The sequence below is a fragment of the Trachemys scripta genome, chromosome 11 (genome assembly GCF_013100865.1).
Source record: "Trachemys scripta elegans isolate TJP31775 chromosome 11, CAS_Tse_1.0, whole genome shotgun sequence".
NCBI classification, from domain to species: Eukaryota; Metazoa; Chordata; order Testudines; family Emydidae; genus Trachemys; species Trachemys scripta.
In genome coordinates, this window is record NC_048308.1 from 46,174,500 (window position 1) to 46,318,678 (window position 144,179).

The following is a 144,179-nucleotide window of genomic DNA, read 5'->3' on the forward strand; positions in this document are numbered from 1 at the left end:
GTCTATTTACTGTACCTTTTCTATTGTCCTGTGGAACTGTATAGTCACACTAATGCACTGTCACCTAGAGCAAGCAAAACTAGCCTCTGGATATTATTTATTGGCTTGTGAATGCAGATTACTTATGCAATTTATTACCTACTAATTTACCATCTGCTGGCTGAAGGATGGTAAAAGTCCACTATTTATTTTATAGGAATTCATTATGCCATTAACCTTTCACTCCTATGGGCCATGAGGAGGAATTTCTTCCGTTAAATCTTGTAATAATGCTCTCCAAATGAAAACAGTGATTTATAGCATCCTCACAGAAAGTCTAATAAAGGTAAATTATTTCCTAATGCCCTATACATTGTAAGTGTTTGCATAAACAAGTTGGTGGAATGCAAACACAATTTCTAAAGGCTGTTTTATTCTTCTCTATAACATGGACATCAAAATAATTTTCACATTGATATTCTTCCAACATTTCTAGTTTTTGCATTTTAAAAACCAGGACATAGTTATATGTTGTGTATTTTATATAGCTCTGTATTGTGTGTGGGGAGCGGGGAGAGTAAGGAAACTTCATTTTACAACTCAAATGAGATTAAATCTCTTTTGATTTTTATGTGAGAAGTGCTGAAAGCAAAGCTGATGTAATTTAAAAAGCAATCAATAGTTGCTGACTTATAAAGTAATTCTAATTTGGGTAATAACTATAGTGGCTGCACTAATATTGCTGATAGTTGGGTGGTATAGAACACAAGCTTGTTGAGCTGTGCTACTTGCTATTTTCCAGAGACTTTGAGACTTAGATGAAAAATAAGCGAAGTCATGAAGATTCTTCTGGCGGTGGGAGTGGTTTTCACAAATATCCAGGCTTAAGCAGAGCCAAGAATATTTGAATTTGTTATTGAAAAGCCTGTGGGGTCAGATCCTCAGATAGTGTAAATCAGCAGGACTCCATGGATTTCAGTTCAAAGTGCAAATTATTTTGCTCTACCAATGTTAGAAGAAACTAAAATGATCTTTAGAAAGTACAGCTGGTGTTTACATTCCATTCACCAAAAGCCATATCAACTTGTAGCTGCTGAGGAACTGGCCCTCTAAGTGGTGTCAGGTTCAAAAAGAATAATTGTAGGAGATTCCATTTTTCCCATGTTTTAGAGACCCTTACTTCTTCATCTTTCAGTTTTGGTCAAAATCTTAAATGAAACCATTTCTGCACTCATTACTCAGACAAATCTCCCAGTTAAATCTGAGAGACAGGAAGACAGAGTGTGAGGCAGTGGTGGGCAACGTGTGGCCCGCAGGATAATCCGGTGGTGGGCCGCGAGACAGTTTGTTTGCATTGACCTTCTGCAGGCACGGCCATCCGCAGCTCCCAGTGGCCACGGTTTGCTGTTCCCGGCCAATGGGAGCAGCAGGAAGCAGCACGAGCCACAGGGACGGGCTGGCCACTGCTTCCCACAGCTCCCATTGGCTGGTGAAGGGGATCTAGATTTGGGTCTTGTAACCCCCCTTTCCTCCCTGGGTTACTCGGGAGCAGGCAACACTCACCTGTGTGCCCGGGTGCCTGATGTTGTTGACATTAAAGAAGATCCTGAGTATCCCAATGGTGATATTGGATAGCTGGGAATCCTTTATTCACCCTTTACTCCTAAAGGAATTTTAAATTGGCAGTACCTCCACCTGGATGGCCCATGTACACCCTCAATGGCATGCCTTGGGAACCTCCAGGAATAAACCTATTCCAATATTATTATTAATTATAATCTGTGGCATGGGTGTAACTCAAAAATATCAATTATAAATAATATACATTCAATATACTTAAATTAGAGATAACACACCTTTACTTAACAACTTAAAAAAATCAAGGTATAACAGACTAAGATTAAATGTAACTACTAATTTAAATCCACAGGGGGCAGTTGAATAATATCAATTAACAAATATAGCATACAGTAATAAATGAAACTCATCTAACTGGCATTACACTGCCACAGTTTACCCCATCCCGGAGCATACACTGCTCTGGTTTTCAGAGTCCTGGACACTTGCACGCTTGAAGATCTGCAGCTGGAGACAGCATTCTGTTGGTTCTGTGTATCAGTCTAGCCAAGGCAACAAGCTGCACAACCCCTCTGAAGATTGGAGCTGGCCCCACGAAATGTCAGCAGCTCTGGGTCCTGGTTTGGTGGGAAGATTGCTCCGCCTCCTTAGACTCAGACTCTCCACTGTGCCCCTTCCCTTGCAAATACTTTCCCAAACAACAGTGGGGGGTTACTCACAGTTCCTTCACTGCAGGCCCACCTCAGTCAGCTCTAGGCACAGCAACAGTCTCTGCCCTGGCTCCACTGAAGTCACCAACAGCCTGTGAGGCTCCCTGTTTGATCAAAGCCCTTGCAGGCTCTCAGCAGCAGCTCCTGGTATGGACAGCGCTCCGCAGCAGCAATCTCACTCCTTTTCCCAAAATGGAGTCCACCCCTGCTCTCTCTGGATGAGGAAGTCTCTCCCTCTATCCTCCAGGCATGATGGGAGTTGTAATCTCTAAGGCTAGAGTGCAGCACACAGGCTTTTCTCCTGGAACACTCCCAATAAAGTTCAGAGGCCCCTCTAGTAAAGCTACAGTATCATCTACCTGGATTTTAGAAAGCAGGTTCCAAAGAGATTGAGACTGAAGAGGAGAGGAGAGGGTCTTGAGCTGAACCTTTCACTATGTTTTAGTCATGGCCTCTAATGAAATGAAGAATCCCCATGACCAATCATACACACAAAAAGAACACTTAAACTATAACAAAGAAGCAAGTTGGTAGAGGTTTTAGCAAACATTTTATGACAGGCTATGAAGGAAAGTTGAAGTGAGCACATTTGAAAGTTCTTCTTGGCATATTTTCCACAGCTTCCTGTTTACCCACAGAATTATTGACATCTATTTAAAGCAGTGCCAATTAAAAGAAAAAAAGAAAATAAATTTAAAAAACTTTTAGGGGCACACATGACATTCACCTTCATACCAGTGGCACACAGAGTGCCTGCTGATTTCTAACTAGTGACTAAACTGTGTGAAATAGTTTTACACATGGTTTGCATGTCCTCAGTTGGATCTTTTTTCACCATCCGTGTTGTGAAAGCCTTCTGCAAGATTGTGTAGGAAGTTTCAAGATCTCCCTGTTGCAGAAACAGGAAGGGGAATTTGATAGACTATTGGATTCTAAAGTATTTCAGAGGTTCTCACACTTCATTGCACTGTGACACCCTTCTGACAATAAAAAATACTACACAACCCCAGAAGGGGGGGGACTGAAGTCTGAGTCCGTCTGATTCCCACTGCCCCCGGGGAGCCAAAGCCAAAGCCCGAGCTCCACTGCCCTAGGCAGGGTAGGGGTGAAAACCAAAGCCCAAGAGCTTCAGCCCCAGCCAGGGGGCCTGTAACCTGCGCCCCACTGCCCAGGGCTGAATCCCTTGGGCTTCGGCTTCAGCCCGGACGGCGGGGCTCGGGCTTCAGCCCCAAGCCCAGCAAGTCTAAGCCAGCCCAGGCCATTTTGGGGTCCCGACCCACAGTTTGAGAACCGCTGGTCTATTTGTTCTTTGAAAACAATCTCTATAAACAAAAGCTCTTTTCAATTATAAGAATTTAATAAAACTTTGCACACTAGGTAGAGGAGTCCCTAGGACAGCAACAAGCGTTTATACTCCTTTCAGGGTGTATCAGTTATTAGCTAATGATTTCATTTGCGATTTCTCTCCTCGGCCTATCATACTTCTTTACTATTGGCTTTTTATCCCGGTGTTTTTCCTATAACATGGTTATTAAGTGGCTTCTCAATCGTAGATTCATAAGGTTAGAAGGGACCGAAGAGTCATCTAGTCTAACCCCTCAATGAAGCAGTTTTGGTGAATATTCCTTCTGTCCCTCAGTTTAGAATGAGTTCACAGACTGAAATTAAATAAACACACAAACCGCTTTCCTTTTGATGCTATTTCCATCTATCTTCAAGGGATGCATCGATTTGCTGCAGCTGTGAACAGCTATTTTAAATCCAAGGCATGAACAACTTAATTTTGGAAGCAAGTCAAAAAAGTGTTAAATGATTAGAGTCCAAGTAGATAATTTATAAACAAGTAGAACAAACCTAATAAATGTGGCATTACATGGGAGAGAACAAAAGTAATGCCAGAGTCCTTTTTTAAAAAATGAGAAGGGCCCAATACCCCCACTGCCTTGCACTTTGTATAGTTCTTTACACTTATACAAAGTAAATGCAAAAGATACCAGATGAGAATGGCAGCATTTTTGGTAGTAGACAGTGGCAAATCAGGCCCAAGGCATTTCCTCTGCTTAAACTGGACTTATACTCTGCAGGATCTCTGACCATCAGACCATTTATTCTGGGGCCTACGTATGGATTATGTGCCTAATTTTAGGAACCAAAATTAGAAAATTCTGGCATATATCCTTACAGTGTTTAATATCAGTCAAAAAAGGTGCAGAATGTGGTAAACAGAATTATCTTAATCCAGTTGTTAGTTCAGGAAACAGGATTTAAATTGTTTTCCAACACATTAGCAATTTTATGCTCTTTTAATCTTTTTTATATTTATTGTTGTTGGACTTTATAAAAATACAGAACTACTAAGACAGAATAAAGAATGCAAGACAGAATGAACATTGTTACAAGCATCAACAATCACAAATTACAACAATCTGTTGTACAATACAAATCGGTCAGTCTATCCCTGCTGCTTTCATAATTTTAATCAGTGGAGTTATAATGGATCATTATGCAGACACTATACTTTAAACCAATCTGTGTGCAACCTGAATGCTGCCCATGTCTGACCAGTGGTATGCATACCACAGTTTGAGAATGGCTGTCTTCACCATTTCCTGGACACTCCTATAAACAGCCCTACTAAGGCAGGAGCTGCTCATAGAGGCTGCCTCTTTCCTTACATTAAGTTCCAGCTGAACTAAGAACCTCCAGATATAAATGTGGATGGTGGCAGGATATTTTTGGTGAGGGCCCCTCAACTCTGGAGTATCATCCTTTAGCTCAGCATATCCCAAAACGTAGGCTGGTACAGAAGGGAGGCATAAAGGACTAGATGGGGGAAAGGAGCACAAAGGATGTCTAAATAGGTGTGTCGACCTTTAACACCATGTAGGGAGTGGAATTGGTTTCATTTTTGTGGAGGCATGTGCCAGGGTGGGGAGGGGTTGGGGAAGAGCACACCTGTTTTTTTAAAGGTTTGGTCAATGCAGCCCTAGCTAGTCCTACAGAGCCTAGACATGTTAATCTTTATTGCACTTTCCAAACCTTAAGTGACTATATAGGTTTTTGCTTTATGGGTTGGTTGGGAGGGGCTCCAGGTTCTGTTCCAGAGGTAACATTCAGGTCACTTTGTGAGTATGTTAATCAATAATATTCTGATTTAATTAATTCATATTTTCCTAGATCTTTTGGTTGGTGCTTATAAATCCACATGACTATCAATGCACATCCCTACAAATGTGGTAAGATTTTGTAGTGGGAAACTTTCCTTAATGAATGTCATCCAGGAATTACTATACTGTATGCTCCCAGAACTCTCAGTGGGGCATAATTCAGTTAGGCTACCCCTCCTTTGAAGGGTCAGTGATCTTTTGAGATTTGCCATTGACTTCAATGGCAGGTGAAATGGACCCTTAGGTACAGATTTGTAAAAGTACTTAGGTGTTGCTGCGCTCAACACTGCAATGCCTCAATCTCATTTTCAAGAGGTATTTTAGGATTTAGACTCCTAAATCCCTTTGCAAAATGAGATTTAGTCTCCTCAATCAGGTAGGCATTGCAACACTCAGGACAGTAATACCTAAATAACTTTTAAAATCTGGGCCTAAGTAATTTAAACATCCAAGTCCCCCTTTCAAAGGGGACTTAAAAGCCCAAGTCCTATGGACTTTCAATAAGACTTAGCCTTGTAAGGGCTAGATTCGCAAGGAGGTCGTGCAATGCTGAGTGGTAGTAGAATTCACAACCCCAAGTTAGGTGCCCAGGATCTCTATACAATTCACGGGGAGAGTTAGATGCCCAAAAAGTGATTCTGAGAAGCCAGTACACTAAGGTGGCAGCCTAAGCTACCCAATAGAAATGTCAAGCCCTACCCATCAGAGGAAGTTAGGCACCTGTCTCCACCTGGGATTCACAGCTATGAATTGTCTCCTGGAGTAAGATGCCTACACAAGGTTAGCCCTTTCTTAAGAAAAATTAAACTTGAGGTGGTGGTGGTAGGCCCAATAGCTTCAACAGGAGAGACAGAATACCCCATAGCCCAGTGGTTAAGGCACACTCTTGACATGTGGGAGACATTGTACAACCTGCTTCAAATCAGGTAGAGTGGGGATTTGAACCTCTCTCTTCCACAGCGCAGGTGAGGGCACCCTCACCATCTTTTGTGAAGGCTAAGAGGGCTTAGAGTATGTGTAAGGGGAATGTTAATAGAGTAAGATAGGCAGGGGAACACTTCATTTGTGAATTCCACTGGGGTTTAGGCATGAACTAGGCACCAAGCAGACTGTCAATGTCAATGGCAGTTTTGCATGTGCCCACCTGCAAAAACTTCAGTATCTAGGGGACTTTACTGTTGGAAACATAGGTGTCTATGGATTAGGTGGCAGCTGACTAGTGACTTTGTGAATGCCAATGATGCCTGACGGGGAAGATAGGTACCTAGGGCTAGATTCACAAGGGTGATTTAGAGGCCTAACTCAGTTTTGAAAGTTGTACTTGATCCTTGCAACACTGAGCAAAGCAGCGTCTGAATACCTTTAAAAACCTGGGTCTTAATGTCTGATGGAGTGATCGACAGATTATTCCATGCAGGCTATATCACATTTGGCAGAACTTTTATACTGTGATCTCACACATGCATTCAGCCATGTCAATGGGAACAGGAATTGACCTGATAGCTCATCTTTCAGGCTGGGCTTATCAAAGGGAGCTAGGCTGTCAGCTCCCATTATCTTTCAATGTTAGGGCCTCTTTTAAAATACCAGCCTTCTGCCATCTTAAGGAGTATAATTTCCTTAAGGGATGGGCAGTTTGTACTAACAGTGGCCCAGTATTTTAAGAAGGAAGCTATATCATGAGCTCTTCAGAACTCTTTATATCTGTTTTTTTTTTGGGGGGGGGAACCTATTCATAATTCATACTTTTTATGTAGTTTAGAATATTTATACAATATTTTCCAATAGCTAGTTCAATTCTCCAAGAATATGATCCAGAAATAATAGCTTCCCACTCTCACTTTTGTTAAAGATGCAGTATGTCCTTAAAATAGTCTGAGGCGACATTTTCTCCCCTACATTTTTATATAAATTTACATCAACATGTGCCCACATTAAGCTATTTACAAAGCTATGGTGAAGCTGTTCATATGAATAACTACAGGTAATGTCACAAGGTTATGCAGAGGTTGGCTAACACCCATAGCCTCACTTGACTACAGCCTCACTTCTGCAGCTATTTAACAAGTGAAAGGAGACTCTTTAAATCATGTTCCAGGTCTAGAGGGACTGCTGTCCTTGTTAGAAACCATCCCACTTCTTACGGCCTGATTGCTGGGGCTTGTTCTGAGCAGGAGGGTGTCTTTGATGCTACTGGTTCAAACTCTGAATTGAACGCTTTTGAGATGAGCAAAGCTGAAACAGCAAAATCAGCTTTTAAGGAAATGGAGAGCCTTCTCCATGGAATAACGGAGTGGGTATGGCCAGGAATTAGAAATGGGAAGTCTACATTCCACATTCAGTACTCTCTGGGAGAGAGCCAGTTGTCTGCAGGACAATGGAGAAATTACTCAAGGATTTTTATTGGAGGAGGAGGAGGAGAAGGAGAGCTAAGTAGCTACATGCAGGAGTAAGAGGACAAGCTGACCTATGTGTTCCCAGGCCCACAGATGGAGAACACAAGGAGCAGCAGTTTAGTAAGCCAAGTCCAGATACTCAGCCATGTTGCACAATATTAGGTTCAATAGGATGGTGGGTTTTTTTTAGTTTCTAAAAAATTTCGAACCAATGTATTTAAATTTTATTTTCCTTTTTGGGGGAGGGACAATTGTACAGTTAAATTGAGTAATATACAAATGAATTTTGCATCAGGGATTCATGTTACCTTTATAGTTCGATAGAAATTCTGCTATATTTTCATAGGAGGAATAGTGCATATTTCTGGCCTTGTCCCCCCACCCCCACCCCCAACACACACACACACACACACACACACACACCCCTCTATCATCCTGTCTCCTGGTCAAAACTGGGCGAATTCCTCCCATCTTACTCAACTATTCTTTTTGTAATTATACCTCCCATGGAGCAGTACTTTTATCTTTAGTTTTATAGTCTACAATTGAATGCTAATGTGAGCATAGGTATCCCAGAGAGGAAGGACAGTCCAACGATTGGGGGAATTGTCTAAGACTTAGGAGACTAAGGTTCAGTTCCCTGCTCCACCACAGACTTCCTGTGGGCAACTCAGTTAGCAGATAAACCAAAGTCCCATAATGGTCTGTATCTATAATCCTTTGTTATCAATCAGGCTAAATCTTAATGTGGTGTTGATTGATAGGTTGTGACCTCTTGCTCTGACCCATAGTACCTTAGAAAATGGGTCTAAATGTCCAGGAAACCAAGAAAGGGAATACTTGTTGTTACAGGTGTCTTCTGTGATTGATGAGATAATGACTTTTTGACAGCTGTGTTTAGTTTATCCGTTATATAAATTGAGATGCTGTGAAAGGAACTGCATGGGTCAATAGGTCATGAGAAAGGAATTTTATTTGTCTCTTTTTCATAAACAAGTATGGTATTTAAAGGGGTGAGTTTCTGAAGGATAGTTGGAATGGAATGGAATGGACTGTCAGACTGCTTTCCTAATGTATTTCCCTTTCTGAATCATGCTGACTAATCTTTGACTAATAATATTTGATTAATAATGTGACTGAGTCTGTGTTATCTGTAGTCATACCAGTAATCTAAATTTAACCCTAACAGGCTAGATTCACAAAGGGACTTAGGCACCAAACTGCCACTTTAGGCACCTAAATCCCAGAAGAAGGCCAACTGCTATCCACAAAACCCCTCCTCAGTTACCACCAAACCCTGTAAGGCACTTGAACTCATTTGGCACCTTTAAACCCCAGAGTGATGCACAAACCAGGGGAAAATAAGTGTTTTTCCACCTAACAAATTTGCAGGGCCTGATCAGAATCAGAGCTAAGCTAGTGGATTGGGTCCCTGTAGGTGAGCTCACACAAAACAGCCAGCAGGGGAGGGGAGAGAGGAGGAACCTTTAGTCCAGTGGTTAGGGTACTCACATCAGATGTTGGAACTCCCTCCCTTCCCCCGTTCAAGTCCCCCCTCTGCCTAAGGTTGCCTTAACCGCTGGGATATTCTTTGGAAAAAATAATGAAAGTCATTAAAGCTGGAGGACTGGATGCTGCTTGTGCTCGCTCCTTGCCTCAATGTCATTACTTATCCACAGTGCAACAGCTTCAACAGGTGAGATCGAGGGAGCCCCATACCAGAATATCCCATAGCCCTGGGGTTGGCCCACTCACCTGAGAGATGTGAGATCCCTATTTAAATCCCCCCTGAGGAGGGTGAGGGACTTCAACCACAGGTCTCCCACATCCCACTGGGCTAAAAGTTATGAGGGAATTCCCCTTTCCCTTCTCCCAGCTTCTTGCAAAAACAGCATCGGCATCTAACTCCAGAAGAGGGTTTGCAGCTGGGAATCCCAAGCAAAAGGTGCTACTTCCCTCCAGCCTGGATTCAGGTGCTGAACTCCTTGAGAGGGGTGGGGCTTCGCACATACCTTTCTTCAACATCTCCCATTGGCTAGCTTAGACAGGGAGCTTTTGTGATTCCAATTCTCAGGTGCCTATCTCCCTCCATTCATTGTGCAGAAAGCCTGTGGTGAGACCCTGATTCAGGCTTTGTGAATCCCAGTCATTTTCAAGGCAGCTAAGTTCCTTTGTGACTGTAACCCTTGGCCTCCCTGGGTATGTATAGAGTGCAATTAAACACACACAGCTGGCCTGTGGCAGCTGACTCAGGCTCATGGGACTTAGCCTATGGGACTGTTTTTTTTGGGGTATAGACATTTGGGCTTGGTCTGGTGCTTGGGCTCTGGGACCTGTGAACCCGAATGTCTACATCCCAGTGAAACAGCTGCATGGCGTGAGCCCAAGTCAACTGACAACAGCCAGCAATCGGTGTTTTATTGCAGTGTAGATACACCCTCTGTGTCTCAGTTCCCCATCTGTAAAATGGGAATAATAGGACTTCCCTACCTGATAGGAATGTTCTGAGGAGAAATATATTGTGATGTGCTCGGATACTATGGCGATGGGTGCCATATAAGTACCTACAGCACAGCATGATTTATAAATCTCATGATAAAAGTTTATTGGATATTTATAAGAATAATGAGAACACACATAGATACCATACATAGGATTAAAATAAACAACCTTTGTAAAGGCTATACGTTTGCATGTTTCAAGACATAAGCTAATCACTAACTGAGATCTTAGGAAGATACTTCCCCTATGCTATACTTGCCTATTTCAGTTCTCTTGCATCACTCTCTGTAGTATCTGTTGCAAGCGCCTCTCCTAGACAGAATATTGAACTTGATGAGCCACTGTGGCAATCCTTGTGTTCCTGTTCCTCATGCATAGCTACCATTACCCCAGACAACATGCACGATAGTAACTGGATTGTTTGTTCTGTAAGCTGCTTCAATAGGGCAGATTTGAGCTAAACCAATAAAATGTGGTGAAATACTTCCACACCATGTACATCTCTCACTAAATTGAGGGAGATATTTTTGGGTTAAGGGATAGACTTGAGCATTAAATGCCAAATATCAGACTTGCACTTCATGGAGTGCCATGCGGGATAAATTGCTTACCAGAAAATGTGGTAACTGGAGTGATTGTGTAGACATAACTGTGCTAAGACACATTGCTGGTATGTTGGTATTAAATTGCCATTACATTCTGATGGGAAAACACCCAATATAACAAAATAGAGTTGATAATGGTGTTTAGATTTCTGGCACTAGAAGATTCTGATGATATGGGAGTATGAACCAGACCCAGACTGCAGAGGAGAAGCAGACAAAGAAAAGAAATTAAGGAAGATTAGTTACTGGAATTCTTATTTTGCAGAAAACTCAGAAAGGCATTAAAACAGACAAGTACATTAACAAATTTAAAATAAGCTTTTTATTACTTAATATTTTCTCACTGAAATTCAAAGCTTGGCAGTCTAAGTCCCATTGAAAGTGGAAATCTCAGCAGCACTGCATTAATTTTTCAAGCTTTAATGTGCCAGTCAGGGAATAAGTTATTACATCTGTTGCCCTCTGGGAGGAAGAATGAAAAGCACAAAAATGATTCTCCACCGTTAGGACGGAATAACTGAATAATAGCTGATTTAAGCAGCGGAATCGCAAAAGAAAAGCTTACAGCAGCTTTTGTGTCATCATTAGGAGTGAACGTTGCTCTGTACAACTAGTGTAGTGAGATTAGGAAACATGGCAGGGCTTATTTGTTCTTCTCAAGGGGCCCTTTACAATTATGGGAGAATTTCAGATGAGTCTCTTATGCGCTGCTGATGATAATCTATGTGAGAGATACTCTTTTTTCATGTTGAAATTACAGCCTGTATGCATTTCTTGTAAGATTCACAAGAGAAAATATAATTGTCCCTGCAGCTCCTGAGAACAATATGGTAGTTCAAATTGTGGGGCTTCAGGGCAGGTTAGCACATTGTGCCTGTCACTGTGTAGGGAAAGTCTGGCTCTTGGATAGCTTCCTGGAGGAAAGGAAATCAGCCCATGATGTTCTTGTCATTCTGAAAGGCAGAAACATCTGCTGAATTCTGGAGTGACTAGTTAGCTGAAACCAGAGCTAGGGGTGCCTTTTGTTAATGATCATCTTCTCCAGTAAATGAAGGTATTGCTATAAGGAGCTTCACAATGTGGCAAGTGAAGAGAAAGCCAATCCTCACTGGAGTAAACAAAGATGGGGGAATCATATGTGTAATGTCATGTTCACATGGAAGGGGAAAGAAGATACACATTCCCTTCACTCAGGAGCTACCATAAGTTCCCTTATTGCCACTTATGCAGCACAGCCACCATATAGCACAAAAAGATGTGGATGACCTGGCTGCTGGGGAGAGGAGTTGGAAAATAGCCATATGATATTCCCTTCTCCAGTTACTATTGCCCCAGATAGTAGTAACTCTCCTTCTGCTGGTTCCACAGACAGAGTCGGGAGGAGTGGTGGAAAGGGAGAAAGCCACCACAGTACAGCAAGGATAACAACCCCGACTCTGGAAGGAGAGAAAGGGAACTGTTTCAATCCAGGCAGGACCAGGAATAAATCAATGGAAACACACCACTTCTGGGTGATGATAGATTGATGCAAGTAAGCCTGCTCTTATCTAAAACTAAAATGTATTAGATTTAAGCACATGCAGACAGAAGCAATAGGTTTAGAAATCCCAAATAATTACCTATAATCTGAGATGGTATTGAGTGATTAGCAGCAGGTCAGCAATGGCCAGTTGCTCCCCTGCTGGGGAGTATGGTGTCAGGAAAGTCTGTTAGGATTGCTTCAGAGAACTGCTCCAAAGTAGACTCTATTTCCTAGTCTTTTTATAATTAACTTTTACAAAACACACAGCTCATAGTGACCCCTACTTGGTCATCAACTTCCTAATTTCAATCAACTACTTATCAACAAAACATTCCTAACAATATTAATCACAATAAGTTTCTATGTCACAGGCACTCAAATTCAAGGTCTCCATCCACGCATTTTCATTTAGTCTCAATTTATTTACTCTTTTCTATCCTCCTCCCATTCTGATTAGTACAAACTGCAAGCCTGTAGCTTGTATTTGACCTTGCCCCCAGAAACCCTGCTTTTTCAAATTAAGTAGGTGGGGTTCTATTTTATCAATTCATGATGGCTGAATGCAAAAAGTATAGTTGCAATTAGCTTAATCACATTCTGAGGTAACACACCCCTCCATTCCAGGGCAACAGCTCCTCCTAGAGATCCCTGGACTCAATGTTTTCAGGAGGTTCTGTCCCCTGCCATGTGTGACATAGTAGTGACATAGGCACCAAATACTATTATTGTCAGGTCGGTGAAGGGAGACATCATGACTTCAGTAAGGAACTCATGTTTGGGACTCTTCAAATTCATGTTTCACTTTTGTTTAAAAGAAAAAAGGGAGAAGGCCTTCCATTGACTCATTTTCATCTGTACATTTCTTTTTCCAAACAGTCTTAGTTCAGAGGTTATGTCTATAACATATTTGAATTTCTTATGGGTTGTTATTGGCCTGGGATCCAAAAGAACTAATTTTATCTTAATGGGATGATTGGACTGCATCAGATTTTTCACATGCACCAATGTTATCTCATTGGAATGACCATGCCATATCAGGGATTCCATTTAGATTCACTCTTGGTGAACACTAATAACATAAGTTCAACAGTACACAGATTTAAAAAAAAACAAAAAAACAATACAGTGGGAGAACACTTTAACCTGTCTGGTCATTCAGTGACAGACCTGCGGGTGGCTATATTACAACAGAAAAACTTCAAAAACAGACTCCAAAGAGAGACTGCAGAGCTAGAATTGATATGCAAACTAGACACAATCAACTCCGGTTTGAATAAGGACTGGGAATGGCTGAGCCATTACAAACGTTGACTCTATCTCCCCTTGTAAGTACTCTCACACTTCTTATCACACTGTCTGTACTCGGCTAGCTTGATTATCACTTCAAAAGCTTTTTTTCTCTTAATTAATTGGCCTCTCAGAGTTGGTAAGACAACTCCCACCTGTTTATGCTCTCTGTATGTGTGTATATATATCTCCTCATTATATGTTCCATTCTATATGCATCCGAAGAAGTGGGCTGTAGTCCACGAAAGCTTATGCTCTAATAAATTTGTTAGTCTCTAAGGTGCCACAAGTACTCCTGTTCTTCTTTTTGCGGATACAGACTAACACGGCTGTTACTCTGAAAAAAAAAACAAGGAAATGTTAAAGCCAATGTTAAAGTGATGTTATGGGGCTAATGTGCTCCAACAGAAGTATGCAAATTAAAACTAAAGCTAATATAACAATTTGATAAATGGTTCCTTACAAACACACTAATCTAAATGTAGCACTCTACCGAGGCTCAGAAGGGCCCATTAAAGACGGGATTTTAGCTTTTAATATCATTGTTGTTTTAAAATATGATTTTCTTAGTAGATTTCTGAGACTTATTTTGATAATTTTCATACCAGCCCATCTGAGACAACAGGGTATGAAGACTTCACTAGATTCCTTTTTTCTCTCTACATCACTCCACCTAATTCAAGTGGATTGGAAAGACTCTATGTCATAGAATCATAGAAGATTAGGATTGGAAGAGACCTCAGGAGGTCATCTAGTCCAACCCCCTGGTCAAAGCAGGACTAATCCCAACTAAATCTATATAATATATGCAACCCAATGCATGCCTTAACACTTAGCTAACTAATTTAACAGTTCAGCACTAAGTCCCCATAGGTCAGATGCTCAGCTGGTGTAAATCAACATAGCTATTTCTAATATCAATGGTGCTGTGTTGATATAAACCAGCTAAGGATGTGGCCCCATTATCTATTTGTGTATAAAAATTCTACACCAACTATTTATGGACCTACCAGTGTATAACAATAATACATAAAGTACATTTGTATTTGTACATAAGCATGGCAAATCAAATATCTGTCTATAGTCTTATGTATAACATTACACCCTATTAAGAACCGAAGCAGAAATCTGGAACACTCTGTTAAAGAATCAATTTATTTTCTGCCATTCAGTGATAAACAAACTATCAGCCCAAACGATTCAATAACACCCTATGCCTGTTTTTATGGATTGTCGGTAAAGAAGGTTAAAGCAGGGTGGCTGGATAAACTGTCACCTCAGGGAAAATGTATGTTTCAGAAGTGCTAGGTTAAGTAATTCTTCTTACAATAATGATAAAGAAGTTTACTCTAAGGGAATTTTTAAGTACCTATATTCTTAAGTATAACCATACCACACGCAAACACTAACTATCTCTTCTTAATTATCTGTATACTTACCTGTAAAAACTCCAATACATTGAAAAATCGCTGAAATATTGATATGTGAACTAATCACCCACTGCTGACATACAGACAGCTCTGGGGTGACCTATGGCTGCTGGTTAACAATGTCCAGAAACACCACAAAATAGTTCAAGAAAGCAAAATCGTTAAGTAGTGCTCATACTAAACCAATTTATGAAGAAGCAGAAGATTTTCTGTACTGAAAGTTTAATCTCTCTTGGAGGTGGATTAGGAGTGACATATCCCCTTAAGAAGAGACGCTCAGGACAGAGCCATTTGGATTTTATGTCTGGAAATCCTGTCAGCACCCACACTTCATGAACAAACATGGTCTCTTGGCTACCTATGGTTACAGCCATCTGTTTGGATGGCAGTATTCCTGCGCATAAAGTGACTGGAGTATTTCGCCAGGGCTTATAGGTGCCAAATAGTTAGAGCTTTAAAAGAGCAGATTGTATAACTTGACAAGTACCATATCTTGTATAGGAACCACCCCGCCCCTCACATTGTGTGTGAAAGCATTGACATACTTGCTTTTGATGACATGTGTTGATACTAAAATGTTAAAATAAAGGAGTAAAGATAAGTAAAACAGACATGTGGGGCACTCACAGCTGCCAAGTTACATTGCAATGGACACCTTAAAATATCAATAGAGTCCAAATGTCTGTAAAATAAGCCTAGAACCCATAAGCATTCTGAATGGAGAAAATCCCATGATAGAACCAGGTTCTATACCACTGGTGGGCAACCTGTGGCCCATCAGGGTAATCCGCCAGTGGGCCGCTTGACAGTTTGTTTACATTGATCGTCCACAGGCACCAGTGGCTGTGGTTCACCGTTCCCGCAGCTCCCATTGGCCACTTCCCGTGGCCGCTTCCTGTAGCTCCCATTGGCTGGGAACAATGAACCGCGGCCACTGGGAGCTGCGGGGGGCTGTGCCTGTGGTCAGGCAACGTAAACAAAATGTCTCACGGCCTGCCAGTGGATTACCCTGATGGGCCAGGTGCTTAAGATTGCCGACCCCTGACCTACGCCAAAAGGAGATTTCCCATCAGTGCAGGAGAATCTTCATAAGCGCTATAGCAGTGGAACTGCACTGGTGCAGCTGCACTGATGCAGCGCTGTAAGTGTAGACAAGCCCTCAGAGGGTCTTAGCAAATACAAGGTGGAACAGATTGTTTAGCATAAGTAGTTACATATTTCAAGGGACCATTTAAGGTGTCCCGTTAACACCTGTCTAGTCACAGGGAGGAAAGAAAGGGTGGGGGAGAGGTTGTTAGTGGGTTATAGATTGTTGTAATAAACTGTAAATCCGGTGTCTCTATTCAGTTCATGATTTTTAGTGTCTAGCAAAGTTGTGAATCCTGTAGACTATCCTGTAGGATGTATCCTGAAGACTATTGGTTGACCTTCAGTTTTGGCATGTCTAACTATTGCAAACTTGTCTTCCATCACAGCCACTCACATTTACATTCTGTACCATAGATTATTGTATACTTAGTGTACTAATGAGTGTCATTAAATTAGACGACAACTAGGCAGTGTGGTAGATTAAAAACAAATCCCCAAACTGCTTTTACAAGTGTAGATCTCTAAAGCACAATACACTGAAAATCTAACAAATGCTAATGGAATGTTCCATATGGTGAATTGGAAAGTTCAGCTATGCATTATTGGATCTCATGGCAATAAGCCACAATGAAAGTGCTCAACTATCAGTGTCCCTTTCAACATCAGTCCAATGCAGCACACTACACATTTCTCATGAAACAGCAGTTTATGGGGATTCTTAATATGCAGACGGATAAGGTGCATCCTCTCAGTGGAGTCAGCAGAATGATGAGTGGCAGCTTCTTTTAAAAGTGAAATAAAGATTGTGCCTTGAACAACCCTGGAGGTCCCTGTTTAATAAAATAGTTACCACTCAAGCTGATACTATGAAGGACAATTTTAATTCATTTTTCATACTCATCTTTCTACTACTGCCCAATATTTGGAGTAAAAGAAAATATGAAGGCATCTGATATCTACAGGTCTTTAAACATTAGGGACTGACGGCATGGATTGCTGAAGACACATACTTAGTGCCTTAGTAGAGTAGATACATGCTCTTAATAGGCAATGAGTTTGGTACAGTGTAGCTCAAACAGACAAACAAATTTCTGATGTTACATACCAGTGTTTGACTTTTAAAAAAGAACCTGTTTTTTAACTAAAGACAAAAGGAGTGCTCTATATTTTATACACTGTTCCTGTCACATAGAAGCTAAAATCAGATCTCCACCCTCATTTAAAAGGGGAATTTCATTAATTGTCCTTTTCTCTGGCAAACCCAGTTATTTTTCACTCCTATACAACTAAGGTCACTTGAATATCCCTTTCTGACATTCCTAATGAAAATGCTTTAATGATAGAGTGGTCTCTTTATTGTCATTTTATTAAACCTTGTAAAGGGCAGAATAAAAGCTGTATGGCATTAATTTGTAAGCACCTAAAGGATAATACTGTGTAAGTAATAGCCAACATGAATTGGTCAAGAACAAATCATGCCAGACTAACCTAATTCCCCTCTTCGACAGGATTACTGGCTTAGGGAATGATGGAAGCAGTAGATGTGATATATCTTGATTGTAGTAAGGCTTTTGACACAGTCCTACATGACATTCTCATAAGCAAACTTGGGAAATGTGGTCTATAAAATTACTATAGGGTGGGTGTAAAACTGGTTGAAAGACCTTACTCAAAGTGTAGTTATCAATGGTTTACTCTCAAACCAGAAGGACCTACCTAGCAAGGCTACCACAGGAGTCTGTCCAGGATCCAGTACTATTCAACATTTTCATTCATAACTTGAATAATGGAATGGAAAGTACGGTTATAAAATCTGCAGATGACACCGAGATGAGAAGGCTTGCAAGCATTTTGGAGGACAGGATTAGAATTCAAAATGACTTTTGACAAATAGGAAAATTAGTCTGAAATTAGGATGGAATTCAATAATGGAAACTACTACACTTAGGAAGGAAAAAAACAAATGCACAACTACAGAATGGGGAATAAGTGGTTAGGCAGTAGTACTGCTGAAAAGTATTTGGGGGTTATAGTGGAACACAAATTGAATACGACTCAGCAGTGTGATGCAGCTGGAAAAAAGGTTAATAGTCTAGCATGTATTAATAGGAGTGTTGCATGTATGACATGGAAGGCTATTGCCCTTCTCTACTCAGCACTAGTGATGCCTGAGGTGGAGTACTGTGTCCAATTCTGGGCACCACACTTGAAGAAATATGTGGACCAAATGGAGAGAGTCCAGAGGAGAGCAACAAAAGTAAAAAAAAAGTTTTAGAAACCCTGACCTTTGAAGAAAGGCTAAAAAACCTGGGCATCTTTAGTCTTGAGAAGAGAAGACCGGTGGGGGTGGGACCTGATAACAGTCTTCAACAGTTAAGGGTTGTTATAAAGAGGACTGTGATCAATTGTTCTCTATGTCCTTCCTTCAGTGGACAAGAAATAAGTGGCTTAATCTGGAACAAGACAGACTTAGATTAGATATTAAGGAAACCTTTTAAGTATAAGGATAGTTAAGAATTTAAATGGGCTTCCAAGAGAGGTTGTGGAAAGCCATTTGAAGTTTTTAAGAACAGGTTAGACAAACATCTGTCAACGTTGATATAGGTTTACTAGGTCCTCAGTGCAGGGCTTGCACTAGTTGAACTTTTGAGATCCCTTTTAGTCCTACATTTCTCTGATTCAGTGATTAATACTTTTTCTCCATTTGTTTACATTTATTTGGAGAAAAAAATCCTCCAGCAGAGGGAACTCCTTCTCTGCTGTGCCACAGATTTCCTGTAATGTTGGGCAAGTCACTTAGCCTATCTATGCCTAAATTCCCCATCTGTAAAATGAGGATAACAGTACTTAATCCTGCCTCAGCACTAGGAATGGACAAGATGACCTTCCAGCCCTACATTTCTATGATACTTCCCTACCTCACAAAGGTAGGAGGATGAATACATTAAAGATTGTGAGGTGCTCTATTGCTACAATAATGGGAGTCATATGAGTACCTAAGACATAGAGCAAACATTCTAATTTTTGGCTAAATTACAATATATAGTAATAGACTGCATTACAGAGCTTTTTGAAGCCAATGTCACAAAGTGCTTTGCAATCCACATACCAACTGCAGCAGTTAAATGCATCTTCATCTGGTGTGGAGAGAAGCTACCTGTACATAGCACATCCTGCAATATTAGTAGAAGAGACATTGTGGCAAAGACCCTATTCTGAAAAAAAGGGGGACTGTGTATTTCATGTCTGTGCACAAACAGTACCATGGTACTGTATTAAGATCTCATTCAAAAGACTCATATATACTGAACTCAATGTATGTATTTATTTATCGGCCAATGACTTGATCTCACAAGAGTCTGAGGCTTTGGTTCTTAGGAATCTAGCTCTAATGCTTAAACTACTAAGCTCAACCGTTGCCTCCATTTCACAGAGAAAATAACTGAGGAGGCATGTATTGTACACGTCTACATTCAGCGTAAGTAAGGTGAAACTACAGGGTGATGTATTGAGTGTCCACAATTCCCATTGTGTCCATTCAGCATCTTGGCTTTGTGAAGGAGTAAAAGTTATGCACATATGTAAGTGTTTTCAGAATGGGGGTCCATCTCTGTGGCTTTCTTTTTCAGCACATTTCAAACTTTTCTGAGGTTATTAATTGAAGAGAATCTTCTCTATTATACAGTTTCTAAGAACCATTTGCCCTTGACCAGACAAATGTGTTGTTGCTAATCTTCCAGATTTTCACAATGTTTGATAAACACTTTGGAGTAATTTTCATCACATTCAGGTTTACTCTTTCTTAAACTAAGGCAACATTTCTCTAAGTGTAACACTTTTCTCAGACAATTCCACTAAAACTAAAAACTGTAACATTTTCTGTCAGCATATTGTGTGTGACTATAAGATTAAACCAGAAGCAAAAACTTGGTTTTGCAAATTGCTAAAATCTCTTGCAAAAGCTTGTCTTCGTCTCCTTTAGTGAAAAAGATGTTCACACTCCACCGACTTGATTTCAGTAAAATAATCTACTGTAACCAATTAGTTCCTCATTAAAGGTCACCATCAATTTGAAGTTTAATTAGTTTTGATAAAAAAGTTAAATATGCTTTCAGGTAATATACCTGCTCCTGAGTCTCCTTGCAAGTTTTTGTCGCTTTATATCCACACTTCCTATTTAATTTTTTTCTCTCTCTTCTGTTTTGGGAAAGTCTCTCTCTCTCTCACACACACACACACACACACACACACACGGTAAAACCGATTACACACAAGTTTATGTCAAATGAACTAAGTAAATGATCTTGAAAACAATGATTCCCCTACCCCTTTTAATCTCTTTCAACAGTATTTCTAGTTAATTTAGGTGTCATGTATAACTTTTCTAACAGAAGTATGATTTTTAAGATAGCATTCCTTTAAGTAGAAACTGCTTGTTTGTGCATATCTATGGGTGTCTCTACACCGCATGCTTCTTTTGGAGATGTGAGCATGCATACACACATAGCCCCGCTAGTGCAGGTATGTGACGAGGTGTGCATACCCTGCACTCCCCAAGACAGGGTTAAATCCACATTATAGACGGCAGAAGTCCTGGTCCCTAGGCCGGACTGGGCATGCTCCAGATGCTACAGCAGTATAAAGGGAGGAAGCCCAGATCATTCGGGGCTGGATGCTGGAGGGGAAGGATCTGTGCTGGGAGCACCTGCTGAGGACTGCCTACAGCACCTGCCTGCAGAGACCAGAGGCCCCAAGGGCCGGCTCGGATCCTGGTGACCAACTGAGCCCCAGGAAGTGACCTGTGCTGCAGAGCCTGGAGACCCCGAAACCTCATGGACTGCCACACCTGAGACCCTGGGGGAGGGGAGGGGATAGGAAGTGACCCTGGGGGGAAGAGGAGGTGCCAGAGTGGTATCTCCCACCGGGGTAAGGTCAGTGTGTTTCGGTGGGATTCCCCATTGAGCCAGTGGTGGACCGCTCTGCCACTGCTAGGGTCCTGGGTCGGGGCCCGGAGGAGTTGGGTGGGTCGGGGCCCTCCCATGTCTGGGCTGCCAGCACACCCACCCCCACCAGCTATTAGGCCATGCTGCCCTGCGCTGAAGGTCTGGTCTATTGGCTCAGGCCGCCAGGCCATGCTGCCCTGCACCAAAGACACTACAGAAGCAATTTTCCCTCTCTCTTAGTATTGACACCTTCTCATCAATTATTGGGAGTGGACCTCATCCACCCTGGCTAAATTGGCCTTCAACATTGGTTCTCCACTTCTAAGGTAACTCCCTTCTCTTCATGTGCCAATATATGTTTATACCTGTATCTGTAATTTTCACTCCATGCATCTGAAGTGGGTTTTTTACCCATGAAAGCTTATGCTCAAATAAATCTGTTAGTCTTTAAGGTGCCACCAGACTCCTTGTTGTTCCTGCACCAAAGGGCCGCTCTATTGGCTCTGGCCACTAGGCCATACTGTCCTGGGCACTAGGGCTATTACCTTTGCTCTGGTCCTTAGACCCTGAGGCGGCGAGGTCAAAGACAGACAAGCAGACTTAACGGCACTGTTCACCTACCCCCTACACCCCCCTCTTGGGATGGGGAGTGCACACATCACCACAAAGGTATAAATAGCAGTGTAGAACATGAGGCATGGCTTACATGAATAGAGTAAAGACATGCCTTAAGTACCTGAGTACATATCATATATGGTCTACGTGCCCAAGGTGTGCGCCCCATCTGCACCACATTTTATTAGCAGCGTAGCATCCCACTGCTGAAGTCTTTCTTTCTGCATCCCCTCTGCTAGAGACTGTCACCGACATGAAAAGCTCCCACTTGTTTTTCACCATAGCATGGAGCTACACATACACTACCCACAGCCATCAGTGGTGTGCAGTGTAGTCCTAGCCTATTAGTAACTGCTGACATATATGATCAAAAAATGACTACAGTGACGCGGCTAAAAAAAAAATCTCTAAAACCAACAGAACCGACAGTGACAAGATATGCTAGAGTCCTCTGGGAATATCAAGACTTCATCCTCAGAGTTGAGTATTCTCAACATCTGTTATTTACTCAGCAACTTACAAGATGGGACTCTGTCATGGGGTACACTCACTACTAGGGCGCCTCCTCCTGGCCACTCTAGTAAGTAGCTCTTTCCAGGTCCATAGGCCCCTTCTTCTGCTTGTTCACATGCCCTGCTGCTTTGCACTCACTCTCTGTCTCTCTCTCTCTCTCTGAAATTGAGGGTGCTCTCTTTTTGTGGCTTGGCCCTCTGGCCAGGTCACTATAGCCCTCCCCTTCCAGGGTACCAAAGTCCCACTAGATGACTGTCCTATGCAGTATGCTTCTCCACTGCCCAGTCTGTGCCACTTCCCTGGTGGATGGCAGGGGAACCCATGCCCAGCCTGTACTCCAGGTTCCAGCTCAGAGAATCTCTAACAGCAGCCAAGATGTGCACCATTTTAAACCTTGTTGCCATTTCCCTGAGCCTTTCCCTACACCGTCTTCCCTACGCTTCTCTCCTCGCCTTGCTAATGTGCAAAGAGTGGCTACCCTCTTCCGATGCCAACTTCCTGGTTTTATATTAGCCCTGTCTGTTCCTTCTCAGCTGAACTCCATCATCATTCCGGAGCTACTTAGACCACCTAATTGCCCTCTCCTGTGGCCTGTTTAGTTAATTGGCCCCTTCTCAGCTTCATTAACCCCTTGTACATTACTGTGGGATGAACACCATATCACAGGCCCTTAGAAAATGAGCACTTACTTCCCTGTTATTGCTGTCTGCTCACTTCAATACTGCACAGAGACACTCAAATGTTCAGTCACTCATTATTTTCAGCCCCAGAATTCAAACTCATGAGCTGGGGGCCTCAAATCATAAGATTGCCTTAAAAATCATGAGATGTCAAAAATAAATGTTTGGTATTTGTCCTTTGTCTTCCAAGTCTTTAGGGTGCACCTAGTTTGCTTTTTCAGGCTTTTCTCCACCATTACAAGGGTGAGGAAATAAATAAAAAAAAAAAACAAAGGCTGAGATTATCACATAAATCACTTGCCTTCCAAATCACCAAATATCATAAAATTGAAGATCAAATTGCAAGAGTTGGTAATGCTGTTTACTTAGGCAAAGGTGGGCTCCAGGCTGGATTCATAGTTCATGAGGGGGTTTGGGTTGAAGCAGCGTGTTAGGGTGTGGGCTTTGGGCTGGGATATAAGAGGGGGCTCCAGGCTTGGTGGTGGGGCCGAGGGATTTGGAGTGCAGGAGGGGCTGCAGATTGAGGCTGGAGGTTAGGGTGCAGGAGGGGGTGAGGGCCCTGGAGTGGGGCCGGGGTTGAGGAGTTCAGGGTGTGGGAGGGGGCTCTGGGCTGGGGGTTGGGGTGTGGGGCAGTGAGAGCTCTGGGCTGGGGCCAGGGATGAGGGGTTTGGGGGGCAGGAGGGGACTCCAAGTTTGGGGTAGGGGGTTGGGGTGCAGGCTTATCTCAGGGGGCTCCTGGTCAGTGGCACAGTGGGGAGCCTAAGGCAGGCTGCCTGCCTGTCCTGGCACCATGCTGTGCACAGCCCGGAAGCACCTAGAAAGTCCAGGTCCTATGCAGGGGGGCCAGGAGTCTGCACATGCCACTCTCACCTGCAGCCACTGCCTCCCCCCAGCTCCCATTGGCTGGGAACCAGCCAGTGGGAGTGCGGAACCAGTGCACGGGGTGGGGGCAGCACATGGAGCCATGTGGCCCCCGCCTAGGAGACAGACCTGCTGGCTACTTCTGGGGTGCACCGCGGTGCTAGCCAGGACAGGTAGTGACTAACCTGCCTTAGCACCGCTGACCGGTCTTTTAACAGCGCTCCTGACTGGATCAGACAGGGTCCCCTTTTGACCAGATGTTCCAGTCTGTGGTGGGATGGCTGCCCCACCCATATGAGAGATTGGGTTAGGGCAGGCCAGACCAGCTGCGCCACGAGGCAGCCAATCAGGGAAGGCCTGTGGGAGAGCCAATGAGGGCTGACAAGTAGTGGCCAATCAGAGCCAGGCTCAGCCCTATATAAAGGCTGCCTAGGAGAGGAGCAGGCAGGTAAGGTCTTTTCTCCTGAACTAGGAGACCAGCACCTGGCACAGCACAGCCCTAGGCAGGCTCTGGGGAGCCGAAGGGAACTCCAGCCCACTACCTGCCAGGCTGCATGCCCTGAGGGAATGGCCAAAAGGGTCAGAGGGGAAGTGACCCAGGGAGAGTGGACAGCAAATGAGTGGAGAGAAGGAGGGCAGGGAGGCTACCACTAGAGGGTCCCTGGGTTGGGACCCAGAGTAGCGGGTGGGCCTGGGTCTCCCCCTTCCCAGTTATATTGCAACTGGCCATGGGAAGTGGCCATATTGGACTGCACCATATCACTGAAGGAAGGGGTTAGACTTGAGAGCGGCTGGCCACTGCCAGGTGAAAGACTACTGTTAGCCGCCCTCCCCCCGGAAGGCAGTGAGAACTGACTGGGGGCACTGCTGGAGGGTAGTGTCCTGAAGGGGATGCCATGAGCAGAAGGGAGCAATGCGGGTTCAGACACCAACGGAAAGCGAGAAATGGATGGGACACCACCAGGAGAGGGTGCTCCCCATGGACTAAGCTAATTCCTGGAGAGACCAGCAGGAGGCGCCACAGGGGTGAGTCCTGCCCTGTCACACGGTCAAAAACCGGATACCTGGTCACCCTACTCATGTGACTAATTTACACAAGTGCTTAAAGGCTGGATTGTTGCAGCCTTCACTCAACAGAGGAATAAGGGAAGTAAAACCTTCCTTACAACCCACCTCTGTGCTGCTCTGATTACTAGTCCAAACATACTAGCAAGTGGGCAGGAAAGAAGCAGAAAAATGCAGAGTATGGGAGGAGCCCTGGCGTCACCCTCCCACTTACTTGCCAAGTGCACATAGAGGATAACTGCTCCACAAAAGGAGCTGAAGGAACTTACTCCACTCCTCAGAGCATGAGGGGAGTGGAGAAGGAATTCAGTCTAACTCAGTTAATACTTTGTTCCCAGGGCAATGCAACTGCAAATTGACCCTTATTCATGGCAAACTATAAGATTACAGTCTATCCCTAAATGCTTTACTGGATTACGGCCTTAGAATCTTAACTCTTAACTGATTGCTCAGATTTTATTTGTAGGAAGGTGAAACATGGACAGACAGAGGTAGGTCAGAGTTAAAATGCCATCTCTTACTTAAAATATTTCATCATGCAGAATAAGACAATGGACTTCACAAAGGCAGGCTTTAGCAAACTCAGTATTAACAGGTAGGATCCTGTGGGAAGTAAGTCTAAGGGAAAAAAGAGTTCAAGAGTTTTTTAAAGAGATGATATTAAGGGCACGAGCAAACTATCCCACTGCATATGAAAGACAGTAAATACAGCATGAGACCACCTTGGCTTAACTTGGAGTTCTTCAGGGATCTGAAACTCAAAAGAGTCAGACGAAAAGTGGAAAATAGGTCAAATTATGAAGGATGAATATATAAAAAACCCCCACAAGTATGTAGGGACAAAATTAGAAAGGCCAAGGCACAGAACAAGATTAAATTAGCTAGGGGCATAAAGGGTAACAAGAAAACATTTTAGAAATACATTAGAAACAACAGGAAGATCAAGGACAAGGTAGGCCCATTACTTATTGTCTTTCCCTCTCATTAACAGAAAACACAGCGATGGCTGAAATGTTAAATGTCTTTTTATTTCAGCTTTCACCAAAGAGTTAAGTAGTGATTGGACAACTAACATAATGAACATCAGTGTAAATGGGATAGGATCTGAGGCTAAAATAGGGAAAGAACAAGTTAAGAATTGCTCAGACAAGTTAGATGTCTTCAAGTCACCAGGGTGAAATACATCCTAGTATACTTGAGGAACTGGCTGAAAAGATTAGTGATTATCTCTGAGAACTTGTGGAGAACAGCAGAGATCCCAGAGGACTGGAAAAGGGCTAATCTAGTACCTATCTATAAAAATGGGAATAAGGACAACACAGGGAATTATAGATGAGTCAGCTTAACTTCAGTACTCAAAAAGATAATGCAGCAAATAATCAAACAATCAATTTTCAAGTACCTAGAAGATAATAAGGAATAAGTAACAGTCGACATGGATTTGTCAAGAACAAATCATGTCAAACCAACTTATTATCCTTCAACGGGGTAACAAGCCTTGTAGATAGAGGGAAACAGATGATGTGATGATGTATCTCAACTTTAGTAAGGCTTTGATACTGTCTCACATTACCATCTCATAAGCAAACTAGAGAATTATAGCCCAGACAAACCTACTATAAAGTGGGTGCACAACTGGTTGAAAAACCATATTCATAGTTGTTATTCAGCTGGAAGGGCACATGGAGTGGGGTCCTGCAGGGATCTGTCCTGGGTTTAATTCTATTCAATATTTTCATAAATGATTTTGATAAAGGCATAGAGAGTACACCAATACACTTTGTGCATGATACCAAACCGTGAGTGAGTACAAGCACTTTAGAGGATGGGATTAGAATGCAAAATGATTTTAACAAACTGGAGAAATAGGAAGAAGTAAATGGGATGAAATACAGTAAGGACCAATAAAAAGCGCTATACTTAGGAAAGAATAATCAATTGCACAAATATAAAATGGAAATGATTGCTTAGGAAGGAATACTGCAGGAAAGGATTTGGGGGTTATAATGGATCACAAACTAAATGAGAGTCAACAGAGGAGCGGGGAAACATCATTCTGGGATGTATTAGCAGGAGTGTAATAAGCAAGACATGAGAAGTAATTCTTCCACTCTAGTCAGCTTCAAGTGGAGTTTTGTGTTCAGTTTGGGGCACCACATTTCAGGAAAGATGTGGACAAATTGGAGAAAGTCTAGAAGAGAACAACAAAAATGATTCAAGGAAACCTGACCTAGGAGGAAAAATTGGAAAAATTGGGTTTGTTTAGTCTGGAGAAGAGAAGACTGAGGGCTTGTTTACACTTAAAATGCTGCAGTGGTGCAGTAGCACCACTGTAACTTCAGTGAAGATGCTACCTACACTGATGGGAAGGCTTCTCCCATCGACCTAGCACTGTTTACAACAAGGGTTAGGTCAGTTAAGTGTATTGCTCAGAGGTGTGGATGTAGCTATATCAACCTAATTTCCTAGGATAGACCAGGCCTGAGAGGGGACATGATAACAGTCTTCAAGTATGCAAAAGGTTGTTATAAAGAGGCTGGTGACAAAATGTTTTCTGTATCCATTTACAGGACAGGAAGTAATGGTCTTAAATTGCAGCAAGGGAGATTAGGATTGCATATTAGGAAAAGCTTCCTAACTGTAAGAGTAGTTAAACACTGGAAGAAATTACCTCGGAATATTGTGGAATCTCTGTCAGTAGAGGTTTTTAAGAACAGTTAGACAAATACCTATCAAGGATGGCCTAGATAATACTTTGTCCTGCTTCAGTGCAAGGGACTGGACTAGTTGACCTATCAAGGTCCTTTCCCTTTATGATTCTATGCCCTTCAATATATTTTCCACTAGTAATTGAGTAATTGTTGTTTTACTTTACTGACTGTAACTATTAACAACTCTCTCTCTCTCTCTCTCTCAAACACACACACACACACACACATATATAATGTACATTTACAAGTCACTAGATGTAGAAGCCTATCTTCTCAAAAGGCCATTCTTCTTCCTCAAAAGTTCTTTGCTATAACTTTACTTCCTGTATCAGTCTACAGGGTTATTACAAATTTCACACCAAGTACTAGTGTACCATGCTACTGTGGTAGCTTCCCTTCTGATATTGCAATCTAAACTTCTTAATTCATGTTTTATCCTGCTGTAGGGAAGCTGAATTGGAAAGAAAGGCCACAAATTGAAGGAGACATAAAACATTAAGGCCTTGTCTACACTACGAGAGTAGTTCGATTTTACTTAAATCGAATATTTGGAATCGATATTGCAAAGTCGAACGTGTGTGTCCACACTAAGGACAGTAATTCGACTTTGTGAGTCCACACTAACGGGGAAAGCGTCGACATTGGAAGCGGTGCACTGAGGGCAGCTATCCCACAGTTCCCGGAGTCCCCGCCGCCCATTGGAATTCTGGGTGGAGCCGCAAATGCCTTCTGGGTAAAAAAAAAAGGGGCCAGGGTGCTTTTGGGTAACTGTCGTCATCCGTCCATCACTCCCGTCCTCCCTCCCTCCCTCCCTGAAAGCGCCGGCGGGAAATCATTTCGCGCACTTTTCCAGTCATTGACAGCGCGGACGCCACAGCACTGTGAGCATGGAGCCCGCTGCAACCATCGCTGCAGTTGTGGCCGCTCTCAACGCCTCGCAGCTTATCATACAGGTTGCCCTGAGGCAGATGCAGAAAAATCAGGCGAGGAGGCTACGTCAACGCGGTGATGGCCTGAAGTCTGAGAGTAGCACAGACCTCTCAGAAAGCAGGGGACCCAGCGCCGAGGACATCACGGTGGCAATGGGTCATGTTGATGCTGTGAAACGGCGATTCTGGGCACGGGAAACAAGCACTGAGTGGTGGGACCGCATAGTGCTGCAGGTCTGGGATGAATCACAGTGGCTGCGAAACTTCCGCATGCGGAAGGGAACTTTCCTTGAACTTTGTGAGTTGCTGTCCCCTGCCCTGAAGCGCAATGACACCCGGATGCGAGCAGCCCTGACTGTCCAGAAGCGAGTGGCCATAGCCCTCTGGAAGCTTGCAACGCCTGACAGCTACCGGTCAGTCGCGAGCCAGTTTGGGGTGGGCAAATCTACCGTGGGGGTGGTTGTGATGCAAGTAGCCAAGGCAATCGTTGATGTACTGCTGCCAAAGGTAGTGACCCTGGGAAACTTGGAGGCGATCATAGATGGCTTCGCAGCGATGGGATTCCCAAACTGCGGTGGGGCCATAGATGGAACTCACATCCCTATCCTGGCACCGGACCACCAGGCCAGCCAGTACATTAACAGAAAGGGCTACTTTTCCATGGTGCTGCAAGCACTGGTGGACCACAGGGGACGTTTTACCAACATCAATGTCGGATGGCCGGGCAAGGTTCATGACGCTCGTGTTTTCAGGAACTCTGGTCTGTTTAGACGGCTGCAGCAAGGTATTTACTTCCCGGACCACAAAATAACTGTTGGGGATGTGGAGATGCCTATAGTGATCCTCGGGGACCCAGCCTACCCGCTAATGCCCTGGCTCATGAAGCCCTATACAGGTGCCCTGGACACTGAAAAAGAACTCTTCAACTACCGGCTGAGCAAGTGCAGAATGGTGGTGGAGTGTGCTTTTGGACGTCTCAAGGGGAGATGGAGAAGCTTGCTGACTCGCTGTGATCTCAGCGAAACCAATATCCCCATTGTTATAGCAGCTTGCTGTGTGCTCCACAATCTCTGTGAGAGCAAGGGGGAGACCTTTATGGCGGGGTGGGAGGTTGAGGAAATTAGCCTGGCTGCTGATTACTCACAGCCAGACAGCCGGGCGATTAGAAGAGACCAGCGGGAAGCGCTGTGCATCCGGGAGGCTTTGAAAGCAAAGTTCCTGAGTGAGCAGGGTAACCTGTGACTTTCTAATTTTGTGTACAGAGAAGCCTTCACCCCACTTCCAACACACGTTTCAAAATAAAAATAGTTCTACTTTGTTAAAGCACACCGTTTTCTTTAATACTGTTTTCGCGGGAATTTTTTAAAACTGGGACGCAGACTGTGGTGCGGAGCGGGTGTAGTGTAGTCGCGCGAATGCAGCTTCTAAACTCAAGGACTGACAGGCTCCGCTGCGGTGGGATGGTTCTTTCAACGGAGCCTGTCACCCCTCCTGATACGGACTGTGTGTATGGGGGGTCTATGTGAGTTTGTGGCAGGGGGGGGACGGTTACAGATCCCCTGCTGTGTGGCTCTGTGATCCTGCCTAAGGACCGCCGCTTAAGATCTCTAACTGCCCTCCCCTGACACAAAGTCACAGAGCAACCCACCCCCCACCACATAACATGAAAAGAACCTCCCAGACTAACCAGGGTAAGTAGTCACTGCATCACTGCACTATGTATGTGCCCTGCTGCTGTGCCTGCCCCCGACTATGTACCCTGCCAAAGGTGACTGTCCTGTCCAATTACCAACCCCCTTTCCCCCCCCCCCTCCAAAAGAACATGATGGAAACAGTAGTTAACAGAAACATATTTTTTATTATCAACTACACATGGGACTGGGAAGTGAAACTTGGACGGGGGCTTGTGTCAGGCGGGAAGGAAAGAACTTGTCAAACTTTGGGGAATGAGAGCCTTCTGCTGCTCGAGCTCTCTGCAGGGGTGGAGTGAGAGTTAGCAGGGACTCTGCCGCCTCTCCTTCTGTGCACTTTGGGTGAAGGGAGTATGGGACTTGGTGGCGGGGGAGGGCGGTTAGAGATGGACTGCAGCGGGGCTCTGTCCTCCTGCCTCCGTTCCTGCAGAACATCCACAAGGCGCCGGAGCGTGTCCGTTTGCTCCCTCAGTAGTCCAAGCAGGGTTTGAGTCGCCTGCTGGTCTTCCTGACGCCACCTCTCCTCCCGATCCATGTTGGCTTGGTGCATTTGGGACAAGTTCTCCCGCCACTGGGTCTGCTGTGCTGCCTGGGCTCGGGAGCAGGCTATAAGCTCTGAGAACATGTCCTCCCGTGTCCTCTTCTTCTTATGCCTAATCCTCCCTAGCCTCTGGGAGTGTGATGACAGGCTAGGTTGTGAGACAGTCGCAGATGGGGCTGTGGGAATGGGAAAAAGGGAGTGAATTCCTCAGAAAGATAAATGTAGTTGTGAACAAAAAACATAGTCTTTCTCTGTGAACAGGACCATGCACAGCACCTATCACATGCGCACTCAGCACAAGGTCGAATTCTCGGCCTTCGCATTCAGTGTCTGGGGTTTTGCAGAGCACTTTTGAGAACCCTGTCAGGACAACGGAATTGCTCTTGCACGCAGACATGGTAAGCCGTAGATTCGTGGCAGCTTAAAACTTTAATATTAGCAATGGCCTCATTTCACATTGAAATCAATGTCGGTCCCTGCTGCCAGCAATCCGGCAAGCAGGAAGTCTGCTCCTGTCCCACACCCTCGCGGCTGTCCCCGGGAACGATCCCTTTCGGCTGACCCTCTCCCGCCTCCACCGCGTGGCTGCAAACCAGCGGTTACAGTTCTGTAAAGGAACGGTAAAGCAGTCCCAACACTAACATTCCCCTACCTCATTCAAAGCAGGTCATCATGAGCGACATCACCCTCATGAGGATCTCTGAGAGCGACAGACAGAGAATGCTCCGGGAAAGCCTTCAAAGACCAGGGCCGTATGCCGCCATGCTGTGCCAAGCAATGATTCCGGAGTACTTGCTAGTCTCGTGGCGCGGCAACGTGTCCTACTACGGAGGACCCAATAAGGCCGCTCTCCCCAAGAACCTAATGCAGCGGATTTCAAATTACCTGCAGGAGAGCTTCCTTGAGATGTCCCAGGAGGATTTCTGCTCCATCCCCGGACATATAGACCGCATCTTACTGTAGCTGCAGTAGCAGGGACTAAACAGTAGAGCGGCTTGGGCAGGACAATCATGCAAAACCGGACATTGCTAGATTTTTTTCAAATAGTTGCACTGCCCATGACTGAACCGTTAAGTTAATCAAACTAATCATGAGAAACCCATTTTTTAAATTGTTAATAATCATGTTCTGTTACAAATAAATGTTTAGATGTTTACAACACTTACTGGATGATCCTTCACCAGATTCTGTGTCCGGGGTAACGGCTGGGGAGGGTTGGTAGGGGATCTCTGTAAGGGTGATGAAGAGATCCTGGCTGTCGGGGAAATCAGCGTTGTGAGCGCTGTCGACTGCCTCGTCCTCCTCATCTCCTTCCTCATCTTCCCCGTCCGCTAACATGTCCGAGGATCCGGCCGTGGACACTATCCCATCCTCAGAGTCCACAGTCAGTGGTGGGGTAGTGGTGGCGGCCGCACCGAGGATGGAATGCAGTGCCTCGTAGAAACGGGATGTCTGGGGATGGGATCCGGAGCGTCCGTTTGCCTCTTTGGTCTTCTGGTAGCCTTGCCTCAGCTCCTTGATTTTCACGCGGCACTGCGTTACATCCCGGCTGTATCCTCTCTCTGCCATGTCTTTAGAGATCTTCTCATAGATCTTTGCATTCCGTCTTTTGGATCGCAGCTCGGAAAGCACGGACTCATCGCCCCACACAGCGATGAGATCCAAGACTTCCCGATCAGTCCATGCTGGGGCCCTCTTTCTATTCTGAGATTGCACTGCCATCAGTGCTGGAGAGCTCTGCATCGTTGCCAGTGCTGCTGAGCTCGCCACGATGTCCAGACAGGAAATGAGATTCAAACTGGCCAGACAGGAAAAGGAATTCAAATTCAAATTTTCCCGGGGCTTTTCCTGTGTGGCAGTTCAGAACATCCGAGCTCTTACTGCTGTCCAGAGCGTCAACAGAGTGGTGCACTGTGGGATAGCTCCTGGAGCTATTAGCGTCGATTTCCATCCACACCTAGCCTAATTCGACATGGCCATGTCGAATTTAGCGCTACTCCCCTCGTCGGGGAGGAGTACAGAAGTCGAATTAAAGAGACCTCTATGTCGAACTAAATACCTTCGCGGTGTGGACGGGTGCAGGGTTAATTCGATGTAACGGCGCTAACTTCGACATAAACGCCTAGTGTAGACCAGGCCTAAGATGTTTATCTTTAGCCAACACATGTATCCTTTTATTATTCTTTCCTTTCTCCCCAGTGCCACACAATTCCTATCAAAAACTAAAGGTGAACTTTAAAGAAGAGCTACTTCAAGGGGAGAGCAATATATTCAGTGCACTCCTCCTAAAGGAGGGTGACAGTCTTTTTTAATGGTGCCAATGATCCCAGCCATTCATCTTGTCCATGACTTCTATGACCCTTTCCCACTTTGAATTTTGTCAGTGAATGTAGTGTTTCTGAGAGGCCAGACTGGCAGCTCTGCAGGCTATGTCCCCTATTTCCCTACAAGATAGTGGGAGTCAATGTTATCTAGTGGTAAGAGCAGTGTACTGGGACTCAGGAACCTTGGGTTCTGTTACAAACTCTGAGACTCACTTGCCCAGTTCTGTCACTCATCTTCTGCATAAGCTTAAGCAAGTTACATGGCTGAAATTTTCAGGACTGGTCTCTGATTTTGGGTGCCTATGTTTTTGAGGTTCTCAACTTTATACAATGCGGGCCTCATATTTAGAACTGCTCAGAGACCACCAGTCCAGTTTATGTCAGTAGGAACTGCTGGTGCTCAGCATCTCTGGGGAAAAAAAACACAAACAAAAACAGGCCAAAATATTTTGAGGTGAAAACATAAAATCTGAGGGACTCAAATCAGTGGCCATTTCTCAAATTTTAGGCCTAGATCTGTTTGTACCTTTGTTTCCCTATCAGCAAAATGGAGACAGCAATATAATATTGTGTGGTGTCAACTGATTAACGTTTTTAAAGTACTCTGAAATCTTCACAGAAGAATAGGTAGTGTATAAGTGAACAGAATTACGTAAGAGACACAGCATAGGGCATAGGCTAAGGTACCCCACAATGCTTTACCATCATCATGCCTCAAAATGATCTGAAGGGACTATGATAAATGAAACTTTACAAATTGTGTTTTTATATTTTTGTTCTATAAAATACTAATTAGCAACTCATTTCATTCTTTGGTCAAGATAAATTGCCATACTTAACTCTTGAGTTTACCAACTGTTCACACATGGCATGGGTTATTATGCTTTAGAAGCAAGGATCAAATACCTACACCCTATACCTATCTCATAGAGCTGGAAGGGACCTTGAAAGGTTATTGAGTCAAGCCCAGTCCCCTGCCTTCATTAGCAGGACCAACTACCAATTTTTGCCCCAGTTCCCTAAATGGCTCTCTCAAGGATTGAACTCACAACCCTGGGTTTAGCAGGGCAATGCTCAAACCACTGAACTATTCTTCCCCAATACAATACTGAGAGATGCAGCACATACGATATATCATGCAGATTTCAGAGATGTTAGCAGTACCTACCACAACAGTGAGTAGACAAAACCTCAGAAGGAGGCCATCACTGGTGAACAGAGCCATTTAAAAACTCATCAAGTCATCATACAAATACATAACATGTTTGATAATGTAATATTTTGCCTTGGGGACTAGAAAGAGTTCACTCGAATAGTTGGATTGCATCTGCTTTATGATACAAAGGGAATTAAAGTAGTTCTTTTTGTAGCTAAACTATGACATATACTTGGCCAAGACACTTATCTATTTTAATCAATCATTTATTTTAGTATTGCATTCACTGTGATATTTAAGTACCAAGTTAAATTACTTCCGTAGCTGGATAGAGCTCTTCTATCCTATACCTTTTCAATTTAAACTACCTGAGAATTTGGCCCATTGTTTAATTTAATATATCCAGACACATTATTAAAGCTGGATGAATATTGGAAAATTTTTGTTGGAAATAATTATTTTCTGAAGAAATACCAGAAACTGAAACTGCTATTACTACCAATCAACTAGTTGAACAGCTCTATTGGACGCTAGGACATTTCCTCACCCCAGCTAAAATCTCCTGTTAAACTCAAGCATTCGGTCTGAAAAAAGCTCCCACATTGCCAGGTTAGAGCCTCTTTATTCAATAAATGAATATCAGCATTATCAAAATGAAGGTTCCCTTAGTTTTCCCATTCCCTTCCCTTCTATTGCGTAGGGTTGCTCATTCATATTTGAATATTGGCCGGTTCTTATCTTCCTCTGGTGTGTCTTTCCATCACCTCTATCTTTAAGCAAAGGCTTATAAGCACACACAAAATAAGTAAACTCTTTTGGCTATTAAGTGTCTCAGGACTTGTCAACACTACCGCTTAAGTTGATGCAACTTATGTTGCTCCAGGGTGTGAAAAAGCCACTCCTCTCAGTGACATAAATTGCATTGACATAAAGCGATGAACGCAGTTTCCACCTCTTGTTTAGGTGGAGTAATTATGCTGATGGGAGAACGCTCTCCCGTTGGCATAGCATATCTTCACCAGACACGCTACAATGGTGCAGCTGCGCCAATGTAGTGCGCAGCATAGACTAGCCCTCAGTTTAGCCTCTGGATCCCTGAGAGTTTCGTCAAATGCCAAACGAGGGATATATTCACGTATAGCAACAAAAGAGAGGCACACATCACTATGTATCTTTTCCCCCCTCCCCTCTGAAATGAAACATTAAAGAAAAGCCCTTATAAAAGCTGCTCTCATTTTCTATTGGACTACTGTACTTTCATCAGGCTGCCGGCTTCCCTTCTCAGTATGCACCAGGCCTTAGGAAATTCATTGGTGGCATTACTTTGTTCTTCTCTTTGGCCTTTAAAAGTGGTTTTCTGTGGCAGACAGAATTTGATGGCTTAGTTCTTTACTTACAAGCTTTCTCCCCCCCTGCTCCTTGAAGCTGTTCTTCGTTCCTGCACTGTGAAAAGCCCTGTTTGTCACTGCACTAAAACATAAAAGACAGGAACGACTGAGGTTCACCTAAACTTTTAGACCCCTGCCATTGTAGGAAATTGATCTGCTGGATATGCCCACCTGATCCTCCTAATATGATATCCTCTGTATCGAGAGGAAAGCATAGCTAGAGTCAAGTAGGGACAGACAATGCCTGCTGTATCTGGCCAGCAGCAGGCCATGATGAGTGAGGAAACAGGCAAGGAATTTCTGTTTGGGAATGGCAGCAGGGCCTGTCAGCAAAGAATAAATCGAATGTAAGCACTAGCAGTAGGGACAACAAACAGACTAGCTCTGGAGCATCAAGCAGTTATTTCATGATGAGGACTTTGAGGTCAGACATAGAGTGATCACTTTGTGCTCACAGATGATGTGGTGGTTTTGTCTTATTTTTCTGTGAGTTAATTCCAGAGCATAGTGATTGTCTCATTTCTCTCTCTCTCTCTCATGCACATGCGCACACACACACACACAACACATCACTTTTAAACAGACATTCTAGGAACTGTGGGTGTCATTTAAAAGTGAATCCATTCTACAACATGTAACCCAAGTTACAGCTTGATTTCACATGTGCCAGAGCCAATATGGCATGATTTTTAGAATAACTGAGCACCTGCAACTCCCACTGAAGTCAACCTATGCCAGCAGTGCATTTATCCCACAGGATGCAACAAAACCAACCACCAAACTAAAATAGAAACAACCTTTGTTTGATTACCTCAATCTGAGCCATGGCTTGTCATCATTATGACACAGCCTTAAAATTCAACATTTTACACATGCCTTCTCACTTTTTTAGTGCTCTCCATTTCCTGCTAGCTCAGACAGTGGTCCCAGCAGTCTTACTGGCCACCTGAGCAGCCATGCCTATATTCTGCACTTACTCTTAATAAAATGTGTTTCTACCATCTGCAGCCAGAGAAGGGTTTCACACGTGCTATTGCATCCCACCAAGCCAGGTGTAAAAGTAGCAGATCACAAAAGGATCCTATGATGCTGTGCACAGCTGAGACAGCAAAGATCTACACACTGACAGCAGAAGTGAGGAACCAAAAACTGTTTATTGGGGTGGGGGGAACCTATATTAAATATGGAAGGGGAGGTGGAATTAGTTGACTGGATCTTAATCAAACCACGAAGCAAAAGAGCAAGGTTTGTTCATCTTTACTCAAAGTGTACATTCTGGGCCCTGTGGCATAGAAATGATTAAAGCAATTCCATCATGCTGCTTAGCTAAGTATTAATATCTGTAAAGGTTTCCAATCTAATCTGTCCGGTTCCATCCATAAGGAAATGTTTTTTTTCTGTGATGATCAGTATTTTCAGATGTTGGTAAAACTTAAAAATGGGCTGTCCTTCTAAATTAACAAGAGTTAAATCAACAACACTGCTTTCAAATCTTATGAAGCATATATTTTAACTGCACCAAATAATAAATCTTTCCCCCCGCCCTCTTTTTAGGGCTCTAAGACCTAAAAACATCTAAGTGGGATATTTTGATCTGACAGACTGTTGAAAGTTTCCTATTCATTGCAAAGGCAGTATTTTCTAGTGGCTAGAGCTAGGCAACCAGAATTTGGGAGACTTAGCTTCTATGCCCATCTTTGTTACTGACTTGTGTAAATCACTTAAACTCATTGGGTGAAACACTGACCTCACCGGGAGTTTTGCATTAACTTTAGTAGGACCAGGATTTCACCTTCTGAATCTTACTTTATTTCCATTTTACAGAAAGGAAACTAACTTTTGTACAGTGTTTAGAAATTCTGGGATGAAACATCATATTAATACAAAGCATTGTGATAATTGTTGTTGTTATTATTATTATATTATAATCAGATTTCACTTCAGTTATGTAATACCTTGGTATATTACACTATTCTTAACCAAAAGCATGAAAGATGGAAGTTTTCTTCATCCTTGTTTCTCACAAATATTTCCCTGTGGGTTATACACCACAAAACTATGCTGTTTTTAATGAGTAAATGAGAAGCATTTATCTCTTGACAAGAAGGATGCTACCATAGTTCTTAGGCAACTAGCATCACATTTTGCTATGTAAGCTTCACTTCTACTATAAATAAGAATAACAGAGGTATATTGCCCTGGAATTGGATCAAGGATCTTGGTATTAAAAATCCTAAAGTTCTGTGGTACTAAAGACTACCAAGTGTCATTAGCTCAGAAAAATTATCTTTATTGTTGTACACAAGTAAGAAATTTCACAGACAGAAAGAAGTTTCATTAACTTTGGTATTCCTCAAAAGTACTGAAACTTTATTTCTCAGGAGCAAAAGATTAAAGAGCAGCTAAAGGAAGATGGATATGTAAATACCAAGATTATTTTAATAAATGTTCATCTTTTAATCTTGCTGAATTTAGCTTTGATAGGTCAAGCCTGTTCCTGAGGGTGATTATCCAATTTCCTTATCTGAACTAATTGTTTTATTTTATTTAATAAAATAAATTACATGGAAATTCATTAGAATGTCAAAATACAATAGATAAGGTCAAAGTAGCAGATGAACCAAAGACAAAATTGAAGATTGGATGAATTTTGATTCATTGAGCAAAAGTGCAGGATAAATAAAATCATGATTTGCAGAATAAAAATAGGAATTCAAAGCTCATGTTGGGTTGGCAATATCAATGGTAGGTTGTTTTAATTTTATTTATTTAATTAATATAGTATTTTATATAGACAAATGAAGAGCAATAATAAAGAGAATAATTAAAAAGGATTTTCAGGGTGTCCATAGTGAGTTGGGAAAGATTTACTTGAACTGTATTGTAGCTTACATAAGTATTTGTGTTATCAATACATGGTTTGACCCTCACTGACACTGGTTAGTCAAATTATGTTTAGTCTGAATTAGTTTTAAACTGGGCTTACCATTCTACACACAAATTTGTCTCCAGGTGACATAAGTGCCCAGTGATACAGTAAAAGCACCTCCCTGAACAACATGGAGCTATGGTCAACCTACGGAGATTGATGCAGTGCTTGTGTAGACAGTGCATTATCTATGTCAATCCTAACAGTCATCCAGGAGCTGTCTCTCAATGCCCAACAATGATCTCTCAGCTCACAATTGTGAACTCCACAGAGCCCCAGGAGACACAGAGACCAGAATTTTCCCCCCTCAGCTCCCTCCTTTAAAATGTCTTTTCCTGAATGCCCAGCTTGGTGAGCACACCTAGTATTTCTCACTCACTGTGTGCAACCACCAGTACTGGCTCCACACATTAGATGTGCTCCTGCCTGGAGTAGACAGGAGGCAATGAATTTCCTGGGCCTGGGGGGAGAAGAGGCTGTGCAGACACATCAACGGACCAATTGTAGAAACATGAACACGTACAAAAAGATTGACAGTGATGATCATGACAATGATCAGCAACAGTGCTGCATTATCTGGTACTGAGCCACAGACCTGCTACTTTTACAATGAGCTGTATGTCATTTGTGGCAGAGACCCCACCGGTACCATGGATACCTCCAAGGAGCCAAAGACAGACCCTTGCAATGAAAAATGAGGAGGAAGAGGAGGAGTGGGGACACACAGCAGGAGGATCCAACTATGCATTAAGCCAGGATCTTTTCAAGATCCCACCCCAGTCTAGCCAGTCTCTGCTTACAGCTTTCTGAACATCTCTGTGTTCTCAAAGATGTGAAAGTCAAGCCCCTTCACTGACCAGCCAATATTGATAATGGCAGGGCATCTCTGGTGATCCATCATGCTTGCATAACCATAATAAAGTAGTTCTTTTCTGTTGATGGACTCTGTGACAAAGTAGGCTGGTGACAAAACAGGTATTATTGTGGCCTATCACCCCACCACAGTTTGGGAATGCCATTGCTGAAAATCTATCCATTATGTCCTGAACATTGCAAAAGTCACAGCCCTGTTTAGCAGGAGATGATTAATGGCTCTGCACACTTGCATGACAATAGCTCCCACTGTGGATTTCCCAACTGCAAGGTGATTTCCCATTGACTAGTTGTAATCTGGTGTTGCAAGATTCTTCAGTGCAATTGTCCCTTGTTTCTCAACTATCAGTGTTGCTCTCATTCTGGTGTCCGAGGGCTGAGGTGAGCTCAGCGCACAGATCCAGGAACGTGGCCTTTTGCATATGAAAGTTCTGAAGCCACTGCTCATAGTCCCTACCTGAGTTACGATGTGATCCCACCAATCAGTGCTTATTTCTCGGGCCCAGAATAAGCACTCCACACTCAGCACTGTTCAAGGAGCAGCCAAGTCCCCCATTGTTGTGGTTCTCCATGAGACTCTACATTTTGATTTTATTGAAATGAAAAAACAAAAACAAACCAAAATAATAATAATAATAAAATAATCAACTCCTGTTTTGTAGGAAATTTTGAAATGTTTGTTTTCATTCTGTTCTGGAATAGGAAAAAAATATTCAACCTCATGGAATTTCCCACAAAAGAGGACATCTGGTTTCTGTCCAGTTCTATTTGTAATACTCTGTTGTACATGCATACAAATGTACACTCCCACGTGGCACACTTCATTGCCTATATCTACAGTAGCATATGGAAACATATGATCTGAAAAATCTCTCTGCCTGGTGAAGTAAAGTAGATGCATCAGCTCAGTTGGTTCATAAATATATTAAAATTTGAACAGAGCTAGTTTCCAAAAGGGGCAATCTTGCTAATAAAATCTTCCATGATAAGTACGGATATTCGTTTAGGCAGACCCTACAGATTTACACTAGGGAAGTAAGGGCAGTAAAAGGCCACAGCCCACTTTCTTGATGGAGAAAGCATTTATGACTGTCAAATCAAGAGGAAATTCTATTTCTGCCTCACTGGGGATAGCTGAGAAACTTCTATGCATTCTCAACCACACACCCATATTTTGATGAAAACAAACACTTTGGAGCATCCGTAGAAGTTGCATAGATGAAGTAGTATATAGCCCTTAGTGACTGAAATAAACCTATTACAAATAAAAGCTATAATATTCTTCACTATTTGTTAAACACTGTCAGAACTACATAACAGAGAGAAAGACATGGTCTCTATCCTGAGGTGCTCTGTCTAAACGTCAAATGTAAATGACCTATTAAAACATTTAGTCTAACTCATTACCCACTGCAACCCAATTTCTACATGATATTCCTAAAATAGTTTGAAATGTCTGTACAGATGAAACTACCACCCAACCTATAGTCTAATTGACCGTACTGTAAAGCACTTTTCCTGTATATTCAGCCTACACTTCCCTTGCTTGGTTTTCTCTCATTAATCCCAGTTATAGTCCAATAGACCACCTTAAACTGTATTTCACTCTCCTTGGTGTTTAAGTCCGCCAAATATTTAGAGATTGGTATATTCTCCCTTCACAGACATTCGGCTAAACTATACATATTTAGCTCTTTCATAAATTAATCCCTCCATCCCTTTATAACATTATATACAGCTGAAAGTGAAGAAAAATGCATTACAAGCACTCCAATTAGTAATCCAAGCAGAACACATTTTACCAAAGTACAGCAAGCTAAATTTAAACAGAAGATTAATTTTCACTAAGAAAGATTATAGTATCCAGTTGAAACACACAAGTATCAAAGCAAAATAAAATTCCCTCAGTGTGCTCATCAGTTTGGCTATATTTCAGTTTTGTCAGAGCCCTGACTACTGACATGAAACTGATTTGCGCAGATGGGTAGCCGTGTGGTGCCCAGGAGCATTTTAATCAAAAGATCCCCTAAATCCGGGGTTCTCAAACTGGGGGTCAGGACCCCTCTGGGGGTCGTGAGGTTACTACATGGGCGGTCGCGAGCTGTCAGCCTCCACCCCAAACCCCACTTTGCCTCCAGCATTTATAATGGTGTTAAATATATAAAAAAGTGTTTTTAATGTACAAGGAGGGTCGCACTCAGAGCTTGCTGTGTGAATGGGGTCACCAGTACAAAAGTCTGAGAACCCCTGCCCTAAATTCATTCAGCTATAGATCAGGAGCCCAAACAATAACTGCATAAAGGTAAATACAAGAGGCAATAGAGATGTGCCATACAATTCAACTGCACTTTGAGCACTAGCTGTAAACCTGGTAGTACCTTACTTCTGCCTGAGGGCAGGCTAGGTATTTGCCTATCTGTATGTATATGCCTTTGTATGCATGAGGGGGTGGGAAATTGCAGTAATAAACAGATTGTTCTGGCATTCCACATTTTTAAGAGTCTGTAGACATATTTAAAGCATTTAGAAAGTATTTAGAACCCTTTATAATATTTTATTTCAATTTTTAGGTGGTTTGATACTCTAATCATTTATTGGGGGTAAAAGTAAATGTAACTTGAGGTATTTGAGCTTTGGAAGGTTTGTATTAGAAAACGTCTAAATATATAGATGTATTTGAAAATAGTTTTTCTATTTAAACTGATTTCCTGAAGGAAAAAGAAAAAAACAAAAACTGTTGCTGAAGCCTATGAATATCAGATTTACATTTTGAGACTGTCCCCTCTTGTAGTATTCGAGCCTAACTGGATTCTCATTTCTATCCGTTTTTCTGTGATGTAAGTTAAAGACAATGAAGCCTACTGCCTCTTCCTGATAGATAAGAACAAAGGCAAGATGTCATGGTTTGGTAATACCATCTCTAGTCCTAACTATGGGCCTGTTTCACAACTCACTGAATTGAATAGCAAGTCTCTCATTGACTGCCCTGGGCTTTGGATTAAACCTTATCACCATATGTTGTAGTAATTAAAATCTTCACAAAAACTGTCACAAAACCACACTCACATTACTTCTGAATAAAACAAAGTCAAGTTTTCTTTAAAACTTGGAAAAAATTGCACAAACATGGTTATTTCCATATGTCCACATCAGCAACTGTTTTCACAAGCAACTGTGGATTTTTTGTGTACACAAGTTTTGTAAGTGTATTAGAAGGTGGTTCCTTTAAAAATGTGGCCTATGGAGTCTCCTGCTTCATTGCTATTATTGGTGAAGAATACTGGAATTGCTGAAAAATTGTTGATGAAAAAATATCACTTAAAAATGTGCATTTGAAAGCTCACTTTAGAATACCTAAATGCTCATATCTGGAGAGGAATACGATGATGTTAAAGGTCTTAGTTATGTACAATGGATCAATGATAAACATTCTGTGATTTTAGAATTCGATGGCTCAAAGGGAGCGTAATAAGTATTTCTATCCAGGCTTGCTTTTTTAGAAAACTTCTTATAAATGAGCATACATTGCAATATCAGAATAGAATGAAACATCTTCTATCTCCTAGTATGTGAATGATAAAAAAAGCATTAATCTTTCTAAGTCAGTGAAAGAGACAGGGGACATATTAACCCAAACTGGCAGAGAGAGGTGAACATTCCACCTCCCTCCATCAATAATGGGATTCATCCTAACTCCAGGCAGCAGGCAATACCTTCTCCTCTCCTCCCAGAAGATTTCTGCTGAATGAGGGCAGTTTGAATTCCCACTGAAGTCCTACCCACAGAACCTGTTGAACACTAATCACATACCCCCAATCAACACAGCCATAATCCTCTCAGGCCAGCACCATTTACTTTTTGGGTGAACTTTTCACTTTGCAGGTCCTTCACCTGGCTTTCCACTGTAAGAAAACAGCAGAAATTCATTCTAAATTTGGCCCAAGATGTGTTAGTATGTGGTTAGAAGAATCTGAAACAGGGGGTGCTTTTGGGAAATGCTTGCCATTCTGTAAGCTATGCTTCATCCCTGACTATGGTCCATAAGGAAAACAAAAATAGCCTGGGAAAGTTTCAGAAAAAAAAGAGAAGAAAGTGTGAGTGGCAAACAGCTGGCTTGATACATTTCCTGAGTAGCGGTTTCCTTTCCCCCTTTGAAATGAAAAACTGAAAAAAAAGCCTTTCTGAAATAGTTTTTAAAGAGATAACATTTTGAAAAAATACACAATATTCTCTTTTATTGAGTTGAAAAAGTGCTGGAGATCCATTACCATGGTAACCAAGCAGCAAGACTGTGAGAGACAGGGAATAGTTTCAAGATCCAACTTTCTCCTTATTAGAAGGTATCACACCTGATCCAGAAGCAGCATGATTACAGCATGTTTAGAACTACAGCGACAAGACATGTCTTCTTTCCTTAGTCTGAATCACAGTACTCAGACTGTAAAACCTTCAGTTAGGAATCCTGGGTGGCCTTGCTGGATGCAGGTAAAGTTTGCCGTATGCAGCATTACCTTCCCCTATAAGAGTCAGAAGCTCTGAACCATGGACAAACAAAGAATAGGGGCAGAGAACTTATTAGGGTAAATATTAACTTATTTACTTAATAGGGTCTGACTTTCCCATTCCCCTCAATTCTAGTATAAAAAGCTAAGGCTTGCAAAAATAAATATGGTAGAGGTTTTTGTTGTTGTACGGGAACATCACATAATAGACTTGGAGGGGCAATGGATCTTTCTGTGCCTTTAAGCCCAGCCCTGGGCAAGCTGGAGACCACCAGGAAGCATTTTGACCTCTTTGAGGCACACTTTCTTCCCTGTTTCCATCTTACTCTAAGGAGGCAGCAGCAAATTATGACACCCTCCCTCTCTTGCTCCCCACCTTGCTGGTTCAGGGGGCCGCCTTGTTGGGTGCGGATGGGGGAGTCAAGGCTGCTCTGAGCCTGGGAGTGTGCAGCACCTGCGTACCACTGCATGCCCAGACTCAGATAGCCTGTGTAAGGGGGAGTCCAAGTCATAGTTGAGCCCTAATGATTTTAAAATACATTTTGACTGGACCAAGAAGCCAAAAAAAATGGCATTTGTTTCTGAAACAGTTCTCAGTTGAGGTACGGTAGTTAAACATCTCACAATCAGGATGAGGCTTGATATTTTTCTTTAGATACTTTGCACTTTCTATCAATGAATCAGACTATGTGGCTCACACTCTCTCTTGTTTTCAGGAAGCACAAAGGCTGTGCTACTTTTGTTAGATGGGCTGTCAGAAAGCATACGGAAACAGGTATTCCTTGTTGCATGCTGACATATGCCTGCTGACAGAATCCAAGAAAAATCTCCAGACTGCTGCAATCGGTCGCACTAGCTGTGTTTGGCATTTAATGACATGGTTGTAGCAATTTTGCTTTGTTATATAGAATGGAGGAGGATGCTTGATTTCAGAAAGTTTAGAGTGAATGCCTATTTATTTTTAACTCCCCCTCAGGGACATATCATGAATCCCTTACTCCCATTTACTGAGCATTTACTTGAACTAGTAGTTCCATTGAATTTAGTGTGACTATTTGGGGGCATGATGCACCATTGTAAGCAAGTAGTTCATAGAACAAAGCCTACACAGATAAAGGCCCAGTTCCCTCAGTGCAACTGAAATGCACGCAGTGCAAGACTGGAGTGGGCAGAAGCAGCATTGCCAACCCCAAGCATTCAAAAATCATGAGTCTGGCCCCCTAAAAATCATGAGATTGCCTTAAAAATCATAAAATTTTAAAAAAATATATTTGAGGTTCTTTTCATTTGCCTTCTGGATATTGAGCCTTTGGGATACACTCTGTTCACATTTTCAGGCTTTTCTCTGCAATTATGAAGTCCAGTAGCTTTATTTGTTTGTTTGGTAAGAAAAGCTAAGATTCTCGTGTAATCCATTGCCTTCAGGAACTGGGGATTTAAGAAAAAAATACCAAAATCACTAGACTCACAATAACATTGTGAGACTTAATACTGTGAAAAGGCAAAGGCAGCTTTAAGTCACCTTTATGTTCCCGCTTTATAGGGCAGGACAGTCCTCTGATGTAAATTAAACACATCAGATCTTGCACACAAAGGGAATATATTTAAATGAACCCAGTGTTAGAGTGTTACTCCATGTGAAATCAGCACAGCTATACTGTTCCACCAATCTACTCTTCATTCATAACAACATTCTATGATTTTGAGGGCATGAAATGTTGGAAGGAAAACATGTTGGGAGCAAAATACCCAGACACAAAGACTAAACTCCTCTGGTCAGGGAATGCTTTCTACTGTGTTTGCACAGTGAGTAACACTGTTCCAATCCCAGCTAGGACCTTTGAGTACTGCTGCACTACAAATTCTAACTAATAATCAATTAATTAGATCTGATTGAAAGTTTTCTGTAAACTTTTTTGAAGAGGGCGAAGAGGCAGAAAATTGGGTTTTTGATTGAAAGAAAGTCTTCACTGAAAGTGTGTGATTTCCTCAAAAAGTTTTGACTTTTTGTTGGAAAACTGAAAATCCAAACTTAGAAAAGGTTTTGGAGGTTTCTGATGACAAAAAAAAAATCTACATTTTTCCATTAAAAAATAGACAAAAACAATCCCCCAACTGGCTGTAATAATAATTAAATATATTAAAAATGCTAACAAAGAATAGCGGTCAAAAAGTGAGATTCTCTTATCTGCAATGGCATTACGCCAGTGGTGAATTTGGCCCATATTAAGTATTAGGCCAGGTCTACACTACCCCCCTAATTCGAACTAAGGTACGCAACTTCAGCTACGTGAATAACGTAGCTGAAGTTCGAAGTACCTTAGTTCGAATTAGTTCGAACTTACCTTGGTCCACACGCGGCAGGCAGGCTCCCCCGTCGACTCCGCGGTACTCCTCTCGGCGAGCTGGAGTACCGCAGTCGACGGCGAGCACTTCCGGGTTCGACTTATCGCGTCCAGACTAGACGCGATAAGTCGAACCCAGAAGTTCGATTTCCAGCTGTCGAACTAGCGGGTAAGTGTAGCCAAGGCCTTAGGAAACTTCTTTTGGTACTACGTTCAATAAGTGAAAACAATGAGCATCATGTAGGAACTAGCACCTTCCCTAGAATAATTTTATATAAAATTCAATCCGATTTCGGGTGAAGTATGACTCCTACCTTTTATCAAGGGCTGGGCTAGAGACTGTATGAGGTTCCTTTTAATCCTAGCAACTGTGATTTCAAAGGAAATGTATAGAGCTTTCTATATGACTCAGTTTTAGGCTGGAACCAGAAATTTCTTAAGGCAAGGTCTTTCCACTCACCTGACAGGCTCGTGAAGAGAGCTGGGAAGAAAATTGCTCCTGTGAAAGAAGGTACTGACACAACTACATGTTTATGCTTGTATTTTCCCCCTCCCGTTAACATCTATATTATTCATGTACCTATTGTCTTGTCTGAGCTGTTCTCACCCCACAGGAGCATCGTAAATAAATGGCACAGTTTTATGTTAGACATGATTGCAATGTTAGGAGTGTTTTTGCTCTTCTTGAAGAGCCTATAACCCACTACTCATTACTTGGAGTGTGTGACAAACTCAAACATAACACATTCCAGCTGTGATTGATTGTGGGACAAAGCCTGTCTCTGTATACACGTACACACATAATGTGAGTGGTTGCACATTGTGGTGACACCATACAAAGACAGTTGTCTTTTTTTAATTCACTTACACTGCCTTAAATCTGTACTAACTCCATTTACTGTGAAGGAACTATTCTCCCATTAGATCAGTATAAAGAATCAGGACCTGACACTGTCTGAGTATTTAGAATTAGTTCATGTTGTCTGGTCTAAACACTGATTTGTATTTGTTTCTTATAACTGTGCAGGGAAGGGTAGAGAGTTAGCAAGTATGAAATGTTTAAAACACAGTCATCAACAGAATGGAGAAAGTGTACAGCTGGGGATGGGTTACTGTGAAAAACACACCCCTGAGGGGAAGTAAGGTTGGTAATTTAGTAGGTGACATTCTATTCTCCAAGTCAGAACTAATCCAGTGCTCCATCTTCACATTTTTGGTGAAATGTCTTCATCCATAATTTTTCCTGCTTTTTGTCAAAATTTACATTTTGGTGAAAACTTTCCAACTAGTTGGAAAATAGAATAAACATTCTGCTGATATTTTCAAACCAGCACTAGTGGTGATAAATCAATCCCCATATTTATCAATAAATTACCCTATCAAAGCTGTGTGGCTGCAGATGAATTAATATTTGTTAATAACTGTCTGTAATATAGTGTTTTTCACCCACAGACCCCAAAATACCTTTACAAAGCAGACACGTATCCTTATCCCCATATTACAGATGGGGAAACTGAAGTACCGACAGGGAAAATGACTTGCCCCAAAGGTCTCACAGTAAGCTAATAACAAAGCCAGGACTAGAATGCAGTTCTCCTGAGTCTCAGACCACTACGCTGCTCTCTGGGCCAATCCAGTAAAATCGCTTGTAAAGCTTCAGATACAAAATGCTACAGCAGTGCAAACTGTGAACCTACTCCTGCAAGCCCTCACAAGAATGAATTACATAGAGGAATATCAAAATGTTAATAAAAATGAGCCCACTGTTTGCACAATTATATCCATCTTATTATGTTCCCTAATGTTTGATTCATTTCAGAGTCCTGTACGTTTCTATATTGTGGAAACTTTATACCATCTAAAGAAACAAATAAAAGAAACCAGAGGGAGCTGCTAATATGATACATCAAGTGCCCCTATAATATGACAGTTACTAACACAAAATGAAAGTCACTAATATAATATAAAAACCTCAGGTATGATATGCTGCCTGTATTGTACTGGCAAACATTCATCTTATCTGTCCTTGACTTTCAAGAGCATCCTGGAATTAAGCTCAAAATCTCCCCTTCTCCTCCCCCCCTCCCTCCGCATCTTTCTTGGTTGTTTCTCACTGAACACTGACATTTTCCAACTTCTCACGTACACCACATAGTTGACATTCTGAAAGTGCTAAGAATTTAGTGGTAAAAATCTTGCCCATTACTCGTTCGATGTTGTATCTAAAATGTTTGCCACAGTGCAAATAATAAACTATACTTAACTTGTGTGGGATTTATGGTGTGATGATCACAATAAGAGCTTTAAAGGGAATAATGATTTCACATCAGGAAGCTCAAGGATCTCAAATTGCTCAGCCCTTGGACTTTATAATAGAGATTCTTGTGAGTTAATGCTTGGAACACAATAGTATCATCAACAACAACAAAAAGGGATTGACAGAAACCATTTTATACTCATGTAGCATGTTAATATTGTGACTGCAATTAAGGAAGACCTCATCAAATGTTATGAGACATAAAAATGACAACATTATAACTGGTGCATTTTTATTTGCATGACCATGATTGCTTGGAAGATTGAGATAACAAGCTTAGCATTTTAACTTGTACTAATTTTTCCCGTTTTACTGCTATTTTGTATTCTCAAAGTAAAGAAAAAAAACAGCCTCCTGTGATTAAATGCCACTGTGTCTATTATGAAATGGACAGGCACATGCACGTTTGTATTCACAGTGCCACATAATACAGTATATAAGTATGTAGCATCTTTTCCCTCTTGAAATTGAGAGTGCCAAGTCTCATTAGACAATAGGATTTAAACAGAATAATTCAATTGGCTATCTGCAGAACTGTAATGTGTGTGCTTTGTTACCACTGGGAATTGCTATTTATTGTGAAGGAGGAATAATTCTTTAAATGCCTCATGTAATGGATGATTCATATAGTATATCGGCACCTGCTGGGAAGGTTAAAATTAAGGCTCTCTTTCTTTCTCTCGGTATTTCCCTCATGAACTTCCTTAACCCTATTATACTGCTTTTATACTACACATATTTTAAACTTTGCATAGTAGATTGCAATTTCAAGGTATTTTTATTACATATTTTCCTGTTTAAAGAATATTTGGAGCTTTTAAAAAAGTTTATTTTTAAAAATAGTTAGTAAACAACACTTGAAATAAAGCCACGATTCTGGAGGTGGTGGTGGTTAGTCCAATACCATCACTTTGTTTTTGTCAGATGACCAAAGAAATATGAACTATTTCCCAGTACACCATTATCACCATTTCAGGATTTGTAGACTTAGCTTCCATCAGGGTTTTAAGTTTCAGATGATATTTCTCAGTCTTGGGGAGGGGGATCTGCTTTGGCAATAATTTACTACTATTGCTCTCAGAGCCAGTCAATACTTGTAATTATATTTTTATGTCTATGTATAAATATTTTGCCTTGATCCTGCAAACATTTATGCAGCTGAGTAATGCTTAGGGGAGTATTTATGCCATGTGATATGGGAAGTTGTGTACGAAAGACCTTCTTTAGAGCCCGTGCCTCACTGTGTGCATATGAGGCGTAGAACAGAGCATTCTACAACTGTCTGGCAAACAGAGAGAAGAACATTAAGATAGCAAAGTGAAGCATTCAAAAGGATGGCAACCCCAACATTAATGTTGCATTGTTTATATGCATTATGCATACAACTTTGCAGTCAGATTATCCAGGGTAGCTGGGCTCTGTTTAGTCCAATACCACTGGGGTCAAAAGTGGCTTAGAGTTATTTTTGTGTCCCTCATCCCCTGGCTGGCTCAGTCTTGGTTTATCTCCATTGGCTTCAGTGGGGTTGCACATATTTACACCTGGGCTAGTTTAGCTTCAGATACAGAATACCACCAAATGTCATAAGCCCTTGTTCAGCTGCACAGCAACAATGAACAAAGATTTAACAGGACCACCTCAAAGAAAATTCAGTGTAAATGGAATGTCATTATTCAAAATGGAATCTGGGTTGCAGCTTGAGGAGAAACCTTTATGTTCACAATCGCAAAAACACATAAGTTGTCAGGAGTTTGGTTTTACATCTTACCTAAAGATGCCATCCTCCAAAATACAGTTAATTAATAAGTATTTATATTGCAGGAGCATTAATGAGCTGCAGCAAGGACCAAAGCGCTGTTGTGCCAAAGTGTGTACAAACACATAATAAAAAAACCAGTCCTGACCCCAATGATCTTATAAGCTAAGTCAAGAAACAATAGGTGAATGCAATCAACAGATGGTGGAAGCACAAGGTAACAGTGAGACAAAACAGAAGGTATAGTGTCCCCCGGTGCCTTCATTCCTTTATTGTATTGCTCTGCACAGAATGTTTATACTAAAATGAAGAGGATTGCATTAAAGGGGAATCTTTGAAATGTAATCTTTTGAAACCTCACTGTTTGATTAAATCTAATTAATATGATTCCCCTCAGAATGACTGTTAGGAAAAAAGAAAAAAATATCTTGCCCCAAAGTAACAAGAACATGTACTTGAAACTTCTTAATGATCTTACTAAGTCAATGCCACTATAAGTCATTCAGTGTAACTTGAGTTATATGCTTAGTTAATAACATAAAATAGTGCATATTTGCTACATAAATAGCGGTACCATTAGCTCCAGGCAGAACATTATATTTAGCATAGGCTCTTCCCCTATCCAAATAAAATTTTAAATAAATGCCATTTGTTAGCTTCACTGTATGTGGGAGACAGCTGAAATAACTTGAAATCGGAACAATATCCTAGAGAGAATATTTGTTTTAATCAGCTCACCCTTCCCTAGGGAGATAAAGACATCTGTGATTAAATATAGTGTTCTGCACCAAGTTTTTTTAAATAACTGAAAGCTGTCAAATATTAGTGACATATATGACCATTTTGACTCATTGACAGCAGAGACAAACAGGTGGCCCTTTAGCTGGAGTCCAGCATGGTATAAATTTTTATGAGGTATTTTCTTAGACCTGAATCTGAATTTGTAAATGGCCTCCATTTTTACAGTTGGCCATTTTTACAGTCAGATATGAATAGCCCCAAACAGGTTTCAGGTTGTGTTTAGAAAGTTTGTATAAGCGCTAGGACCAAAAGAACCAAAAGTAAAAATGAAATAAGGCCCACATTTATGCCTTATTATTTATAGTTAGCACCTAGAAGCTACAATCAGGGATCAGGTCTCTAATGTTCTAGGCACTGTACCAACCATTGATTTTCCTCAAATCTACTGATTTATCCAGTGACATCTGTTGTTTAGACACTGATAGAACATATCTTGTAATGTCACTACTTGAGCTGATAGGAATTCCCAACAGTTTGAATGTAATTACTTGTGAGCATGCATATTTTTCAAACCGTTTTTTAATATTAGTAGGGAGTTTTTAAAGGGCAATGAGAATACCACAAATTAAACTACTGCCATTTGGAGTGCTGGCTCTATGCAGTTTTCATGAGAACCACTCACTCTCTTCATCCTAGAAATGTCCATTTTGAAATTGACAGCACTGTATGTCAGAAAAAATACAGCAGAGGTGTGGCTAGCATTCCTGAATAACCTTCAAATGAACTTGCTATAAAGAGAAATGGTGAGTAATTGGCTAGTTTGTGAAAACAGCTTAGGGAGTTTTGTTCCATTAATAGAATGTGCTTTATGCATCTGTTAGAGTGAAAAATCTACTGGACATAGAATATGAAATTTCACTAGGTGAATCTTTAGTTAAAACATCAATGACCTGATGTTAGGCCAAATTTTGAGCCTCACATTAAACCAGAGAGCAGAGTTGGGATCTTAACATTTCAGACATTGGAAGTATGAGTCACATGTGTACTTTCACAAAAGCATAAAACGTGCTTTCTGACTTCACATTGGAAACAAGAATACAACTACTTGGTGAATTAAGAGTTAAACCTTCTAAATGCTATGGAATCATACAACAATACAGATTTAATTAGTGTTATATTGAAATGAAATGGGCAAGCTGAACTGTCCGTGAACCATAAGTCTACACTCATTTTTCATTCTACACTCATTTTTCATTCTGCAGTTTCCGTACTTTGATTGACTGAGAGAATCTGATTTGTAAGAGCAACAATGCAGTTATTTCTCAATAACCAACCAGCAATTATACAAGGTAGTGTTCTGATTGCCTACTGCTGACTGACCTCTTCCCATACACCCACAAACACATCTATTTCATCTTCTGACCTTCAGGGATTAAATATGAGGAAACCTTGTTTTGATCTTGAAAAACAGATTTAGCCAAATTTCAGACCAGGACTTGTATTCCATTTTATGTGAGTGGCTTAAGTTTGGGTGGTTGAAATCGATTCTTGATTCAGATATTTGTATAAAAAGGAATTAGTCTTTGTGGTGAGTGACTTGGGTGGAATGACGCAGTGAAAAAGGGTCAAAAATTGAGGCAACCATAACATTGTCTCGCTATACCAAAAGGAGGACAGGAGACATCTGACATGGATTTAATTAGGCTGCAACTTTATTATTAGATGTTTGGGACTACCTGGCAGATAAAAGTGTACAATTCAGCTAACCGCATGTTTATTCCGTAATTACCTGGGGGGCTTTTACCAGCTCCCCCTCTTTTTCCATCCAAGTCCCTCCAGCAAATTTATTGCCAGGATCTTACCATATCTAGGGGGTCGGGGAGGAGGACCCTCCCACCAGCTCCCCCTCTTTTTCCATCCATTGCCAGGACCTTACCATCCCCCCCACCTTGTAGGAGGTTAAGGTGGGCTATAAGAATGAGGGGTTGGTCCCTGCCATACCAATCATAGGAGTCTCCAACTCACCCAACCCCGTTATTCCTTTAATGAACACCTCTTTTTAAGTCCTTTTCCAAGCCATTTATCCAGTCACTGTATACCTTTCCTGTGGAATACCTGCACTGGACATCCACCCCACACTTAAATAATGAGTTGTGACATATAGCCTACCACCCTTCATGCCATGCATGAATAGAGCTCTTCCTGAACCCCCTCTGGGGAAGGCAAAAAAGAAAAAAAAAAAACTACACCCAAGCCAATATGGTGGTAAGGGAAAAATTCCTTTCCAGCCCCCCTAAAAAAGGGGAGGCTAGCGTAATGCCTACAGCAGGTTTTGACCAAACCTGGCATTTTCCCATATAGAGGGGAGAGAGGGTGGGTTCTGTTTCAGACTGCTCCATGGAAAAGGAAGATTCAGGTGCAGGGCTGCCCCTTTTAAACCCTGCATTCCTAGGGGATGAGTCAGCGACCATGCTGACCCTTTTGCAGAAGTTTTTCTTTCCTGTTCCCCTCACCCTCCAGCCATAAAGCACTGTTCCCTTCATTCGGCCAGCCAGCCAAACATACTCTCCCACCACTGAAAGCTGCAGGGTGGTCATTTGAGGATATATCAATAAGGTGTTCTAAAGAAGCCTTTGGGAAGGATTCAAAGTAACTAATTAGCTTGCAAGAGTGAGCGGAAAACAAAAACAAACACAAAAACAACTACTTCTATGCTAAAAGTAAAAACAAAAAACTCACATGGAATATTTTTCTCCCTGCCACTTACAGAATTTCAACTACGATCTCAGGAAAGCACCCCTCAAACTCTTCTTATAAATCTAATCATACCACACATATAAATTACCCGTCAGTAGGGAAATTATAACACTGTCATTCTATATTCAATCGTACTATTTAGGGCTAAGTTTTAGTATCAGATAGTATAGGGATAATGGCACAAGCTGCACCACCCAGGAGGCACTGTGATTCAGACACTGTGACCAAAGAGCACTCTAATGCCAGATGGCAAAGGTCTCCCTGGTTATGTAATAGTGAAACTCAGCTGGCCTGATCTCACACACCATTGTCAGGAAATTTATTTAAAAGGTGTCTTGCAATATATCATTTGAAAACTCGTACAACACCAGCCGTTAGTATCACGGTGAAATGTATGTAACAATGCTATATGTGAAATTAGTGATATTCTCTGATATTATGGTTTGGAGACAAAGGAGGCAAAGCAGGATTTTTCCAAACAAATGGGAAGGCAAACACTTCTTCTGCTCAGTGGCAAACCAAGCCAGGTGTGGCTAGGGACAAGCTAGTCATTTGCATTGGAGATTGTAGGAAGATCATTTCCTTTGATAGAGGGCACTTTAATCTATCAGAGAAAGACATAACAAGATCCAAGGCTTGGGAAGTTGAAGCTAGACAAATTGGGACTAGAAATGAGGTGATATTTTTTTAAACAGAGTAATTTGCCATTGGAACAGTTTACCTAGGGACATGGTGGATTCTCCATCACTTTAAATCAGATACCTTTCTAAAATATCTGCTCTAGCTCAACAAGAAGTTGTGACTTGATGCAGGAGCCACTTGGTGAAATTCTAATGGTCTAATGTTATGCAAGAAGTCAGCCTAGCCCATCTTGCTTTAAAACCTATGAATTTATGACAAAGTGTAGAGGTGTCATGCTCCTAACTTAATCCCTTGCATGGGTCTGTATCTAAATCTCTACCTAGCACTGCGAATTTTTTAAGTTGATAGGAAATGGAAATACTTATTAGCAGATTACAGTCAGCCAGGCAAATAAGTGCCTCTGCCTTGCTGTGCAAAAACATCCTGTACTTGAACATTTAAAAAAAAAAATGACTGGCACATTCTATTTTACCACACTCTTCTCTAAGCCAAAGGCTTCTGAACTGTAAAAGTAGATCCAAGAGATGGAGACAATTTTGATTTTTCCTTCAGCAAAAGATAAACATCTGTTCCAAATATATTAAGATATCTACATTTTACTTCTAACTGGAGTGTTTTTCAAGGCAGGGCAATATCTGGTGCCAAAAGGAGAAGGGATTTAGTATAAGTGGATTACATACTTGTATGAAAGCAACTTACTCGGCAAGATCATTTCAACAAAGACAAATTTGTTTTGACTCAGTTGAAAGATGCAGGTGCAAACTGTGAAAAGACAGCGGCACAGGAAGATTATAAATTACCTAGGGTGGATTTAGACCAAAGTAGAACCAAGTTAAAGCTCTGGACACTATTCAAAGAAAACTGTCTTCTAATTATTCTTGTTAGATCATTAAGGACTACTGTGTACAATCCATTTACTAAACTTCTAATTAATTAAAAAAACTTGGCTGGGGGAATCTGTACATGGGGTTGCCAGTATGGTGGCAGGCTCACAGCTGAACTTCAAGCATCTTTGCAGCTGGACTTCAAGCATCTTTGCAGTTGCTGTCAGGAAAAGAGTGTCTCATAATGACCTTATATCAACCCTCTCCCACTATAAACAACGAGCATCTGATGAAGTGGGTTATAGCCAACGAAAGCTTACGGCCAAATAAATTTGTTAGTCTCTATGGTGCCACAAGGACTCCTCATTGTTTTTGCTGATACAGACTAACATGGCTACCCCTCTGAAACCTCTCTCACCATAAGGGAACTAGGCATAATGTAGGATAGCCAAGCATTGAATGTAAAAGCATCCCTTCCTTTGGGAAAGCATTTTTCTTCCAATGCATATATGTAAAGTTTCAAAAGGATCTTGGGGACGGGTGGAAAATAGCCCACTATGTTGTGCTTAAGGAAGATTTCCTAAGTGACCAAAGATATTTACATATTTAATTAGGGAGAGAGAAATTGGCACTGGCAATGGCCCAAATGTGCTGTGTCATTCTGCACAGCAGAAAAGAGCAGAAGTCTGGAGTTTTTGATCTAAATAGGATCTCTTTCCCTCCCCATCTGAGTACCAAGAGGGCTAAGTATTCTAAACACTCATCTTGTCAGAGGCAGAAACAAAGCAGAGGAGGGAGAAATAACCATTTACATCAAGAAAGCTGATTACAGGTGAAAAAGGGAAAGGAAGGGTCTGTTAGCAAGGAATATTCTGTACAGACCAAAAAGCAAAAGGAGCAGAGTTCATTGAGTTGACCACAGTTGCTGAAGGACAATGTGAATGGGTCTTGGCCTACTGTAAGTGGGGGTAGAGTAGCCATAGTATCCAGTCTTGCTGAAGAGAAAGAGTTCTGTATTCAGAACAAGCAGTAGTCCAGGCTGGCTAATACGAAAGCTTGAGTGTTAATAATGCTTTGATCACTGCAGATGGATCTTTCAACCCAGGAATTTACAAGCAAGAAACTTCCACCACAGCCTTGTTTCAGTTCATGACACTGAGAGATAAACAATGGCAGTTTTGCTATTGACTTCAGTGAGGCCAGAATTTCACCCTAAAAATACTGGCAGTTTGTTTACACTGACCATCCATAGGCATGGCTACCTGCAGCTCCCGGTGGCTGTGGTTCACCGTTCCTGGCCAATGGGAGCTGCGAGAAGCGGCAGCCAGCATGTCCCTGCGGCCCGCACCACTTCCACTGGGAGCTGCGGGTGGCTGTGCCTGCAGATGGTCAATGTAAACAAACTGTCTCACGGCCTGCCAGTGGATTACCCTGATGGGCCGCAGGTTGCCCATCACTGCTCTAGAGTGAAGAATGTCATTCTGTCCTTATACATCCCCCTTGCCCCTCCTGGTCTCTGGTCTCATCACATTCTTCCTTTTGTCCCCGAGTCTTCCTCACAAATCACTCTCTCTGTTTTCTTTTGAGGCTCTATTTGTGCTTCCCCAGGACTAAGGGACCCCAATCTTTATTGGGCCTTCTGGACCTTATATTTATGTTTGTATAAGGCAGTAGAGAAACAAGTTTTGATTCTTGACTTGAAACTAGAAAATCTTCATCAAAGAAAGATTTCAGATGGCAACTGCCCTCTGCAATTTATTTATGATGCACAACAGAGCTCCTGCCTCCTTTGTTGCCACACTGTCAGAGATGGTTCGGTTCTTGTGCAGAGCATCCATGCACTCCATATGGGAAAACTCCAGAGGCTATTTGTGGTTACTACATTTTCCTGGGTGCAGATATAAATGAACAGTCTTTATTCAAAAGTCCCCTTTGTTTTCATTCAGTTGTATAGATACAGTGCCTAAAAAAGTTAAAAAAAAATAATAAACAGGCCCACTTCAACCATTTTAATTTGCAAATATGGCAGGCAAAGGGTCAGGTGGTATAAATCAGCATAGCTCAATAGCTTTGATAGAGCTTTATACCAGCTGAGCATTTGGCCCAAAGATAATACCTTGTCTTTAATATTAAATAATGGTAATATTTAACATTTTGTTCATAAACTTTATTTGATAACCTCTCATGAAACAACACTAAAAAATCCCAAACAAACCAGGGTTTGATACTTCCCTTCTGGCATGGTGGTAATGGTGCTGCTGCTGTATTAACCATCTCATTCAAATGGGGACAGCTGTACACCAATGAGAAATCATCCCCAGAGGACAGTCAGGGTGTAAAGTACTATATCCCCACCAAGGTTCTGCAGAGGGACACCAGCTTCAAAGTAGAGCTGTTGCTCCTGCATAGCAGCTGCAACTTCCTCCGACAGGGATAGCTTGGGGGATGCACTGAATCAGTCCATCTCAGGTGCTCTGGCTATGCCTGTTTCCTAGCTAGTGCTGACCAACGAAATAATACTTAAAACAAACTTTCCTTTCTTTTTCCAGATCTTGCTCAGGACATGGCAGAAATGAGTCCCTGCTCCTCCCTCCGCCCCCAAGAATTACCTCAAGTCCAACGTATCAATTCCAGACCCTTCTCTCACAGTATTTATGGGTTGGCTCACTAAAATACAACCTGTTCACATTTGTCCCACCAGGCTCATTCTGGTGGATGGAGTTCCTGGCCTTCTCCACACTGGATTTAGTATGCCTGCCCTCTGTTGTTCATCTCCCATTATAAACCACTGGGAGATTACCTCAGTTGGTGATGCCTGATGATAAGTCTTTGCAATATGCAAATCCCAGAGGCTTATACACTGTTATGGAACCTCAAAGAAGTCCTTCTATCCTGTGGTAAAGTGCTATGATATTCCAATAAGGAAGCAAAAAGGTGAAAATATCTAGTGTTACTTAGTCTACTGTCATCTGTTTATCTGGTCTCTGCACACTAGACTCATATCACCACAAGAAACATCATGTATAAATGACCATTAACAAACTCATGATTAACAGCAATCCTCCCTAATTACAGAGCTGGGTGAGCTAGGCAATGAACAATTTATTTAGCAAATGTAGCTGTTTTCCCTGGTCTTGAATTATCCACAATCCAATCACGATTTCCCTGAATTACTTTTTGTTATTCATAATTGTTTGTCAAATCATTTGTCTGAAGAAATTACAGCCTGTGGATTTTTTTCCACAAATTGAGTTCTGTGAGTATTTGCTATCTATGATTCATCTCCTAAGTCACAAAGTGTTGTTTCCCATCCCTGATTGGATTGCTGAATCTTTTTAAACAAAGGACTAATGAACGATGAATAGTAAATAACAAACAGTGAATACTTTTGTCTATGCACGAATACCCTTCTTTTCATGAAAATACAGGTATTTGTATGAGTTACAGCACTTCCACAAACATTTGCATAAAAAAAAGGAGTCATCCAAACACTGGAGGGGAAAAAAATAACACAGAGGGTGCACAGATACAGAGGAATCAAATTGCTAACATGTTCACTAACATGTTTCCCCACTGTTCAGCGAGTGCTAACTAGAAGTAGCATCAAACCTTCAGTACCATGATGATAGCAAAAACCAGAGAGCCACCAGCTTTCTTCACATTTTGAATTTAATTTGAATGAACTTGGGCCCAGTTTCTTTATGGGATTTAGGCACCTAAAAGCATTTGAGGAGCTGGGCCTTGATGCTAATGAAGGTTAGGGAATAAGAACAGGCTTTCCCAATGGCCAGACTCCAAAAATCTCATTCGTGTTGGGCAACATCTTACCGTAAAATTAGTCCACTGCACTTTGGTTGGGGTATCCAAACAGTGAGATACTATCATCCAGGCTGAGCAGGGGTATCAAGTCTAGCTCATGGTAATTAAGGGCCACATCGTGAGCTCCTGGCTTACATTCATGACCAGGTATAACATTGACATAGCTCCATCCACGTCAATGTCATGTGAGTAACTATTCATTTATGTAGATAAGATGTTCACAATCTATCCCTAATTAAGAAATGTGTTAAGTTACACCACTGAAAATATCTAAGATTCATTCACCTTTGTGACTCAATGTCAGATCATCAGCCGGTGTAAATCAGCACAGCTCCTTTGACTTCTGTGGATCGCTGCTGATTTACACCAGCTGAATCGCTGGCCCATTTTTATTTATCATTTTGGGTCAAATTCTGATCCCTTTATGTATGTTGAATAGCACCTTCCCTCTACTAAAAGTTCATTTGAAATCTATGGGACTACTACCCAACAAGAATCAGCATCTTGGTCCTTCATGGTTACCTGTTTTAGCCTTCCATTTCACCAACCCATTAGCTGCCATTGCACTCCCATTCTTTACATAACATTCATGTAAAAGATTGTTCTCTCTTCACTCAATATACACCTATGTCTTTCTTTCTTTCTTTCTTTCTTTCTTTAATATAACATTATTTAATTCAAAAGTTACTCTTAAGATCTCTGCCGTTGCTCTTCAGTGCAACAATCTGGGAAACTGATTGATTGTCACACTGTGCAATCAAAATACAGTAGGTTGAAGCAGACCACAGCAAAGAAATAATGTTTGCATGACAGCATTTTATAGGACCACCTGATACATGGCAAGACTTGGATTTTAAGAAGATTAACGGTGTCAACTTACCATTTAGCTTTCAGCACAATAACAATCAATCTCCTTCAATTACTATCCAATATTACGCCTTTGGACTAATAGATCTGAAAAATCCTCAAGGTAACACATTTCTGTGATTTGTTTTCCCTTAAAGGCACAATATTCACTTCCCTTTATCACAGGATAATTTTGCCTTGAATATCCAAATTAGACTTGCCTATAGCTACTATAAGAGCTATATTCATGAATTGTTTACACTTTTTGTAAAATTGATTTGTGTAAGTTACATGAGAATATCATGCAATCTGTCTCTCTTCCTTAGCCTGAACAAACTGGTAGTCACCTACAGAGTTTATTTCATGCTGTGGTACTTGTCCTGTCCACAAATGCAATGATACACAAGATGAAATGGAGGTGCAAAATAAAGAAGGATTTTGTGAGTTGGCACAAATTAGCAAAAAGAGTACTACGTATCATGATCAAAACTACAATGAGAATAGTCTAAGACCACATCTGGCCCAAAATTCAGAGGGTAGCAAGTAGAACTGGTCAAAATTTTTGAATTTTTTCCATAACAACAAAAAGAACAATTTTTCCACAAAAAACTTTCCAGTTTTTCAAGCATTTCTAGTAGCAAGAAAGTACCAAATGATGTCTTTGTTCTTTAATTGGCACAATACCCCGGCAGCACAGAGTGAATGCCAGTATGTACTGATCTTCTGTGCTAAGTAAATAGCTCTGGGTTTTTATTTTAATTGGGGGTGGGGACGGGGAATTTCAATTGTTCTTCTTCATGTTAACATACAGTACAAAAATCCAAATGATCTTTTGATCTACTCTGAGAGACTGAACTCTACAAGGTATGGAGGCTACAGTCTTTAGGGTTTCAGCAGACTGCCAGCATCATTTAGAACTGGCAGCAACATTTAATACTGGCAGCAACAAATCCAGATTGTGTTGAGCCCTCCCACACTATTGGTACGCTAAGAAACCAATCTGTGTCTCTCCACTATGCACTGATGGAGATTGTTTCTGTGTTGATAAATAAAGTGCAAGGTTTAGAGTGTGCATTAAGTCATGCCTGGTCAAAATTAGGGAATTCCCTAAGCCAATATTTGAAATCTGTGCTTCTGTAGATGGTCAGCCAAAGTCTGCCCACATGCTAGTGTATTTCCGCATTTCATACGGATAAATGCTATATTTCTGTCTGAGCAGAGATTAAGATACACTGGTTAATTAAAACAGTAATGGTTTGAATTGGGGCACGTGGGTTGTAAGCAAGATTGGACAGTTTGTAATATTTCCCATTTTCATTACAATTTTTGTCATCCTGAGAACGGATACATGTTGTGTCATTTTCTCTTCTCATTGCAAACTTTCACATAAAGATGATGTATCAGTATTTTAATGCCTGTTTTTAATCACAGCACTGTGGTATGTTACCTTGACCTTTTAATATTTTTTTTTATTTATTCTTTCCATTTGTTATTCTATTTTTTCTTACAGGTTAATTGTGTTGTTATAAGCAATAGGGCAGTGAAATATCATACCATTCAAAGGGGAGAACATTGGAAAGATTAACAGTACAGCCTGCCATTAATTCACTGAAAACAAACATACATCAAATGGAAAAACATGAATCTATTTTTGTGACTGAGCACTGTAAAGAAAGACCATCCCAGTGGCTAATTCATAGTGCCCTGGAAAACCAGGTTCAAATGCCATCTTCAATTTCTCATCCTCATGCTGTCAACGGACGGTAATGCTGCAGAGAATTCCTTACATAGCTAAACAGCCAGTTAAAGAATTATGTTGATCAATTCCACTTTTTACCATAGTCTTTTCAATCTGAAAGATGGTGGGCATTAAAATAGAGGAAAATGAATGCTTCCTCATGTCTGTTAGATATGGAAAGAACTGTGGGGCGAGGTAGAAATATTATGAAAATTATAATTTAATTCAATAAAAAAGGCAGAGTTGAAAGTGATTTAAGTTTCTAAACAATGAATCACTGTACTACAAAAGTTTCGGTGATCCCAGAGCCAAGAAGTGAAGTCCCACTTAAGGATATATTCCATGCTCTCACACACTAGCGTCCAAGATTACAGAATGCAATCATTTGCACTGCCAAATATATGTAATCTTCAAGATCTTCAATGATTAGGGCTTAAGTATACCAGGACCACCTAAGACATCTGCACTTATCTGAGATGATATAGCTACCAGTCCTCAAGGCAAAACTCAAGAATTGAAGAAACCCAGAGAATAGAATAGGTGACATCCACTACAGATAACTCTATGGAGATAGAGCAATGATGGATGATCTAGAAATAGAAATAAAATGTGGGCGTATCTATTTCTAATAGAATAGAACTTCAAGTCCTCTCTGATTCTGGATGGGTTTTGGGTTCCAATACAAGCTGTTGCAATACTGCTGCTACTGCAAGCATAGTACTGATTTGAGACATTTTTAGTTCTGGGAATTATGAGGATGATGCAGACAGTCAGCATCTTTTGGTGCTGGAAAGGTACTTCCTGATGTGCCTTTATGGGCAGATGTTTAACTCTGGGAATGATGGCATTACAACATGTGGTACAACAGGAAATGACGGGGTTTAGAGGTAGAGTACTGCAAAATGACTAACTTATCTAACAATGGGCTCACTGACAAACTTGTGCTTGTAGATATCTGCAGTTTGTGGCACCTATTCAGCACATCTAGTGAGGACTATTGATGTTTAAGGACCCTTTGCAGAATTCCAAAATGAAGCAACTGATAAAAATAGTGGCACCTTCAGTCTGGTTCTTTTAATAAAATTAATGATTGCAACATGTAACTCCTTTCTACAGTCCTTGCAATTACACTGGGGAAAATCTATATTGCTGGGTTGTATATTATTAAAAAATCAGACTAATGGACAAGAACATCTGCCCTTTGAACTATATTCACTGCCAAGTGATATAAATTCACCAAGATATTTCTATTTCACACTGTACAGATTGATGGATCAAACAGAAACCACATAGCTTTGCTTAGCAATAGAATAAGCTGGCAATTGAAAACCCAATCTCTGTACATTATTCACGAATCAGACTAATGGACAGCTTATTTACCCCATGTGTACAGAGCCAAAGGGAATGAGTCCACCAAGGTGTGAGGGTTTTTATTTGATGCCATACAAATTGACGGATCAAAAAGAAATTGCATGCAGTAGCCCTGCTTATTACATTGACAACAGAAAACAATACAAACGTTTATAGTTTCTGAAGCCCACAGTACACTATGTGGTTGAAAAAAACCCAAACTCTTGATCTACTATGAAGACTGAAGTGGCTTTTAAGGATCTTAGCAAAGTTAAATTCTAAGTAGATTTCCTTTAACACTAGCTATTCCAAAGGGGAGAATAGATTTATTCCAGTTGGGTTCCATGGGAAGTGTGCTGAATCAATGCTTCTCCTAACCAGCCTAGACATCCCCCACTTCCATCCATCTCCACCTACATCCAGGCCCTCAGTGGAACAGGTATTACAGATGCTTAGTTTTGCTGTTTGGCAGGAAGAAGATGCACCCAGGAGGGTAGCTGAAACTTCCCTGGATTCTTTCTGGACAGGAAAGAGTGATCTGATTCTGAACATGGAAAGCTTGATTGGGTCAAAGCGATCAGAAACCAAGACTGTGTGACTCTTTGGGTAACCTTGTTTGATCGTTCATGCACATTTTGTGCAATTCCAACTGCACTGTGGGTGAAAATCAAAGTTAGGGGCAAAATTACCCACATTCATACCAACATATTTTCAGTGAAAGAGCAAATATTGCCCTTTGGAAGTGTTGACTGCCTGCAACCACGGCCCCTTCTGGCTGGGTGAGGCGTAGCCGCTCTTTCTTTGATAGCACCCTCTGCCAACAGACACGTGGTAGTCTCTCTTCTGACTACTTAGCTCTCAGGCAAGATCTTGTTTTCTTTCCACCTCTTTCAGGATCACAGAAAGTCCAACACAAACAAAAGTCCAACCTCCATAGATCAGATTTTCAGCCCCTGACTCTGGGCCCCATAGACCTTCAACACTTATGTCACAAAGGCTTTCAAGAGTCCTTATCCCCCTTTTATCATGGAGGGGAGGAGGAGGGTGTTTACATAATCTTCGCCAGTGGCTGGAAGAGGAACCCACGCCCCCCCAACTCCTCTGGGTTCCAGCCCATGGACTCTGTAGTGAGCAGAGAAGGTCTGTCTATTCAGTCCCACCCCTTCCTTCTGCCTCAATCTGTCAGCAGGGCTTTTCCCACAGCCCCTTCCTGGCCCCACCCTATATCTATATTCTGCTCAGGATGTCGAAGGTTTTAGACTTCACCCCCTTCCTTCAGGGTCATAACTCACAGGATTCTTCCCTGGTGTTATGCAACAAATCCAAAACCTAAAATACAAACTTTAGCCACTTCTGCCCTTTCCAGACTTAAACTTTTGTCCTTCTGGGATCTTCCCAGATACTCTGCTCCTTACTTCTGTTAGGCAGTTCTCAGAGAGCAGGAATTTCCTTTCTCCTGGGGCTCTCCCTAACTGAGTAGTCTCAGATCTTTTAAGGAAACCTGAATCCTTTCCAGGTGGTCCTGCCACTCAACCTACTTAACACAACTTCCAGGTGCCAACAGATAGGTTAATTGAGTTTTGAAGGTCTGGATAATCCTCTTAAAATCAGTGCCCTCACCGTACTGAAAATATACACCGTATGCCTTTTATGGATTCTCTTTGAAGCAAATTCTTCTCACATAAAGATGTGCTATACACCTAAGAGATAATAAAGGTAATATAAAAATAAATACTAATCTGTTAGTAGTACAATTGTATTACTTAGTGCAATTTGTAGTTTACTATAACTGAAATAGCAAATACTTAGGGGAAGAATTTTCTCTAAGAAAGTGGAGGAAGATGGTACTAACAAGTAATTCTCAACAGATTAATGTTGGAATACTTTGAATATTGAGCTATTCTGTCATTTTCTGCAAGGTCTGATTAGATAATGGAGACTCATTATTTGCACACAATTTGTGGAGCACTATTTATAAATATGGCCTCTAAATACTGGTATAATCTGACACACAAATTACAGTAAACATTTTATGCCATGTTTGTGCATATACATTGAACACAGTAATAAAATGTGTATTTCTGCAAACTTGTATGATATTTTAAACTTTCTCTATGGTATGAAGAACACGAGAATTGTCATGCAAAAACAGACCAATGATCCACATAGGCCAATATCCTGCTTCAGATGGACGCTACTGAACACATCGTTTGGGACTAACTCCTTGTTCTGCATGACAGAAGGGAGAATGTGATGCTGGGATAGGGGCTGCTGGCTGGCTGCAATGTGGAATATCCTGTACAATGTGGGAGCAGCTCTAAGAAAGCAGATTAGATGCACGGCATTAAGGGATGCCCCAGACACAATAGGGACATCACCAGAAAGGGAGTGAAAGAAGTTATGGAAGGAAGAAGAAGGAAGAAGGGACTCAGAAAAACAGATAAAAGAATTTAAAAGACAAAAATGTTTGATACATTGCAGAATTTTGCTGTCTTATCCAGGCTGGATATCTACAAACATCTGATGTTTGTCCATTGTTAATAAGTCCATCCAGCTACCATACTCTAAGACCACCCAATGGCCTGCATGTGCTACAGTCTGGGAGTGGAGAGAATTGCTATTAGTGGTTCTAACCCTTGGTAATTAGTGTATTAAGTGCACAGTGAATAACCAAACTGTACCATTTCCAACTATTTATCTCAGGTATTTCCAATGCAGGTTTATCTCTAGGATGATCTAACTGGGACTGGAACCAGTTGCCTAGTTTTATAATGTTGGTATAAAAGCAGACAAAGTGATATCAAATAGATATGTGTACAGTGTACATTATACATCATATTTCAGACTTCTTTGCTTGTTTCACTTATTCCAGATAAACTTATAATTAACTATTATTTCTATGTGTAATTGCAAAGACTTCATAAAACTAACAATTTAAAATTCAGAAATATCCCTTTTTATCTTATTCCTGTCAATTAACTACATTAAGCAGGACAAAAACTGTGAGACATCACAGAGTGTGGAATGAAAATGAAGGAAGTTTTTACTTACACACGAATTGCCAGACATTGCTGTCTGCTTCCTTTCCTTTCGCTTTAATGCAGCATTGCTTTGTTCAAACAAAACTGTTGATAAATCATAATCCATATTTAATAGTGCTATGAAATATTCATACAACCTTATGTGGCTGCTATCATCAATGAAATGCCAAAATAATCTTATTTCTATTTCTTTAACACTTCTGTAGACTCACATAGAAGTGACACTTTTTAAAAAATCCATTAAAATGGAATGATAAAAAGTGAAGCAACATATTTCCAAACAAAGCAAAACCAAAAAAGAAAACCTTGAATTAAATGCAACAGAAGGTTACAAGAAACATTGAAATAATTAAATGACATAATTTACTATTGCTATGTTGCCCCATAGCCGTGCATGGCACTTTATAGACCTGTGGCATCATTCTACTCCCACTGACTTCACTGAGCCAGGATCAAACCCAGCATTTACACAAGGGTCGTCTCACTGAATTCTCTTCCTGGACCCTTCCTGTTCAAGAGACGTGCGTCCCCTTGCCTCATCTCGTCAAGCTGTGAGAGACTGACTATCGGCCTGATCCAAAATTCATTGAAGTATTTCCATTCATTTTAATGGGTTTGGAACCGGGACCTATGGACCCAATCACACCTATAATTACTCACAAGACTTCAATGAGACTACTTGCATAATTAAGGGTTAACAGGATTGGGCTTATTACACACTGAGTCTCTATATCATAGGGGCAAATGACATATTAATGAAATCACACTTTTGGACTTATTATATACACACCTCAGGACAGGTTCTGTATTGGGGGAAAATGGGGAAGATATGCATGTATGCAAAGGTAAGATGCACATCTGAACTAGTGGCAGCCTTCCACATCACTGGTGCCTCGTGCACACTGGTACTGTTGCAAGTGTGCAAGAATACCTTAACATTCACTGACATGACCACTGCTGACATGAGAATTTCACCCAAATTTGGACATAAGCAGTTCTACCTAGGCAGCAAAGTAAGCAATTAGGTGAAAAAAAACAAACTCCCCTCAACCCTCACCCATACATAAGAGAGATGTGGCACTTGAGGCATTACCCAAGAGCTTAAATGGTAAAGGAACTTAATATTGCATACACAAGTGCTGAAACTTTGGGCCTGATCCAGTTCCCGCTGAAGCCAGTAGAAAACTCCCAGTGATTTTTATGGAAAAGTTGGATCAGGTACTTTGAGAAGACTGATAAAGGGGGACAGTTTGAACAAAGAGTATCCCTTGAGAAACCATATCTGATACCGAAGCACAAAGCAATTAGATTAGAATTTACTCAAGACCTTTAGAAACAGGGTAAAAAAAAATTGAACAAAGTTTCATGGTCTGATGAAACAAATTAACATGTTGTATTATACGGAGGAGAAAAAAAGAAGCCTAACGGCATGATGGATGTAATGTCATGGAGTGGACTGTAACTCTTTTAAAGGTATAATCAAGCTGAATTTCACTGATGACACGACAGAGAGTGCAAGTGCAATAAATGAAGGGATGTCAACATCAAAACCAATCCCACTGGGAAGGGAAGTTGGAAGGGAATTGATTTTTCAATACAGCAGTGACTCAAAGCACACATCAAAACATGCACAAAACATATTGAAGAAATGAAAGCTCAAGCGCTCAGTGTCATCAGAAGCACCTGATTTGAATCAAATTGAAGGAATCCGAAGTGATTTGAAGAAAATCTAGCTGAGAAAACCTAGAGTAACAAAGAACAATGGAAACAGAGGGTCCTGTGGCACCTTTAAGACTAACAGAAGTATTGGGAGCATAAGCTTTTGTGGGTAAGAACCTCACTTCTTCAGATGCAAGAACAATGGAAGTACTGCATTGTATGGACATCAGTAAAGAGCTACCTCCAGCAGTAGAACGCCATAGTTACGAACATCAGAGTTACAAACTGGTAGTCAACCACTCACTTCATTTGGTACTGGAAGTATGCAGTCAGGCAGCAGCATAGCTAAAACAGAAAAATACAATGCAGTACAGTACTGTGTTAAGTGTAAACTATTAAAAAAGGGGAAAATTTAAAAAAAAGTTTTGACAAGGTAAGAAAACCGTTTTATGTGCTTGTTTCATTTAAATTAAGATGGTTAAAAGCAGCATTTTTCTTCTGCATGGCTAACTACAGTTTCAAAGTTGTATTAAGTCAATATTCAGTTGTAAATTTTGGAAAGAACAATCATAACGTTTTGTTCAGAGTTATGAACTTTCCAGAGTTACGAACAACTTCCATTCCCCAGGTGTTCATAACTCTGAGGTTCTACTGTTTTAATAAGAAATATATAGACTAGTGGTTTTCAACCTTTTTTTCATTTGCAGACCCCTAAAAAATTTTGAATGAAGGTGCATACTCCTTTGGAAATCTTAGAGGTAGTCTGCAGACCTCAGGAGTCTGTGGACCACACATCGAAAACCACTGATATTGACAGTGTCGCAAAGAGATTTCAGTATGATAGAAGTGGGCAGCACACCAAATATTGACTAAAATGTCTGGGGAAAGAACACACACACACAGTAAAAGTGTGTATGTGTGCATGCACAACATATAAGTATACACTTTTGCAATAGGTATCTACTGGGTGATTAAATCTACGGATTCTTTGATTAAAAGTTTCAAAGAATCCATAGATTTAATCACCCAAGTCTATCATTTAAAGATACTTATTGCAAAAGTGCGTACCTGTATTTTGTGCATGCATACACACATCTTTACAATAGGAATCTTTAAATGGTAGACTTGGGTGATATATGGTTTCTTTGATACTTTAGTTTAAATAAAAAATGTTGGTGTCCAGGTATATAGAAAAGAGAGAACAACACTTGGCAACAGTAAAGTGTAGCAGTAATGTATCATTTGCAGATCATTTTCTATAAACTTTTGCATTACTCATAACATACAATAGAGGATTTTTATTAATTATATTTCTCAGCCGAGTTAGGTGAATTATGAAGATGGAATCTGAAAATATCAAGAATAGTATAGAAGCTGGCTGTTGTAAAGAAAAGCAATAAAAACAAATTGGTTACCCCAGGTGTAGTCTCTTTTTATTATGTTACTGATTATGATTATTAAACCTGGTGGTTTTGTTTGGTTCTGTTTCATCTGGGAATGCAGCCAACCTATGGCTAACTTCCTATGGGCAGGAAAACAACAAAACTTCACCCAAATTAACCCAAATGTTAATAAAGGATGAAGGAAAAGACCCTTTCTAAGAACATTCATATTTTTTTCAAAAAATAAAGGGAGCATACTCCATTACTACTCACACACAGAACATTAAGCTACGTGAGGAAGCATATTGAGTAGGCTAAAGGCCAGAAGTGGGGCTAGCCAGAAAAAAAGAATTCCATTTCACACAAAAAAAATGAGGTTTTGGCATCTGGACAAAATACAGACTCTTTCAACAATTTTCATGAAAAAATGAGGGAATGAGCCAGCCTCAGATCCATCCCAGAATAGCCAATAGCCCAGCAGTCAAGGGACTTTTTCACACACACACAAACACACACACACACACACACACACACACACACACACGTTTTGTCAACAAATTCCTGACTAGCTCTAGGCAGAATTTACAGCTTAATGAATCCAAATCCCATGATTTTCACCCTTTGGAGTGTGTGTGAGTGTGTGTGTGTGTGAGAGAGAGAGAGAGAGAGAGAGAGAGATTGAGCGCGGAGTGCTGTAGTCAAATTGTGATCATGAACAGAATCCACACTCCAATGAGTTTATGTTTGGCACAGTTTAAGAGGAGAAAGTGGCTCTTCTCCCTTGATTCTGGGGTCACTATGGGGCAAAACTGCTGTCACCATAACTGAGAACAGCCTAGAGTTATGCCTAAACTATGCAAGCTGGAGTGATTCCATAGGAATGGCTCTTCTAGTGATATCTCCTTCCCAGTCCAAAATACCATGCCCAGTGTGGTGGGAAGGAGAGAAGAAGCGAATGAGCTAAATGCAGACAATGAGGGACTTGTGTTCCAAGAAAATAAGTTACAAAATTGAAAACTTAAATCAAGCATGAGATAAAATTGAAAGGAAATATGAGTATGAGTCTATGTTGTACCAAGTAACTGCATGATATTGTTATTGTTATCCTATCCTTCCTCTCTCCATTTTTGTCTTTTTGTGGTGTTCACATGTTACAAGTCTTTCTAGCAGGGTTCATTTTTTTCTACATGCTGTGAAACACCCAGTAAGTTTTTGGATATTCAAAAATAAATACTAATAATGATGAGGTATAAAGCAGCTTTCAGTCACTTAGACACCTCTAATTTTAATCCAATATGTCTAAGCCGCCTACTGCCAGAGCAGAGGGGCAAATAAATACCGAATGTCTTCTGCCATTAATCCAAGCTAGCTCAGCTCAAAATGCATCATGAAAACCTGCCTCAAAAATTTTCACAGACATCAAGATGGTGCCAAAAAAAATAAAGGTCATGTCCCACTTTGATAAAACTGTGTGGATGCTAAAGGATTTCTAATGAAACACTGCGTGTTAGTGGAGGCTGCATGAAACATAAATAGGGAATAACAGAAAAGTTGATTTCAAGTACTTTTCACTCTGAAGTCAGATTTCACACAGCTCTGACTGTAAACACCGAGGACTAGCTTCTGACATCCTTACTCCCATGGAGTATAGCTTTATTTCAGAAGCTATTTAACTGACTTCCCTGGGACTACTGCTGGAGTAATTGTATCAGAATCTGCATCCAGTAGTTTGCATGGTCTTAGACCTATTATATAGATCATGTCATTCTTACATTAAATCGTAACTTCCCCTGCAAACAGCCTCACTGAAATCAAGGGGGCCACATATGGAGTAAGGTACAAAGTATAAGAAATTTCCCCCTGGAAATGGGCCTGAGCCACAGAACTTAGATTTGGATCCAAACTTTGCCAAAGATTGGGGGATGCTCAGCTCTGGGGTCTTACCTGTCTATCCATCCAACCCATGGTTTTCTATATTGCTCAGCAGTAACCTGAGCCAGATAAAGCTTTCTATACACCCCCATTCAGGCTCAGTAATATCTTACTTAGGGGCTGTGTCATGGGATTCACTTATTGCTATGGCACCTCCTCCTGGCTGCTCTGGGGATTAGCTCCTTCCAGCTGCATTGCCCCGTTCCATAACTCATTCACTTTTACTGCAGCCCCTCTCACACGCTCTGGGACTCAGCCCACCCCCTCTTTGTGACTTGGCCTTCTGGATAGGTCACTAAACGGGTTTCCCCTTCCAGAATATCAAAGTCTCTTTGGACCAACTGTACAGCCGCCTTTCCAGACCATCCTCTAATCTAAGACTATGCCACTTTTGCAGTGGTGAGTTAGGAGTCCCAGGCCTGCCCACTACTCCAGGTTCCAGCACAGGCACCCTCTAATTCAGCAATCTCGGTCTGCTCACTCCCAGACCCCACTGCTGCTGCCCTGTGCTCCTTCCACTTCCCTTCTCCCTTAGTTCTGGCCCACCCATGGGGTCCAACTCAAGTTTCCTACTCCCAGGGAATGACTGCAGCCTCCTTCCCCTGCTGCTCCTCCTCTTCTCAGCTTCCTAGTTTTGTGCCAATCCAACCTACACTTGTTCAGCTGAGCTTCCTTTTCAATTAGGGCTTGTCTAATCGACTTAGTTCTCCCCCATGTGAGGTCTACTAGGTTAATTAGCCCCTTCCAAACCTTGAACATTACAGGGAGGTGGTATGAACACACCATCACAGGCTGGTCAGAAAATTGGAATGATTTTCCACTGAAAATTTAGAACAAAATGAAAACACTTAATTATGTCAAATATTTTACAGAGCTTTTCTGCAAAAATAAAAAAAATTGAAGCAAAATATTTGCATTTTGAACTGAGTGGAATGGAAATTAAATATCTTGGTTGTCTGGCATTGTTCTCCCTTCCCTGACTTCTCTTCTCTCTTTTCTCTCCCATTGGAAAGGGAGAATGACAGGTGCATCTGTACAGTCTAGGATACATTGGGCTTGCCCTCCCTCAAAACCTGAGAAGCACAGATCCATGGTGTGCAGACAGTTGGACCCTTTCCTGCTTGGGTTTCTGGTATCTTTCTACCATTCTGCAACAGAGCTTCTTCAGTCTCCATAACATTCAAGATGGGAAGGGACCATTAGATCAGTGTTGCCTAAACACACCTGTGAGCTGCAGACAGTCCTAGATTGGTCACCACATCTAGGGCTGGGTTCACCCATCACTGGGCCCTGGCATAAGCAAACATACACTTCTTCTCACCCAGTATGAAGGGGAATCCCTGAGGGGAAGGGGGATTGGACAGCAAACCCACCCACACTGACCCCAAATCCCAGGGGTCTGGGCCCAGCTCCTTGGTCTGGGCATTACGACCTGGCCATGGGGTAACAGAACCATTCAAGTTCGGCCCAACTTCATCCCACTCCCTTGAGGCTTCCCCAAGGACGGAACTAGGGTTGCAGTGCCAGGGTGGAGAGTGCATATATGTTATAGTGGGTCGCAAAAAACAAAAAAGACAAAACGCAATTGGTGGGTCACCTTAGAAAAAAGTTTGGGAACCACTACATTAGATTTATCTAATCTGACCTGCATATCACAGGCCATTCAATTTCACCCATCCCAACAACTTGGGTTAGTCTAAAGTTTTTCAGTCCCTAGGAGGCTTAACAGTTGTGTGCCACAGGCTGAGAGCAGGAGAGACTGAGGAGCCACCAATGCCTTAGGCCCTTACAATGGCAGGGTATTGATTAGGTGGAATATGCTAGTGGGCAATGCACATTTGGCCAGTTGTGTACTGAGGAGAAAAATCCTCTGGAGGTCAGGCCAACCAAAACCACTGGGTCTTGGGGTAGACAGGCAGGATCCTGTCCACAGTACTGCCACATTAAGTTATAGCATGTATTTCCCCTACATCAACTATAAAAGAACTGAAATATTTCTAAAGGGATACTAGGTCTCCCAACACAAAGGAAAATGAGCCTTATACTTCCCCAAACTGAGTCACTAAATACAGAAGTAGTCAGAGGAATGCGATATCTGCTACTGGGCTCTAATGGAGTTATTGGCAGCCTTTTAAACATGCAACCAGATCCCATCTACTAGAGAGATAAAGTGATTTAAAGTGTGATGCAAAATCCTTATTCACAGGCAACTGAACTTGACTGTTTTGTAGAGCTGGCTTTGCTCCTTCCATATAACATGAAAACTCAATCTGGTTACACGTAAATAATGCTTCAGTTTAACGTTACAAAAATGTAACCTATATCATTATTGTTTTGCACATAATATAAATCCTTAACCATGGAGGAACAAAGCCTCATGGCAGTGCCTGGTCCTGTTAGCTGAATTGGGAATGGGCAAATGTGTGAGCAGGAAGAAGACTCCTTCCCCACAAAGCTGAAGTAGCCATTTGTGTCCCTTCATTATGTGGAGCGGACAAGAGAATCTATACTGAGGATGGATCCTCAGGCTCCACCCCCATGTGCCACCGATTTCTCTGCCCTTTGCAAGGTGTCAGGCAGGAGTCCCCTGCCCTGCCCTTTCATGTAGCAGATCCACCTCCAGTTCCATTACCAGGGAACCTTCCACTGCTGAGGAGCAGCCACAGGTCGTACAAGATTGATGTGTGGTAATTTTTGAAGTCCTACCAATCACTGATGAGAATTATAGCTTCACATTCTGCTAAAGTGACACATGCATTATTTACTACTTATCTTTCAGATAACTTTGTAAATGTTTTAAAGTTATTTTTCTTCAATGCTAACAATAAGAAATGACCACTGAATATTATATTTTGTGCAGCTGAGCTGTTTGTAATCCTTTTGCTACTTGGGCAAAACCTTTGCATGAGATGCTAAATCAGTAATTGTCCTTTAACAGAGAAAGAAAGATTAAATATGTTTCTCAAATACAGTGTTAATATAATTACAGTCATTAATTATAATTCTCTTTGCCAGTTGTCTCTGCCTGTGAGTAAATTGATTCACAACTTCCAGTTCGCACACACTGCGTTTACACTTGTTACATCTAAATGCAAACGTTTGCTACACCTATGAAAGAAGTTTTGTTCTTAATCTTCACAAAAATGATAACAAATTGAGTCAGCTGGAGAATGACAATTCCATTTTACAACAACTTGCAAGATTTCAAAATTTTGTTTTCATTGCACACGGAACAAACACAAAGCCTTCTGAACATTTTTTTGCAAAATGAAACTGCATTGAGACATCCATTTTGGATCAAAAAAGTCAGGCTTTCAATTTGAGGGTCTCTCTCTGGAAGCAACCGGATTGTGTCCTCCCTGAACCTCAGAAACCACCCCACTGAAAACTTTAGTGAAATATTCTGGCTTCTCAAAACAGCATCTTAAAAAAGTAAAAAATGTTCAGACCATTTCTACTAATGACCCTTTTTTAAGAAATACTTTTAGGAAAAAATATATATGTCAGAAACCATGATGGGGATGGACATGCCTAGTGATTGGAACTGTGGCAGCCAGGCCTGCTGGTTGGAGCCAGCAGTCAGGGCCAGAATCAGGAATCCAGAGAGGGGCTGGAACAACAGCTGGAACAGGACTAGGAATAGGGCAGGAGCAAGATCAAGGCTGGAACAGGCAAAGTCTTGGGGAGATCCATAGTCAGGAGAGCGTTTCGGGGCCTGGAGTGATGTTGAGCAGACTGAGCTGCTGTTCCTCCTGTGGAGCTTATATACCTGCCCTGGGAGTCACCAGACCAGTTCCTGGCTTGTGGAGCCTAGCACAGGAGTGACTCGTTGCCTTACAATATATTTATGTATATCTGTAGTTTAAATTGTTTATGGAGTGCACAGAATCAAACCCTCTCTGTGAAGTGATTAAATTAGGTTGGTAAATGCATATGTATGGAAAGGTTATTTGTCTGTCCATAGTTAACCGCCATTATAAAGTGCCTCTATCCCCATATCTTTGGCTTGGAAAATGGTTTCACTTGCATATTTTCAAATTTCCTTCAATGGCAAAGATTAAGAATAATTAATAAAATCATTCATACATTCCAGGTCATTAAAAATATAACCAGATTTCATATTTTGATTTTTCTCTAGAGTTTATCATCCTCTAGCTTTAAAAAACAAATCTAAAATAAAACAAAATAAAAACCAACCTCACAAACACCAGACCTTTTACTGCTCCTTCAAACTTTGTAAACAGCAAAATATCCTAGCAAACTTACGCACTCGCTGTATTTTCAGAAAATAGGCTGCTATTCATTAAAGTTATTTATCACATTTGCCAGTCAGGTCAGTCCCGCTCCAATTAATATTAATGGGATTTTTTTTGCCATTCCATTTAGTGGAATCAGAACAAGGTACTACAGGACAGATTCTGCTCTGAGTGATACCCATGTCAATCTGCAGTATCTCTACTGACATCTATGTTAATAGTCCAGGCTGGCATGGATATGGCCCTAAAGGCAAGCATTTGTGAACATATTGTCTTCTTGGATAGTTATAGCTTAGAAAAAAAATTAATTATTCTTGTTTAACTGATACTTAGCATTAGTCCTCTTTTAGCTCAGTTGGTAGAGGCCTGTATTTTTGGACCAGATTATATTTCATTTTTGCAAGTGTATGAGATTTATTATGACAAGTTGGTTGGTTGGTGATAGATAAGACTGATAAGATAGATTCATGCAACAGGAAATTTCTAGGACAAAAACAGTAAAATGATTTTAGAAGTTACCTTATTTGAAAGCTAAATATAATTCTTTCTTGTGGAAGCTAATTTAAAAAATGTAAAGACAATGAACAATGTATTCAAATTCTTTAAACAAAATCACAACACAGATACTGCTGTCATGTTCTTTTTGTAGACAGATTCTTTTCCCAATAATTTCAAAGTTATCACAGGAGAATGTATGTTGGTTTCAAGCCATTTTAAGAGTGGTCAGTACTGTTTATCCTTTAAATTAATCTGATGATCCCATTTATTTAAAAAGTTTAAAATGGTGTCTTCATTCCCCTACACTGATGGGAAAAAATAGTGTTACAAAACCCTGAGAAATTCTAGAACCCAAGCACATTTGCTCCTCTGCCCAAGGAGCCATTCTAGAAGCTTGAGATCAGCCAGATACAGTGGCTCCAAGGCTGCTCAAACTTTTCCATTCCAGACCTCATACATAGGGGAAGATGAAGGGGGACAGCTTGAGAAGTGAACAGCTCTTCACCACCAGAGGGTTTCCTCCATTGTGCAGATCTGATAGGTGAGTGGACACTTGGAACTATTAGTGGCACAAAGTGGGCCACAGCAAACCTGTGAATCTGGACCACATTTCCTTGCTTTTAAGTAACTAGGATTTGAAATGTATGCATCAGATAAGAAAACGGTTGGTACTCTACTTAGCAACCATAACTGTTTTTGAAATAAAGACTTTTTTTTAAAGAAATCTGTCTATGCACCTATTGCCTTGGGAGGTTGTGGAATCTCCATCTCTGGAGATATTTAAGAGTAGGTTAGATAAATGTCTATCAAGGATGGTCTAGACAGTATTTGGTCCTGCCATGAGGGCAGGGGACTGGACTCGATGACCTCTCGAGTCCCTTCCAGTCCTAGAATCTATGAATCTATGACTCAACAAATCAAGCACTGCCAGTGAAGTTTTACCTCCCTTGATTTAATCACTTCACTTACTGGGTTTGATTTAATAAAGTCCACTACAGTTTACATTCACATTTTTAATTATTTTATTGAGTGTGTATCAGAGCCGAGATGAACTAATTTCTATGAATATTTAGTATCACACTTGATACTAGCATAAGTTAATAGCTTATAACTCAGGAGGAGGTAAATGGACACAAGAGAAGGAGAGAATTTTGGTTTGCTCTATGCCAGAAAGTATTGTCAACATCTCGTTGGCATCTTCTTTAGGTCACAGAGTGGGAAATGTATCAATTGTTTGCATCCCTTATTACAATTATAAAAGATGAAGAAAAAAAGAAAAAAAAATCTTCTTCTTTTAAATCTATCATTATTGAGAAAAGGATCTGAAAGTCTTTTTTGACCTGGGGAAAGGAAGGAACCCCCACACTTTGAAAGCACCATTCTTACTTTATATCCATGATGTAATATTAAAAAGCCTTCCCACATTGATATTTCCAGCATCCTGTTCAAAGTTCATACGATATGCTGCAGATGTTTTTGCCAGTTTGGGTGATGTAATCACAGACCAAAAATCAATATCTGTGAAAGATTTGTGAAAACATACAAACCGTCTGGCTGCAGATATACTTGAGGTCCTGAAAAACTTAAAAATCTTTTCCAGTTATAGAGAAGTTATTTTATAAAATAGTAAATTCTTCTAATTATGTTAAGCAAAAGTAATGTTTCAGATCACAATACAAGTATTCTTCTAAAGGGATTTTGCACCCAGAAGTGGACTTTTTATAGAACTGGGATGGGGATGCTATGAGAATGTGTTAAATTGAGTTGGCTATTGTCTGGGTATACCTCAAGAAGGACAGGAGACTTGTTATGGGTTTTAATCAGGCCGCAACTTTATTATATAGATGTCTGGGACTACCCGGCAGATAAAGTGTACAGTGCAGGCAAATCCATGCTTATTCAAATCAATTCTCTGGGGCTTTCACCAGCCCCCCACCCCCACTTTGTTTCGATCCAGGTCCCCCAGCCGACCCATGGCTTGGACCTTTCCATCCACCAGCCTTGCAAGAGGCTTAAGGAGGGTTATGAGAAGGGGGAGGATTGGCTCCCTGCCGTACCGGTCATGGGAGTCCCCAAACCCCCTCCCCCATTCTTTTTCTTTATCCAGTACTCCTTTTAAGTCCTTTACCAGGCCATTTATCTGGTCACTGGCTGCCCTCCCGATGGAGTACCTGTACTGAACATCCGCCCAATATTACAAAATAAGTTGCAACATATGGCCTACCACCTTTTCTATTCACCAGAAAAGGTCCATCCTCACACCTGCTGTGAGGAAGGCAAAAAAACCACACTCCACCACAGCCAAATTCCTTCCCAGCCCCCCTTTAAAAGGGGCAACTTGCGCAATGCCCACAGAAGATCCAAACCCAGCCTGCCATTTGCCTCCACTTGCTGGCTACTAGGGGAGGGAGGATGGGTGGCTGGCTTCCTCGCTGCTTTCACATAGAAACTTGCCCCACTCAGGTTTTGTACCTTTATGCACATTCCTGGGGGTGTGTGTATGGGGGGGTGAGTCACTGCTGCAAAGTTGACCACCGAGCACCTTTTTCAGCAGTTTCTGACCTTCTTCCTTTGTCCCCTCCCCCAACCACAAAGCAGAGCTGTCCTTCTTTGGGTAAGCCCACACAAATTCTGCCCCACCTTTAGTTGTGGTGCAGTCATTCTCCAAGAAGAAAAAAAATGTATTTTGGGGCAGCACATCTAGTAATACAAGTGAAAATGTTCAGAGGAGGCATTCCAATTTGGAGGACCCTTTTCTCCAGTGCTGTAATGTAAATGACCAGAATGCTATACAGGGCCCCGTGATATAAAATTAGTGAAGGGAGAAAATCTTCTAATGACCAGTAATCTCAGAAGAAACATGGCCATGGGAATGCCATGAGCCTTATAATTAGAGGAAAATTGTGAAAACTTCTTGTACAAGGTTCTGATACCTTTACCTATGATGAACAGTGTCTTATTCCATAAGTAATGGCATTGAAGCCAGCTCATGAAGTCATGTGCTATTCAGGGAGAGTAAGGATGGCAGAATCTGGCCCCTTGTTTGTACTTGGCATAACTATTCACAGTAAAAATGGTTCATGACATTAATTATTTTTTGGCTTCATCTAGATATGACATTTTCTCAAAGTTTGCTGTTTGGTAGAATGAACTCCAAAAGGTTGAGCGAACCCCACTCCATCCAATACACACGTGCTTTTATACCACTCTCAAACCAGAGTATCTCAGCACCTCCAAACCTAATAATGGTTCACTCCTCCTACAAACTGAAGAGTGACCTCAACTAACTATTTGCTTAATGAGTACAATCTAGGTCCTCGGATCCACAACTATGTTCATCATTTTTTTTTCAATTCAGGTCTCTCTTGCAACCCTTTTATGATATCATGAACTTAGCGGTGGCTGACTCAGTCGTCACAGGCTACCTACAACCATCCATAGCTATGCTACCTACATCATCTATTATGTGATGTGTTTGCAGTTCTGCTGCATTAAGATCTTACTATCAGTCAAGTTACATGATTTTTTTTCTTCACCATTTTATGATACTTTATTTCTGAAATATGTTGCCTAGTCCTACCTATTTTATAGATGGGTAAATCATCTCTGTTCCACTTCATAGAGTAGATTTATCCTGGCATCAGCCCAAACAGCTGATGGGGTATCAGTAAAAACAATAAGCTCAATATTTCTGCAGTCTGTTCCACTCAGCTAAACAGTTATCACCCTGTGTCTTTAGGACCAACTCAGACTGCTTTTGGGAAAACACCAAGCCATCTTCAGAAGCAGCCACAATTGACAGGAATGGTGACATTAGCACCAGAAACAGAATATTTGTGCAGACAACTTATACGATACATAATATAAGTGTCCTCTGCAATACAGATTTTTTTGGTGATTTATTTAAATGATATCACAGTTTATCCTCTGGTTGATTTGTTTTGGTAACAATACCTAAAACAAAACAAAACAAAACAAACAAAAACCACATAGCTTCCCCTTTCCGGCTTTTCTTCATATTCAGTCAGCAAAATGATGTATTGTGCAACTTTGATAAGTTTGACATGAATGAACTCTGACAGGGACAGACTTTGTGAAAGACTGAAGCTAGTCGTATAACAAATTGATACGTGACTCTTTGCAACATGAAAAGGAAAAAGCCGTTATTACAGCTATATCAGTGAACCACTAAAGAATGCCTCTAAGTTGTCTAATATATATATATTTCAAAATGGAGCATTTAGGAGCTATATAGTCACCCAATCATTGTCTATAAATAAAGCCAAGGCACTGACCCATGATTATTGTTATTTGTGTGTGCTTCATATAACGTGAATGGGGGGAGGAGAGAAGGAATATTTTCCCTGTTTGTGCTTCTATGTATTCTGAATTAAACCTGCATTTATTTCAGTGCATCAGTGATGGAACTGTATCACGGATGATATAGAGAAACCAGTCCATCAAGTACACTGCACCATTGACCTGGAGGAGTGTAGATAACCTGCTTTATCTGGAACTAAGATATCTCTACCAATATTGACCACTGAAGAAAATCTTCAATAGCTACTTCATTGAACAGAGGGATATCACATTGTTTAATTTAATTTGTCAGAAATTGTTTCAGGCTGAGCTGAACTTTAGTCAATTAAAAAGCACATACCCAGCAGAAGAATGAATGGTTTACTTTCAGATATGTACAGTGACAGAATTAATAGTGTGCAGTCCAGAGATGTAAACGGTAGTATAATTAAGGGTAATTTCATTTTCCTAATGAGATTCCTTCTAAAAGAAACAGGCAGAATCACGGATGATAGATCTGGGGCCCAGCCCTATTTACACTAATATAAATGGGAGTTCTGCCATGGATTTAAAAAGAAGCAGGATCAAGCCCCTGGTTACAGAGTTATAACATGCATGCAGAATGTCATCAATTAATGCTGCCATAGGCACTTTGTACAGAAGTGCAAAAGGAATAATGGCTTCTGTTTAATATGTGTCTAACAGTTGTGTGATTTAGCACAACCTTGTCAATTATCCATTATTAGTAGTGTCTAGTTGATGGAAATTCCTCCTGCTTGGGTAAAATGCATTAAATATCCTCTGAGAAAAGAGAGCAAAGGAAGGTCAAAGTATATGCTTAACTGTGAAGGAAAAGACACTGTTGAACTTCTGGTCCCAGAGAAAGAATGGCAGCAGGAAATTTTTCTGCTGCATCACAACACAGCTCTCCCAATTCTTTCACAGAACTCTGTATGAACACATAGAAAGGGAGAAAAGAGGATGCAAACACCATCAAACAAATTTGTGATTTTTTTTTCAAATGGGTGTTCACACATACATTTTATAGCATTCGCCTATCTTGAATTATAACTTTCCCTGCTAATAGCATGTTGCTGTCACAGATTAGTATTGTGGTTTTCAGTAACTATCCCTGGATTAGTAAAGGAATGGAACTGCATCACTTTAACTGAAGCTCTGAAAGAGACTGTGACCAAGTGAGCCTATAACTGACATATGGGGTGTGGTCTTGGGTGGATTAAGTTTAAATGGGTTTGGATCCAATCTTATCAAACTGCTCATAGCATCCCTACTTCCAGTTCCTTAGCCTCCATGGAAGACTGCAACTTTCATTGGTGGTGGGCTCCACCACTGATCCTTCGATGCAAATTTTGTGGGTACACAGGTCTCCATTTAGTCCAGGGCCCAGATCTGTTAATCTGAGGATCCTTAATCCATCCTTGTTATGAGGATTTTTAAAAAAAAAATCTTGTCTGTTTACAGTATATACCCTTAAACAATAGTATTGGTTTACATACAAATAATGTAATACATCAAAAATTGCCAACAGACTAAAATATTTATATATTGTAACATGAATTCCTCCTATCTTTGATGTTGGGGCAGGAATTTTTAAACACAATTTTCCTCTGTGTGCTTGAATGAAAAATTTCTATCAGATCACTTTTGCCGGTTTTTCCCCATACCCAACTGCCACTTCATCTTTGATGTTGCAGTTTTAACATAAAAGATCCATGAAAAACTGGAAGAGAGCATTTGAGTGTATCTACATTAGAGGAGGGATGATGGATATGAAACCTACAGTTTGGGATGGGGAAGGTCTCATATTATTTCATTTTTTGTTTCAGTCTGCTGCATAATGACAATATACAACCTCTGACAGGGTGAATTGTTCAAGCAACATATAGCACAAACTTGCCAATTATCGGTTATTATTTCTATTTGTGAAATTGGGAAAGGGAACACTTGAAATGGTATGAAACACACCAGGTTTCATGTTTCACTGCAAACTCAAATTCTGGACAAACTTTGGAAAAAAAGAATCTCTGTAGAACAGCTAACTTTTTAAGTGCACTTGGGACCCAGTTTTGAACAGACCTGTGGCCCAAAGAGCTAATGTGATTCTGCAATGCATGAACAGGGGAATCTTGAGTAGGAGTAGAGAGGTTATTTTACCTCTATAATTGGCACTGGTGCAACTATCGCTGAAATATTGTGTCCAGTTCTGTTGCCAACAATTCAAGAAAAGTGTTGATAAATTGGAGAAGATTCAGAGAAGAGCCATGACAATGATGAAAGGATTAGAAAGCATGTCTTATAGTGATAGACTCAAAGAGCTCCAGCTATTTAGCTTATCTAAGAAATGGTTAAGGTGTGACTTGACTGTGGTTTGTAAGTATCTACAAGCGAAACAAATATTTAATATTCAATCTAGCAGAGAAAGTATAACAAGATCCAATGTCTGGAAGTTGAAGCTAAACAATGTAAGACTGGAAATAACATCTACATTTTTAATAGTGAAGGTAATTAACCATTGGAACAATTTATCAGGGGCTGTGGTGGATTCTCTATCACTGATAATTTTTAAGATTGAATTTTTTGTACCTATGTGCTCTAGGAATTCTTTTGAGGAAGTTCTATGGACAATGGTGTGGAGGAGGTCAGACAGGATGATGAGAATGGTCCCTTCTGGCCTCAGAAGCTATAAATTGTAATTTAAAATAAAACCCAGGGATTTGTGTTTCATGGTAAAACCATGCTAAATTCAATGGGTTGACAACGTTTAGAAAATGAAGCCAAGTGAAACCCAACACATTTGGCTGAGCTTCACTTGGAGTACCTGGATCCAAAAATCCCAGGGTGTGAGCCCAGGTGAATCAAAACAAAACAAATGTGTTTTTTTTCAAATCCCTGCAAAGCCAGTTTTGCACAGCCATATCCATGCCAATCCCTGTAAATATGTAGCTGGATGAAAATTTTTTCATTGGCATAAGTGAAAGGAGAATTTTGCCTTCTATCACTAACAAAATATTAAATTTACTTAATCCATTTTGACAGTTGATAAAAGCACTCAGAAATAGTGATGAGGTTTATATTAATCCTGACATTTTGCAATGTTTGCCCAGCCCTACTTTTATCCTGAAAAATTCAGAGAAGGTTCTCAGAGATGTTCAAAGCAGATTTTCTATAAGTAAATAGCAAGTGCTTGAACATCTTTATCATTTTTTTCATGCAACTAATGACATTTATTGATCTCATTGATTTTTGGTGGGTATTTTGTTGTGTATGGGTTTTTGGTATTATATTATATAAAATTGCTGCTCAATTCCTGCTCCTTTACGCTTTTTAGTATTCTCTCCATCAAGTGACATTTAAAATATGTTTTTTCTCATGTCTACCTATTCTGCCTGGCAATTACTTTAGAATTGCACTTACACTTGCATTTATTTTTCCTAGAGAGAGGACGTTTTGACAATGATTGTTAAAATATCAGTATTGTGACTCTTTACTTTCTGGACCTTTATCCTCTATGACCCTCTTCAACACAAAACACGAGTCAAGCAGTAGATCTCAGCCATATTTTTTTTAAAACTTTATAGCATTTTTTATAATTTATTTAAATATTGTCTAGCTTTCCTAAAACTGTTCAGTAAAATTTAATAGGGTTTTTTAATTTGTTTTTACTACTCTCATCTCAGTTTAGTTTAATTAACACATATGGCCAAATTCTGCAGTATTTACTCAGGCAAAAATTCCTTTGAAATCAATGGGGGAATACATAATAATGCTGAAAGAATCATGCTAAATTGTACATCACTAAATAGTACCACCAAATTTTGTACAATCCATGTGTGGAGAAGACAATTCCGAAGTACTATGTGTGAAATCATGGTCCTATTAAAATCATTGGCAAAACTCACATCAACATTGATAAGACCAGGATTTTCACCCCACGTTTCAAATCACTGTGAGACAGATTCTACCACCTTTAGTCACACTGAATAGTATGTCTTACTTTTTGATTATCTCCATTGAAATCATTGCAGAATCACTGAGCAGCTGGGCAAAACTTGGCCCATAGTGATCTGTCATTTTGTATAGAATCGCCCAACATAAGATATAAATTCATGTAAGCCTTAAGCTGTGAAGTCATAAATATGATAAACTAGTAGGGAAATAAGATTTATGATTTGTCAGACTCACCTAAGCTATAAATATGCATAAATTACTGCACAGTGTACACAGAGTAAAACTCTGCCTTAATACATATGCATAAAATTCCCACCGAGTGAGTGAGTGGTCTGATTTATCATTTGGTATCAAAACTAGGTGAAAATTTACAGCTTTGCGTGGGATTTTAATTGAAGCTTGGTTAAACTCAGCATCTCCCTACCCCTTTTTTAATAAATAAGTTTGTTATGAGCTTTTGTGTTTGTTCAAACCAAAAACTTAAAAAGTAAAATGGAACCCTCAGGAATTGTAACCAAAGAAAAGGTTTGCATGGACCCTAAGGATCTGTTCTCTTATACTAGTGCATTGAAATTTGCATGCACATATCTAATGGAAAAACTGTATCAAGGCAGAATTTGGCTAAGCTTTAAACAGGGGTACATGTAGTATATCAGATCAGAAAAGATAAGCTTAGCTTTCTAAAGGCTGGATTGCGCTTTTAACTACACTCCCGCGGAAGGAATTAAGGGGATGTAAAAACTCCCCCATATGCTTTCACAGGCCACCTGGCCCTTGAGTCTTGGTGTGCAGGAGTAAGCAAAGCTACTTCTCTGCTTCTTCATCTCCAGAACAGGTGGGCAAGGAGGGTTAGTGAATGGATGATGCCTGGGCTCCTTTCCCACTACTTGCAGGCCAGCACAGCTGAGCCAGTGGGGATACTGGTGGTGGTGGACAAGCAGTAAATTCCTATGTACAAAGGAGCAAAGGGTAATAAGAAGCGGGTTGTGCATCCCTGAGCACAATTCCTTCACTGGGATATTCCTGAGGCAATACCTAAGTGTGGGCCCTTACTGTGGGCTGTGTCCTTGGTACAAAATCTACCCATAAGTGACAGAATTGTTATTTTGTTTTGTATACGTCTTATACCCACACCAATACTTTATAGTTAGAGACTGTATTTTTTTCTTATGAAATTCACTTACTCTTTCCCTACACAGAGCACAAATTCCACACCTCAGCTATGAGCTGTCTCTCCACACCTCCTATATGGAGGTTTTGAGCCACCTGAAGTTTAGTAGTCCCAATCAACACCCAGTGGCCTCCATCACACCTCTTTGCTACACCCTCTTGCTTAACAATACAAACTAGAAATGGGATATTCAAATTCTATTTATTTTCCTTTCCTATTTCTTATTTCACTTAACCAATAAGTTACATACCTTTCCATTTCAACTCCCTTCTGAAAATTTAGTGAGGTTACTACCTAATTATCAGTGTGGTATCGCACTAGAAGCTACTATAAGAAGCAGTAATACTAATAAGCATTGTTGTAAATCCGGGGTTCTCAAACTGGGGGTCGGGACCCCTCAGGGGGTCGCGAGGTTATTACATGGGGGTTTGTGAGCTGTCAGCCTCAATCCCAAACCCTGCTTTGCCACCAGCATTTATAATGGTGTTAAATATATAAAAAAGTGTTTTTAATGTACAAGGGGGGTTGCACTCAGAGGCTTGCTGTATGAAAGGGGTCACTAGTACAAAAGTCTGAGAACCCCTGTTGTAAAATTATCTATATGCAAAAAAATTGTAACTACCTCTGATGAAATGTCAGCAATGTAGCAATCGTGGCATCAGAAGGATCATGAAACTGGCAGTTATGGGGGGAAGGGAAGAAAGTAATTTTTCGTTCAGGATTTGTAAAATATATATAAACCCCCCTAACTAGAGTATCACCTCATTTCACAACATTGCTATATTCATAATAGATCTCCAGGATGCTGGTTCTTAACACTAGTGTCACTGGAATTTTCTGCTAGATGACTCTTGAGCAGGGATACAATCCAGGCCTAGGAACATGATGCTGTCTGAGCATGTGCTTATCCATCCCTAAGAGAGTGTTGCTCAGTGTCGCTATCATGGAACTGTTCCTATGCAGGACTGACAACAAGCCTCGTGGTGCCTAATTGCCTAGTGGTGCTTTGTCAGGGAAAGATGAGGAGACCAAAGTGCACTTTAGAGAAGCTTAGGGTTTTAAAGAAATTCTTCATTTGCACCCTGATTCTACAATGAGCTCTGCATGGAATCAGAGTCCCATCCACATAGAACTCCTTCGCACAGGGTAGTTAATGCTCAAAATAACTACAGTGGCTGCAAGTAGCACAGTCATCCCGCCCCCTGAAAGGATTATTCATATTTTCCAAGTGAAAAACAAGGGTGTGACTGGGAGTTGGGGGATAACGGAAGTTGGTGGGAAAATGGGAAGATAAAGAACCCCTTTCAGAACAAAACACAGAGATTCATAGATTCTAGGACTGGAAGGGACCTCAAGAGGTCATCGAATCCAGTCCCCTGCCCGCATGGCAGGACCAAATACTGTCTAGACCATCCCGGATAGACATTTAGATGCATTACAATAAAAGGCAGTGTGGGAGAAGACAGTATTTAACCTTCTGCCACTCCTTCAATGACAATTGCCAATGTCAATCTATCCCCCTCAGATCTAACTTTTACTTATCATCTGAACCTTCTGCCTCTTTCCCGCACACCACTAGTTCATCCATACCATCAATTTAGTCCATCCCTCTTGCACACAGCCCTGAAAAACCCTACATGTCCATTAGCTCCAACCCAATCCTCACCTGCTCAGGAAAACCCACTCACCCAACTCCCCACCTTCTTCTTACTTTCTGTCTTCACAGCTCAGAACCACCCATTCAGCTCTGAATCCTCTCCCATTTGACTTGTTACAGGAGACCCCTACAAAAGAGATATGTTTGTATCCACATAAACAATTGGCTGATAGATATGGTCCCAGTAGATGAAACTCAAGAACATGTAGCATAATTCTTGGGTTTTGTAGAACCAATAAAACATATCATTGTGCATTGCAAAAATGGCTTATTTTGTGCAACTGTTTGTGTGCAGATCTTAATATGACCTAACCATAGGAAATAAGGAAAAATAGGAGATAATTTCCCTTCTATGTTTAATTCACCGCATTATTCCTGAGTGGTGGAGCTGTAAAGCTGTGTAAAATAACTTGATTGAACCTGAGAAATCTTTACTGTAAGAATCAGAACTCTATAAAATGTAATATCGTACATAGGACGTAAAGTATGGGATAGATTTGAGTGAATTTAGTGGCTTATTTCAGTTTCTTCCTCCACATAAAGACCCTTTGTTATTTTCCTGCAAATTCTTTTAGTAAAAATTAAAGTTACTATTCTATATATTGAGTCTTTATAAATATTCCTTTACTCCCCAGTGATATAGCAGAACTGCAGATTAATTAGGGAAGGGACTATTCAGTTATATTCGGGGAACAATCATAACAAATACTTGAAAAGTATTCATTAAGTCTTCAGACTAAAAAGGTGTTGCCTTTGCCTGTTTAAATGAGCCAGTAACTTAGAAAACTAAATATTTTGGCTTTATGACATACTATCTAGTCATTAGAGCAATACTTATCTGCATATTAAGGGAAGGCAAGGGGGAGGATTAATGAAAACTAGAGGTTCTCAAATAGTTTCATATATGGATTATAGAAACTGGTGAAGGCAGAGGCAACACATGGGACTCCAGCAGCAGCGAAACGGCCCCATGTGGTGGGGGAGGAGCCTAGCAGTCAGCGCCTAGCACAATGGGGTCCTGGTCCATGACTGAGGCTCCCAGGTGCTATAACACAGCCAGCTGCTCTGCTGCATCTTCCCTCCCCAGGGACACAGAGTGCCACTGCCATGGGGCTGCCTCCTCACTGCTGGGTGTCTGCGCCAGAGGTGTCACAAGAAATCAAGGGGTGAGGGACAGGACCCTCCAGAACCTTTCATTGGTGCCCCCCAACTAGCCACAGCTATGTGTCGCCTCTGAACTGGAGTCACCATTGCATGGTAATGTGAAATGTGGCCAGGTCAGAACAGAAAGTTTAAAGCCAGGCTGTCTGTTTCTTTCAGAATAAAGCAGCATTCTTTTTCCGCCTCACTTAATATTTTACACTCACACTTAAATATTCTTCCACCTTACCAGAAGACAGCTAACTCTCAGGATGTAAAATACACACCCTGAAAAATAAAATCTCATACAGAGCATAACAATTAATAAAATCATTTTAAGTTTCATTTATGTCCAAGGTTTGATGCTCTTTTGTATTCTTTCATTGTCCTGTTTGTATCGGGTAATTATCCTGTTTGTATCATTGTGAAAAGGTAGCTAGTTTCTTGGTATGTACAAATGATTGTCAGTGACTTCCCTCTGTGAGGGAACAGGGGAAGACTCTGAGTATTAATTATAGACTATAAACACTTAGAGGTTAGTAGCTCAAATCCAAAAAGATAGTGATCAACTGTCAGCACCATCAGATGCTGTTTAGTGGCTTATCTGAGTATGATGGCAAAATGCTTCAATAACCACCTGGTGATAGTTTCAGAAGAAGGATCAAGGACTGAGCATGTAGAAAATAGAGCTGGTCGAAAATGGAAACACGTTTCAGTGAACATTTCTATGGAAAATTCTGTTTGTTTTTGGTTGAAATTTCACACTTGTGAGACCAGCTCTAGTATGAGGTTCCTTAGGTGCGGGGTTGTACCACACTAGTGGAGCAGTAAGGGAATAGTTGCAAAGTATTATCTATTCTATAGCTAAACAAACGATTAAGGTAAAATCCTGACCTAGCTTCCCTCATAGCTCCTTTATACCTTAATCTACTTACTTCATAAATACACTCTTTTAACTTCACAATGGGGACTGTAACATATTGAACATACAGCATCCAAATTTAGCTTAATATTATTTGTACGCACATTTCCCTCACACTTGCTCTTGTCCCACCTTTTAGGGAAATATATTGGTGCAAATAGCTCATGGAGTTGGAAAGGTCAAGTTGGTCTCAAGATTGGGGGAACATACATTTGCTGTAAAGCCACCCATGCTTTCCTTCAAGTCTTGTTCTGATCACCGCTTCTCCAGACTCAAGGGTTGGGCCACCTGAATTTCTACTGATGTCAGTTTGGTACTTTTGATTATCATTAAGTGCATTTAAGAATTTTTGCAGAGTAACAAAGATAAGTGTATACAAACAAGTCATCATGAGAAACATGAAATGATGTGGGTCTCAATTGTAGGACTGCAGATGTATAGAAAGAGAAGGTTGTGCCAAGAAAAGGAGATAGATCATTGATAGCAGAGAAGCAAATATGATTAAAAGATGTGTGTGTTGGGAGCAGAGGGGAAGAACAGATCTAGGTGTTATAAAAATATGATGATCCAGAAAATATTGTATAAAACAATACAGCCTCTTTCTACTATCCATTTATAAGGTATTGTGAGTGGTATATGATACCAATCCCAAACCTTTTTAAAAAAACATTTAGCTTCCCTAAGCCATCCCTGGAGCTACCTACCAGTTTTATTGCATGCAGACTTTAGGATATTCCCCACACAATAAACTAAATCATGATTTTCTGATCATCAATTATTAATTCTATCTTTATCCATTGGACCAAGGAGGCCCTGGATTCTGTCTCAGATTTGGATAAGTAACTTGCCTATTATTGTGGGACACCACAGGCTTACAGTAATTTGTCAAGGGACTTTAAGTGATTAGTTCAAGCAGTTTGTTTATTTTTTGCTATATATCAATTTTACATGAAGTAAGCATTTTCCTTCCTCTTTGTGCAAGTGGAATGTTCCAGGAACAATTGGGAAATAAGTACTTTCTTGATTAACATACTTAAAAAAAAAAGTCACTCCAATACTCAGAGTTTACTTTATGGGATAATTAAAAGGAAAGAACACAAAACCTCTTACTTATCTGTGAAATGATGTTCTTTATAACAGGTTGGTGGCAGAATGGTGAACACAATGGAGACCAGAAAGAAAGTAGATTGTGTGGCAACTGTGGGTGAATACAGATTCACTTGTGTCACTTTTCCCCCCCACCCTTGTCCTTTCAAAATTTTACAGCGTTGGGACATCAATCTCATACTTTATTTTCACATAAAGCCTGATTCTGTATTAACTTAGGCACAACTCATTAACTAAAACGGGTCATAGGCTGTGTAAAAACTACACTATCAGGTAAATATTCTAGACATAAATTAAATACTTATATCCTGTTTCTTTTCTCATTTATATCTAAGAATATTGGGTATAACCCCACTGAAATCAATGGAGTCACAACTGCTTAAAACTGGCATACACAAGAGAAGAATTATATTTTTATGTCTACTAAATGTCTCAGATGAACAACACCGTCCCATTACTATTCCAGAATGAACCTCCATAAATCTATACAAGGTAACAATATCTAGCATATGGTGCACTCAATTCTTTTCTCTGCACTTTTCACTCAGATATTTCCTCAGCGTTCTTTCCATAATGTTTCATTATATAGCAATGCTTTAGCGTTTTTCTCTTCAATACTCTTAGCAGATAATCCTGTTAAAAGAACTTGTTCGTTTTTTATATCCCTCCCTGAGATAAGAGCAGTTTTTAAGTAAAACTTACCTGAAATACAGGACTAATGGCAGGTCAGATAAATTGAACTTCTTTCTTAATTTGGATAATGTCACGAAGCTCTCAGTGTAATCTACAAGGTTGGCCTCACTCAGCATTGCTCCTCACCTTTTATATATGGCTAATATGGGTTCATAATTTGCCGCTATTTTAAGTAGAGGCAGATGTTCCTTCCTAGAGACATTTTTAATCTTAATTGAGTTTCACCCCTTTGAAGTGAAGGCTGAGCAAGGTCTCTCTCTTTTCTTTTTCGTCCGTTAACAAAGAACAAATTGTATAAGGATTATCTAGCACTGTAATGGTAACCCAATGGCAATTCCCTTCTTTGAATCTTTAGTGACCTAAATGGGCTTCCGAATAATTAAATTTAAAATTCGGGTATCACAAACTAGTCAGTCATTAATGTTAAACGTTGCAATAACTTCCATTTTACCCTGGCCTGCTCCTTTATCCACATAAACAAGTAAATCATTCATTACATATACAGCCCTACTTAGGGTTGACAGTTTTTGTGGCTTTTTTAATTTGTTTTCCCAGCTCCCAAAATCCTGTGATCACATGAGAATCTCAGGTTTCATATTTTTCAAAGTCTCTAGCCTTCATGATTGATGACAAATGTGTTCTGAATGCATCCTAAATGCTCAAAAGTCAGTAGGCAAAGAAAAAGAATCCAACATTTATTATTACAAAAATCTCATGAGTGTCAGATGTCATGATTGTTGGGGTCTGACTCATGATTGTTTAAAATGATTGCAGTTAACAATATTGTTACACTGGGGGTGATGTGGAGCCTTCCTGGGGATTCTGCTATAGGTTGCATGCAAGGGAAACTGAACTCCGCTTCACTTCTTCACTTAATGCAATATTCTCTCCCTGACTGATGTACATGTTCAGATCACACACAGAGAGCAGCTCCTGTGCTCTTCTGATTGCAGGGACTGGATTATGACAGTCCCTTGTACAGGGCAGACAGACTTACACAATTCCTGCCACCCCACTTGCATAAGGGACAGTCACAATCTGGCCCCCAAAAGTGGTGACAATCTTAATAAAATAGGAATTAGACACAAAAAATAAACAGAGCCTCACTGATCATCTCATTTCAATCATGTTTGCAAGTTCATCCCAATTATTGCTCCCTACACAACAACAGACCAGGTCCAAATGGCAAACAGTGCCACTATTACAACACTAGTACTTGTTAGAGCTAAACAGAGATTGAGGGGAAAGGAAATTGCAGACATTTTCAACAAAATTTCTCTCATAGAGAGGCAATCTATTCCCGGGTTAACGGAAATGGTTAGTTGCCAGCGTGGTGTGTACAGTATTCTGAGACAAAATAATATTTAAACATTTTATTCTTTGTCATATGCCATGGAGACAGTTTTAGATGCAGTCATAACTACAGTGACTATAATCATGATAGAAACACATTAACAAGTATGCCTTTATTGGGACAGATTCGGTCAATCTAAAGCAGTGGTTCCCAAACGTTAACAGCCCGCAAACCCCTTTCTCTAAATTGTGAAATCTCATGAACCCCCTTCTAAAAATGAATATTTCCAGGGTTTTAAATTTAAATTTCCTCAGTGTGATGGATGCGCTTGCATTGCTCTGCATAGCTCTTTGAAGTCCGGAACCTTTGGAGAAAGATAAAGTCTCAGGTCTGATTCGGCATCAAGTCTGTTTCTGTATTTCGTTTTCAGATGTGCATACGAGGAAAACGCTTTTTCGCATAAGTATGTTGTTGAAAATGTAACAAAACTGCAGCAGCTTTTTCTGCCAGAAGGGGGTACTCGTTTCTTAAACTCAGCCAAAAGTTGATCAATGACAGATTTCTGAAACTCCTTCTCAGTTCGTAATCACAGGAGATCTCAATCAATTTCTCTTTTTCCTCAGTGTTCAATATCTGTGTTGAGAAAGTGGTATCATCAAAAGGGTTGCGAATCCAGTCATTATCGCCTGATATAGCTGGAAAGTAATCCCTGAATGTTGTGCAAAGTCCTTTTAGGTGTGCAGTTATATTGGTTTTAGTGCACTGATCCAACTGAAGTTTATGTTCTGTCAGGCAGTCATGAAGATTACTGAAACACTTAGTTTGATTGTTTTCCAAACAACTTTCCCAGAACTGCAACTTCTTTATCATGGATTCAACTCGGTCTTACACATTGAAAACTGTTATATTGAGACCTTGAAGAGATAAATTTAGGTGATTAATTCTTGAGAAAATATCTGCTAAATAAGCTAGGCTCTGGAGCCAGACATTATTTTCCATAGAGCTGGCAAGGTGGAAAGGGTGGCTGTTGAAAAAAACTAGGATTTCCGTTCTAAGCTCAAACAAGCACACTGGATTTTGCCCCGTGAGAGCCATCTAACTTCAGTATGGGTCAATAGACAATCGTGTATACTACCCATTTCTTCACAAAGCACGTGAAATATTCTGGAATTTGTTGGCCATGATTTTATGAAATTCACCATTTTCACTGCATTGCCCAGCACTTCCTTCAGTCCCTCAGGCATGTGTTTTGTTGCGAGGGCTTGTCTATGGATACAGCAATGAGTCCAAGAGACTTTTGATGCAACCTTTTTTGTTCGAGCTACAAATCCAGTATACTTCCCCATCATTGATGTGGTCCCATCAGTGCAAATGCCTAGGTAACGAGACCAATCTATTTTCTTTTCTTGAAAATATGCATTAGTCAGATTGAAGATATCTTCTCCAATTGTACGTTCTTCCAGTGGTCGGCAAAACAACAAGTCTTCTTCAACAAGACCTTCATTCCCATAATGTACAAACAGTAGCAAAATAGCTAGATTAGCTACATCAGTTGATTCATCCAACTGTATAGTGTAATATAGACTATTTTTCACTCTCTGTACAATTGTGGTCTCTATGTTATTTGACATGTCAATAATTCTTCGTGACAACGTATTATTGGACAAAGGTACCATGTCAATCCTTTTTGCAGCCTTTTCTCCGAGCATGCAATGAACTACGTCTTTTATACACGGACCAATCAAGCTCTCTGCTATGGTATGGGCTTCTGATGCTTTTGCTACTCGGTAGCTCACGCAGTATGATGCTTCAAGTGCATTTTCATTATCAGTACTTGCTTTGGATATAAAACTGGTAATGTCACTTTTCCTCTCAGCTAATTTTCGCTTGAAAAAATCAACAGGCTTGTCGAGTTGTGCAGGGTGCCTAGTTTCTAAATGGCGCCGAAGTAGAGAAGGTTTGAGGCTGCTTTTTGCTAGAACATCACCACAAATCACATACAGTGGTTTTGGACATTTTTGATCACCAATGCATGTAAAGCCATATTTTATATAATCATCATCATATTTTCTTTTCTTTGTAAGTGACTTTCCAGGACCATCATGATCATTAGACGTAGATTTTCCACAGTGTGGACTTGAGGAAACACTAGCTGATTCTCGCGTCTTTACATTTTCCTTTTTCAGCCACTTATCCATTGAACTTGTGTACAAAAGTTCTAATAAAAACAACACAGAGCGACTGCTAACAACCAACAAACTAAAAAATGAGAAGATTCACTCAAGTCTCACTGAAGCAAAACTGCACTCCAGAGAGAATGACAATTACAGGGGCACCTTAACACTGCTACACTGGCTACAACATGCTTCCGGCTGGTTTGGCTCCCAAACAGCTTTTCTTCCGCCACGAGGTTTCTCCGTAGGAGGGTGTCCTGCGAGGGACAAATTAGCTTGGACCACCCCCTATGTACAGCATTGCTCCTGCTAACTCTGCCCTCCATGCCAACTTCCCCTGTCTGACAAAGACAGGAGTCTGAGCTGCCACCTGCAGGTCTGGGGATCTCAACTGACACCCTGCCCACCACAGGGCTCTGGATCCACACTCCCTGGGGCTCCTGCTGCTGGACCCCATTGACCGCCCCGTCAACTGAGCTCCACTGAGCTTGTGCTGCAGGTCCCACTCTCCCTGGGGCTCGGGCTGCCGGCTCCCCCGCTGACAGGGGCAGGGCTCGGGCTGCTGGCCCCAACTGCCCGGCCCCGCTCTCCCTGAGGCTCGGAGCTGCCAGCTCTGCTGGAGTGCTGGGGTTTGGGCTGCCGGCTGCCCCGCTGACGGGGGTCAGGGCTCAGGCTGCCGGCCCCAGCTCCCCGATCCCGCTCTCCCTGGGGCTCGGGGCTAGCAGCCCCGCTGGAGCGCTGGGGTTCGCGCTGCCAGCTCCCACACTGACGGGGGCAGGGCTTGGGCTGCCAGCCCCAACTGCACGGCCCTGCTCTCCCTGGGGCTCTGGTTGTCTGCCCTGCAACCAGGTCCCACCTGCTGCCTCCAATGCCAGGGTCCTCTGGCCGCCATTAATGAATTTTTTCTTGCGAACCCCCTGTAACGTTCTGCGAACCCCCAGGGGTTCACGAACCCCAGTTTGGGAACCACTGATCTAAAGTAATTTAACTGAAGGCAATCAGATTACTCCGGTGTGTGTAACAGCAGTATTTGGCTGATTGTTCTGTCAGAACTCCATGTGGCAGTTCTAGAACAAGCTATGGATCCTCATGGCTTTTCAGTTGTATGTAGAACATTTTTTGAAACTCCAAGTTAGCACTAAGTCAAATTACATTCCTTTCTTTTCTGTCCAGATGACTATGGGAAACTCTGGTTCCACCAATAGGTTATAGAATGATTCTTCTGTAAAACATTTAGCTGGGCTCAAATTTCACTCTGCATTTCCTCAAACTAGTGTTGGAAAACCTTGTTCTATTATGCCTGAAAATGCTCAATTACTTAGAGGTGATGTTGCTAGGTAACCATTTCACCTTCCCATTTTGCTGTTTAAGATTAGTAGTTAACCCACTCTCTTCCCAAGTTTTTACTCAAACTTTCAAATTACCACAAAAATGAATTATAAAGCTGTTCTGTTGCTGTTTTAATAGCTACTACAGTTTACTAGTTTTGAGTTGAAAAATTTACATTAAGACCTTTTGGAGAAAAAAAGGAATGAAGGTGTTTGAAATATTTCAAACCTTTTTTTATAAAAATGCCTTTACTTGGAAAAACAACCTGGGATACAATATAGGAGAGTACAAAAGGTTACCAGAAAAAGAGCAAAGGAGACAGGGAGAAAAGAGCTTTAGCTTTGATTCAGCAGAGCACTTAAGTGTGTGTGTGTGTGTGTGTGTAACTTTCAGCATATGCTTAGGTGCTTTGCTGAACCGGGAGCTTTGAACATAATATCTGAAAGGCTCTCTCTCTCTCCCTCTCTCTTTATATATATATTGCATTTTGTGGGATATAGGAGAGTCAAAACTGTATTGTGCTGAAGACAAAGGTGATTTTTATTTTGCCACATGAACTAATTGGTAGTTTCCCCTAACACTAATTCCTAGACCAGCTGTGCTATCTATTTTCACCACATGAAATCTATTAAATTTTAACCTGGACTAGGTAGCTGAGCCTCATACAACTGAATGTTTGGATACACTGGAAATACCTGTAGTTGTAAATTGGTTGTCAGTATGGACTGTCCTATCCCTGCTAAATTGTCAGGAAAGTTTCAGCTGATGTTTAAAACATTGTAAAATATTATTTTCTGGTTCCTCGCTCCTCAGAAATGACACAGTGCCACATTAATTAGCATTCCAGTGGGGTTTTTTTAATGTTGAAATGAGGAGAAAATTCAGCAGAAATGTCTTTCACAAAAATAGCATGTTATCATTATTACTAGTCACTGATAGATATCCCAAGTATGCCACTAGATACTGTGTGCACTGTTTTTTGTCATTGCAATTTAGAGAAAACCCGGTACTGGACGTGTCACAGACAGCACAAGTCATCTCTTCTTCTTTGTGGGTTTACAATATATTCTAGATTAGTCTTTTTGGCTCTGGGTGTCAAGGACTAGAAGTGATAGGAAAATGCTCTTCTTTCACAGATCTTGTGTAAGTTTATTGCAGAACAAGGATGACTGACATTTTGTCATCCATTATGCTATGGAATTATTGGTTCATGGCTTCTAGTGATGCTCCTCCTTTTTTAGAATTTGGTAATTTTAGTTTTTGTGTGATAGGCATGTAGATAACATGTTGCATTTTCTTTTATTTTGTATTAATGCATTTCACCACCATTGCCAGTAAACAATCCATCTGTACTGCCATTTCATTCAGTTCACTAATACCCTGTTGCCAAATTAATTTTCCTGTCCTCCTCCCTCCCCTTACGACCCCCTTCCCTCTTGCCAGTTCTCTCTCGACTCACCATCATTCCAGCCCTGTGATCCTCCATTTGACAACCTCATGTATCGTCTTTACATACCAGCTCTTATGCCACTATCACCTTGGTTCTGCAAGGAAAGGAATGAAAGAAACAGAGAGGTGAGGAAAGAGAAGGAGAGGAGATGAGTGAAAATAATTATTGTAACAATGCATTTTTCTCTTCCAAAGACCAAAGAAAATTGATAAAACAAAATATACCAGAGCCATCACGAGGTATACTAAATAAACCCAAGCAACTGAAGAACCTTTGTTAGCCTTAGATTCTCTTCAACAGTACTAGTCTGGTTTTTGGCCTATTTTTTCAAATTGTTCATTAAGATTTTGTTTAAATGTATGGCTTGATCCTGTACACATACTGGGATGTGAATAAATTTATGCCTAGGAGTTATCCATTTAACTCAACAGGAGAACTCACAGGCATATATAGTTACTCAAGTGTGAAAGTGTTTGCAGGATCAGAGCCTCAGACAGAAAACAATGTCTTAGTTTTCCTGTAATGCACTATGCAGTTTATGGTGCTGTATAAGTAACAGAGCTGGCTGGAACATATTTGATGAAATTTCATTTTATAACAATATGTTATTTTGTTGAGGCTGAAATGTTTTGCTGAGATGTATCAGTTTTGATGAAGTTTTCCTCGGGAACGTTTGTTTGGTCAAGGGTTCTCTAGTCACTTGAGACCAGAGAAAGAGAGAGAGAAAAGACCCAAACTGAAAAGCTCTGGCTTTTGATCCAAAAACAGATGATTTAACACAATTCCATTTTGCAAAAATCATTTCAAAGGATTTGTTTTCATTGTACAGTGGAATGAAAACAAATTTGGAAACCTCAAAAGACACTAAAAAAGGAAATTGATGTCCTCCAGACAGATCTAATAAGTGATGTTAAAATATTTTTTTTAAATCATTGAATATATTGGTAATATGGACTTTGTTACTATGGTGAAAAGACCATAGATTCACGATGGTAATATAAAGCCTATGTTTTAAACATATTCAACATTAGAAATCTCTCCACAATAATGAATGTTATTTACACAGCTTCTTAAATTGGCATGGTGCTTTATAGAAAAAATAAGACATGGCCCTTGTCCTGAATAGCTTTCAGCCTCAGGGCCTAACTCCATAAATGGATCCATGCAAGTAGACCCTTACTTTCACATGTAGTCTTGCTGTAGTCAATACTCATTCATAAGGATCTGCCTGCCCAGATCTAATAGCAAGATCACAACCTAATTTTTTATCATTTGTCATGTTTACATCTAAAACGGACCAAAAATGAGGGCAAGGTGTTAATCTTATTAATACTAATTTCCCTTAAGCATCATTATGCATTGTTTATTACTTTATATAATTCAGTGAACTTGAACTTTTCTTCTTTTCTTCGGAATTATTTTCCATCAGGTAAGACATTTTTAGCCTTCTCATCACGTGTATGAGTAATGACTGCTACATCATCTTCTGGTACCAGTAGCAGTTCACATTATGTTTCAAATGATCCATGATAAGTGAGAATTCCAGTCACTTTTTATATACGAGTTGCAATGATTTCTCAACCCATCTTTCAATATAGCCTCAAATGGAAATATATGCAGTGATCCAAAGAAAAAAAGCAGCTTTGCTAAAACATTCTTTGTAGAACTGGTCAGTCTCTTAATATGTTATAACGAATGTAATGTGACATAAAGTGTGGAATACATACCCTATCCCTTCCAACTCCCACAGAACCTCAGCTCATACTTATAGCTCATATACTGCCATGCAGATATCAATGACTTTAGCCATCTGTATGGTCTCAGGTATTTCCTTTACCTTGTGAATCACAAAGAATTTCTATAATATAATAATAAATAATAATAATAATAATAATACCACCTAGCTTTTATACAGTACAGGCAACTTCATTTACTAACTTCTGAGTGCTTGACTTTGCAACCTTTATGATGTTCTTATATCATAGTTTTTTGTTTTATGTATATTTGTATATATATATATACACACACACACACAATTATTTTGATGTTTGAGATAGTGTAATGAATCTGGATCCTCATTAGTAAATAATGTTGGGATTTTTTTTCTGGTTCACAGAATTATTCATTTAGAGTTCTGGCTGCTACTTGAAGTTTGGAATTAGTTTTCTGAGTACATGTTCCCAGTGGTGTGTTACAATGGGGGTATCCCAGATCACCAAAAGTAACAGCACTGATATTGAATAAGTCTTCCTGTTTAGATCAGCAATACAAAGTAAGCTTTATTTCTTTGAGGTTGCATAGATTGTTTGGAGAGGTAGATTAACAGGGCTTTAATCTTGTTGCTATGTGCCTGTTTACTAGACTAAGGAGCAGCTTAGTGTCTGTCTAAAGAGATTTTCAGTGGAATACAGAAATCTTTCAACTGGTCTTTCTTCAAACAAAAGGGGTGGTATCTAGCAACTTCAAAAGCGTTATTATTTGTCAGACTCTATTAATTTACTGAATGCTATTGCTATTAGATGTTCTATGTCATCTCTCTGCAAAGTTCTGCCAAAAACTAAGGAACATCTGGAGGACTGAAATCAGTGCTTAATTTGTGCTAGGGGCTTGCCAGATCTGAGCCCCGGCACCTATCCCCGGCATCTCTGGCCTTGCTGCGTCAGTTATGAAAGCAAAAAAATTGCTTGAGCCCCTGCACCTAATTGCTTGAGCCCTGGTACCTCTTTCATTACAAATTAAGCACTGACCAAAATTATTTTCTTCTAGATTACATGGCACTGAAATTATTCTTTGGAAATTTTCAAAAACATTTCTGACTGCTAGGAGATAGCCTTGTATTTGGGGTGCAGTACTTTATGGCTTATATGTCACTTGTATTACCTTATGGTTGTTACTTTCATTAATTGTGCTGGATGTTAATAGTCATTTAATCCTACATTGTACAATCCAGCAACCACTATTTTGTAAAGGTTAATGAAGCCTTTCGGCAATTATGATCTTTACAATATTCTCTGACCTTTGTAAAATGGCTTGTTCCCTTAAAAATTGCTATTGACAGTAAATGTTTCTTTGAGGGGAAAAATGCATTTATAAATGTTGGAAGCAGAGACAAAGGATTATAGAGGAAGAAAAACTAAACAGAAGTAAAATTTATTATCAAACCTTGTACGATATAGTACAATGAGCAAAGAAAATGTGTGCATAAAAATGTATCTGAAATTCATCCAGATGGTATACATAATTGCCCTGAATAAACCTCCTTTAGTCAGATTTATTTCTCGCTCTCTCTGCTCTCAACAGTGCATCAATATCATTTAACACCCCAATTCTGCAAACATTTAGGCACATGAATAATCCATAGTGACATCCATAGGACTTTTCACATGCAAAGTGTCAAACATGTACTTAAGTGTTTGCAGGATCAGGGCCTAACTCTGTTTAGCTTTAGCTAAAACAAAATAAAGATGAAACCATAATCCCCAGATTCAAATTCTGAAGTTGCTGAAAATCTGTATATGAATTCTTGTAATGGGCAAAACCAAAAATCCAGATCAAGACTACCCCAAATTTTGAGGTGTTAGAAACCAGGATGGAATTCCTAATCTGGAATTTGCAATTGATTACTCTGTAAATTAATATTAATATTTAAACAAACCTATTTTACTAAACATTTTTGACTCTATAAACAGTTAAAATAACACCTTGCTCTTCTTTATACATCACAAACGTTTGGATGGGACCCAGATCAGCCTTGCGAGTCAAAGTCAGCGTTAGGGGATCTTTGGTCCCAAAAGTTTGTGGATATGGCCCTGAAATTACCCTACCCAGTGGACATGCACCTTCCTGGACATCTTGAATATTCTAGTCAGTTCCTGAGTGAGTGAAAAATAATAGGCACCCACGAGAGTTAAGTCACTTATCACCAGAACCACTAAGGTTGAAAAATCATGCACCAAAGACAAAAGCAATAGCCTTCCTATGAAGATCAAGCGCCAGTGAAAATATAACTCCTCCACACATTAAAGAAAAGGTGGCTGGATATCCTGCAAGATATTGTTTTCATGGAAGCAAAATTATATGTTAGTGATTCTTCCTCTAAAGATTCTGGGTAAAATCCTGAGTCCACTGAAGTCAGTGGCAAAATTTCCATTGATTTCAATGAGGTTAGGATTTCACCCTTTGTCAGTGCAGGAATCTCATTACTGGAGAGTAAGTAGCCCAAAGTGCCAAAGGAAAAAAATAGTGATATAAAACGAAGGCAAAGACCACTCAGGAATAGCTCATAGTCTCTCAAATAATATCAGGGAGCCAACATACATTTTCTTCCTTGGCCTACTGAGGGAACAAAACAGTATTCTTCTTTCTTCAGTTTTATCTCCTTTATTTATTTAATTAATTTATTTATTTTGTGTGTATTTCAGTATTTCCTTATTTTCTTCCTGCTAGGACCGTGTTAATGATGCATGCTGATGAGACAATACTTTGCCCAATCCCAGGCAGTCTTGGCTCACTGAAAGTATGTTCTTATAAACAAACAGCTGAGGGGCTAGCCATCTCCTGCTTTTTCATAAATGATTCACTGCAACAGAAATTGTATGCAATCTAAGTGCCTCAACAGTCTACGCAAGGTTATAAATATTGAACTCGTGGGACTTAGCTAAACTGAATAGAAAGTAGGTCTAAGGTGAGTCCATAAAGATGGCTTACAGCTCACCCTCTTCCACTCCCCTGAGCCTGCTGCAGTTCTGTGCAGGCTGGTCTTCCTGTGCTGGGTCAGAGCATCCTGCAGGTTGCTTTAACTCATGCTGGACTGCAAAAGCCATAGGCTGGGAGAGAGGGTGTCAAACCGGCAGTCGAATATAAGTGTAGTGCACAGACATACCTGTTTTCCTCTGGTCACATTGCCCCCCTCTCCCTCCCTCCCCACACTGGCAGCAGGGATGGTGAATGTTTTTTTCCTACTGATGAAGAGAGTGATGGCTAGATAAACCCTTTATTATGAACAGGAACTATGTACAGAAATGAGGAAATCCACTTTCTATTATTCTGTAGCTGCAGCCTGTGACTGCCCTGTCCTCGGCTTCTTTGTTTCTGCGTATCTGTCCCAGGAAACCAAAGATTTTGAGTGTATTGGAGATGTGGCATCTCTATATTTCCTGGAGGACTTACTCTGTAGTACATCTTCCCCTTTTCAGATCCCTTTCTAAATTTCTTTACTCAACTAAAACAATATTAAACTAGCAAACTATTACATGTGCAATAACTAATGTTAACAACCCTTCAGGTAGCTCTAACAAAACAATAGTATGTCTCAGTCAGTTTCTTAGGGCATTTCAGCAATCTTCCTGTATTGCAAACCCTTTTTAGGCAACTGTTCAGCCTCATGGTCGATAACAGGGTCAGTTTGTGAATAGTTTTCAACATGTATGTCTCTTCTCATTTACGTTTCTCAGCCAAGTTGTCCAGTATCTTGAGAAGATGCTTATGATTCCTTCTTAATATGTTTGCTTTTTTCTGATCACTGAGTATGAACAAGGTGGCTCCTCTTTTATAACTGTAGCTTTGACAGGTCAGTGCCCATCTTGCTGAGGAAGAGGTCTTGCTCCTTTATTGTACTATTTTATTCGACTGTATTTTCCTAGTCTGTTCCTCACTATCACAGACTCCTTAGTCATCCTTTGCTTTTGTCCCATGTCTGGTAATCAAGTATTTGTAAGTCTGTTCTAAAGGAGCTCAGCAACGCACTTCCCACATTGTAGCTGAGTAGTGATAAATGTGGATCTTCTCTTGCATCCATTGCTCTTTTGAGCAAGTTCATCGCTACTTGTACTAGAGAATAACTGGGACTACATGTCTCATGATGAAAGTTATATATTGTAGCAAAGCCCAGGTATTCCCCATTGTCAGTTGTAGGTATTCTTGGGCTTCCATGATGTGCAAATACAGATTGAATGTGCCTGACAACTGTTGCTGCTGTGGTATCTTCAGGTGTGACTACTTCTGGGGAAATGACAAAAGAGACTATTATAACCAGGTGATCATCTCTTCTTAGGCTGAACTTTGTCCCATGGAACTGTGAACTGTTTATGTGGTTGTGACATCCCATAGGGTGCAACCTAAACTGCTAAGCTGCTGTGTCCCCTTAACTGTCCAGGCTGGGATACTTTTTTACACTGCTTTGCTTGTGAACAACAAACCTCTCCAGATGCTGATCACTCACAGCCACCAGCATGTAAAGGCACTCCCAGCTGAGTACATGAATGCTATGCCCAGCCAACCATGAATAGGTACCGGGCAACACCCGCACACCCCCCTCAGTCCCAGCCTTGCACCCCAGAAATGTGCATCTTGCACTGTCCAGCACATTACCAAACAGAGCAAGCTCATTAAATGTTAAATGTCATTTTATTTAAAAAAAAAAAAAAAAAAAAAAAAAGATTATGCCCCAGCCTTTGTTAACCTTAGTAGATATTCCCCAAAAAAACACACTGGTTTAGATAAAAGAATTCATCCTGTATGCCTGGAGATACAGTTTATTTACTATAGAAAGATAGATTTTAAGTGATTATAAGCATTTAAGACATAAAAGTCAGAATTGGTTACCAAAGAAATAAAAGACAAAACCACAGTCTAACTCCTAAACTTTCCCAGGCTAAATAAGATTTGAAAGTAAAAAGGCAACTTTCACCCAGAAACTTTCAGCAGTTCATGGTAACTGGAGAGCCTTCACTTAGGACCACTCCCCCGAGTTCAATTATGGTTCTTTGTCTTTCACGCAATCTTGCTGCTCTCGGTAGAGGTGGAGGAGGAGAGATAAATTGTGTGTTGGTTGTTCTCTAGTCTAATACACTTCTCCTCTCTTTGAGGGTGATTCCTCCACTGCTGTGTAGACAAAACAGTCCCCTGTGTACATATATACATGTAAATTCTTTGTTCACACCATCTCTGCACATGATGATTGAGCCATCTCAGGGATGACACGCAAATATTTTGTTTACAGTCCCCCTTAATGGTGAATGGTTGCTTCAATAGCTAATAGTTTTCTAACACCTTTGGTCAGTCCTTTGTTGACATTGAGGAAATAGTCTAGGGCGGTTCCCCAGAATTACGTTTCAGTAACAAACCTACAGCAAAAACAACAAAGAGTCTGGTGGCACCTTAAAGACTAACAGATTTATTTGGGCATAAGCTTTCGTGAGTAAAAACCTCACTTCTTCGGATGCAACCTACAGCAAAATCTCATAACTCCATATACAACAGAACAATGATGTTTAGTAGATTATGACTTTTCAAATGATAGCTCAGAAGGCATCTTTGTACAAAATTTACCATAGCCATATAACAGTGGTGAATATGGGGGCACAGGGTGTTACATGGGGTACAATGAGTCACAGTGGTATCACTTGTTCTTTCTGCTAGGAATCTCTGTAGTACTGACATGATCCACGTCTGCTCATCATTTCTTCATATCACTATTTCTCTGTGGCCAGAATATAAATTTCTCTAGCTCTCCTTTTTGATTTGGTCATTCCCAGGTACCTTTTGAGTATTTATTCCAATATTTTCCTTCTCATCAATGTGTGAACCATAATTTGTGTCTGTTTCAAAGGCATTCCTGAAATCACTGAAAGTTTATTTTTATAGTGAGAACATATAGGTGGGAAGTGCTGATTTTTTTCTCTCCTTTACTTACAGCTTGTATTATTGCTTGCAGCATTTTACCTTTAGCTATTTTTCGTTCAGTTCATCCTGTATGCCTGGAGATACAGCACGACACTTTTATCATGTTCAAATGTATGTTTACTTCTTATTTCAGATCACCAGACTGTGTATTGTCAGATGGAGCATATGCTCTTAAAAGCGTGTCTGCCATTACTAAATGGCATTCAGGTTGGACCTCCGGGGTAATATCATACTTCTGTATTCTCACAAGTAGTTACTGTATCTAGATGATCAACTGTGCAGGTAGAACTTATCCAAGTCCCTTTCTGTGTTTTGCAGTCGGTGGTTTATGATCAGTTTCTGCTTTGAAACTACAACCATATTGAAAGTCATGAAACCTCGAATAGCCAGTGCCAGACCTGTGCATAGATCTTCGTTGCAGCTGTCATAGCCATAGATGCATGACATGGAAACTGCTCCACGCCTTCCTTTCAAGGCATCTATGAAGATTTTGATATCTTCCAATGGGTCACAAAATTGAAGCACTGAAGCTGATGTAAGAATGTGCTTTAAATCACTGAAATGTCTTTCATGCTCTGGCATCCATGCTCATTCAATGACCTTGTGGATGTCTTAAATTAGCTGTGCAAGCTGTATAGTTAGGTATGAACTTACTGACATAGTTCATGCCTAGCAGTCTTTGAATTCCCTTATTTATCTTTAGATCTCGGGATGTTCACTATTGCTTGAATCTTTGTTTCATCAAGCAAGATTCTCTTAGAAGTCAGTCTCTCTTTCTCTCCCAAGTATGTTATTTCTGTTGTTTGAAATTGACATTTAGCCTTATTCAGTTTAAGGTTATTAGCTCTCTTTCCAGCACTCTCCACCGTCATTTCTGATCATCAGTGACAGTGCTGCCACAAATCATTATGTCTTCAATGTATACTTTTCACAGCTGCTAGACCCTCTAGCATTCAGCTCATTGTATGGTGAAATACTTCTGGAGTGGAGCATATTCCAAAAGGCAGTCTTAGGAAGAGGTATCTGTCAAATGCTGTGCTGAACGTGCAGATGTTAGAGCTCTCAGTGTCCAAGAAAAATCCTGCCAACACATTTCCTTTGCTGAAGAATGGGGCTCCTGCCACCTCAGACAATATTTCTCTTCTTGGGGGGCAAATGGAAGTGTTCTCTTTATATGTTTTTGTTCAGCACCTTATTTTCCATACACAGCTATAGCGTGCCTCCTTTAATTTTTTTCAGAGTAGCAGCCGTGTTAGTCTGTATCCGCAAAAAGAACAGGAGTACTTGTGGCACCTTAGAGACTAACAAATTTATTAGAGCATAAGCTTTCGTGGACTACAGCCCACTTCTTCAGATGCACTTCTATATGCATCCGAAGAAGTGGGCTGTAGTCCACGAAAGCTTATGCTCTAATAAATTTGTTAGTCTCTAAGGTGCCACAAGTACTCCTGTTCTTTTTAATTTTTTTATATCATTACCAAAGAGTTAACCCTATCTGTTGGTTCTTCCATCCTCCGAATGAAACCATTTACTGTCATGTTTTGCAGCTCTTCTTCTAGACTCTTTCTTAAAGCTTATGGATTTTTTTCATGTAGCACAGCATCTTCTCATCAGCTCTGTGTTGTTTTTCTGTCTCTCTGTGACAAACATCCTCTTAACGAAACAAAGCACCTCACGTATTTGTAGGCCCAAAACTGGTTGCTTGCCTATGTGTATCACCACAAATTTATTTTATCATTTCCCCTTTGTATTTAAGGGTTCGTGTGCATTCCCCCAGCACTGAAATTGTTCCTCCATTATAGTCTTTTACAGACACTTTTTCATTCTTCCACTTCTATGTGCTCCTTGTATTTCTCTATTTCAGTTTCTGTTATTACATTTGGTTGTGCTCCAATGTCTATCCTGTATGTCACATAAGTGTCATTTGTGCACATTTTAATTGGCCAATCTGTTGAGTTTTCAGTCTCCTCCATTATTGTGCTTAAGAACAGGCTCTTCCTCTTCACTTGAGGAATCACTTTACCTATTTAATACATGCACTTTCCTGCTTTCGCTGAACATTTTGCCATACTAGTTTATTACAGTTTCTATATATTTGCCTGAATGCTGGGGATTTCCTACACGCATGCTGGTTGCCACATTGCTGGCATTGTTTCCTACTTTCCATATTTCTGTCCTTGCCCAATTTATTTTCTGTGAACTTTATCCCTTGCACATTTAGCTGTGGTACTCAGAGTCATAACCTCTACACACTTTAATCGGGCCCCAACTTTATTAGCTGTCTGGGACTACTCGGTGGATAAAAGTGTACAGTGCAGGCAACTCCATGTTCATTCCATAATTACCCAGGGCTTCGTCCAGCCCCCTTCATTTTCCATCCAGGTCTCCCAGCCAACCCATGGCTTGGACCTTACAATAACACCCCCCCCTCGTAAGAGGGTTAAGGTGGGCTATAGGAAAGGGGGGTTGGCTCTCTGCCGTACCAATCACAGGAGCCCTGAACTCCCTGCCCCATTCCGTTAACCAGCATCTCCTTTTCAAGTCCATTACCAGGCCATTTGTCTGATCACTGGATGCGTTCCTTCTGGAGTACCTGCACTGGACAGCCACCCCACACTTACAAAATACATTGCAACATACAGCCTACCCACCTTTCTCCTCATAATAGGTTCTCCCTGGCACCAACTATAGTGAAGGCAAAACCTCGCCATTCTACCGAAGCCAATATGGTGGTGAGCCCCCCTACAAGGGAGTGACTAGCGCGAAGTCCACAGCAGGTCCTAACCCAACTGGATATTAGCAACTCCGGGGACAGACAGGGGGTGCTGCTTTGCCTACTGTATGGAGAAAGGACTTCCAACGCCCAGGGTTACACTTTTTAAAGCCTTCCAGCCTCACATTCCCAGGGGGTTAGTCAGTGCTGCAAAACTGACCACCACCCACCTTTTTGCAGCAGTTTCTGACCTCCTCCATGATCCCCGCCACAAAACACTACCACCTTCCTCCGGCAAGCCTGGACAACATCCCCCCCACTTCAGGAGTGGTGCATTCAGGTGTGTTTTTGTTTGTTCTGTTGCTTGGTATATACATATTGCCCTTTCTAGTGTCAGTTCTATGTCCCTTGGTGATTGTTCACAGACTTTTTATTGTTACATCCCAGGACAATCTAGTCTTTAATGAGTGTCTTTTAATATTCCCTAATCACATGACTGACTTTTTAGTTTTAAGTCTGTGACAAACTCCTCTATTGTTTCCCCTTCATTCTGTGTTCTTTTCCTGAATTTCTCTCTCTCTCACATAAGAAACATTTCTGTCTAAGGATATGATGATTATCAAACATTTTAATTATTTCTGCAGAACTTTCCTCCCTTTCCTTACCACCATCTTTATGGAATGCATTATATACTTCTAGGGCTTCTGTGCCTACCACTGTTAAGAGCAGAGGGATCTTTTCCTCATCATCCAATTTATTTGCCCTGTTGCTTCCATATATAGTTCAAATTGCTATTTGAAGCTTTTCCAGGCACATCAAGCATTTCCCATGAGTCTCAGGGCTGGTGGGGGACTTCCTTGCAGTTGCACAGGCTCTGTAGGAACCATGTCAACCTTACCTCTCATTAGGTAATCCCACATGCTGTGCCTTCCATTCCAGGAAATATCTCACTGCCAAGCAGAGAACAGTGTCAAGATAAACCTTGTATTAGGAGCTGGAACTATGTATAGAAATGACGTAACCAAATTTCTACTACTCTGTGGCTGCAGCCTGAGACTGCACTGTCCTAGGCTGCTTTGTTTCTGCCTCCAGAAGGAAGTGTGTCACCGGCAACCGAAGCCTACATCTAGATTGTACAGGAGGTGTGGTATCGCTACACTGACATTGATCCCAGGCAAGATAATGGAGCAGCTAATATGGGACTTGATTAATAAAAAGTTAAAGTAGGGCAAAGAAATTAATGCAAATCAACATGGGTTTATGGAAAATAGATCCGTGTCAGACAAACGTTATAACCCTTTTTGGATGAGATTACAAGTATGGTTGATAAAGATAATATTGTTTAGATTTCTATAAAGCATTTGATTTGGTACCACAAAACATGTTGATTAAAAAAACCTAGAAAAACTAGAATATAAAATTAACACAGCACACATGAAAGTGATTACAAACTGATTAAGTGATAGGTCTCAAAATGCAATTGTAAACAGGGAATCATCACTGAGCAGACATATTTCCAGTGGGGTTCCACCAGGATCAGTTCTTGGCCCTATGCTATTCAACATTTTTATCAAAGGCTTGGAATAAAACATAAAATCATCACTTATAAATTATGCAGATGACACAAAAATTGGGGAAATGGTACATAATGAAGAGGACAGGTTACTAATTCAGCTTGGTAAACTGGGCATAAGCAAACAATATATATTTTCATATGGCTAAATGTAAACGTAAATGTACACATCCAGGAACAAAGAATGTAGGCCATACTTAGACAGTGGGGGACTCTATCCTGGGAAGCAGTGACTCTGAAACAGATGTGGTGGTCATGGTGGATAATCAGCTAAACATGAGCTTCCAAGATGAGACTGAAGCCAAATGAGCTAATGTGATCCTGAGATGCACAACAGGGGACTCTCTAGCAGGAGTAGAGAGGTCATTTTCCCTCTATATTTGGCTCTGGTGTGACCACTCCTGGAGTACTGTGTCCAGTTCTGTGTCCATAGTTCATGAAGGACATTGAAAAATTGGAGCGGGTTCAGAAAAGAGCTATAAGAATGATGAAAGGATTAGAAAACATGCCATATAGTGATAGACTAAAAGAGCTCATTCCATTTAACTTAAAGAAAGGGTTAAAGGGTAGCTTGGTTACAGCCCATAATTATCTACATGGAGAACAAACATTTAATAATAGGCTCTTCAGCCTAATAGAGAAAGATAAAACACTATCCAATGGCTGGAAGTAATTCAGACTGAAATTAAGGCATACATTTTTAACAGGTTAATTAACCTTTGGAACACCTGACAAAGGGTCATGGAGAATTCTCCACCATTGACCATTTTAAATCAAGATTGGAGGTTTTCCCAAAAGATGTGCTCTAGGAATTATTCTGGAGAAGTTCTATGGCCTGGGTTATAGAGGAGGTCATACTAGATTATCACAATGGTCCCTTCGAGCCTTAAAATATATGAATTGATGGTAAATTTTGATAACCTACCATTTGCTATTTGTTTTGTTGCTTATGTATCTAACAAATAAACTGTGAATGGCAAATGGCTAACTGGAAATTTTCAAATGTAATACATAATTCAAAATGTGCTTTCCATAAATTTTCAAGTATTCAAAGTTAAAATTCCCCTTTTGTGAGCATGCCCTCTCAAATGTTATGTGTTCAAATGTTTGATGGTAAGTAAATGCAAACGGTTCATGAATACAAGGGAACAGAAGTTGGCTTTTGAATTCAAATGAATATTTGCAAATAAGTTTTTCTTCTGTTCACACAACCATGGAACACCACACAGAAACAGCTAGTGTATATTTTTAAAAAAATAATCAAGAATGGCCTTTTCTGCTAGTGAGGTAACATTTGTCTCAGGCATGCAAATTTTTATTCTCCCACAGAAAATAACATTTTGGTAAGAAGCACATTGGTATATATGCTTAGTGGAACTGCCCCAATGGTTTTCCACTAAATTACTGACTCCCTCAATTTCCCAGTTCTCCCACATTTAATTGAGTTCTGAAAACTATGATCAACTATTCTGCCATTTTTGGCCTGTTTTTCCAGCTTGTACTTTTCTCTTCTCTTTGTACTCTTTTTGGCTCACTGCAGAAGACTTAATATTGCCATTCCAGAAATGCAGTGCCTTTGTAATATTTAATGCTGTAAGAAGTAGTTCCATCAAATAAGTCAACTTGCACATCAAGCTCAATTGAAACTTAGTTCCACAAATTAAAAAAAATTTTATGAGTATATTGCTGTGTTATTGATAAATGTGGTTATGTCCTTATACATATGTATGCCTTATATATTTCTCAGACACGGACAGTGCAATTGGAATGGGATTGCATAAATACAATATATTTACTTATTTCATTCCCAATTGGATTTCATTGGCAGTATCTGAAAAATATGTAAGGCCATTACTGTATTTTTAAAGAGTGTTTGTGGACGTTAGCATTGATTAGACATGATTTGTTCAATTTACTGACAATTTATTCATTACATATACTCTCTACGTGCAGAAGCACTATACTGCCAGAGCTATACTACTTATGTGTGTCTATGGCTACTAGCTTGTTAGGGATTGTCTTCATTATCGGGGTATTTGACATAAGTTATGCTACTCCGGCTATGAGAATAATGTAGCTGGAGTCGACGTAGCTTAGATCGACTTACTGCAGTGTCTTCACTGCGCTGCATCAGTGGGAGATGCTTTCTTGTCAACTTACCTTAATCTTCTCAGGGAGCTGGAGTACTGGAGTTTACCGGAGAGTGTTCTGCGGTTGATTTAGCGGGTCTTCACCCCTGCTGCATCCAGGGCCGGCTCCAGGCACCAGCTTAACAAGCAGGTGCTTGGGGCGGCCAAGGGAGAGGGGCGGCACCTGCGGCAATTCAGGGGCGGCAGGTCCCTCACTCCCTCTAGGAGCGAAGGACCTGCCGCTGAAGTACCGCTGCCGATCGCGGCTTTTTTGTTTTTGTTTTTCAATTGCCACCGCTGATCACGATCGCGGCTTTTTTTTTTTTTTGCTTGTGGCGGCATAACAACTCTAACTCAGGAACCAACCCATGCAACAAACCTCGATGCCAACTCTGCCCACATATCTACACCAGCAACACCATCACAGGACCTAACCAGATCAGCTACAACATCACCGGCTCATTCACCTGCACGTCCACCAATGTTATATATGCCATCATATGCCAGCAATGCCCCTCTGCTATGTACATTGGCCAAACTGGACAGTCACTACGCAAGAGGATAAATGGACACAAGTCAGATATCAGGAATGGCAATATACAAAAACCTGTAGGAGAACACTTCAACCTCCCAGGCCACACAATAGCAGATGTAAAGGTAGCCATCTTACAGCAAAAAAACTTCAGGACCAGACTCCAAAGAGAAACTGCTGAGCTCCAGTTCATTTGCAAATTTGACACTATCAGATCAGAATTAAACAAAGACTGTGAATGGCTATCCAACTACAGAAGCAGTTTCTCCTCCCTTGGTGTTCACACCTCAACTGCTAGCAGAGCACCTCACCCTCCCTGATTGAACTAACCTCGTTATCTCCATACTGATTTATACCTGCCTCTGGAGATTTCCATTACTTGCATCTGAAGAAGTGAGGTTCTTACCCACGAAAGCTTATGCTCCCAATACTTCTGTTAGTCTTAAAGGTGCCACAGGACCCTCTGTTGCTTTTTACAGTATTAAATTGTTTGTTTAAAACTTATACTGCGCACGCGTGTGTGTGTGTGTATATATATATACATATATATATAGTCTTTTGTCTGGTGAAAAAAATTTCCCTGGAACCTAACCCCCTCATTTACATGAATTCTTATGGGGAAATTGGATTCGCTTAACATCGTTTCGCTTAAAGTCGCATTTTTCAGGAACATAACTACAACGTTAAGTGACGAGTTCCTGTATTGTACAGCGAATGTTAGTGGACTGGGAGAGGTCTTGGCATGATTTTAGCCTCCATACTGCAGGTGGCAGACACATGGAAAATTGATACTAATGTTCAGTGCTCTGAAGGATTTGTTGGTGGGTGTGTGTTTGACTCTAAATGCTACTGATTCAGAATTAAGACTCTACTAGCACTGAGCTACTGCATCCTGTGGAGCTTTTGTGATTCGGCATCTGCAGAGCCTAATTTCTGCTGAACAGAGTTTAGAGCATACAGCTTGTAGCCTTTGTGTTCAGCATTCTAGGCACGTACTATAATGTACACACTGTACTGGTTTCTTTCTTTTAAACTATCAATAGCACTCAAGAAAATATACTTCTTCTGAAACCTGTGGGATTTTAATTTTCTTTTTGTATAATTATTCTTTGTTCCAGGTAATTATATTTGTTAATAATACTGAAACAAGATTTTATGTCTTACACTACTCTTATAAAACTGTCATTTCAAATAAATTAAATCCACTTTGAGACTAACAACAACATATTAATTCATCAAGCTCTGATAATGGCAAACTGATGTATTGTAAACTGATCAGACAAGCCAACATTCTTAGTCCTTATAGGCTTGACATTTACACTTGTTATCCGTCATATGATCATAAATTTTATTTAGTATCAGAAGTATCTGAACCTCAGAGTCATCACTGTAATTGTGTGTGTATGGGACTGTTATATATATAGGATGTCCACTAGCTCCTCGTAATCTCATATATATGAGATTACGAGGAGCTAGTGGACATCCTATATTTAGGTTGCCCATCACGTTCCATTTTAAAGGATTCTTGTAAACTTTTCTTTGAGAAGCTCTCACATCTCCATTGTTTCCTTTGAAATTTGACAAGTGGAATGCCTTCAAGCTAGGAAAGTGCCTTTTCATTGCCCCATGAAATTACCAGATCCCTTCCCTCTCTTATTTCCTGAGAAACACAACTGGCAGCTTACCATAATAACAATAATTAAATACACAAACATTCCCAAACCAGAGTGCCAAAGTGGCAGGATTCCCTGTGGCCATCACTCTACTTGGAATGCTTTGGAACTACTACAACAGAGGTAGCTGGGGAAGTGGGGGACAAAAAAGATGGGCTGGGTTCCTTCTTCCTGAGCTCAACACATGTTCCCAGAAGCCCATTCCCTACCCTGGGTGTACTACATGGAGCAGGGGCTCCAGAAACTCCCAAATGGGGAGGGGAAAGAGTGCTCCAGGCTGGGCACCTCCTGCCCTAACAACCAACCCCCGGACCCAGCATTCCATCTGCACTCTGGGGCAACAGACATCACCTGCTGTCAGCTAGTGTAGTTAAACCTATAGCTCAAGTAGTTGCTGTCTGTACTGTAGTGCTGAAAGTTCATTTCATTTCTAGTTTGTTGTACGGGTTTATTTTTCTATTATTTCCGTTATTTTTGCATTACATTACATTTATTTAATGACATATCTGTAGCATGTAGTGCATTTTTTATTTTATTTACAAAAAACTGTTAGGAAATTCCATTTGCCTTGAAATTCAAATATGTTTGTTTTTCTTCCACTTCAAAATGAAAACAAATGTAAAAAACATCAAAATCTCCCCGAGCTTGTGCATGTGGTCAAGTATTAGCAGGATTAGTTCCAATATGATGAAATAGGTTGCCCTACTATTAAGTCCTGTCACTCCATGTTAACTGATTATATTGTGGGCAGATACATTTGTTTTTATGTATTAATGTATAGTATTATGTGCAGAAAGGTAATTCCATTTCACAGACAATTTCAATAATTTCAAATTTGGTTTCATTCTGATTTGGAATGAAACCCCCAAATTTAGAATTTTTTCATGAAAGAGAATTCCTGGACTCTATGACTCTGAGGCAATCTGCTGATGGGTTGCCCCACAGCCGCAGGCCCTGAAAGCCCAGGCTTCCAAGGAGCTGCAAACCTGGGAAATTGGGAGCCAGCGCTCCAAGCTCCTTGCCCACCCACCAGGTGCTGAAGGGGAACTGGGCCCTTGGAAGCCCTGGCTAAACCAGAAGCCTCACAATTTGGGAGCAGGAGCTGTCAGGGTTTCCAGCCTCTCAGCTTCCTGTCTGCCTTCAGGCAAGCTGTGAAAGAATCTGGGAGCTTAGGAGTTGGGGATTCCAGGCTCTTGACCCCCATCAGCCCTCCAGGCAGGCCTCCAAAGAGCCAGGTGAGGGAGCTGCCTGGAAAGCAGACAGGTTTCTGAAGGAATACCTGCCTACTGTTTAGCAGAGCTTCATCCACATTGAATTGTCTCTATGGAATGGTTTGATTGAGATGACTAAGCATTCTCCAACAGAAAAAAAAGAAGTCTGTTAAAGCTTTCCAACCATCTATATTAATGAACAGCTAGAAAGTGAAGTAAAATGTCCAAAGCTGGAAAAATTCAAATAGGCCATATTGTTTTTGGCGAGGGTTTTTTGTTTGTTTATTTTAAATTGTCCTAGCCATGTTATTTTCAGAGCAACTTCATAAATATGTATGGTATAAATCGTTATGGCCCCACAGCATGACAGTTATATTAGCCTAGTGCAGTAATCTACCTCTGGAGATCTGCTTTCAAATCTTAGCCTAGTTACATGCATTCTCCCCCTCTGCCATCCCCCACACTCCCCTCCCCTTGTCATCATTTCTTTAGTCCACAGGGCCAGAACACGGTGTGATATGACTGGCAGTCACTGTTTTTAACCTGTATGTGGTATGGAAGTAGCCAGAAGGTGACCCTAGTCAAAGAACTGCTAAATGTGCTAAGGATGGTGCTTGACTGCTCCTAATCCAATCCACTGCAGTAAAGTTAAGCTACCTTACTCAGCAGCTAAGCAGATAAACATTCTCTTGCTACTTTATACTCAGCATCTCCCCCTGTTCTACCTCTTTTCCTTGGCTGTTTTGAAAGCTGTCTCCAGACCTTTATTGTCAAACTACTATCTGGGCATCTTTGCTGCTGCTGTTGTTTTCCTTTTCATATGAATGCGTGAAGAAATGAAATGGCTGATCCTACAAATCCACTTGAGTTACTTTACTCACATGAGTAATCCAATTGATTACTGTGGACCTGATCCTGCCAATACTGCCCGATCCTTGCCCATGTGAATAATTTTACTCATGTGAGTAATCCCTCTGAAAACAGTGGAGCTAGTAACATATGGAAAGTTGTTCATGTGATTAAGTAATTGCAAGTTCCAGACCTCAACTGCTAGTCAAGTCAAAGTTATCATTAACCTGGCACTTGATAGAGAAATACTGAAAGGCAGATTAATATTTAATAAAGTCTCTTCTTTCAAATCTCTCCTTAAAATTCACTCTGCTGTGATGCCTGCAGAACACTTGTCTGTAGTTAGGGAACTGGTGTGCTGTGACCCCTGCTTGTTAGTCCTCTCATCATTGTCTCGCTGTTATCTTGTGTTCCCCACATTGTTGGTTCATTGTATCCACCAGTTGTCTTTTATCTTCTATACAGACTTTAAGCTTTTTGGACTGAGAAATGTCATTTTACTATGTGTGTTTTTACAGTGTCTATTACAACAGGGCCCTGATCTCTAGGAATTTCCACAATGCAAATATTAATAATATTATAAACTGTAATTTGAGTATCTAGACTGTCAATCACAAGTCTTCCTACACAAGAATACTAGGGAAATGTGGTCTAGATGAAATTACTATAAAGTGGATCCACAACTGGTTGAAAAACCTTACTCAAAGAGTAGTTATCAATGGTTTGCTGTCAAAGAGAGAGGACATACTGGCTCCAGTACTATTCAATATTTTAATTAATGACTTGGATAGTGGAATGGAGAGCATGCTTATACAATTTGTACATTACACCAAGTTAGGAAGGGTTGCAAACACTTTGGTGGATAGCATTAGAATTCAAAACAACCTTGACAAATTGGAAAGTTAGTCTGATTTCAACAAAATGAAATTTAATAAAAACAAGAGCAAAGTACTTCACTTAGAAAGAAAAAAAATCAAATGCACACATACAAAATGGGGAATAACTGGCGAGGCAGTAAGACTGGAGAAAAGGATCTAGGGGGTTATAGAATATGAATCAACAATATGATTCAGTTGCAAAAAAAAAAAAAAAAGAAGGCTAGTACTATTCTGGGTTCTCTTAAGAAGAGTGTTGTATATAAGACATGGGAGGTAGTTGTCCTGCTCTATGGAACACTGATGAGGCCTCAGTTAGAATATTATGTCCAGTTTGGGGCACCACATTTTGAGAAACATGTGGAAAAATTAGAGAAAGTCCAGAGGAGAGCAACAAAATGATAAAAGGTTTAAGGTTAAAAATAAACAGGCATGTTTAGCCTTGAGAAAAGAAGACTGAAGAGGGACCTGATAACAGTCTTCAAATATGTTAAGGGCTGTTACAAAGAGATCAATTGTTTTCCATGTCCACAGAAGGTAGGACAAAAAGGTAGCAAGAAAGATTTAGGCTGAATATTAGGAAGAACTATAATGATAGTTAAGTGCTGGAAGGGAGGTTGTGAGCTCCCTATTATTGGAGGTTTTTAAGAACAAGTGGGATAAACGCTTGTCAAGGATAGCCTAAGTTTACTTGGTCCTGCTTTAGTGTGGAGGAGACGACTAGATGACCTCCTGAGGTCCTATCAAGCACTACATTTCTATGATTCTATTACCATAAAACTAATCACCAGGTTAGCTGCTTCATGAAAATCCAAAACTCTCACTCTCTCAAAATTAACAATAAACAAACAAACAAACAAACAAATTTTCCAAATAACAAAACAAAAAACTGAATGAACTCTAGGAGGAAAGCAATTGACCATGAAATCCGCTAAAATAGTAGTTAAGTTCCATTTTCTTGAAACTCTAATTACAGTATGCTTCTCTTGGACAGCAGAGAGCTATAATTCAGAAGAACATTCAAAGGTGAGTACAGATGAAAAAGAGAGGGACAATTAGAGCTGTGTGAAAAATGTAAAGACAAACAAGGGAAACTTATCTGTTTACTGATTTTGCAGCATGGTGATTTAAAAACAAAATAAAACAAAGCTCTACCACACATACACAATGAGTGGAGATTTTTAAAAGAAATGTTTCAAACAAATGTTTTTTTTATGTGGAAAGTAAAAGAAAGATGGAAGAAAATATCAAAACAAACAAATCTCAGAGAAAAGGTGGTTGGTTTGGTGAGGAGGGCAACAGAAAAGGCAGGAGTAGAAGATACAGGTTGTTTTATACAGCTCAACTTCACAGTTCTCTCCCTTTATGACTTTATCATCCTCTACTATCTTCTCCAAGTTAGCCCTTGCACTCACTAGAGTCCCAAACTGTAAACCTGCTTTACGCTACATTCACTATTCTGCCAAGTAGAGTTATTTTAAGAGTTTTAGTTAAAAGCTGAAGAACATATCAGTGTTTTTTTTCATGTACTCTAGTTGTTCACAAAGGTCAACACAGCTCATCTTAGTACAAATCTTAAAGACTAAAAATGTTCCTATACAAACCTCCTGCTGTTCAAATGCACATCTGATTCCCATGCCAGGGGGAACTGCCTGGGCCAGCTCTCTATCATTTTTCACACATGCATCTCTTTGCTGTGTACCAATTAATACTGGCTAATAACATGAGGTGTGTAATATTTTTCCCAGGATGTCTGGGTTTTCACCATTGGATTGTGTCATGTTGCAATTTATATAACCCATCAAATTTATTACATGACATGACTAAATGACACACCACTCACCGCTTTTTCATGCCCACACTTTCAGCTAGAAAAGAAATATAAAAAAACTGGACCCAGAGAATTCTTTAACAAAAGATTACTTTTTATGCATGTTATAAAGCATCCTTATACAAAATATGGCAACATCAAAAATATTTCAAATGTTAAGAAAACGAACAATGCTCTTGATATTTATGATATATTAATTTTTTTCTTCTATAGCACCTTCTTATCAAGGATTGCAACAAGCATGAGAAATATTCATAAATTAAATGGATTTGGTTATTATTTTCTTTGATTTATCACAAGCCATTTGGGTGCTGTAGGCCCAGAATTAAACACCTAAAAAGTGGTCTGATTTCTCCCAGTGCTGAGTGCACAACGTTAGCCTCTGTGAGCACTGGGTTGCATTCTACTTCTCAGTGGTTCTCGTTGGGGGAGAATACAGTTCTGCACTAGCCTCAACACAAGTTTAAAATTGGCTATCAAGCTTTATGTATCAACTCAGCTATTTCCAACATGGTCGCAACAGGCACTATCTATATTATCTACATAAGAAGATAACAGGAATGTCACTCTCTGTGTCACCCTGAAACTTAAAATGTCTATAGTAAGTTTTAAACAATGGAAGCAGCTACAAACATGGTTGAAAAATCTTTTCATTCAGAATATCACTAAGGTGACTCATCACTCACAGTCTGTCACCATCCAGTTTATAAGTTCTTAGCCATTTTTACTTTACAAATTACACCTGGGTGGTGGTACAGCTATAGTAAGGCATGTATGTATGCCGTGCCAAGAGTCCTAGGCCTTTGTGATATCAGAGGTGACTCAACAAAGTCCCTCATTACTAATTTGCATGCAACAATTTCATTGGTTGTATGAGACTTCACAGCCAGTATATTATTTGGTTCAACAACCACATTCACGCACCCAACTGCCACCTGCACAAATCAAAAGAAATCTCTCAGCACAAGCCACCCCAACTCAAATCAACACAACCATTCACAGAACACAACCAGCATACACATTAACCCCCAAACATCACTCTGAAGCCTAGAATGTCTGTTGAGTCAGTGTAAAGTGAGGGAAACAGCTATAAGCATAGTTGTGAGCTCTTTTTTATTAGAATATCACAAGGTTCTATCATCACTGGGATTCACAGTCTATTACAATCCATTTTTTTAAGTTCAGCCAGTGTGTGTGTGTGATTGTGTGTGTGTGTGTGTGTGTGTGTGTGTGTGTGTGTGTGTGTGTGTTAGTTAAACACACATGACTTTATAACTATACTTGTTCAACAGATTGGTCTTTCAGCTACTGGTTTCCAAATATACTTCCAGGAAAAGTGTTTCCCAGAAATTACAACACGCGTTCATCCAGATCAGTTTGTCTTGTCTGTTATGATATAATCTCTAAAACTGATCACTTTTTGGAGGTATAGGGCCAAATTTTCAGCCAGCCACAAGTGATCTTTGGTTTTGTACGTACAATTGACTGAGCCTTTAAAAATGTGCTTGCTACCATTATTATTTGTATTACAGCCATGCCAACCAAGTACAGGCCACATCAAGTTAGACATCATACATACCCAGAAGAAGAGGCTTACAGTATAAATATACAAGACAGACAAAGGATGGAAAAAAACAAATATTAACGTCATATAGTCTATAATGAATTAAGGTAGAGTTGGCCCCAACCAAAGCCCCTAGCATTAAAGTCCATAGAAACTCTCCCATTGACATCCATAGTCTTTGGATCAGGTCCAGCGAGATTACCTGACATGCTCAAGATCACACAGGAAGTCATTTACACAGGTGGGAACTGAAACTAGATTTCCCAAATCCCAGTTCTATACCTAAAGTACTAAAGTACAAGACCAACCTTCCAGCTATGTGCCAAACCTACACCCGTCCACACAATTTGTGAAGCAAGATCTCCAGCTTCTTGGTTGGCATGAACAAACAGGTGATTGTGTGCACAAAACTGGTGCATGTCCAATTTCATAGGTACAATCAGACATGGAAGGAAATCTGAGTGTGCAAAATGAAACGGCAGATAGCCAAGTATATCTGGATATGGAATAAAATTTAAAAATACTGGGTGTTATAACAGTGTTACTTCACAGATTTAGACCATCAGCACAAAATGTTGTGGGTTTTATTTTACTTCTAGTTAAAATAAGGTATTTAGTCAATACTACTGAGGCCCCTGAATAGAAATTTTAGCTAATTCAGATCCCGCCCATTTCCAATAAACAGTGTATAAATAATAATACACAGCTTTGGTGGCATTATTTCCAGCACTATGATCAACAAGCCAGAGATTAAAGAAAGTACAGCATGCAACATTGAAATGAATCAATAAGATTGAAAAGGAAAGTGGCACATGCTTGTTTTTGTCTTAGAAAGGCACTATTGACAAAAACACTATCTGCTTTAAGTGAAACAATGCAGAGGACAGGGGCAGCACCCACAGAGATAAATGACCATGGCAATGTCTCCAAATTATAGGCCAGCTGTTCTCTACAAAAGATTAAAATGGTGCGTTTGAAGGTATTAGTGAGAAATCAAATAATAAATCTTGAAAGCTCATCACTAACTGTTTACTCCACCCTGTCTTTTGAAAAAACTCTTTGAAATGCTGCATGGGATTCAACAAAGAAACATGAAGAGACTCCCAACACTTTAAAAATCCTTTGTTTTCCAGAGGCTGGATGTGTCTTGGAATTTATACTTATGGAGCTGTGTGATGGGGTTTACCCCACACTTGCCCTGAAAGGGTTAACACAGGCTAAGACGGGGGCCAGTTAACCAAGCAGGCCATAGCTGAGGGAAATCAGGAGGTTTAAGTAATCCCCTGACTGAATGAGGGAGCTCAGATGAGGAGGAACGAGCTGGGTAGAATTTATTAAAGGAAGGAAGCTGATAGCAGAGGGGGATGCAGGAAAGAAGTCTGCAGTCATTCCCTGGGAGAAGGGAGCTATGTTTGGGAACAATAGAGCCAAGTAGTTATTCCCCGGGAGGAGGGAGTTGTGAGGCTGGCAAATGTAGAGAAGTGGGGAGTCTCAGAAGGCATGGGAGAGGCTCAGGGAAAGGCAGCAAGGTTCAGAAGGGAACAGTCTTTGGCTACTGACTAGAGGATCCCTGAGCTTAAACCCAGAATATAGGGCAGGCCCAGGTTCTCCTACCAGCCACTGGGGAAGTGGCACTGGCTGGGCAGTGAGTGGGAAGACTGCTTGACCCCATTCGTAAGAAGAGACTTTGATACCCAGAAAGTGGAAGCACGTATAGTGACCTGGCTGGAAGGAGTGCCCAGAGTCACAGAGACTAAGAGGCCAAGTTGCTTCTATCTTAACTTGCCCTGTTTCTTGGTGTCCCCTCAATAACAGATGGGCCCTCTGACTCTAGTTCCACTAATCATGGTACAGCATCCACCACACTGCACTACAGATTCTGGGAACCAGATGTGCCATGAAGAGCTAAGTATAATCCGGAGGGATATTACTAAACTTCATTTAATGTGGAGTTGTGGTTACAGGGTTATACTGTATTTCCCTGACATCAGAGCAGTCCAGGAGAGTTGAGACTCCTGGAGTGAAGAGAGAAACAATTGGAAACTGACTCAGACTAGGTGTTTCTATTCTATTTTCAACATGCATGCAGTTCTGGATATTAATATGAAGCTGGATTAAAGGCAAAAGCAGAAACAGAGTTTACATTACAGGTGTAGTTCTGCTTGCAGAATTCCAGCTAAAGCAGCTGGGTTGATAATGAAAATGCATTTGAAGCATCATACCGCGTGAGCTACCGAGTAGCAAAAGCATCAGAAGCCCATACCATAGCAGAGAGCTTGATTGGTCCATGTATAAAAGACGTAGTTCATTGCATGCTCGGAGAAAAGGCTGCAAAAAGGATTGACATGGTACCTTTGTCCAATAATACATTGTCACGAAGAATTAATGACATGTCAAATAACGTAGAGACCACAATTGTACAGAGAGTGAAAAATAATCCATATTATGCTATACAGTTGGATGAATCAACTGATGTAGCTAATCTAGCTATTTTGCTACTATTTGTACATTATGTGAATGAAGGTCTTGTTGAAGAGGACTTGTTGTTTTGCCGACCACTGGAAGAACGTACAACTGGAGAAGATATCTTCAATCTGACTAATGCATATTTTCAAGAAAAGGAAATAGACTGGTCTCGTTACCTAGGCATTTGCACTGATGGGGCCACATCAATGACGGGGAAGTATACTGGATTTGTAGCTCGAACAAAAAAGGTTGCATCAAAAGTCTCTTGGACTCATTGCTGTATCCATAGACAAGCCCTCGCAACAAAACACATGCCTGAGGGACTGAAGAAAGTGCTGGACAATGCAGTGAAAATGGTGAATTTCATAAAATCACGGCCAACAAATTCCAGAATATTTCACGTGCTTTGTGAAGAAATGGGTAGTATACACGATTGTCTATTGACCCATACTGAAGTTAGATGGCTCTCACGGGGCAAAATCCTGGTGTCCTTGTTTGAGCTTAGAATGGAAATCCTAGTTTTTTTCAACAGCCACCCTTTCCACCTTGCCAGCTGTATGGAAAATAATGTCTGGCTCCAGAGCCTAGCTTATTTAGCAGTTATTTTCTCAAGAATTAATCACCTAAATTTATCTCTTCAGGTCTCAATATAACAGTTTTCAATGTGTAAGACTGAGTTGAATCCATGATAAAGAATTTGCAGTTCTGGGAAATTTGTTTGGAAAACAATCAAACTGAGTGTTTCAGTAATCTTCATGACTTCCTGACAGAACATAAACTTCAGTTGGATCAGTGCACTAAAACCAATATAACTGCACACCTAAAAGGACTTTGCACAACATTCAGGGATTACTTTCCAGCTGTATCAGGCGATAATGACTGGATTCGCAACTCTTTTGATGATACCACGTTCTCAACACAGATATTAAACACTGAGGAAAAAGAGAAATTGACTGAGATCTCCTGTGATTACTAACTGAGAAGGAGTTTCAGAAATCTGTCATTGATCAACTTTTGGCTGAGTTTAAGAAACGAGTACCCCCTTCTGGCAGAAAAAGCTGCGGCAGTTTTGTTACATTTTCAACAACATACTTATGCGAAAAAGCGTTTTCCTCCTATGCACATCTGAAAACGAAATACAGAAACAGACTTGATGCCGAATCAGACCTGAGACTTTATCTTTCTCCAAAGGTTCAATCTTCAAAGAGCTATGCAGAGCAAAGCAAGCGCATCCATCACACTGAGGAAATTTAAATTTAAAACCCAAGAAATATTCATTTTTAGAAGGGGTTCACGAGATTTCACAATTTAGAGAACGGGGTTTGCAGGCTGTTAAAGTTTGGGAACCACTGATCTAGGCCTATTTCTTAATCTCAACTCTTATTTTTAAACTTGTTTTTCTAAAGGAACTTCATCTTTGAGATCAGATATAAACCTGTGTGATAACAATTTTCTAGTACTCCATTTGCATGTATAGAATAATAATACTTATTAATTTTGTTTCAACATTTTATCATTTTAAGCACTTTAAAAAGTAATCTTTTTGTGCCAACAGAATCTTTCTTCTCAACTCCCACTCCTCAACTCAAAGGTGATATTCACCAGCCATGCAAGACCTCTGCACTGCTGACTTCCCAATAAAGCACTTAAAACACCTTATGTGGGATTTCAGCAGTGCATAGACTTTGTGCTGGCTCTCTGCACCAGAGTAAAGGTAGCAGCCAGCAGTAAATTCACAGCCCTGGGGCCCTTTCCTACTATTAGCTATCAATACTGACTGGCTAATACTATGTCTGTCATAACCCAATTCACATCCACTCATTTTAGTGCTCCTGAGGTAATAAATATATTTCACCCAAATGTCCATAATGTTCAAGTTCATAAGCAGATTTCTGAAATCGACCACAATTTTTGTGCCAGGCAATATTTATGCATGCCCCTATTGTGTATTCCTGGCTCATGAATCACATTTTAATATTCAGAAAACAATTGATTATGGCATAAATAAACAAATTATAATTTATATTGTTTGTGTGGAGAAGAAATTATGTGTGTTAGTAGTATTTTCTAATAATTGGATTGTGGCTGGAAAGTGTACGTGGGGGTATGTGTTTGTTGGTGGTTTGCTTGTGGGTTTTTTTGACAACCTCACCCTTACTCTGGGGTAAGGGTTAGGTCTCCCTGTCATGCTCCCTTGCGTCCTGTAGCTGTAAGAGATCTGAGAGGGATGTGGACAGTCAGCTTAGAATTCAGAAGTCAGCTTAAAGCTCACCATTCCATAGTACTATCCGCCAAAACTTGGGCAAAGAAAAGCATCTTGTTGTAGCACTCAAAATGTAGCTAGTTCTTTTCTTTCTATATGTTGTTAGGTAAATATACCTCCAGAGGTACGGATAGATAAAGAAGAAAAAGACTTTGCATCTTCTAACTATGGGCCAGATCCTACTGAGGAGCCGGTCCTATGTTTTCAATTATTTTTTTCTTACAGCAGTGACATGAATACACCAGGTCCAAGGAAAGATGTGGTTGTCTCTGGAGTTAAAAAAACCTACCCGTCATTTAACTTCAATGTATTTTATCATTATCCAGTGTGATGAAAAATCCTGCATAAATAGGTGATCAAATCATAGTTGGAAAAAAAGGTTGTGGTTCACACAGACCCCATCACAAATAGGGAATTTGAGATGTTTCAAGATATAATTCACACCTCTGGCGTCATTTTGCAGTGATTCAATAAAGATTAAAAATAAAAAAGTAAATAAATAAATAAACCAAGCCCAAACTGTTCTCTCAACTCACTTTCAAGTCAATACTGCCTAGATGAATCTTTCCAACTGCTAAATTTCCACCTGTGATCAGCACTTTGTCATTTTGTCACCATTTTAAACAATGTCATTTTAAATTATATGATAGTCGCAAAGTAAGTACCTGATGTGTCCAAATGATGAAACACCAATCCCTGCCAAAAACGATAAAGTGGCACACACTTATCAGCTGGGTAAGCCACTTCACTTACGTATTACAGAGAGCTTTTTCATAGCTGAAAAATGGCAGGGTACCAGCAGAGGAACATTTGCAGTCTTGAAATTTTCTCCCACTCTTCACAAATTGAATGGGAGTGGGAACAGTTGGAGGCTTCTAATCTCTATATTTTTTCCAACATTTTCTCCTAGTGCTTTTACAACATCGTTTCATTCGTCATTCATGACTACTTAAAATGCACCTCTAAGAGAATTGTGTACTGCACCATCTGCAAAAATGTGACAAATTATACAGACCGAAGAAACAAACAGGTGTTTGTCTGATCATTTCACTGAACATTTGAGAGATGTTCAGAACAGCAGCAGCCTGTCATCTGTGAAAAAGCACATAATTACAAATGAACTCAGCACCAATGTTGTTATAATGCATAGCATGGGTAACTGCTGTGAAATACATGCTCCATGGATATGCAGAGAGCAGGATTTTATCCCAAGGAACAAGAACTCAGGAGACATCCCTTTGAGCCTGATGGAATAAACTGAGAATGGAAAAATGTAAGTTTTCCCCAGCATAAATGGAAACACTAGCATGGCCAAAGTATTTTTCAGGGCATCTTCCTCATTTAATTCAAGAAGATATTTTATTGTCTGGAAATGCCATACTTGCCTGAGTTACTTGAACCACATTTATACAGTTATAGCATATTATTATTATTATTATTATTATTACATGCATTTATAAGTCATTGTGCACTATCGTGTCTGTGTGGCACTTTATGTGTACTAAACTGGGTCATTAACATTTCCAGTGAAGTGTAACAAAAGGTCATGCTCCCTTGCATCCTGTAGCTGTAAGAGATCTGAGAGGGATGTGGACAGTCAGCTTAGAATTCAGAAGTCAGCTTAGAGTTCAGCATTCCATAGTACTATCAGCCAAAACTTGGGCAAAGAAAAGCATCTTGTTATAACACTCAAAAGTAGCTAGCTCTTTTCTTTCTATATGTTGTTAGGTAAATATACTTCCTGAGGTAGCAAATTACAGCTGTACAGCCCACGACCGAGAGTTCCTTTCCTCAGCTGCCGTGTGCTTCTTTCTCCCTTGGGACAGTTAGTTCCAGGGTTTCAGAAAAATATTGTTCAAATGGCAGGATGGAGATAGAAAGGAATTTTTACGTAACTTGGGCCCAGGCCATTGATGTCAGGACACAGAATTTCACACAACAGTTAACAACACAGAGTGAATGTATCTCTAGAATTTTTGTTATGATTGTACAGGATAAAGATCTAGTAATTGGCTAAACCGGTTTTGAACACAGGGATAATTAGAGCCCCATAATAGATTTTTGCCTCCTAAGACTTCAGTCTCCATTACTTTGGATGTCAATTTCTTTAGGTGGAACTACTAACAGAAGTAATTCAAAACAATGATAGCAATGATAAGTATGAGAGCCTGGATCCCTTCTCTGTCTCTATCAACTCAAATGTATACAATTTATTTAGATACAAAATATCACTTTACAAAATCCTAAAAAGATCCTAACAATTCTCAAAAGATATTGTCTTGTGAAATCAAAGTTTTAAGGAATGACATAAACATGACACCTTGATCTTCAATATAATACCAAGAGTGGTTCCTTGCCAGCCAGGCTGCTGGTCAGTCCTGCAGAAGGTACCCAAAGAAGATCCCACTGTGAGTGTGGCAGCACCACTACACAGCATTCTAGGAGGCTTGTTACTAAGCTTCTGCAAGATACAGGAGAACTTAGCTTGGGAGGGGGACATTGGATAAACCAGACCTCAGCCTGTGGAATAGGGGCTGAGCTGAACTAATCATGGATTGCTAAGAGACTTTTTCCTCTATTTGCAAATAATATTTTCACTCTCCTTATGTTAAAAAGCTTATTTAATGTTTCTTAGTGGATGCCAAGAAGGAGATTTCATCACCTCTTAGTAAGACATATTGTTTCCACTTGTCTCTATGTCTTTTCATCTCACTATCTATGAAGATAATGGCCTTCCATTCCAGTACACAAACCAGCCTCTCTTTCCTCCTTCAAGTGCTTCTTTCAGCTACCCTTTCACTAAAAACCACGACTACTCTTAAAACTTAACCTCATTTCATTCATTTAGCTTACATTATAGTTTAAATGCAAGATGTATTAGAAAACTAAGTGAGCTGGTCACTGCCTTTGCTTTCAAATTATATCCCTTCCTCATCCCTTCTAATGCTTTTATATTTTTGTCCATTCTGATTGTATACTTATTGGGGCAGGGACTCTGTGTCCTTGCTGGTCTGTGAAGTTCAGCTAAAACATCTCTTCCAGAAAAGCATCCTGTCTCAATCTCAAAACATCAAGAGACAGAAAATCCACACTCCCCCTACTAGTTGTTCTAATAGTTAAAATTAAAAATTTTAACAGCGAAGATGATTATTTCACTGCCTAATTTCTAATTTGAATATGCCTGGCTTTGGCTTCTTGTTATGCTCTTCCCTGCAACAGTAAAGAGCTCTTTAGTATACTATATTTTCTCCCCATGAAGGTACTTATAATCAAATCACCACTCAACCTTCTTTTTGATAAAATAAGTAGATTGAGCTCTTTAAGTATCTCACAGTAAGACATATTCTCCAGCCCTTGGATCATTTTTAGGGCTCTTTTATACACCCTCTCTAATTTTTCAGATTCCTTTTTTAAAATGTGCCCCCCCCCCCAAATTGGACACAGTATTCCAGGATTGGTCTCACCAATGTTGTATACAGCGGTTAAATTACCTCCCTACTACTACTCATTAATCCCTGGTTTATACATCAAAGAATCACGAAAGCCCATTTTTGCCATAGAATCACATTTAGACTAGAACTCATGTTGAGTTGCTTGTCCACTATAAGAACATAAGAATGGCAGTACTGGGTCCATCGATGATCCATTTAGCCCAGTATTCTGTCTTCCAACAGTGACCAGTGCCAGATGCTTCAGAGAGAATGATCAGAACTATGACCTCTAAATCATTTTCAGATTCACTGCATCTAATATACAGTTCCCAGTTTTGTACAATTGGCTTGAATTCCTCATTCTTAGATGTATAACTTTGCATTTGGTATTAAGACACATTTTGTTTAAATGCGCCCAGTTTAACAAGTGATTCAGATTTCTCTGTATGACTGTTCTGTCCTCATCATTATTTATCGCTCTGCCAATCTTTGGGTCATCTGAAATTCTAGCAACAGTGATTTTATATTTATGTCTAGATCATGGATTAATATGTTGAATAGTATCAAGACTAGTATCAATCCCTGTGGAACCCCACTGGAAACATCCTCATTTGATGATGAGTCCTCAATGAAAACTACTTTTTGAGATTTGTCAGTTACCCAGTTCTTAATCCCTTTAACGTCTGATTTATTGATATGTATATCATTGTACTCCTATGTTTGGAAATGTTTAATAATGTTTTATATATTATTGGGTATATTTTTTCTCAAGTTAAACGTTGAAGAAAATCTTTAAAAATTCATTCCAGACATTTTCAGTTGCTGCACATTCCCATAAGTGGATATAAGCTTCCAACTCATCACTGCATCAACAACACTCTTTTTAGCCTCTGAGGCATATTCTACAGCACATTAACTATGTAAAATAATGAATTAGGAAATACTTAGAGCTTATGGCTAAAGAACTGATCATCTTACAATTATTCAACCACTCATCTGAGGAAATCTGCATCTTGTGAGTACCCTTCCTCAGTACTGTCAGGCGAAGGACTATTGGTATAGTGTTTTCAATTAATTTAGTATACACAAAGGAGATAAAGTCTGTCAAAAGAAATGGCTTGTGCAAATCTGCTTCAGTGGAATGAACCATTGCACCCTTCACATCTCTAAAAAAGATGATTGCTGGAACTAATAAAATTGTTTGAAATTTTAAGCATCTCTAGGGACTGATCAAAGGACACAGGAAAAAACCTGCATGTGTTATTAAATTTCCCAGTAACCCAATATTATAGTTAGCACAGAGAACCTATGACATATTGGGGTACAATCCAGACCAGTGAGGAGGTGTGTCACCCCTTCTCTCTAATCTGGGGTGCCTTGCAATGCCTTGCTGTTGTAGCTCCCAACCTGGACTGTTCACAGCCAGCCAGATGCATATAGGTCACTCCCAGATGTTTGCGTAACTGCAGCCTGCCAATCACGTCCTGGATTTCACCAGCCTTGGTTATACTGCAGGGTGATACCAACACACTCCCACTCCTGGACTTGAAATCCCCAGAAATGTATGTTGTGTACTGTTCAGCCCTCTCCTGACAGTCCAATTATATTAAGTCTATTATTCCTTTAAAGGAATAATATACACTAGCTTGCTATCTTAAATAGAGTTACCCAGACACTTCAATTTAAACACACTGGATTAGATAAAACAATAAAACAAGTGTATTAATTACAAAGAGAGATTTTCAGTGTGAGTAATGAGGCATAACAGTCAGAATTAGTTACAAGAAAAAATAAAGATCAAACTCTTACTAGTGACTAATTTAACAAACTATATTCTCACCACATGCTTCCAGCAAGATTTCTGATCAAACTCTTCAGGTCAGGACTCCCCCTCCCCAGAGTCCAACAGCTATTTTATTCAGTACAGAAGTTTCCAGGGTTGCTGAGCAAAAGAGAAAAAGAGAGCAAAATGCACCACCAAATGAAGCCACACAAGACTGGTGGTAATCAAATCCCCCCTTTTTTTTCTTTAAGTGTCCTTTACTTCATAACAAACTTTGTCTAGGTGCCTACACTACCACTGAATATGTTACCAGTCTCTATCTTTACCTTTCATTTTTTATCCCAGCTCCATATTCTGTCCAGAACTTGGTCTGGTTTGCTACCTGATTTGTACAAACAGCTGTAGTTGGGAGAGAACTGATGAACCAAGCCAAATGAAATTTTAGTTTCAAACTCAAACCTCAGTTTGGGTTTGTCAAATGATTCATTAAAATTTGCAAATCTATCCAGGGAACCTACATCCATTTTTTAGCAGATCTAGGTTAATGTATAGCTTTAAATACATTTTGATTTGAGTTTCTGAGTGCCTTCAAAACTCAAATGGAAACAAATCAATGGGTTTAAACAAGAATCAGTATTACAGACAGGGTTGGCATGTCAGATCCACTATCGCAGGTGAAAATGGTGAGTAACTATTTTGCTATTGGCATAGCCCTATTTTTGATGGTAACTAAATACATTTTGTTGATGCTAAGAATACTGAAATGCTTGTATATGGTCAAGTTCCACTGCTTTTGATGAACTAATATGTCTGTATAGAAAACAGAACACTGAGCTGTCCTTAGTATTGAAATAATAATTTACTGACCTTAATAACTGCACTGTTTGGAAACAGAATACCATAAAAACTTCAAAGCTATAAATATGAAGAGAGATTAAAAGAAGAATGTGTCTGGGCCCATCAGTTTAGGTTAATTTAGTTGGACTATCAATGCTATAGGGTTAGCATATCAGTACAATTTGTTCTTCCTTTCCCCTTCATAAACTGTAGGGCAAGCCTTTTCCTTTTATAAATTGCTACTAGGTGTTTACTAACCATTAACTTAAAAATGGCTTTAATTTCTCAGGTTGTAATTAGTTATGGTGATTGCTTCAGATCAGGCATCAGCCTGTCAGCTGTCTCAGATTATGAATGCAAGTCATCTCTCCCTCTCTCCCAGTCATGGCAATTCATTAGTTCTGCTGTTTGAGAGCAGCTGTACCATTTGAGATGTAATTTATTCAGATTCCCTCAATATTATTGCTGAAGCGTGGGAAGATAAGTGATTTGATGAGGCTATGTATTTACTGTCAGATAACATTATAGGTTGGATATGTGGTCAGAAGTGATAGGAGTTTATGTTTTGTCACAAATGTTGCCCTTTCTAAGAGAAAAGATTAAGTTACATGAGGCAAAGGACAAAATCCTCTAACATGTCAGTTATGTCATATACAGTTATCCATAAAACACTCCAAAGGAAACCTTGTTGACATGATTACAATTTCACCTCACTGTCCCTGTTTACTGATACAATTTTGTAAAAGCAGCTGCACTAGTTAAAAGTGTTAAATGGAAAGGAAAAGATAACACATTTTGCCTGGTTAGTGGGCAGAGTAGGGTGTGTCAAACCCAAATCCACTTTAAATGCTAAACTGTTATTGAGAAATGTGGAGATTCAAGGTATAACTCGCACTCAGAAGGTTCTTCTCTGTGAAGAACATCACTGAATGTCTTTTGAGCAGGGCTGGAACAAAACTAAAACTCCTTGGACCTCACTGCATCTTTTACTCACACAAGTGTTCCATTAGTTTCATTGGGAATACCCTCAGAAACACTCACCAGTGTTAGTGAGGATTGTAAAGTCAGGTCCATAATGCCCACCTCTGGTTTGACAAGCAAGTGTTCTCTTCTCTAGCACATTTCCTTGGGTTTTCAGTCTTCTAATATTACACTGGTATCAATGAAAGCTACTGCTTTTGATCATTAGGCTCTCTGGGCCTATAATACATCCATCTTTCTAATACTAAAAACAAAGAGATCTCAACACAATTGTTCATGATACAATGCTATGAAAGGGGCTGATTTTCTAACCTGTATTCTTATTGATGGTTATGTTACTCCAAAAATAGAAACTCGGAGCCTGATCCAAAGTCCATTGAAGCAAAAGGATGTCTTTCTATTGACTTATATAGGATTTATATAAGGTCCTAAGTGATAATGTTCGAAAAGCAACAGCACTTTAAATATTTTGAGAATTCTAGCCATATTTAATGTTATTTCTTCCCTTAAAATTAATTTAGTTTAGAGGAAAATGTGTATTTTCCACAAAACAGAGTTCTTTACTAGATCCCAACAAGCTGATACTTATTCAAAATGGTTCTTATTTGGGAGACTTCATTTATAAAATTTAAGATGCCCTTTTTCATGGGGGAAAAGAAAAAAAAGAGATTCCCCCCCCCCAAAAGTACTTTACCTCAGTAGTAACCGTCTGAATTCTAATTTCCACTTCTAAAATTAGGTATGGTTGACTACAAGCTCATAAGTCACCTCCTCCTTCTGTTAGAAAAAATGATGGGTAAACCTCAGAAGGTTTTGTTTGGATAAGCATACAAAAAGTCTAGAAAATTCAGACAAGTTTGCATATCTCCTCACTATCCCGACTTGTGCCATGATCCCTTCATAGTTTTTAACTCATCATCTCCCTCTCAGTGTCCAAAACCAATAATTTGACTTGGATCATCTGGCTGTAGGTTTGCTCCTCACTCAAAGGAGCAGACAGGTCCCTCTATTGTCGGTCTACACTGTCCTTCCCTCAACATCACAGGTAGGGGAAAGTACAGACAGTATCTGGACATTGATTTAAATAAGATTCTTTCCACAACAGTAGCATCCAAACACACACACACTTTTGGAAAACTGCTTTATATTTTCCCATTTTTCTAGTAATGAAATGTCATGAACTCTAACATCCCTTTCATGGTTTTAAATCCAATATCCTTACCGTCTCCCTGGCTTCTGCATTTTGATTTGCTATCTTAGTTCACAGTAATCTTTGGTTTTGCATGTGTGCTCCTGGGTACAGGCCAAATATTCTTAAACACATCTCAAGAGAAAAAACTGGGAGGTTGACTCTTATGTGAAGAACTGTTGTTTAGTTTTTGGTGTTTTTACCTACACCGAGATAAACTACTACACACTTTCAAAAAGAATGCTCCAGGTATTAAAGTGTCATCTCTAACCCTGTGTAGTATGTACATCTTTATATCTCTATTTTCATATATACATATACACACATTAATTTTAATCAGGAAACCTGCGTTGAAATGCCAATAGAGAAAGAGTTGTTATGGATGACACTTCATTTCTGGATATAGCTAGGAAGATTAATGCCTAAGCCTGCAGCTTGTCCATTACTATCTTTAGCTTATCCAGAAATGAAGTGTAACATATGACAACTCATCCTTCATTGCTTGAATGAAAACCCCAATGCCATTTCATTTTAGTTCCCAGTATTTATCCATCAAAAATGCTCATTCAAATATGAAACCTAAATTCAGATCATTTTGAAGAAATTCAGAATGATCCCTTTCACTATATATTGTCTTTTAATTAATACTTTCAATCTCTTACTGTGTGAAGCACGAGAAGTGAAATGGAGATAGTTCTCTTAGATACAAATGAATACACCTAGAATCTACTGCTTGGAATCATAAGAGAGAGAACTGAGTGATTAATTCCTCTTGAATAATTTATTTTGTGGTGGTTGTTTTTTTTATGAATTGTCCACAGTGAACACAAATTATTCACTCTATTTACACACACAATTCATACTCTATACAAGTAGTGTGTGGGTAGCACATTGCATAGTATCTGATATCTGAGATGGTACTGTTCTCCTCTGGCTTTGTTTGGGCACATGCTATTGTTTCTTTTCCCTAACTGGATCAGAGTAACTGTTAAAGTCAGGATTCTGCTGTGTATACGCACCTTTAGAAATTGAAAATTTGCTATCCACAAATTGGGCTTATTTCTCCTTTCACTTGATCTACTGATTTCACCTGAGTGATTCCTGATTCACACCATTATAAGAGACGAATCAGGCCCAAACTCCCTACTATTCACTCAAAACTTTCCATTTCTCCAAACATTCCCGCAAGAAACACACTTGTCCAGATCCTGTGCACAGCACAAGTTGTGAGGGTGCAAATGTATTATAAAGCTCACCTTTGCACTTCCTAATTCTGGGGCTATTGTGTACAGGGCTGGTCCACCAGTGTAAATTATAGCAGGCCTCAGGCAGCTCTAATTTACTGCTAAGATCTTCAAAGAGTAAGAACCACAGCCAGGGACTGATGTGGTTGTAATACATTATGGCCACCCCTGCTAGCCTCTAGACTCTCTTCACTGAGAGTACCCCCTTTACACTGGTGGTATTCCTTGGACCAGTTATACCAGCAACACAAAGCAACCACTTGACACCAGAGTCTTGGTCCATTAGCCAGAACAGGGACAAAAGCAAACACTAACAGGGCAGGAACACAACTGAAGTTTAACTATTAAAAAAAATGACTGAACATTCATGAAAAATACTTTGTAGTGTTCACTTGGCTCTGCTAATACATATTCATAACTAAGATACAGTTTTAATAGGGTGGCTGGAAAGGGCACAGAAGTAATTGCTTGGAATGGAAATGATCACTGTAGGAAAACTCTTTCTTTCTTTATGCCAAGTCTCCTATTTTGTAAACAAGTTATTTAAATTGTGTAATAATGGGTTCAGACAAAGTCTGATTTTGTCATAAACAAACAAGGAAAGCTATGTTTTGTTTTCTTCTGAGTAGCCACTACAGACTCAGCATGGCATGTTCTTCTCAATGTGGTGACACTTGCTGAGAGATTATGTTCCTATTCAAAAAGCATTTTTCAAGGGAAAAAAGTGCATAACTGTAGTGCATTTGTAAACTGCATAGAATCCTGGATTCCATTATATTCTCAGCAAATCATGTAAAGTATAGGGATAGTGATGAATTTGGGAGTGAGGAATGTTAAAATTTTCTAACTCAACAGTTACTCAAGTTTAATTTTTCAGTTTTTCTATATTGTTGGAACAGATCAGGAAGAGTAAAATATATTTTACTCACTTCCTCATAGTTAAACTGTAGTTAACCACCTTAGAAAGGACATTTCTAAATGTGGAAGTTACAGGTTATTCAAGAGTTCAATTATGGGAAAGCATATTTTCTGAATATTTTACTCCTAAAGTTACAGAGAACGGAGACCAAAAGAATCAGAATCACACAATCAAGCAATGCACACTAGGTTTAGACACTGTAGAGAACGGGACTTCAGGGGAAGGAAGGAAGGGAAAATACATGCATTGGAAATATCACTTTTTCAGTTCCTCAGTAGTCTAACACATTGTGATTAAATTATGTAAATTTAGGAAGGCCCAAATTCATGCTGCTCAAAAAACCAGCATAACTGGCCAAGGAGGTTCACCCCAATGAAAGAGAATCCTCTCCAGTTGTGTAGAACTGGTTTGGCGGTTCAAAGAGCCCTCTGTTTCCTCCTACTGCAAATTTAGGGGACAATGCTGGGGAGAGGAAACATGTCCAGTGCTTTAGCAATAATGGAACAGAAAGGACTAATTACTTAACATTAGAATATAAATCTTCTGAGTTAAATGTAGCTTTCAAACAAAGTGGAAGCAAGAACAGGTACATACAAGAGAGTTCTTAAATGACTTAATAGAACACTAAGTACCTACTATATTATCATAGGCAGAACTTGTAGCACTTATAAAGGTTGCCTATCACTTCATGTTATAAAGACCCTGTTTTCAGTTGTTTGTAACTTTGCCAGTCTTTAAGCATTTGGTTTGAAATTTTCAATGCTGGGTGTCTGGCTCAGGCTGAATTGTTTTGGAAAATTTCAGCTGAACAGATTTCAACAAAAGATATGTTGTTTTGATTTAGTGCCGCTATGTTTTGAAGCAGAGACTTGAAATTTGGCAAGTGGAGTGGGCTTTTGTCAGGGATGTGTCTTTTGTTATCCCCATAAAAATCCATCCATATTTGGTCAAGTTATAATCCTTGAAATATTGCAGTTTGCATATGCTCAGAAGAGACTTACTAGAGATTAAAAGCCAGAATCTAAGAACATTCTATATTCAGTCAACATGTTCAAGCCTCTCTCAGCTCCCAGTGGGGACCAAAGTGTGCCTGTACCATCCCCTCAGAGTGACTGAGGATGCTCCATCCCAGGGCTTCAGGGGCAAAGCTGCACTTGCCCTGCAATGGCTTCTCCAGGCCAGACTGGGGTTGGACACCAAGAGTGACAGCAGGAAGCCTGTCTCTCACCTGCTTAGGCAGTGTGGAGAAAGAAGCCATCTGATTTAGGGTACGTCTATACTACCTGCCGGATCGGCGGGCAATGTTCGATGTATTGGGGATCGATTTATTGCGTCTCGTCTAGATGCGATAAATCAATCCATGAATCAATGCCTGTACTCCACCTCAGCAGGAGGAGTAAGCGGAGTCGACGGGGGAGCCGCGGTAGTTGACTCGCCACCATGAGGATGGCCAGGTAAGTCGAACTAAGATACTTTGACTTCAGCTACGCGAATAGCGTAGCTGAAGTTGCGTATCTTAGTTCGAACCCCCCTTCCCCAGCTAATGTAGCCCAGGCCTAAAATGCAAAAGGGACAAAAGCTGGATTGGGGGAAAGGAAAAGGGTAGACTGGGACAAGGAATCTGATGAGGCAGGGAGAATAACTGTGACTAGGAGTGGGTGGGGGGCTGGTACTGGCTTTGCAAGCAGTCTGGCAGCTGAGGGAGGCTGGGAATGAAAGCTGGTGAGAGAAAGGGGAGCTGGGAGCCATTTGGCTGGCATGGGGAACAATGAGATCAGGCGAGGAACTGGTGGAGGGAGGGACATTGGGACTGAAGGAACCCGGGACAAGAAGCCAGGGGCGGGGGAAGAAGGGGAAGACTGAGATTGAGTGAAGAACCCTAGGAGGGAGACTAGAACAGGGAGTCAGTGGGAGGGAGGGGAGAGGTAGATCAGATGAAGAGCTAGGAGGAGTGAACTAGGACTTGCTTGTCAAGGAAACTGAGGCCAGCAGCTGGGGTAGGAACATGGTGGGGAAAAGACAGGACTGGGACAGATATGGATTGGAAGGGATGGGACAGAAGGGGTCAAGCTTGGGAGAAAATGGGTAGATGAGTCTGTACCCACTAAAGCACATTCCCCAAGATTCCCGAGTCTCACAATTCCTCAGCTGTCAGCAAATAACTGTGAAACCCACTGGCAGAGTAACCCATCCTCCTCTAGTGCTGGTCCGGACCAAGGATGACAACCTACTATTGCTATCAATTACTCCATTAACTCTAGTAGCAGAGTTCTGTGTGGTGGATCTAAAGGTTCCAACCCTATTGATATCCCTGGTGGAGTCAATATAATGCTACATGATGAAATTTCTGTGGGTTTTTTTTTTTTTTCACTTTGCTTTTTTAAAAAAACATAAAACATTGAAAATAAAAATACTATATTAAAAGAACATTACTAAAATTTCAAAATCAAGCTGTCAAATGTTAGGAAATATCAGAATTAAGATTTCCTGTGGAAAAAATAGTGTGTGATCATGTAATTAAAGACTATATCATAATGCATGCATACAAGTGGAACAAATTAAGCTTGCAAAGGCAGCCTTAATTCTGGCATTTTCCTGACATTTGAGTGCTTAACTTTGTAAACTTAATAATATTTTGAATGTAGTTTTTGTATTTAATATATATAAAGAATATCATATGTACATACTGATATGAATGATATATTATTTCTGGACTTATTCCTGATCCTAGTGAATTTGATGAAAACTTTGCCATTGATTTCTATGACAGCAATATAAATTATATTATTATTATTATTATTAATTTGTATTACAAATAGTGCTTAGATGCCTCATGGACAATTCTGCTAGATACGGTACCATTCACATGTTAAGAAACAGTCCCAGCCCCAAAGAATTTATAATCTAAATTGACAAAGCAGCTTAAATGAAATAGTAGCATCTCAATTTTGCAGAAGGAACCCAATCACAGAGATTAAGTCACTTGTTCAAAGTCACACAGGAATGCTGGGAATTGAACCCAGATCTCCAGGGTCCCAGCCATTGCATTACCCATGAGACTATGCATCCTTTTTCTGTGTTCTGTCTATCTATGTTATGTTAAAAGAATTCCTTTTGTAATCCCGGTAGCCCTAAACATAACAGGCTGGCGAGCTTTCTGTATTATCCAATGAAGGTTTGACTAAAAAATTATGTAGCTCACCAAGAACATGTAAATTTTTTCATTAATTGTTCTGGTTTAGCCGACAGAACTGTAAAGAAAGCAAAGCTTGAATGATTGTATCTGGGACAAAGCATAAATAACATAATTTAAGGGGCACCACACAAATTCATTATAAAATGCTGAAATAAGAAATAAATGTTTTTTACTTCCTTAATAAAATTAGGATGGTCTCCTCATTGTAATGGAAGAGCCCCAGGAGTTATAATGGAACAATACAAGAGCTGTTATAGAAGTTCAACAGTCAAGGGTATTCTCTATGCAAAATTGTAAAGAGTCTTACTGAAATCTTGCATTCTCCTTTATAATTCACCCAGGAATGGTGCTATTCCTACAGGGTAAATACAGTGATATCAATCCTTGCATACAATCATGCACATACAGTCAATTCAACAGTGAGACTGACAGAAAATCAAGGATCATTAACATGTATTTGTATGAATTTACTCAACCTTTTCATTTACTTCAATGAGCTTTGATTCAGGCCCCTTGTAGTGTAAGTATAGCACCTATAGGAGCCCAAATTATGGGCCAGGACCTCATTGTGCAAGGTGATGTACAAACATCAAACAAAAAGACTATTCCAGTGAGCTGCTTAGCATAGGTCCCTCCTGGAAAGCACACAGCACATTTTCAGGGTCACCATCAGCAAATAACATTTGTAATAGGAGAAATTCACAGTTTGGTTTGTACAAATATATTTGGCCTTGACCCTACAGTCCTTATACAGGCAAATATCCACTAAAGTCAAGAGAGTTCCCAGAGTGAGAAAGACCAGGACATGCCAGTAAATCTAGCACGCTCAACTGCAAACATTCATCAGTACTGCATAGTAAATGGGGAGGGAGGGGAGTCCCTCTTTATTAAAAAAAATACAAGTTATCACTAAAGTTGTGGCAGGGCTTAGCTAAATATTTCAGTAAAGCATTGTTAAATTGTGTAGCATGCACTAAGTATTTAATGTCAAATGACAACCTGACGCCTTTTTCATTTTGCAGAAAGAATGGTTTTGCATAAGGTTAGTTAGACTGGGGAAAATGTTATTATAGAAAATCACCGGAGGATTAATTATTTACAGTGAGGTTGGGATTCATTGCCTTCCCTCATTTACGATGATGCATTGACTGCTAACATCAGGTATTTTAGAACACAGCTTTCTTTCACTTGGGAGCATTTTTTTTTTTTTTTGGAACAGTGAAAATGATGGACACTTGGCAGACACACCTTAAATGTGCCTTTTTTCTTGACATTGGAATTGTCTTTGGTAACTGAAAGAGAAACTCATCTGAGCAACTTTTTCCACTGGGAGTATTTGTCATTTCTTTGGACTTCACGTTTAATGTGTTTGGAGAACTCAGAGTAAAGAGTCTGACTGACATTCAGGTTGCTTGCTGGTAAGAATCTCATAACTAATTTGTAATGCCTGTCATTCCGGAAAAAGCTGGTTGTGCTGAAATCAGTATTTTTTTTTCTGGATGCGGCAGGGAATCAACCTGTTAAATAAATCTCTGGAGGATTAAAAAAAGAGAGGTAAATGAATGACAGGTCTTAGGAAAAGCTGTTAACACATGAACACCATAAAGGAGCACTAGAAGAAACTTGCTCATTAGAATTGTCCAGGATTTGGATACACCACCTGAAATAAAGAGATTGCTACCATTCTCTGCTTCCCACCTCATGTACTAAAAAGCAGAATAAATATATTGTAGATACAAGGAGAGTTTCTTCAGTATGAATATCTTGATTATACCTAGTTCTTGCCTTCCTTTGCACTGAAACCTTAGTGAGTATTCTCTGCATTTGCGTTTTCTAATCTACCATTAACACTGCAAAGGCAAGTGAGTAAGTACTTCTCTGTATTGATGCCTGGCCATGCAATAATTTCAGAAGCAGTTTTACATCATAGGAAAGGTTCATTCTAATGAATGGGACAGTAGGTCAAAACAATTGCTGTTTTTCTTTTAAAAAAATTAAGGAAATTAAATGCAAAAATTCAGGCAAAGGTCACACAGTTAACAACGTGTAATGGGAATACAAATGATCAGATTCCCACATTAATGTTCACTTGGCCATGTTGTACATTTTGAGGAACTATGTATTTCAAAATACGAAGTATTTCTTAGTAAGCCAAATGTTGAGTGTTATTTTGTGCCTTGGAAAAGAAGGGGAGTAAAGAACCTCTCCAGCTCTTTGCTCTGCCAACCCAGACTCTGGGTCTGTGTGGGGCACACTTTTCTCTCTAGATGGTCTTTCCTTTGAAACAGTGGAAGAAGAATAGGGAGTGGGAGAAGCCCTCACTCTATTCACATTACTATTGGCCAGAATAGGTGACTAGCCACGGGAGAGGAAATAAGCTCTGTCCTTTATAGGTCACAGCAACTTGTTCTTCCCTCCATTTTGGGCAAGAGGGGAGCAAGGAAGGAATTGTACTTCAGAGGGGTATGTCTCTGACGGACAAGGCCTCCTGGGGTAGTACAACTTGCTCATCTCTCCTTGATCAAGTCTCTGCCTAAAGACAATTATTATTAACAAACATTAATATTCCACAAATATATTTGTATTCTGGTAGTGCTTAAGGATCACAACTAAGTTGGGTACCATTGTGTTAGTTAATTATATGAAATATAGTTGTTTAACTGTTGCATTCCTGGGCTTTTTTTAAATGTTAAAAGCACCAACTCTGGCTGCTTTAGGAGGGGTGCTCCCAGAAAGAAAGGATACAAAGAAATTCTTTCACTCTCCTAGCACTACTACAGAACAGAAAGCAATATTTTGGCTACACACACTCCAGGAATGCAATGGGGGATGAAAGCAGGCCAATGCTACCAGGAGCTTATCCAAGCGGGTGTGTCTAAGCAAGGTCTGAGGGTAGCCATGTCCAGTCCAATCTCCTCACTTCTCTATCAGCCAGCTGTTGTGGAGTTGCCCTAGGTAAGCTCATGCTTCACAGGCTGCAGTAGCCACCAATGAGCACATACCTACAAACAGCCCTGAAGTATTATGGCCCCCGCTGACTTAAAGAGAAATCATTCTTCTAGGGGCTCCTGCTCGGCTGTTATCTCTCTTCATCATGCCTAACTGCAATATGCTTAATTTGTCCCCAAATGCACAATTTTAATATTGCATTGGAAAAGTTCTCTTAATAAACTGCCTTTTTATTTTGCCTGACAATAAAACAGTATGCTGCATTTTGTGTGTTAATTTCCTGGAGTTTGTCAAAGGTGAATACTTTAACCTTTGAAACTCGGAAAGGATGGGGATGTTATCATGGCTTACAAAACTGTTTCCTGCAATCACTGAGTTCTCTGAAAAATGGTTCATTTTCCCCCTGTCCATTGCTTTTCTGGCTACCATCAATACCTAATTGCTGTTCTACCATTAGCCTACTTTTTGTTGCTGAGAGCCTCCACATCATGTTGGATCTGCTATCCCTCAAGCAACACAGCTAAAACAGACCTAAGACCTGGAGCTTTTTGATGGTCTTTGGTGTGACTGCTATTAGCTGTCAATACAATTGAAAACAATTGTTTTAAGTTTAACTAAAATTGAAGTACTACTCTTAACACAGAAGCCCCAAAAGACTGCAATAAATATACACATTTGACCAGTTTCATTGGGAGATAACAGCTTTTTTGCACAATCCACTGGGTACGGTTAAGTTTTCTTTTGATAATCAAGTCTACACTTGTGAAACTGGGGCTGAGTTTTGACTCAGATGCTGCTATTACTGCTGACATCTGCCAAGATTCTTTAAAACTTTATCTTCAGACACTCCATCCCCTATTGTGTGACCAATGGTGAGTTTTAAGGAAAAAATCATAATTTATAGTCAGTCTGAGGATGTCTCGCCACAGTGCATTTAAAAGCCCACTATTTCATAGCATGCTACAATCCTATAATCTCTACAATGTTTGAGATTTAGAGGCTATAAAAATTTTCACTGTTCTGGAAGAGTAAAATCAAAATACAAACTATGTGTCATTGATTGTTCTTCATGGCCTTTAATATTGGCCATACCCCTACACTCTCATGTCCTTCTACCCATCTGGTTCAGTTAATTGGGTCTTCTGATAACAGACTCTGCCTCAACATATAGAAAGAAACACAAAAAATATATAGAAATAAATGCTGTTTGCAGCGTTGTGATAGCTGTATTGGTCCCAGAATATGACAGAGACAAGGTGGGTGAGACAATATCTTTTAATAGACCAACTTCTGTTGGTGGAAGAGACAAGCTTTCAAGCTGCATGGAGCTCTTCTTCAGGTGAAGAAGTTGGTGCATTACAAGATATTACTAAATGACTCCCAGAGAGTCCTTTAAAGTCTTGTGATACCTTCAATTATAATGATTTTTACATTGTCTTTCATCTAAGGTCCCAAAATATGTTAAAAGGAAGTATTTCTTCACATAACACATAGTCAATCTGTGGAACAATAGGGGATGGATCACTTGATGATTACCTGCTCTGTTCATTCCCTCTGAAGAACATGGCATTGGCCACTGTAGGAAGACAGGATACTCGGCTAGATGGACCATAGGTGTGACCCAGAATGGCTGTTTTTATTTTCTAACAAACAATTCACTTCTAAAGAAAAGTGACAAAGGATGGTCTTGTGGCTAACTCAAAGGACTGATTCTCAGAAGATCTGAGGGCAGTTCCCAGCTCTGCCACAGACTTCCAGACTTCCTGTGAGACCCTGAGCAACTCCTTAATCTTTCTGTGTGTTGGTTCTCCATGTGTAAAATGGAGATAATACTGCCTTTCTCCAACCCTTTGTCTATCTGGACTATCAATTCTGCTGGGCAGGTACTATCTCTTATCATGTGTATTTACAGTGCACATCAAAATAAGGCCTTTATTTCTATGTGCTATGTAATGGAAATAATAGTAATAACCTGGAAACAGTGAACATTCAGACATTTCAAGAGGAAAAACTTGGAAGTAGTTTACTAAATAAAACAAAACCTATCCCTCTACCACAGATGTTTAAGATTATGATAATAGACCACAGGTATTCTAATATTATATTTCATCTTATAATGTCACCTCATCTTGCAGCCATCCAACAGTATATGTGGAAATCTCTTCCTGTATATAACATATTACATCTCACAGCCAAACTAGCATTGATTAACTCATATATTCTGTTTGAACCTTACAAACGTATAGAATATACAAATTAATTTTAGATTTAAGTTGGATGAAAGAGATGCTAGGTTGTATGAATGGCACTGAGCCTATAGAACAAAGCCCATAGGCAATTTAGAAAAGAAAGCACTGATCCCTGACTCCAATTGTGATATACATTTGGGGAATAGAAGAATGTGTGTAAAGGGGTGGTTAAGCCACCTTTGTGATCCCCCATCTTGGGTGGGTTGGATGCTAGGCTGGTTCTCTAATGTAAATTAGAGCAGCCTGAGGGTTGTTGTATGGTCCCAAGAGACCAATATGGTAGTAAGAGTGCACTTAATCCCTGGACTCCCCTTCTTTCTTTTGGCCACACCTCCTACATGGGTCACAGACAGGGAGGTGCTGAGAGACCCAGAACATCAGCTCTACACCACTAGAGGATTCTCCCATGCTAAGGTGAGCCTACTCTACTGAATTAAGCTGCCTTCGCCATTGCAAAGTGGTCCCAGTGAAAATAAGTATCAAGGTCAAATTCTGAAGGCTTGATTATGATCTCATTTGCAGTGATGTAAACCATGGAACTCCACCGTATCAGCAGAGTTACTCTATGTAAAACTGGTGTAAAGCAGAATCAGGATCAGTATACTTCTTTGTATGGTATCCCAAACTCAGTTAGTTTAATAAACAGAAATATTTCTAGGGAATGCCTTGAACAAACAAAATAAGACAGAACAGTAATGACATGCATCCTACATCCCACAGTCCAGAAATGCAGGAGGCCAGATTACAATCCTAATACATCTTTTTTATACCTCTCCACCAATCTAAAAGAGCCATAAAATTGTTTTTAAACTATTTTACTAGGAACTCCCCTTGCATATGGGGTGATGGTATTGGTCCAGTATACTGTGACATAATCACAGCATGTCATGTGCATCTGTTTGGGAGGAGATGTGTATGGCTGGAGCACTTTCACTCTCCAGCAAC